Here is a 144,179-nt window from a genome sequence, read left to right as displayed (position 1 = left end):
CAGATTTGCAGCTTAAGTTCGCCGACGTGTTCTCTCCCCTGCCCGGTCGGACTACGCTCATCGACCACCATATAGAAACGCAGCCGGGTTTAACGGTGCGCACGCGTCCCTATAGGTTGCCGGTGCACAAACGAGACGTTGTGTGCCGGGAGTTGGAAGCCATGCTGGAGCTGGGTGTGGTCGAGGAGTCCCGCAGTGATTGGTGTAGCCCCATCGTGCTTGTCAACAAGCCCGATGGGACTATACGGTTCTGTGTGGATTATAGAAGGGTTAATGCGGTCTCCAAATTCGATGCATATCCGATGCCCCGGGTCGACGAGCTCTTGGACCGGTTTGGTACGGCCAGGTACTTCACGACATTGGATTGCACGAAGGGATACTGGCAGATTCCACTCTCGCCGGTGTCCCGGGAGAAAACTGCATTCTCCACTCCGCTCGGGTTATTCCAGTTCACCGTGCTCCCTTTCGGGTTGTTCGGAGCCCCAGCCACTTTTCAGCGCCTCATGGACCGTATTCTGCGGCCGCACGCCGCCGCATGTGCGGAGGGTGGCTGCTGTTCTGCGGTCCCTGAGGCAGGCGGGGCTGACGGCCAACCCGAAAAAGTGCGTGATCGGGCGGAGGGAGATCCGGTATCTGGGGTACCACTTGGGACGGGGGGAGGTGCGACCGCAGATTGAAAAGACTGCGGCCATCGCCGCCTCTCCCCGGCCCAAGACAAAGAAGGAGGTGAGGGCCTTCCTGGGGCTGGCGGGATATTACCGACAGTTCGTACCAGGGTTTTCCGAGCTGGCCAGTCCCTTGACGGACCTCACCCGGAAGGGTGCCCCGGATCCGGTCCAATGGTCGGGCCAGTGCCAGGGGTCGTTCGAGGCCCTTAAGGGGGCTCTTTGTGGAGAAACGGTCTTGTATGCGCCTGATTTTAACCTCCCTTTCTCCCTACAGACGGACGCGTCGGATAGAGGGCTGGGAGCAGTACTGACCCAGCGCGTGGAGGGGGCCGACCGGCCGGTGCTGTACCTGAGCCGCAAGCTGTCGGAGAGGGAGGGCCAGTACAGCACCGTGGAGAAGGAGTGCCTGGCCATCAAGTGGGCGGTCGGCACCCTCCGCTACTACCTGCTGGGTCGCGCCTTCACCCTCTATTCCGACCATGCCCCCCTCCAGTGGCTCCACCGCATGAAGGATGTAAACGCGAGGATCACCCGGTCGTGCACAGACCGGGGGCACAGATGGTCATGGCAGACTTCCTCTCCCGTGCAGGGGGGGGGGAGTAGGTCGTCGGGCGGTGGGGGGACATGCAGCGTTCGGCCTGTAGAGGGAGCTACAGGACCGTGGCCGGGGTTGTGTCGGCGAGACTTTTGTTGCACACCTGCTGCGAATTAAGTCTCGTCGGCGAATGTTTAAGATGTGTGTGCTTCTGCCATTTCAGTAGGCGAGGTGAGCTGGGAACGGCGACACGAGAGAGAGACTTTCGCCAGAGGCTGGAAAGCCCAAACAGTATTGACAATTTGCTAATGAATAAACGGGAAGCTGTTCCCTTAACTCAAATGCTGCGTCTGCCTCTGTGTACAACGGACTTTGTTACAACGTCGAACACCCTTCAGAAACCGGGAGAGTAAAGGGTGGCTACCCATCGGTCCCTCTGGCCCGTCATCGTGGCATGCAGAGATAGCGGCCAGATACACCTTCAGTGTAGAAGCCGCCCGGCCTGCGTCGAGCAAAGACTGTAAAAACTGCAGAACAGTCTGAACATTGCAGCTCTCTGGATTGGCGTTCTGACTCTCACACCAAGAGCAAAATACACGCCATCGTGTCTGATATGCCGCGTTGGTAGAGGGGGCCCTGGCACTCTGCAACGTGTGCATGACGTCATTCAGGAGGCCTAAGTCTGACCACTTGCGCCTCTCAGAGGCCAAACCCCCAAACTGGAGGCGATGTTGGTCCGGATGCCATAGGGCCCCCTGGGCTTGTTAAAGCAAGTCGAGTCTCTGTGGCAGCTTCCATGGTGTCCCCGAGAGGAGAGACAGCAACAGCCTGAACCCAGGGGCGTCTCGGCCAATACGGGGCTATCAGGAGCACCTGATGGCCCATCATCTCGACCCTGTCCAGCGTCGCTGGGATCAGGGGAAACGGAGGAAACGCATAGAGCGTCGTCATCGGCCAATCGTGAGCCAGGGCATCCAGACCTAGAGGCCCCGGGGGGTCCGACATTGAGAACCAGCTGGGGCAGTGAGTGTTGTTCTGAGAGGCAAATAGGTCCACCTGTGCTCTCCCGAACCTGTCCCAGAGCTGGTGTACCACCTGAGGGTGCAGACGCCAGTCTCCCTCTCGTGGCCCATCCCTCGAGAGCATGTCCGCTGCCGTGTTCAGGATCCCCGGGATATGCGCTGCTCGTAGAGACGCGAGATGGGTGTGAGCCCATAGCAAGAGTTCCCGAGTCATCTCGTGGAGGCGGCGGGACCTCAAGCCCCCCTGGTGATTGACATATGCTACGACTGTAGTGTTGTCTGATCGGACCAGGACATGCTGTCCTTTCAGATAGGGCAGAAACTGCTGGAGGGCTAGGCAGATCGCCCTGAGCTCCAATACATTGATGTGCAGACCAGTCCATGGGGGGCTCCAGCGGCCGCTGGCCGCCATGCCCCTGAACACTGCACCCCAGCCCGTCAGCGAGGCATCGGTGCACACTAGTTCTCTGTGTACCACTCTGCCCAACCTCGTACCATCCATCAGGAAGGAACGGGAGCGCCATCGGGACAATGCTAACAAACATTCCCATGTCACCACCAGGCGACGGTGTTTGTGTAGCTTTGGATGCAGTCTGTGGGAGTTGAACCACCGTTGCAGTGGTCTGAGACGGAGAAGGCCCAACGGGACCAACAGCGAAGCCGCCGTCAGTAGGCCGAGCAGTCGCTGGCACTCCAAAACGGATACAGTTCGTCCAAGCTAGAAACGGTCAAGGAAGGACAGGATTTTTGCGACCCTCTCTTGAGGGAGGCATGCTCTCATAAGAGACGAGTCCATTGAGATCCCGACAAAGGTCACCTCCTGAGAGGGGTTCAGGTGACTTTTCCGTCTGTTCAAGGTGAGACCCAGATCCTGGATGTGGCTCAACAGGATTCTGGTGTCCCTGGTAACTTGCTCTCTCGATGGGGCGCAAACCAACCAGTCGTCCAGGTAGTTCAGAACTTGAAGTCCCTGGGACGACAGAGGCGCCAGAACTGCGTCCATACACTTGGTGAAGGTACGCGGCGCCAGTGAGAGCCCAAAGGGGAGGACCTGGAACTCGTAGGCCACTCCCTCGAAGGCAAACCGGAGGTACTTCCTGTGAATTGGGTGAACGGGAACATGGAAGTATGCATCCTTCAAGTCGAGCGTGGTGAACCATAGACCCTTGGAGATGGCCTGTAACACGCGTGCTGGCGAGAGCATTTTGAACTTCAGCTCTTTCAAGCAACAATTGAGGGCGCGCAGGTCCAGGATAGGACGGCAGCCGCCATCCTTCTTTGGCACAATGAAATACGTGGAGTAGAATCCACTGAGCCGTTCTGATGGCTCTAGCCTCTTGACAGCACCCTTGCTGAGAAGTGAGGCTCTCCAACCGGAGGACCTCCTTCTTTGAACGGTTGGACACTGTAGTGATCCGAATGCCCCGGTAGGGCGGTGGCCGGCGACGGAATTGGAGTTTGTAACCCCTCAGGATTGTATTCAGCACCCAAGGGGACTCCACTCGCTCCACCCAGTTTGCCCTTTGGGCCTGGGAGAAGCGGCCGAGGCCGGTGGCCAACATGTCAGGAAGACTGCTGGGGGCCACCCTTCTTAGCCGCAGGTCGTCCGCGTCCGGGAGGGGGGCCACCGCGCCGCTGGCGGTGCTGCTGGTTTACATTCCCCTGGTTACCATTCCGCTGCCTCGGAGGCTGGCTTGGCGGCGGGGGAGGAGGCCAGAGGCGCTGCTGGGACCCGGGCGGGAGTCTGTACCTCGGCTGCCAGGTCGTCTGAGGAGCAGGTCTGGGGCGCGACGTGGCCATGAACTGCTGCAAAGTCTCTCTGTCTCTGCGTAGCTTCGCCGTTTGCTGCAGTATAGCATCAACCCCCGGCCCAAAGGTAGCACCTGGTGTGAGGGGGAGCCCCATGAAGGTCTTCTGGACCGGCAGCGGCAGCCAAAGGTGGCGGCGCGAGGACACAACTGAAGCTATGGCTTGGCCATTAGACCGAGCAACCTGGACACTTCCATTGCCTCGTCGACAAGGTCCTGGCTTCCTCCTGGGAGAGTAGGGATTAGGCGGGCCAGGTAGGAGCTGAGCAGCATGGCCGCGTTCGTAAGGCGGGCCATGGAGGAGAGGACGCTGAAAGTAGAACTCAGGAGCTGGTCACTGAGTCTCTCGGGTCCTGGCTTAAGCTGCGGCACCTTGCCGATGATTTCCTTATCAGGGAGGATCATAGCCGCCACCATGTCATCCATTGTGGGATATCTGTTGATCCCCAAGGGCTCTTGGTCCGCAATGAGGGTCCATGGTCTGGTATCCCTGGAGGGGCGGAAGCGCCCCTGCATCCTGGTCCAGTATTCACGGAATGCCACCGCGAACTGGGGACAGGTGGGGATGAGCAGCTTGTCAGAGGCTGGCTCCTCCCACTTGAGGCCAAGGGAGACAGCCACCTTTGCCAGGAGAGCACACGTCGCTTCTGTAACCACCGGTGGTCCTTCTGAAGCAGCGCTGCCAGCGTTTGAGGGCGCTACAGATCCAGCGGTTGATGGTGCTGCGGACCTAGCGCGTTTGTAGCGCTGTAGCAGCACCGAGGCACTGTCGCCAACATCCAGGTCGTCTGGAGCGTGAAGAGAGAGAGAGTCGTCGTCTTCCTCTTCCAAAGCGCTCACTGCCTCGCGCAAGTCAGCTTCCCTACGTTCGAGGCGGTCCAATTCCTCCTCCGTGCACCGCTTGGCAGGGGGGGCGCCCAAAGCGGCTGGAGGGGAACTCTGCCGACGACGCACCGTACCACAGGGGGGGAGGCGGTCATCCGCAGGTCTCTGGGAGGTTAAGGCCTTCATTCTCTCTAGGCGAGCCACACACAGCCGTTCTCCTAGCACTTCGCAGGACATGCAGCTGAGGGGGTCTTCCACTGCCCAGCGTGCGTGGTCCAGCCCAAGACAGCGCATACAGGTAATGTGTGCGTCCTCAGCGGACATGCGCGCATTGCACTCCACACAGTGAAAAACCATACTTGGGTTACTGTGGAGGGGAGAAGACACTGTGTATGATAACAGTGCACCAGGCAAGATAGCTCTCAACCTTAGTGTATCCTCAGCTTTATACGTGGTTAAATAGGGCTAGTGAATTGCTTAAGCAATGACTAGACCTATATTGCAGGGAAATTGACACCACGTTTATCAGCTCCCAGCTTTATACGTGGTGGTCAACAGGACTATGTGTGTAACTGGAGGTCCCGTATGTGGTCACCGCTCGTTGAGCTAGAGGGATCTCATAGCTCGTTCACCATGGAACGCACGAGGGTAAAAACAAGATGGCACTGCCCTGTGAGAAGAAGCGCGCAAAGTACTTCGCGTCACCCTGCTTCAACTCGGGGGGAAAATCTGCAAGGCGGCGTGAAGCCAACCATACACAGTTTTCCCAATCTTGCTAGAGGTAGGCGCGGTCCCCGAGCCCGAAGGCTAACCGGGAGGGTTCCGGCAGACAGACAGACAGACAAGTCAAGACAACTAAAATTAAGGACAAACCCTCAGCGCCGCAATACAGGTTGACCAAACCGCGTATCGCCCAGGTACACGGTGTCGAACAAATATTAACTTAATAACAACGACGACAAACTTTGAACGAGATGGCACAGGCCAAATCGAGCGAAGTGACAGCAGAGCACTCAATGGAGAGGCTAGCTAGCTAGCTCCTCCAAGCTATTGAATAGCTGCGAGTATACTTCTGCACACAGAGCTCTTACCAAGCGAATCGCTGCTCCAGAATCCACCTCTACGGAACGCGCCGAGAAAAGGAAGAGGAAGAAGTAGTGCTGTGGACTGCTATTTATGGGGTGATGCAGCCGCAGCACTACCCGGTACACGGGACTTCTCTGAAATTCTACTCGGAACGTATCCTGCCGCGTGGAAGGATACCATATTGGAGTGATCCAATATAGTGCTACATAACAGCTCTGATAGTCTAGCACATTGAGATGGTCAACAGGAGCCCAGGAGGAAGGGGGTGACAAAGGCACATTGTTACGGTTCCCCCTCCCAACCGACCCTCTGGCACCACCTCGAGGCCGCGGCGGTCATCACTGGAGCGTCTCCCCAGTCAACAGCGCACCTGGACCCGATCCCCAATCAACACACCTGCGACACATCCCCAATCAGCACCCTACATAAACCCTGCCTGATCTTGACTCCAAGATCACACATTGAGGAAAATAAGAGAAAATAGTCATTCTAAAACTCTCAAAAAGTAATTTGAAAGACTGGGATCGGAAAATGCATTTTCAATTTACTTGAAAAACACATTCTCAGAGGTTCTGGGGTTTTACATTAATTCAATTTTGTCTGGTCTTAGAGAGGTGGGATAGATACACGTGTGTGTGTGTGATGATGGTGATGAAAATCAAGTGTGATATTTGTCTTTCATAGGGGCCCTGCCATGACAGTAACATATAGGCACACATTTGGGGAAAAGGCTGAAAACAATACCCTGTTTCACCATGTTTTGTCTGCCATAGAGATAGTTTGTCTGACAGGGACAGCGAATAGGAGGATGGGTAAGCAAAAACAATCCCTGAAATGAATCATGTTGATAGTGTTTGGCTGAGAGGGTAGAGGCAACTCAAAGCACAGTGAGACACTGCAAAGTTTCAGTGGAGAAAGAAAAACAATTCACTGACTATACTCTAATTCACACGACAGAGCCGAACCGAGCTGAGCTGTACCTGGGCAGGCCTGGTTACACATCCACCATAATTGCTGAAACAGTGCTGGAAAGGACAATGTGAAAAGAAAATATCTGAGCCAGCACGGTATGGTTCAGGTCGGCCCTGTAGTATGTAAAGCGCCTATGGGTTCTCTGACATTTCTGGCCTTTTTCTCCGGAATGGTAGGAGGAGGAGGAGGGAGAGGAGAAGAAGATCTGTCTGTCAGTCAATTTATGGATAATCCTATTCACCGAGAGATACACATACATAGGGGACAACTAGCAAGGATTACAGTACAATAGCAAAACAAAGCTCTACTAGCACAGAGAAGATATACCAAGCTCTTCCGCCCGTAGATTGAAGACCCATCTCTTCAGGCTACCTTAACTGTCCCTCCTAAAGACCTCTTCATCCCCACTACCCCTGTAAAAAAATAAATAATAATAATAATAATTCTTTCTTCTAGCATTGTGACTGCTAATAGCCCCTGGTCCTACCATATATTACTTTTTCTTGTGATGACTGATGGTTAGATGATTCACTTACTTAAACAAATGTATTTGTTGTAAGTCGCTTTGGATAAAAGTGTCTGCTAAATGCCATAAATGTAAATGTAAGCTCTGACAACTGGTGTCAATGGAGCCTTATGCCTTGAGGAATTCCAGGGGCAAGAGTGGACAGTAGTCATTACAGCAGCACTCAACCTAGGTCCGGTTGTAGTCAGACACTGGACATCTTTCAGAATCCCACACTTGGCATCTAGGCCAATCAATTCATTTGCCTGTGCCAAAAAGCAGCTTACACTTCCATTGACCACCATAGGAAGCAGCCGCTATGTCAGCTGCAATTCATTTAACACTAACACTGCAGGCCAATGCCGCTTACAGCTTGCTCATGGCATTACACCAAGGTTCTTTTTGATAAGCAAACGAAGTTCATATGGAGAGGCTGAGCTTAAAGGGATGGTTGACTATTTTGGCATTCCCTTTAAGATGAATCCATGTGGATTGATCCAGATGGGTTTTAGGCCTATCATTATTATTTAGCCATGTCCACCATTCTCCAAGCTCCTATAGCAGGGGTGTAAACATTTTGGGATTTTAGCTTCCCACACAGTGAAGATAGAGCTACATTTACACTGTGGACGTCTCAACATTGGGCTGAATGAGAGGCAGGCAGAATAACATTGAAAACCAGCAGAACATACAAGCCTTGATGCATAACATCATTTTAGGATATCAAAAAACCTTGTGAATTTATTTTTATTCCGTGGCTGAAGCATCTCAAATTTAAAAGGTATGCCAATACATATTATTTGACAATGCATAAAAGATCCTCTCACCTGTCTGCATCTGATAAGGAGTCCTGCAATAAAGAAAAAAAAATGTTCGTTTGGGAAACGTGGATATGTAGGCAGCAAAAATAATTTTGTTTACTGGCTATTATTTCCTTTCAAAAATTAAGCATTGCCAGGTAAATATGGGAGTGACAATACTCTCATAGCAGGTCTCTCATACTGCACACAAATAACACACAGGTGCTATGTTAATTACTCATTTTGTACCACGGCATAAATTGACTTGTTTGAATGTTTGTTGGATTTTAGTGTTGGCCTCATCTCTGGGGGAGTCGAAGGTTTACAGCCTGGATGAGCAGCCAGGGGAAAATTGTATATGATGCGTCTCTGCACAGGTCAATATTCTGCCATATATAAAGCAATCATTTTCCAGAGAAAGGGTGTCTACACATTGTGACGGCCGCCGGGGTGTGCGGGCGCGTCACGGACCCAAACACAGTGTAAGCAGAGAGGTCCACACCAGAATTATAATCAAAGATATTTATTCGGTTAGCGGGGAGAGGGAAATGATAGAGAGAGGGTGGGGTTGAGAAGGCGTCGTGTCGTGAAGATAGCAGGGGGGTTCGGTACACGGTGGGTGGTCCTCTTACGTTCCAGGTCGGGGCGGCAGCGGGGTAGTCAGACAGGCGAAGGTTGGCAACGTAGCGGGCTCTCCTATGGTCAGGGGTCATACACTGGACAATGGTGACTTGGCTTATTCTCTCTCTCATCAACTGCTCCTTGGTTCGCCGTAGCAACTCCTCCCCACTGGGTGCTCCGTGGGCTACTTTTGTACCGTCTCTGCTGCTCCTGCTGATGCCCTTCACCTGTGCCTTGATGGGCAGGAACTCCATGTATGGGCATACGGTGATTATCTCCACGGGTTGCAGCTGTGGCCCCTTGGGGCGCAGGAACTCCATACATGGTCCTGCCAAAGACAACACGGGGCAAGAGAGGGACAGCAGAGACAAAGCGAGGCGAGATATATACTCCATTTACCACCGTCCCACACTCGCGCATGGGCTTAGGCACGGGCCGGGCGCCACAACATATAGTGTACAGTACTTAAGAGGTAGTTAACAGCTCTGTATTTAAAAGTATCATATCTGTAGGCTAATTGCACTGTGAAACAAGAAAGCAGGCCAATCGATATGACTAGGTTGTACGTTTTTGCTTGTTCAAGCCATCTGGGGAAAGGTTTTACCTTCAGTTCAGAATGAACAATGATCTATGTAATTTCTATTTTTAATATACACTCACACCCGTACACCTTCTCATGGTGGAGGTGGTGTAATAGTGTGGGGAATGTTTTCTTGGCACACTTTGGGCCCATTAATACCAATCAATCATCGCTTGAATGCCACAGCCTATTTGAGTATTGTTGCTGACCATGTGCATCCCTTCATGGCCACAATTTACCCATCTTCTAATGGCTACTTCCAGCATGATAATGCACCATGTCACAAAGCAAAAGTCGTCTCAAACTAGTTTCATGAACATGACAATAGTTCAGTGTTCTTCAATGGCCTTCCCAGTCACCAGATCTGAATCCAATAGAACACCTTTGGCATGTGTTAGAACAGGAGATTTGCAGCTTGAAAGTGCACCTGAAAAATCTGCAGGAATTGCGTGGACAATTCATGGACCAGAATCTCAAAGTAATGTTTCCAACATCTTATGGAATCAATGCCACAAAGAATTGAGGCTGTTTTGAAAGGAAAGGGAGGCCCTATCCAGTATTAGTATAGTGTTCCTAATAAAGTGTTCGGTGAGTGTAGTGAGAGTTGTAGCTAAGCAACCCACATGTTAAATCAGCTCTCAACACAAGTGACAGACATTTGAAAAAAACATCCAATTGTCTCTCTCGAAGACATAGAACAATGGTTTGGGTAGACATACCTTGATCTGTGATAAAATAGAAAAAGAGCTGGGTTGTTGTGATACTGTTGTAAATTTTTCCACCTCAGAGTGAGAAGTCTGGGGCCCATATTTGGCTGGAGTGGGTTTATCCATAGTGTCCTTGTGCTGTGCCCTGATCCCCTGCTGTGAGGGCTGGTGCTGTTGTTGGTGGTGATGGACCCCCCGCCGGCTCCTGTCCTCCCATTCTGACAGACTACTGTGGCAGGAGTATCCTTCATCCCCCAGACGGGAGTAGACTGGCTCCTCGGCCTTGGGCCTAGCCCCCTGCCTGTGGGGGTTCAACCTGCGCCTCTCTGACTCCTGCTCTGAGCTGTCCCTCCTCAGTAGGATGTGTGAGGTCTTGAGACGGCGCTCTCTCTCCTTCCTGAGGGGCCTGTCCACTGTAATGGCCCAGTCGTCCCAGGGCCGGCTTCGCTCAGACTTCCTCTCCCCCATCTCCTTTGGTCCGGATGCCTGGGGGGGTTTCTGTAGCCGTGGCTGGGTCTGGTTTCCTTTTACTGGCCTTGCAGCCTCTGGCTGTTTGCCCCCTAGCATCTGCAGACTGGCCGGGGTCAAGACTCTGTAGATGATCTCGTCCAGAAAGTGGGAGAACTTGAGTTTTTCCTCCAGCTTCTCGATCTTCCACTTTGGGGTTGCAGAGCTGGGCGAGGTGGAGGATGCCTGGCTGCCAGAGGAGGTCTTTCCCTGATCTGGCTTCTTGTTCTCCCTGTCCAGAGATGGGCTCTGGAGCTTCTGGCCTCGCCCTCGCGTCTGGCCCAACATCTCAGCAGACTTGGACTTCCTGAGTTTCTCTTTGGTATGTATGCCCAGCTCGTCGGGCTGCTTGAGAATGCTCTTGGGAGGGAGGGCAGGCATCTGGAAGGTTGATCCTCTGGGCACCAGGATCTCTGCCTTCTCCTTGAAGAGCAGCGAGCGCTCCAGGCTGCGGCTGGACTGGGAGGGAGAGCTGAGGCGACCACCCTGCTGGGAGCCCTCAGAGCTGGGGAGGTCCTCATACCCAGACAGAGCCAGCAGAACCTCACTGTGGCTCAGGAAGCGGTTAATCCCCTGCTGCTTTTTGGCTTCCTGGTTGGCTGTAATACCAACAGCCATGGCTCCATGGCCTAAGATGGACGGTGAGGTCCAGGCTGGTGATGTCCAGCTCACTGTCAGAGCCCAGAGACCAGGACGACGAGAAGACATTGTGGCTGCCTGGACATTTAGGGTAGTGGTCTGTGAACCGTGTTCGCTGAAAAATTGAGGTGTGGATTGGAAGGCGAATTACCTGGCTGAGGTCAGGTGGAGCTGAAGTGTGGGTAGATGCAGGCGACATGCTCCCACTAAGGTCCTCTCGGAACACAGGCAGGCTGTGGCGCGTCTCGCGATGCTGTGGCGGAGCCTTGCGGTAAGGCTTCCTTGGCGCAGTGCTCGTCATCCTTGGTGCTCAGCGTCCTCTGTCTGTGCACTGTCTGTTCCGTTATTCCTGGAAGCAGTACTAGCACCAACCCTGAGCCCTACCCTGTGCAAAAAGCCAGCTGTGAAGGTCTGTTTCCAGTTTGTTCTACTCTCTCTCTCTCGCTCTCAAAAAAAGTGGTTAGAATCAATTTGATGAGAGCAGCGGCAGTGGTCAGCCTGCTGCAGACTGCCAGAGCTAAAAAGTGGAGGGAGGGGTTTGGGATGCCAGTTCAAATAAAATCAAACCTAAATGTAATTTTCTGTGTCGTGATGTGGAGGGCTCTCAGAGAATACACCCCATGCATGTCAGGACAGCATGTGTGTGTGTGTGAGTAAATGAGTGAGAGAGACAGACAGGAAAATCTAAGCATGCCCTGAAGCTAGCGATTGATTACAAGCAGAAGTGTGTTTCCAATAGAGGAACTCTTAAACCACAGTCCACTGACTGGCAGCATTGATTCTAGTGGGCTATGTTTAGAATGTGAAAACCAGGCAAATTATTAGGGAACGAAACCACACCCACTCCGAAAATCTCAAGCTAAATAATGGAACACATTTTATTTATCAACACAAAAGTATGAGCTTGGAAAAAAAACAACCACCCCCATTAGTATACTCAGTATACTATACAGTATGTAAATGACTGAAAAGCTTAAAGCTGAACAGGAGGGGGCCGGTCACAACATGCACTCTGATTGATGACTTGGCTGATGCTGAGTCATTCCCTAGGCCTGGGGATCCCATTGCCACAATCAGTGGAGAAACTTCAGACAGCCATCCTGCCTGCCAACATAGATAAGGGAACTAGAGGAAATGATCCTCTGTACCACATCCTGCCTCAAGTAAAAGATGTAGCTTCATCTGTTGTTTATTCTCCAGTCTAAAGCACTGCAAAACCAACAAGCCATGGAGATACTCTATTTTCTTGTTTATCTTGGACATGATTTAATAGATTAGATATAACAAGGTTGGTTGGAGCTTTGTCCTTTATATCCCTAAAGGAAAGCATTCTCAGATAAATGGGAAGGATAAGGGGGGGGTGGCCCATGGTCCAAACTAGTGTGTGTGACGTGAAAGGGCTGAGTGCCCTATCCATTCCCTCCATCTCTGCAAATATTCTCCCCTATCACATATGATGTGAAACTTAAAACAATAAGGATATAAAATGCTTGTCGATTCAATTTGGCCAACTTAAACTTGGTTTAAATCTGTCCTCTCCTATGATACTTTGTACAGCATTTGGGAAATATGGTCGTCCAGAAAACAAATGCAAATAAATGCAACCTGTAACAAGGTCCGTGTCACACAGAGGCGGACACAGTGTTGGGATGCGGGAATTGTCGTTTTTATTTTGCTATTGTCCTCTTTGGCTTTCCAGCCTCTCCAAAACACTTCGGCAACTTTTCAGCCACCGTTTCTCTCAGATCTTCTCTGATCTTTTTCTCGTACTGCTCCGCCGTTTCCAGCCCACCTACTGAAAGCAGAGGCACACACATCTTAACCATTTCGTTAAACGAGGCTTCATTCGCACCAGGTGCGCAACAAAGCCTCGTCCCCGTGACCCTGGCCACGGTCCTGTAGCTCCCTCTACAGGCCGAACGCTGCATGTCCCCCCACACAACCTTTATCCTATAATTTGCCAACTAATTATGTGAAATCCATTTTATAACTGATGCTTTGCCTCTTCCCTTTCAGTGTTTATCTGCTTCAATCAAAATGGGAACTAAACATGACATGTCACAGTGACACGTGACACATGGATGCTCAAAGCAATGCTCTGCCTCTGCATTACCAATAGGAGAGCTCAGCTCAACTTACTTTCACCCAGTGCCTCCTCAGTGCATGCGAGGCTCTGTGGAATCGACAACCATTAAGAAAGCCAATTAAGGCTGGATTCCTGTCCAAAGCACTGCAGGTCTTCACAGAGACACCATTAACAACTGTGCTACTGCTGTTCTCCAGTTTGCTGCACTTGGTGATGGTGGGATGTGAGTGTGACAGGGTGTCAGCCTGTGTTCCATCAGTCGTGTAAGGATCTGTTCCTACCAGCTCTCTCTCTATTCTCAGAAGCATTCCCACATGGTCTCTGTAAATGGGTGGTCTCTGTAAACATGGCAGCAGTTTGCTGCAATCTTTTGTGGAATTTTAACATGAACAGGAAACTAGCCACAGAACTAGTGTTTAATGACCTTCTCTTGTGGATTATCCCTGCTTTACTTTACTTCATATGTCAGATATCTTCTTTCAACATCTTACAACAAAGCCTTGCTTGCAAAACCGCATTAAAAATATGCAGGAAAGAATGAGTGTATGCTGTTACAGCAGCGACATGGAATGAAGGGGTACTGGTTGTTAAAAGAAAATAGGATCTCACTTATACAAAACAGTGTTTTAGATAGAGCTAAACTAAATATTTTTAACAAAAAAATATAACTAAGTTAATTTCTACAGGAGCAGGACAATCCCATAGGACCTGCATCTTAGACTGTCTTTCATCAGAGTCACTGATGATCCTCTGATCCTCTACTGATGCAATTTCTAAAATGCCTTCTTCATCTAGGCTACTTGTCATTACAGAGACAATTATTGTGCTTCACAAGGGATCTAAGCAAAGCTGTTTGGTTCCCCCACTTACAGCTATTTCTGGAAGCTATTTTCTTGACACCAATGGCAAACCCAAAGTCTAAGGTATTCCAGCGATGTCCTCATCCACAGGTTCTTAAGACATAGGCATTCTGAAACATACGAAAGAGCAGGCTAGATTGAGATCAAAGGGGGGATAGGATGCAGTAACTTCACATGTGTATTACCAAGGATGTTGGTGTGTGCTCTGTGGCGAATTTGTGACCAGGGGATTCAGTCACCTGAGACAATCCTAGAAACTGTCTGTGTGTATCTGTGAAATTAACTACAGTTGTTTGAAATGGTGCATGACCCCATAAAACTGTGAAATGTTTTTGCTGACTCCGGAATTCGGTTTTATTTTTCCCAGTTTCTGATTTATTCAATTTTTCAGTTTAACTCAAAATGACACTTGGAATCATATAATGATGACAACACAATTGATATCATGCATATACAGTTAGATCCGGAAATATTTGGACAGTTACACATTTTCATAATTTTGGCTCTGTACGCCACCACAATGGATTTTAAATGAAACAATCGAGATGCAATCAAGACTTTCAGCTTTAATTCAAGGGGCTGAACAATAATATTGTATTAAACGTTTAGGAATTGCAACCATTTTTATACACAGTCCCCCATTTTCAGGGTCTCAAATGTAATTGGACAAATTAACATTCATAAATAAAATGTTCATTTTTAATACTTTGTCGAGAATCCTTTGCAGGCAATGACTACCTGAAATCACCAAATGCTGAGTTTCCTCCTTTGTGATGCTTTGCCAGGCCTTTATTGCAGCTGTCTTCAGTTGTTGTTTGTTCAACTACAAGAGCTGAGAGAAAAATCAGTTCTTTGTTCAGACCACACAGCTGGACACAAAGTATGGACTTGTTCTGCTGCCTGATATACCAAGTAAAGGATTCCTTAAACACAGAAGTCATTGTCCTTCATTTTCTTACAACATCATCTGTGCTTCCACTGCTGTCGTGCTTTATTTTTTGCCTCTGTTTGATCATCACCGCTGCTGAGATAAATGCTCATTTAGAAGTGTAGGCCCTGGATTTGGTTCATTGGTTTATTGATTGATAGTGCAGCCATTTTGGCTCAATTAGAGCAGCAGCATTGATCCTATAATTGTGTGGTTTTAATAGGGAGATGGAGGCAAACAACTATTACTTACTGAATAGTAGGTAATGTCACGTGACTTGGTTCTATAAAAAAAAAGCAGGATAAGCAGAGCCTTATGAAAAACTCAAATTAATTGAAATGTTTCCACAGTGTCTTTTTTTTTTCCGCAAAGAGCACCTGCACTCCTGAATTGAAAAATCTCAAAATTCCAATTCCTTGCATATACAGTGCCCTGCGTAAGTAATGGGACAGTGAAGCATGCTTTTTTCGTTTGGCTCTACACTGGGAAAGTTTTGATTTTAAATCAAACAATTACTATTAGGTTAAAGTAGAGATTCTCAGCTTTTATTTTATGGTGTGTGTATATTGGTTTCACCATTCAGAAATTACAAAAAAATAGTCCCCCTATTTCCCAAAAGTGATGGGACAATTGGCTTGACAGCTGTTTCTGGTTCGTTAGATGTGTTCCTTCACATCATTTGTGTAGTCATAAGAGAGCTCTCAATGTCTAGGCTTTGCATTTGCCTTTGGAGTCTGCTATTAGTGTCTGTGAAGATAAGGACCAAAGAGACATCAATGAAAGTCAGGGAAGCCATTATGAGGCTGAAATATCAGAAAATACACAGAAGTATAGCCAAAAGCTTAAACCAACAAAATCAACATTGTTAAAAGGAAAGAAAGCACTGGTAAGCTTAGAAATCGCAAACGGTCTGGTAGGCCAAGGAAGACTTCTACAGTGGATGACCAAAGAATGTTCACCATGAATAAAAGCAAACCTCAAAACTGATCGGGAACACTCTCCAGTAGGTGTGAATGTGTCAGAGACTACCATCTGCAGAAGACTTCACCAGGAGAACTACAGAGGCTACAGTGCAAGGTGCAAACCACTAGTTAGCCACAAAAACAGGATGGCCAGGTTACGGTTTGCTAAAAAGTACCGAAAAGAGCTTGCAGAGTTCTGGAAAACGGTCTTGTGGACAGATGAGACAAAGATGAACATGTACCAGAGTAATGGCAAGAGTCAAGTGTGGAGAAAAAAAGGAACTGCCCAATATCCACAGCATACCACCTGATCTGTGAAATATGGTGGAGGGGGTGTTATGGCTTGGACATGTATGGCTTTCATTGGAACTGGCTAACTTGTCTTTATTGATGATGTAACTGCTGACAGCAGCAGCAGGATGAGTTTTGAAGTGTACAGAAACATCTTGTCAGCCCAAGTACAAGCAAATGCCTCCAAACTCATTGGACTGCACTTTTATTTAATTTTTATTTACCCTTTATTCATACAGGTTTGTCTCATTGAGATAAAATCACTTTTTCAAGAGCGACAGCAACAGGGGGAACAACGTTTCAGACAAAACAACTTACATACACAGACACAACGTTAAACAAACTATAGACACATACAATACAACAGTTACATATAGAAACACAAACATCATAACTAAAAACAGCTGTCCAAATGACAGTTACACTCATCTGTAATATTTGCATCGACCATGTGTTTAAACTCCACCAAAGTGACTTGATCTTTAAGTTTTAAACTGTTCTGGAGAGAATTCCAGGACCACGGAGCTGGGTAGCTAAACCTATTTCTACCATGAACTATTCTTATTTTTGGTACTGTTAAAAGCAAGTGCAAGTGAGACCGTAACTGATATTTATTTTTTGACCTAATCAAAAAGGAATCAGAAATAAAGTGGCATTCTACCCAGTATGACCTTATAAATCAGAGTATACCAATGTTTGAGCCTAGGCTGTTATGGTCCCTCCTCCTAACCGACCCTCTGGCACCACCTTGAGGCCCCGGCGATCATCGCTGGAGCGTCCAGCTCCCAGTCGACAGCGCACCTGTTCCCTATCTCCAATCAGCACACCTGCGACCTATAAGAACCCTGCCCAGTCTTTGCTCCAGTGCCAGATCGTACTGTGACTTACGGTAAACCTTTCCACAGGACTCGCAGACGCTTCTAGCCCTCCTGAGTTTCCTAACTGTTCCTTGTCTTTTCCCTTGTAACTCACCTTGTTCTTCTGTGTCCCTCCAGAACCCTCGTCTCCCTTGAACTCCCTTGTTTATCCCACGGACCTACCCCTTTCTGCTACTGGACTCCCTGTTACTGAATCCTGGACCGGACCCCGACGACCCCCTTGGATTATCCTTCTCTCCCCTACCCCTCTCCCTATTTATTATTATTAAAATACGCCTTCGGGCTATACACATCCACCCTCTCTGTGTGCCGTCATTAGGTTCTTCAGACGTTCCTGTGTAACATAGGCAGAGTCAATGACGGACAGCCAACAGCACTGTAGAGATCACAACAATGTGTCAGATGTTTGTTCTTGGTAATGAACCTGAGGGCCCCACGATATACTGAATCAAGAGCCCTCGGGGTAGTGGTTGATACAATATCACTCAAATCCAAGACCGACAGGAATGTGCATCGTACCAGCTCCTTTCTGGTCTCCAAAGAAAAACAAGCCTTATGCCGGTAATAAAAACCTATTCTCAGCTTGAGCTTCCTTATCAAGTTCTCAACATGAACAGCGAAGCTCAGCTTGTCATCAACCCAAACTCCCAGATATTGTACACTTTGAAATAAACAACAGTGGGCCGAAAATAGAACCTTGCTGTCACGAATCAGAGACCGAACCCAAATGCAGACTGGGACAAGCAGACAAGTGGATTTAATAAGACAGGTATAACAGAAAGGAACAGGCAGGCAGACAGGTAGTCAGACAGGCAGAGGTCGAGCAGGCAGGCAGGTAATCAGACAGGCAGGGTACTGGAGCTGGAAGCGTGGCACAAAGACAAAGCCATGAATGGTAAACGATCCAGCGTTGACTAGCAGCAGGTGCAGGGTATAAATAGTGGAGAGTCGATTACTCAATTGCCGACAGGTGTGCTAGTCACCGCCGGCAGAGATCATGGAGGTGGAGTCGTGACACTTGCAGCACACCTGAGCACAACTTTATGGACTCAGATTTACAACCGTCCACCATTACACACTGTGTATGATTTGATAGGTAATTTCTAAACCAAGCTTCATCATACAGCAGGACAATGACCCGAAACATACTGCTATAGCAACTAGGGAGGTTTTCAGGCCCAAAAGGTGGAAAGTTGTTGACTAGCCAAGTCAATCTCCAGATTTAAATCTTATTGACCATCCTCGAAACAATCAACAACTGAAGATGGCTGCAGTACAGGTCTGGCAGATCATCACCAGAGAAGATAACTAGCATCTGGTGGGGTCAATGAGTCGCAGACTTCAGGCAGTTATTGCATGCAAAGGATTGCAAACCAAATATTAAACATGAGTGCTTAATTTGGACATTAGATAAATCTGTCGCATCACTTTTGGGCTACCCTGAAATAGGGGGACTATGCATAAAAAGTGTTTAATTTCTGAATGGTGAAACCAATATGTTCACAAATACCAGCAAATGAAAGCGGAGAATCTCTATTACCTATTTGTAATAGTTTGATTTCAAATCCAAACTTTGAGGTTTTTTTGGAATTTTTCAATTTCGGAGCGCAGGTGCTCTTTGCAAAAAAAGACACTGTGGAAACATTTGTTAATTTGAGTTTTTCATAAGACTCTGCTTCTCCTGCCTTTTTTTAAAGTCATGGTAATGATAAATTGATTTAAAATCCAAACTGTAGAGCCAAAAGAAGAAAAAATGCTTCACTGTCTCATTACTGACGCAGGGCACTGTATCTCGACCGAATTGGCAATCAGTACCACTTACCACACCCCGTTTATAATATGTTAATGAAATGTATAATGAGTCAACTGAAACAGTAACATTTTAAACATGTTTCATGTAACGGTTTCATGTAACACTTAATTTTCTACAAAAAGTAGCTTTCTGCAATAACTCATTTAGTATATTTTGTAAGCATAAAATTGCCCTCACACATGTGCTCCTAAATTATTTATTCAGCTTGCACCCTCACAATTCCAGGTGCATACTGTATGCAAGCAAAACACTGGCACTGTGGAGCCCTGAGAGTGAGGTGAAGGTGGTGTGGCGCTCCATTATTAACGAGCACCTGGACCAGGCTATGGTGTGGTCTACAGGGCCATGTTCAGGTTTATTTGGGCTAAGCTTGAATAATTTTAACAGAGGTAGAGACGGCAACGGTTCATATAACCAAGCCTGTGGAAAAAAGGTCATTATTATTCCAGAGACAGAGTATGGGCGAGAATAATAACCCTAGTCATTGTGTTACAGTCAAGTATATTGACTTGGTGAACCTGTGTAGCTCTCCTTTCAATCATGAACAAAAAGCTAGCTTTCAGCTAAACAAACTGGAGAAGGTAATATATTACAATACTTTGGTATCAATTAATAAAATAAACATGTTCAAGCAGGTTTTTCAACAAGCTTTCAGAGCGAGAGAGAAACTCCTTGGAATGGCCCCGAATAATTGCTGTGTTGAACTTATGAGGGGAGGTAGTGTCGTGTGGCGAGGATGATGACAAGCTACTTCAATTAATTGATTTTTTGGTTATATTACAGGACCAAAATAAAGGACAGTGACAACTTCTGTGTTTAAGGAATCTTTTACTTGGTGTAATCAGGTAGCAGAGCAAGTCCATACTCCGGGTCCAGCTGTGTAGACTCAACCAAGAACTGAGGTTTCCCCCAACCCTTGTAGTGTTTTACCCCTTTGATCTACCCACCAGTCTGAAGCAGGACACAAAGCATTACCATCTTCATTGATTTGAGAGTTCTTATCACACCTAACTTGATCACTCAACATCACAGGGTGGCCTGATTAGCATGTCTCCAAATAGATGGCCTCCTATCAGTCTGAATCTTATATCTCCCTCTTTGATGCTTTTTTCACTTAACTGAAATAGCATCACAACAATTGAAAGTTCTTCAGTTTTAGTGAATCTTAAGGTTGTCTCCCTTTTGCAAGGGAAATGTTTCCCTACCCTGGAGTCAATTCCTTTTGCTCTAAGAGCCTGCACATTTAAAATATGGTTATACTATATATTTTTTACAGGAAATATCAACACTTGTTTTTGAACCAAATTAATAGAAATATATCTGCCTCAGACAAAAGCAAATAAATCAGAATTGGGCAAAAATACAAAAAACTAAACAATTACAAAATATGAACAAAGATAGCGAACAGTGACAACAATTTGATACAAGGAAATGTGAAATTAATTGTGTTTAAATGGTTCTGTCCAAATCCAAAACCTTGTATTTGTTACACAGGAACGTCTGAGGAACCAAATATATATGCCATTTAGCTGACACTTCTATCCAAAGCGACTTACATTGCAGTGAGTGCATACATTTCAATATATATGGTCCCAGCGGGAAAATGACGGCACACGGAGAAGGTGGTGGGGTTTAGCCCGAAGGCGTATTTAATAATAAAAGGGAAAAGGGTAGGGGAGAGAAGGATAATCCAAGTGGGTCGTCGGGGTCGCTAACAGGAGGTCCAGTGTTCGGGAGAGGGGGAAAGGCGCCGTGGGGTAACCCGTGGGGAGTAGTCGGGGTTCGGTCCAGGGGTCGGTAGCAGGGAGGTCCAGTAGCGAAGAGGGGGTAGGGGCTAGGTCCGTGGATGGGTAGAGGAGGGGAATCCGAGGAAGATGAGGGTTCTGGATGGGGCACAGGAGAACACAGTGAGATACACACAGACACAAGGGACACGGGAGGATAGCAAAACCGTCTGGAAACGTATGTGGATACTCTAAAAGTTACCGTGGAGTTCAGGCAGGGTTCTTATAGGGAGGTGATTGCTGATGGTTCGCAGGTGTGCTGAGTGGAGACAGGGAACAGGTGCGCTGTCGACTGGGAGGGTGACGCTCCAGCGATGATCGCCTGGGCCTCAAGGTGGTGCCAGAGGGCCGGTCAGGGAGAGGGACTGTAACAGTATTGTCTCTTTCTGGTAATCCATGTTTGTTCTAGTCATCTAGGAGTCCTTCAAGTGTAATGCTCCAGCTGCTCCCTCCTGAGTTCATAGTCTCCAAATGGTAGTCGGAGTTCTTCAAACTCCAGTTTCCGAACGTAATCTGAGAAAATATGTATACCAGTCCTTCAAGTTCAAGACTGTGGATTCTCGTTCAGAGGTTCCATTTTTCCATTTTAGTGTTTATGCGATATATCTCCTTAGATCCGGCTTCAAAACACCACTGAGAAAACATTAAATCTTATTTATCCACACATTGTTTATAACGAGGCTAGATGTTCCTCGGTTGTCTGACTTGTCTTTAGAGTGATTCCATCTGATTCTGCTCTTTCTTTAAACATTTCCTGGAAGTGTACTAATCATTTTATCCCAGTCTATCACCTTGATGAGTCCCTGCCTTGTGTCAAGACCTACATTTTCCATAACCCACTCTATTCCTTCAGACTTTTCCCCCTTGACTGTGAACAGGATTGAATATCTGATCACAATCATAATTGACGTTGTCCACGCCCCGAATGTGCCGGATCTGTATAGCGTAAGGCTGCAAAAACAAGGCCCAACGCATAAGGCACTGACTCTGGTTCTTTAAAGAATGGAGGAAAGTAAGTGGATTATGGTCAGAATAAATTACAACAGGAACAGCGCCCCCACCTAAGTACACATCAAAGTGGTGTAGCCCCCAGATTAAAGCTAATGTTTCCTTTTCAGTGGTAGAATAGTTTAACTGGTGACGGTTAAACTTTCTAGAAAAGAAACAAACAGGCCTGTCTACGCCCTGCTCATCTCCTTGCAAAAGCACGGCACCAGCACCCACATTACTAGCATCAACCTGCATTTGGAATGACTGGTCCAAACAGGGTGCCATCAGAACTGGAGTAGATGTTAACATCAGTTTCACATTCTCAAATGCAGCTTGACAGACTGCTGTCCACTCAAATTTCACCCTGGCCTTCAACAGCTCTGTCAAAGGGGCAACAACGGTGGAGAAGTTTGAGCAGAAACTCTTATAATACCCCACCATCCCCAAAAACCGTCGAAGCTCAGGTTTAGTCGTAGGAACCGGGAAACTGTTAATGGCCACCACCTTCGCCTGTACTGGTCTTACCTGTCCTTGCCCCACCACCTTTCCTAAATAAATAACCGTAGCCTGCGCAAACTCGCACTTAGCTAGGTTGATTGTGAGGCGAGCATCAGCTAGCCGAGTGAACAGTGCTCTGATGCATTCTAGGTGTTCATCCCAACCATCACTATACACCACCACGTCATCCAGGTACACCGCACAGCCCTGTAACCCAGAGACAATACGGTTCATTAACCTTTGAAACGTGGCGGGTGCATTCCGCAACCCAAAACTCATGACAGAATAGGAGTAAAGGCCGGAAGGTGTTATAAAGACAGAAACCTCCTGAGCACGACGGGACAAAGGGACCTGGTAATAACCTTTCAGCAGATCGAACTTGCTGACCTGGCGGATCCTACCCTGTCCACACAATCCTCTACCCTAGGGAGAGGGAAAGAGTCTGGCTTGGTGATATTAAGTTTTAGATAATCTGTACAAAATCTATACGTCCCATGAGGCTTACCTACCAAAATGTAGGGTGACGCCAAACTTGAGTAAGAGGGTTTTGCCAGACCATTATCCAAGAGGTAATTCACCTCTGCCTCTAGATGACGCTGTTTTTCCGGGGACACCCGGTAAAACCGCTGCCTTATTGGCTCTGAGTCACCAACATTTATGTTGTGTTCAATAAGGTGTGTACAGGATGGTGTGGTGCAAACAGAGATGGAAAGTCACATATTAAAACCTTTACCGCAGATGCCCTCTCCTCTGGCAAATGTCCAAGTAATGTGTCCAGCTCTGCCAATTTCTCTGAATTTCTCAGCCGCATCACACAATCATCTGGGCCAACCACATCTTCCCCACCACAAGCAACCACCATGTAGGGAGAAAGACTAGATGTCCCAGTGACTGCAGCGAGCGCTACAGGCTTACCCTGGTCACCAGCATCTATCACCCCAGACACTGAGGACCGGGCGTAATATGATTTCAAAAGGTTAATATGGCAGAGCTGTGTAGACCGCCTACGGTCAGGAGTTGAAATTAAATAATTCAAATCCGACACCTGCCGAACAACAGTGTAAGGACCGGTGAACTTTGCCAAAAAGGGGGAACCTGCTATAGGCAACAACGCCAAAACCTGATCACTAGGACTGAACACCCTTGGCTCAGCCTGGCGGTCATACCAACTCTTCATCCTCTGTTGAGCCCTAGTCAGATTCTCTGCAGCCATCTTACCAGCTAAGAACAGCTTCCTGCGGAAACCATTAACATAATCCAACAGATTAGTGTACTTTCCTGGGTTACCTCTCTTGCCACTAGCAGTAACCAAGGAAGCCCCTCTTCCCAGTCTTTATTCAGCTCCACACAGTAAGCTCTTAACAGAGACTTCAGAATCTGGTGAAACCGCTCCAGAGCTCCTTGGCTCTGTGTGTGGTAGGCACTACTCTGCTGATGTTTCACACGCAGCTGCTCCAGCACTTCAGCAAACATGTGTGATGTAAAGTTTGAGCCCCTGTCACTCTGAATGGACTCTGGGATGCCAAAGATGGAAATAAACTGAGAGAGAGCCTTCACCACAGATTTTGTAGAGATGGTGTGCAACGGGTAGGCAGCCGGGTAGCGGGTTGACTGACACATCACAGTCAGAACATAAGCACACCCCGACTTTGATGGGGGCAGTGGTCCCACACAATCAATAATTAATTTCTCAAATGTATTACCCGCTGCTGGAATTGGGTAGAGCGGCACTGGCTTTACATGCATTACCTGATGGGGTTTTCCGGTTAATTGACATGTATGACAGGTCTTAATGAAGCATGCCACATCCTTCTTTAAGCAAGGCCAATAGAAGTACCTCATAAGTCTGTCATAGGTTTTCCTCACCCCCAAATGACCAGCTACGTCTCCATGAGCTGTCTGTAGCACCAAGTCTCTAAACTTAAGTGGCACTACTACCTGGAACACGGGCTCCTCAATCACACCATCACTCTGGGGCAACCACTTGCGGATCAACAACCCCTCTTGAACAAAGTAGCTCCTCAGCCGGCAAAACCCCAGCAAACAGTTCAACTAAACCAAAATCCTCCTTCTGAGCTGTAACAAAGTTGCTGTGGGAAAGAGCAGAGGGTAGGTCAGGCAAACTAACAGGCTTCAACTCAGGCTTCCCGTCACTCTCAGAGTCCACGTCACCTGAGGCACGGCTCATGGCCCGAGTTACCGCACATGCTGTGAACACCTCGGGAAAGCTATGCACACTACTATCAGACTCAGGTGGAATAGGCGACGTATCATTAACTACTAGAGGTACATCCCGCCACACACGCTCCCCTGCCATCTACTGGCAATAAAAGGCAGACAGCAATGGTCACCTCACCCTGCACCAGGTGTGACTGCAACTCAATCCTATGCAGAGGAACAGTGATTACCTGCAACCCAATTCCCCTAACTAAAACACAACTCCCAGTGCTGGACTCACCAGAGAAAGGCAAAGCAGACTCTAAAATAAAGGACTCAGATGCCCCTGTGTCTCTCAGTACCTTAACCTTTACAGAGCTGCCCACTAATGAAACAAATCCCTCTGTAATGAAAGGAGAATAATGGTCTTGTTCAGGCTCTCTACCTGAAATTAAAGTGCCGCTTTAAAACTATTCCTGTGCGTCAACATGAATTCGTCAGCTAAGACTGCGGCTTCGGCTGCTGTTTTTGCCTGACGCTCATTAATATAGGTTGCGATTCGATCTGGGAGGATGTTTCCGAATTGCTCCAACACAATTAAGTTGCGTAACCCCTCAAAGGTATCCACACCAACGACTGAAAAAACTGTTAAGCTCTCTGGCTACCTCTGTGAAAGTCTGCTTTTCTCTCTTTCTCCAACCACGAAACCTCTGTCTATAAGCTTCTGGAATCCATTCGTAAACCTTTAAAACCGCGTCCTTAACACATTTATAGTTTTTCCTCTCAGGCCCGGACAGCGCAATGAATGGTTCTTGTGCTTTACCCACAAGAACACTCTGGAGTAACATTGTGCGTTCAGAGTCACCCCAGTCACGATGCTCTGCCATGCTCTCGAATAACGAAAAGAATATGTCAGGATCCTTCTCGTTAAACCTAGGAAGGAGTCTGATCATGCTAGATAAATCAGCGGATTGCAATGCCGGTCTCTGACGCCCCTCAAACTGATCACCGCTATCAGCAGGACTTTTAATTTTACCCTCGCCAATTAACCTCAAGCTCTCTGAAGCCACTTCACATTCACGCTCTTGGCTTCTTAATTTCTCATACTCCAATTGGCGTTCGGCTTCACGTTCTCTGTGTTGCATTTCTAACAACTCTTTTTGCTGCTCAAATGTCAGACCATTATCATTGCGCAATTCACCGCCTTTTCCTCATGGTGTTGACGAGGCATACGGACCTACGGAGTCAATGGAAACAAATGATGGAAGGACTTTCCTTTCTGCAAGTCTAGCCTTAATTGCCTGCGTTACGTGGGTCAATTTTTAGCTTTTAGTTAGCGTCACCTCAATATTGTAGTGCTCAATTACTTGGCGTAACTGTTCTGTCCTCTGACGGAGCTGCGAAAAATTCCTCTAAATCTGCCATAATTAAACTCAACAATAAACACGAAAGTCCACCAATTACAAACAAACAAATTCCATTTTCCCTACCTGGACAAATCTCACTTAGTTAGCATTAAGTGCCACCCCAACGCGTTGTACCAAAAAGGAGCTGCCCTGCAGCTTTCCCTCTCTAACCTTGATCCCTAGTCTTCGTGCAGACCCCAAAGACAAAGTATCTTTAAGCACCCTAATATCAGTGAAGCCACACTTTTCCCGACCGAAGTCGTTAAAGCAGACAATCACGACAGTGCTCTCCGTCCAGGATACCGCACAAAAACAACAAACAGAAAACGAGAAAATCGCGTTAAGCGCCTACAACCAAACGCAGGGGTTCTCTACGCTCCGGTGGCTAAATCCACCTTCAATAGGATCTCTCAGTCTCGCAAAACAATGCTGGTCAACACTTACCTAAAAAAGGACCATCGCCGATTACTTTCTCCTGGTCGTGAACCACTCTGGACACAGGGAAATAATCTCTTCTTGCACCAATTGTAATGTTTCTTCTTGTAGCACAAATAAGACTTCGTAAAGTTGTATCTTTATGCTAGCAGTGCTAGCTCTTTATTTACCTCTGCTCACCAAGCAGGTACAACTATAACTGAACTCTATCAGCAGGTGCGCTCACTCTTAATAACTATAGCAACACCTATAGGTCGATGATATGTATAGCCGATTGTATCTGCGTGCATGTGTTTGTGTAGTCTTTGTCTGTGTGTGTGTGTCTGTCTGCGTGTGTGTGTCTGTCTGTAGTCTGTTGTGTGTGTGTGTTTGTTTAGTCTGTGTGTATGTAGTCTGTTTCTGTGTGTCTGTGTAGTGTGTGTGTGTGTGTGTGTAGTGTGTGTTTGTGTCGTCTGTGTGTGTGTCATTTGTGTGTGTGGGTGGGTAGTCTGTTGTGTGTGTGTGTTGTAATGGCAAAAAATGTATTTGTACTATTTGGCTTAAGTCTTATATGAAATGTGTTGTGACCTAATGTACTTTCTTATTTTCCATTCTGTGACTGAGGAAGAATCAAAACCGACTGCTCCTTCTATCATACAATAGACAGTATTTGACCTTGGAACACTCCTAACTGCAGTCTGAGGTTTGAGATAGTGGCTCACAACACCTACGCTTCTTTCCCAGCTTCTTTATCAGCAAACAGGTGCAAGATATGTTTACCCCTAGACCTATGACGTATGAGCATTGGAGTTAAGGGCCGTCCTCTCCTCAGCCACAGGTTCAGTATCTGAATCCACACTGTTGGTGAAGGAATGCTGATCCAGCTTTGAACAACGTTGTTTAAACTTTGTATATGCATTAAAACTCTCAACTGAGACCAAACATCGTTTATTGTTGTTTTCACTGAAAGATTTCCATCACAATCTTGGGGGCTCGTCCGGGATCGCTCGACTGAGGGGACTCTGACCAGGCGCCGGCAGTGACCAACTGTCCTGAAGAAACAGTCCTCGGCCTTAAACCTCATTAGAACCGAGTGACACGGACCAAGGGCCCTGGGACAGACTTCACTCAGCGCTGCGATCCCTTGAACCTGGTGAGGAACTTTCAGTTTATTCTTTGACAACAATTTAAATTGACCAAAACACATGACATCACGAGACTAAAATGTTTTGATGTGTCTCTCATGAAGTTTTACTGATAAAAATGTATTATTGGTTTTAAGAGTAAAAGAGCGAAGGTAATGTGTGAGACAACATAGGAACGGGTTTTTTGGGAGACCGGACGAGGCTCCTGAGTATTTTTAACCAAGGTTTAGTAAAACCTGGAGTTGTACTGACGAGTTCAACTTACAGACTGTTTAAGTGCTTGCATAAAATATACCAGAAAGTATATGAGCTAGGAGATCGGACGAGACTCCAGATAAAGCAAGTGCAGACAGGGCTGAAAAGCGTGCAAGGTATAAATCACGTTCCTATTGTTAGATCGCCAACACCAATTTAAACTACTAAAAGATTTTATTTATAGAAAAAACTAAAACATAATACTGTCCTTTATAATACTTTGGGTAATAAAAAGAAAAACAAACTAAAATATAATACTGTCCACCAATACCAACCTAAACTATTAAAAGATCATTTATAAAAAATAATAATAATAAAAAAAAATTTAACACTGTCCTTTATAACACTTTGGGTAATAATAATTCTTATACATTGTGTTTAATTGTCCAACACTCTTGTATGAACACCTCAAGTCAAAAGGGAAATTTAAATAAAACAAAATGGGCTCAAAACTTGGTAAACAAGATCCGAATCAGGCCTATACGGCCCGAATGTCAATTTCATGAGAAAGAACTATGGTGACGAATCAATTACTCAATATCATATCTGGGTACAACATCTTGGTTTTCCAGCAGATGGTAGTTTTAGCCTAAAACAACTAGATCAACTAAAACTAAAAATGGAGGAAAGGAAGAGCAAGGGAAAGAATAGAGGTGACTGGAAAGCATATGGAATGTGGCAGAAAGAGGCTATGATAAGGGATAGGAAAAGTCAGGCAAAGGAAAACCTCATGTGTGCCTCAGTGTGTTCAGTTGCAGGACACCGACCTCGACTGCGCCCTGCCCAGAAGACGACAGCAACAACCACGCCCGCAGAACGTCCAACCACAGGTCAACCAGAATCTGCCGCCCGTGAAGGGACCAGTGGTGAGGTCAAAGTAACTACCCAAGGCTCCAGCCGTACCTGCATGACTCCATCTCTTACCCTACAACACCTAACCAGTGACGGCAGAGGAGGACAGAGCAGGGGAGGAAGAGGCAGAGGGGCAGGCAGGTGCCAGTTCAGAGGACGCCCAGGCCACCCAGACTTCAGACAACATGTGGATCGCGATACTTGTTTCAAATGCGGAGAAAAGGGACATTGGACAAACTAATGCCCCAAGAGGAACCAAACAGCAGCTGTATCCAATTCAGACTGAATCCAGGCGGCGGGCGTGCGGGAGGGGGAGGAGTCCAAGCCACTGACATCACTGACACACGACAAAGATGAGACCAACCACCCTACACGTCAGGAAGGTGATTGCACAACACAAACACACATGACACACAACAACATTAGCAAGGAAATGATAGCTGAGATTGTTGCTAACATAGAGGCTAAGGTAAAAAAGTCATTAAACCACGGCACGTATATCAAGTATGACTCAAAGGCCTACTTAAAAATGCCAACACTTACATTAATGGTAAATGATACATACATCACATTTTTAGTCGATTCAGGAGCAACAAACTCAGTGATCAAATTAAGTGCATTCCCCACTCCACCCAAACTCAGGGGTAGATATGCATACTCTGTTGGTGCATCAGGCAAGTCTGTGAAAGAACATTACACAACTCCACTGACTGTCAGGACACAGTTCAGGGTCACTTTAAACACTAATTTCTACTATCACACTGTTGTCCCATTAATCTTATGGGAAGAGAGCTGATGTGTAGATTAGGGATCACCCTCGTTTCCACACCTGAAGGGGTAGTTGTGACCAGAACAAACGGTAACCACACACCAGACTGCCACACTTTTGTACAACCCAGCCACGACTCACTGCTGTCACGCCTGAGGTTGCTGTCTGGTGACTCTGGCGCCCCCCTCTGGCTATACGGGTCAGTGCCTCCCAATCTACCTTAAATCATATCACCTGTGTGTTCTGTCCCCTGTTTGTATAAATAGCCTGTGTGTTCCCCATGTCTTTGTCCGAGATTCTCCCTGTCTGTAGTGAGTTGCCTGCCTGCCTGCGATTCCCGTTCGATTTATTATACCACTTGTTAAGTGTGTACGTTATTTATACGGAGCTTGTTTTCTCCAACCTTGTTTTACCGTTTGGTCCCTGTGTTTGTTTGTTCCCCACTCCCTACCTTTGCTATATTAAAACCCCCGTTTTAACAAGACTGAACGCTGCTGTCTGAGTATCTTTCCGCACTTGGGTCCACCACACTACCACCCACCCTAACAACTGCTGTATGTGTATGAATGGAAGCTTGGTAGGACAGGAAATGACACGCTAGTGCAGCAAGCAAAAACATTTACGCAAGAGAAGGACACACAGTACATGCAACCAGAAGACTTACACTGCACAGCATATGTAAGCAGAGGACAAGACACAGCATATGAGAAACAATGGTATCGGACAGGTTATGAGCATGAAAAGCTAATGTTAAGTTGTATGTATTGGAATAACCATAGATGTGCAATTTCTGTCAAGCTCCCAGAGAGGAAACAGGGTAATGTGAATTCAACATCACCATCTCTCTCATGCACACTGTCCGGAGTATCGTGCACCGTTCCATGTACCTGGCTCTCACCCACATGTGTCACTTGCCAAACACAAAAAGGATGACTGGGAGGATCTGGGTCCATGGGTAAGACGATGTGTTCATGTAAGTGGGAAAATACAGCAAATGCAAAAGTCAAATGGAACCATGACTTGAAGGTTTTCAAACAAAGTGTTTGTTCTATAGTGCATGCAAGTAGAACTGGTACCAGAGAGCTCAGATATGTTTCAACAGGTAAAAAGTGACGTCACAACCAAACCAGATCTAAACCCATCAGACTTGCCGGCCCTCAAGGAAGTTCCAAATTCCCTATGGGTACAGGGCAAACATGATGTGGGCCTAATAAAAAATGCAGAACCAGTAGTGATTATTCCCAAATCAGACTACAGGCCATGTCAGAAACAATATCCGCTTCGGAAAGACGCAATTGATGGAATTACACCTGTCTTCAACTCTCAAAGCTGTCCAGCAGAGGGCACCAAATGTGCCAAACCCTTATACCGTCCTCTCGCAGGTACCTCCTAAGAGAAAATGGTTCTCCGTGGTAGATTTGGCAAATGCATTTTTCAGCATACCCGTCCATCCGGACAGCCAGTTTTGGTTTGCTTTTACATTTAATGAACAAACTTACACATTCACACGTTTGTGTCAAGGCTATTGTGAGTCTCCAACAATCTACAATGAATGTTTAAAAGACAGCTTGTCAACACTCACTCTATCGCCAGGAAGTGCACTCCTACAATACGTTGGTGACCTGATGATTTGTAGTCCAACACAGGAACAGTGCAAGGCTGACACTGTTAAACTATTAAAACACTTAACAGCGGAAGGTCATAAGGCTAGCATATCAAAATTACACTTTGTCAAAGAAAAGGTTGTTTTCCTAGGGCATGTGATCACAGCAGAGGGCAAATCCCTCTCCCCTAAAAGAGTTCAAGCAATCCAAGACATTCCGAAACCACAAACTAAGAAACAGGTTGTGTCGTTCTTAGGTATGTGCTCTTATTGCAGAGCATTCATTCCCCACTATTCTGTTATGGAGGCACCACTCAATGCTATGATCCACGGTAAAGGCCTAACAGCTAGCAGCAGAACTGTTTGGACTTCTGAAGCTGAGCAATCATTTAACGACTTGAAACTGACCTTACAGACGACTCCCACACTGGGACTACCTAATTCTGACAGACCATTCACACAGACTGTGGATGAAAGGAGAGGTTGTATGACATCTGTGCTCCTACAGGAACATGGTGGGAAACTTAGGCCAGTGGCTTATTTCTCAGCCAAACTTGACCCCGTGGCAGCTGGACCCCCTGCATGCTTAAGGGCAGTGGCAGCTGCAGAAAAAGCTGTGATGGCTTCAAGGGACATTGTAGGATATTCTGATCTAACCCTTTTTGTCCCACATGCTGTGTCTATGATCTTGCTTGAACAGAAAACATCCCATCTCTCGGCAGCACGTTGGCTGAGATACACAACGACCTTACTAGACATGCCTAACATTTCAGTAAAAAGGTGTACTGTTCTTAACCCTGCTACCCTTCTCCCAACAGAAGATGACGGCGAACCACATAACTGTGTTGCTTCCATTTCACAGATCTGTTCCCCAAGGACGGACCTTAGGGAAACACCCATCCCTAACGCCGATCTAGACCTGTTTGTGGACGGATCTGCATCACGTGACCCAGACACAGGCATCAATAGAGTTGGGTATGCTGTGGTAACATTACGACACTGTGGGGGGACATGCAGCGTTCGGCCTGTAGAGGGAGCTACAGGACCGTGGCCGGGGTTGTGTCGGCGAGACTTTTGTTGCACACCTGCTGCAAATTAAGTCTCGCCGGCGAATGTTTAAGATGTGTGTGCTTCTGCCATTTCAGGAGGCGAGGTGAGCTGGGAACGGCGGAACGAGAGAGAGAGAACGAGACGACTGCAAAGTCGCCGAGTAATCATCAAGGAGGCTGGAAAGCCAAAAGGACAATTCACGAACTATATGAATAAACGGGAGAGATTCCCTTACCGTAACGCTGCGTCTGCCTCTGTGTATAACGGACATTGTTACAGACACATTAAAATCTGACTCCTTACCATCAAACCTCTCAGCGCAAGCTGCAGAACTAATTGCGCTCACAGAAGCATGTAAATTGGCTGAAAACAAAACTGTCAACATCTATACAGACAGTAGATACGCATTTGGCGTAGTACATGATGTTGGCGCCTAGACAGTTCTTAACCTCCACAGGGAAACCCATAGCTCATCACAAACTTGTGTCTGCTCTCCTCGATGCTGTTCTGCTTCCCTTATCAATTGCTGTGGTCAAATGTGAAGCTCACACACGGAACACTGATGAAGTGTCATTGGGTAACGCTCATGCTGACAAACAAGCAAAGGCTGCCGCCCAAAAACCATATGATGACTCTTCTTTCTCTCTCCTAAATGACAGCACACCTGCCACACCCTTCCTTGACTTACAGGAAATCCAGAGGAAGGCTCTACCAGACGAAAAGTCCACCTGGAGGAAGAATGGCTGTGTGGTAACAGAGGGTATCTGGTATGGTCCTGACAACAAACCATGTCTGCCTAAGTATATGTTTCCCCATTTTGCTAAATTGACACATGGTCAAGACCACGTGTCAAAAGGGGGGATGTTAGCATCCATTAACCAACACTGGTACACAAAAGGGTTCGCAATATTCTCACAAAAATTCTGTGAAGCATGTATAATTTGTGCAGCTCACAATCCTGGCAGAGGGGTTTCCACCCCGCAAGCAGCACACCCACCTCCAGACAGACCATTTGACCATCTCCAAATGGACTTCATTGAACTCACCCCAAGCGAAGGTAAAAAGTATTGTTTGGTAATGTGTGACATGTTCTCAAAATGGACAGAGGCCTTCCCAACAAGTGAAGCTGATGCAGCAGCAGTTGCCAAGGCTCTGATAAGAGAGTTCATACCAAGATGGGGTATTCCAACAAACATTTCTAGTGATAACGGCTCACATTTCGTGAATGCAACATTAAGGGAGGTGGGAACATACTTTGGCATTGATATGAGACAATACTGTGCGTATCTTGAAAAAACGAATTGGCTAAATGTTGTGCTGAGACAGGATTAACCTGGATGAAGGCACTCCCAATTGTGCTCCTCCAAATGAGAGCACGAGTCAGACCAAAATATGGGCTAAGCCCATTTGAAATTCTATTTGGGAGACCAATAGAAACAGGCATTGGACCATGCCAGAGACAGCTCCCATCCACAGACCAATGTGAAGATGAAATGTTAAGATACTGTGCTAACCTCTCTTCTACCCTTAGAGACATTCACAAGCAGGTAGGAGACGGCCTACCCAGATCAGCTGAGGGTCCACTCCATGACCTCAAGCCAGGTGATCACGTGATGGTGAAAGACTTCAGACGAAAGAATTGGGCTACACGTGGTTGGCAAGGACCATTCCAAGTGCTCCTGACCACCCACACCGCAGTAAAAGTTGCAGAGAGAGCTACGTGGATCCATTGCAACCACTGCAGACGAATCAAGATGACACCAGAGGACACCAGACCAGAATAACGACGCTCTCAAGCCAACAGGACAGAGAGACAATCGGTCGTGCCCTGGTCCCAACAAGTGGAGTGCCAATCCACCAACCGTAGGGAACTCCCTGCAGCAACAAAGGCAACAGTCCAGATCATCAAAAACCCTGAATACCAACATGAAGCGACAACAACAAAGAAAAATTACATCTTACTAATCATCTGATTCTCCTTAACAGCACGACAGGTAACGTCAGCAATAACCCTCTCGTGAGTATGCCCCACGGCGACGGGTTTGGTTGCCTCACCCAGCATGTTTGGGTATTTAGTAAAAACGTATATCAGGCTGTCACGCCTGAGGTTGCTGTCTGGTGACTCCTCCTCTGGCGATACGGGGCCAGTGGCCTCCCAATCTACCCTGAACTGTTTCACCTGTGTGTTCTGTCCCCTGTTCGTTATATCTAGCCTGTGTGTTCCCCATGTCTTTGTCAGAGATTCTCCCTGCCTGTACCTTGTCTGCCCGTCTGTTCCGCGATTTCCAGTTGTTATCCCGTTGTTCTAGTTATTCCACTTATTAAGTGTGTACTTTGGTTTATGGAGCTGGTTTTCTCCTTGTTTTACCCTTTTGTCCCAGTGTTTGTTTGTAGGCCGTTCCCCAGTTCATGAGTAAAACCCCTTTTGAAATATACTTTACACTGTCGTCTGAGTATCTCTCCGCACTTGGGTCCACCGCACTATCACCCGTTAACAGAATCTCTGACGAACATGGACCCAGCAGAGATACTCAGGCTGCAGGAGGAATCCGCAGCACAGCGTAAAGTTTTAACCCAGCACGAGCAGGGAATGCAGCAGGTGGCCGAGAGCCTCCATCGACTCACCATCATGGTCCGCTCCATGTCGGAGGCTCGGGAGGCCGCCGCTGTACCTGCACCGACACCACCTGCTCCAGCTCCCCAGACCCCAGCACGGGAGCCGCGCCTACTACCGTCTGAACGATACGGCGGACGTCCGGAGGGCTGCAGAGAGTTTCTCACCCAATGTTCCCTGGTGTTCAGTCTGCAGCCCTCATCCTTTCCCAGGGAGCGCACATCATCACCCTGTTGACGGGCCGGGCTCTCTCTTGGGCTACGGCCGAGTGGGAGCGTCAGATGCCGGCATGCTTTGCTTTGACATCACTTTGTTCACCCGGGAGATACGCAAGATTTTTGACACCTCCCGGGCGTCGTCTCACGGCCTGTCGGCAGGGTGAGCGCTCCGTGGCGTTCAGGACCCTGGCGAGGGAGGCAGGTTGGGAGGAGAGCGCGCTGGTCGTCCTCTTCGCCCAGGGTCTCTCGGAGGTGATAAAGGACGATCTCGCCTTCCGAGAGCTCCCTGAGCAATTGGACGACCTCATCGACCTCTCTATACGCGTCGGGAGAGATCAAGGGAGCGACGGTTGACACACGGCTCGCCTCCGCATGTGCCTCCCTACCCAGAACCCTTTCTCCGTCTCCCTGGGGAGGACCCCCCCCACAGAGGGTCCTCGCCCTGGTCGACTCCGGAGCAGCAGGGAACTTGATGGACACGAGCCTGGCGGCTGGATGGGGAGTCCCGCTCATCCAGCTAGCGGAGCCCATTCCGGTCCGGGCTCTGGACGGTCGGCCCCTGGGAGCTGGCCTTATTACCCAGCGCACTATCCCCGTGCGCCTCCAGGTCGAGGGGGCTCCTTGGGAGGAGGCTCATTTCTTCATCATTGAGACTCCTGACTGCCCCCTCGTCCTGGGTCACCCCTGGCTGGCTTCCAGCAACCCCCGGATTAACTGGGTTACCGGGCAGGTTGTTCCCCTTACTCCCATTCCCCACCCACTGCCACCTACTTCCCCTGTTCCCGATCTGACTGGTGTTCCCCCGGAGTATTGGGACCTGGCAGAGGTCTTTAATAAGTCACGGGCCAAGAGCCTGCCACCCCACAGGTCCTACGACTGCGCTATCGACCTCCTGCCAGGTTCCACGCCTCCTAGGGGTCGCTTGTTCTCCCTGTCCCGACCAGAGACATTGGCCATGAAGGAGTACATTGAGGAGGCGCTCGATGCGGGACATATCCGACCTTCCACGTCCCCGGCGGGTGCAGGGTTTTTCTTCTTGGCCAAGAAGGACGGAGGACAGCGGCCCTGCATCGATTACCGGGGCCTGAACGCCGTCACCGTGAAGAATCGCTACCCACTCCCCCTGATGACATCGGCCTTTGAATCCCTGCAGCAGGCCCAGGTCTTCACCAAGCTGGACCTACGTAACGCGTACAACCTGGTGAGGATCCGGGAGGGGGATGAGTGGAAGACGGCGTTCAACACACCGAGGGGCCACTACGAGTACCGGGTCATGCCCTTCGGAACGCTCCGGCGGTCTTCCAGGCGTTGGTCAACGACGTCCTTCGGGATCTCCTGGTCCTGTCCATCTTTGTCTAGCTGGACAATATTCTTATTGTCCAGGTAGCCCAACATAGGCTGCACGTTCGCCAGGTCCTGCAACGCCTTCTCCGCCATCAACTTCATGTCAAGGTGGAGAAGTGCGTTTTTCACCAGGAGACAGTCTCCTTCCTGGGATTCATCGTTTCCAGGGGGGAGCTGCGCATGGACCCTGCCAAAGTCAAGGCAGTGTTGGACTGGCCCCAACCCTCCTCCTTGAAACAGCTGCAACGTTTCCTGGGGTTTGCCAATTTTTATAGGCGGTTCATCCGGGGGTTTAGTGCCCTGGCCGCTCCCTTGACCGTCCTCACCCAGTCCAGCCACCCTCAATTCGCTTGGTCCCCTGAGGCAGAGAACGCCTTCGCCACACTCAAGCGGCGCTTCACCTCCGCCCCGGTCCTTGGGCATCCGGATCCTGCCCGGACCTTCGTGGTGGAGGTGGATGCCTCTGACACTGCAGTGGGGGCGGTGCTCTCCCAGCGGTGCCTTACGGACGGGAAGGTCCATCCCTGTGCCTTTTTCTCCCGTCGGCTGTCCCCAGCAGAGCGGAACTACGACGTGGGCAACCGTGAGCTGCTGGCGGTTAAGCTGGCGTTGGAGGAGTGGAGGCACTGGCTGGAGGGCGCCGTCCAGCCGTTTGAAGTGTGGACGGACCACAAGAATCTGGAATATATCCAGGGGGCCAAGTGGTTGAACTCCCGTCAGGCGAGGTGGGCGCTGTTCTTCACCAGGTTCACCTTCACCATCTCGTATCGTCCAGGGGCGAAGAACATCAAACCTGACGCCCTCTCCAGTCAGTTCGACCCGGTGGACCTGGTGGAGACCCCCGACCCCATCATTCCGGAGGCGCTCATCCTCGCCCCTGTATCCTGGGACATAGAGCGGGTCGTCAGGGCGGCCCTGGGGCAGGTCCGCCGGGGAGACTCTACGTCCCCAAGGCTGCGCGCTCACGGCTGCTCCTCTGGGCACACGCATCATCCCTCACGGGTCACCCAGGGGCCGCCAGGACCTTGGAATTCATCCGGAGGAGGTTCTGGTGGCCCACGGCAGAGGGGGATACGCGCGCCTTCGTGGCAGCATGTGCGGTGTGCGCACGCAGCAAGAGCCCCCGTCTGGCCCCGGCAGGTCTCCTCCGGCCCCTTCCCATTCCCAAGAGATGGTCCCACATCTCTCTGGATTTTATATCAGGCCTTCCCCCACTCTAGATTTAGAAAACCTCACGGCATTGGTGGAAAAGGGTTTTGAGACCTTGACTCCCGAAATCAGAGCTCTTAGAAACTTGGCGTTACAAAATAGAATGGCACTGGACTGTCACGCCTGAGGTTGCTGTCTGGTGACTCTGGTGGCCTCCCAATTTATCAGCATTCATTTCACCTGTGTATTCTGTCTCCTGTTTGTTATATACAGTGGGGGAAATAATTATTTGATCCCCTGCTGATTTTGTTAGTTTGCCCGATTACAAAGAAATGAGTGGTCTATAATTTTTATGGTACTTTTATTTTAACAAATAGAGACAGAATATCAATAAAGAAGTCCAGAAAAAATACATTATATAAAGTTATAAATTAATTTGCATTTGATCAAAGGAAATAAGTATTTGATCCCCAAGCAAAACATGACTTAGTACTTAGTGGAGAAACCCTTGTTGGCAAGCACAGAAGTCAGACGTTTCTTGTAGTTGGTCACCAGGTTTGCACACATCTCAGGAGGGATTTTGGTCCACTCCTCTTTACAGATCCTCTCCAAATCCTGAAGGTTTCAAGGCTTTTGCTTGGCAACTCGAAGCTTCAGCTCCCTCCACAAATTTTCGATAGGATTAAGGTCTGGAGACTAGCTAGGCCACTCCATGACCTTAGTGTGCTTCTTCTTGAGCCACTCCTTTGTTGCCTTGGCCGAAAGTTTTGGGTCATTGTCATGCTGGAAGACCCATCCACGACCCATCCTCAGTGCTCTGGCTGAGGGAAGGAGGTTCTCGTCCAAGATCTTATGGTACATGGCCCCGTCCATTGGCCCCTCAATGCAGTGAAGTCGTCCTGTACCCTTAGCAGAGAAACAACCCCAAAGCATAATGTTTCCACCTCTGTGTTTGACGGTGGGGATGGTGTTCTTGGGATTGTAGCATTCAGCATTTCTCTCCCTCCAAACACGAAGAGTCGAATTTATGCCAAAGAGTTCAATTTTGGTCTCATCTGACCACATCACCTTCTCCCAAGCCTTCTCTGAATCATTTAGGTGTTCATTGGCAAACTTCAGATGGGCCTGTACATGTGCCTTCTTGAGCAGGGGGACCTTGCGGGCACTGCAGGATTTCAATCTGTTACGGTGTAGTGTGTTACCAATGGTTTTCTTGGTGACTGTGGTCCCAGCTGCCTTGAGATCATTACCAAGCTCCTCCCGTGTAGTTCTGGGCTGATCCCTCACCCTTCTCATGATCATCCTTACCCCACGAGGCAAGATCTTGCATGGAGCTCCAGGCCGAGGGCGATTGATGGTTATTTTGTATTTCTTCCATTTTCTAATAATTGCACCAACAGTTGTCTCCTTCTCACCAAGCTTCTTGCTGATGGTCTTGTAGCCCATTCCAGCCTTGTGCAGGTCTACAACTCTTACCCTGATGTCCTTTGAATGTTCTTTGGTCTTGCCCATGGTGGTGGAGAGGTTGGAATGGAAGAGATTGATTCTATTGACAGGTGTCTTTTATACCCATAACAAGCAGAGATTAGGAGTACTTTTCCTAAAGTGACAGGACTAATCTGTGTGCCTCATGGGCATATAACCGGTCTGTATGAGCCAGAATTCTTGCTGGTTTGTAGGGGATCAAATACTTATTTCCTTCGATCAAATGCAAATTAATTTATAACTTTATATAATGTGTTTTTTCTGGACTTCTTTGTTGATATTCTGTCTCTATTTGTTAAACTAAAAGTACCATAACAATTATAGACCGCTCATTTCTTTGTAATCGGGCAAACTAACAAAATCAGCAGGGGATCAAATAATTATTTCCCCCACTGTATAGCCTGTGTGTTCCCCATGTCTTTGTCTGAGATTCTCCCTGTCTGCCTGTCTGTTGCGCAATCCTAGTCGTTTACCCCATTGCCCTAGTTCCAGTTTCGTATTTCTTTAGTTCTAGTTACTCCGCTTGTTAAGCGTGTACTATGGTAAATTTAAAGACAATATAAGGGTTTGTAATCCCACACCTAGGGAAGAGTACACAAGAAAACAGATGGTCCTAGAACATTTGGAGAATGCAGTAAAGAGGGGTGAGGTCAGATTGAGGCGTTTGCTATAGGTGAAGAAAACAAAGGATCAAAGCTGGAGAAACCAGGATAGAGTAATTAAAAGTTAGGGTAATTAAGTAATACACAAAGTTGTAAACAGCCAGAACAAAAGGCTTTTGAAATCAGCCTGGGCGTCAGCAAGATCTGATCAGACAAACGGGCGCCAGCCAGGTGTGCAGCGCACACCTTGATGACGAAATGTAGATCTTGAATGTTATTAGTGCAAGTAGACAGGAAACAGAAATACGTTGAATAGAAGGCGTTAACCTGTGCGAAGTGCATAAAGGCAGGTGACTGAGGAAATAACGGGGTCAGCTTTGCAAACCTGAACGGCTACATATTCTGTGTGAATAGTCTTTGAATGAATCAACAGCTCTGGTTAACGGTATTTTATTTCAAAGTATAATAACTTAAATTCTACGACATAATTGGCGTCACGAACAGGATTGATGTCAAAGACTCGCATTAAGACCGGCCGTTGAGAAAGGGACCTGGACGGATTGCATAAATTAAATGGCCATATCTACGAGGTGAGCAGCGTTACTGCCTTATAATAGGAAATTTGTGTAGTCCATTCTGGGTCTCCCGACTCAACGGTAGGTAAATGCATGAGTCTTATCAATAAAGAAACCAAATTTAGGATTTGACCTAGAGCTGTTGGGGATTTCAGAAAATGTGCATGCACTAACTGTAAATAAGTTAAAGATTAGAAAGCCCAATGTTGGGTCACATGTGCAAGTCCCGTGGATACCGCAGAATTGAAAAGAGATTCTGGGCTGAACGGACGCAAGAGCTTAAGATACCGCCAAATTAGTCAATATTTCAGGTCTGTACGGATCAGCAATAATCAGACTGCTGCATGCTTACCGCTGAAATTGAAATTGATTGATTTGGTGCTGAATAGTAAGCTAAAGAGTCAGATCGATATTTCAGGTCTGTACGGATGAGCGATAATCTGTGGGCACTGCTATAGTATTAAATAAATGCTATAGTACTGGACAAGACAGATTGCTGCATGGTTACCGCTGAAATATTGCTGATGTGTAGTGAAGCGTCATATTAGTATTGTGACGTAGGCGGACGTAGATAGCAGAAGGGCTTGAGAGCGCTGTGTTATGAAAGAAAACTGCCGCCTGTACTTTTAGTGTACAAATTGCTGTGTCGTGTTGTGAAACGCTTGTAAAAGTCGCGAGAGCGCTATTCTGTATAACACTGTTGGTCGAGAATGGAGGACGACAATTAGTACATAAAATAAGTGAGAAGACAAACGTCTAATCTAATAGATATATTGTAGACATTAGGTACAGAAGAATAAAGAGTATACATTTTTAGAGAATGGGTCAATGTGTGAACTTTTTAGGCCTCCCAGAGTACAGATTAATGAGAATATAGTATGATATATAGTATATCTATGTGTATACGGATTTGGAAGAAAGCCATCGTTTCCTCTTAAAGGAAACGTAAGATACTTTTTTTAAAAACCAAATAATCAAAAATAGGAATAAAGACAACCCTTTGGGGAGTCGGAGTAAGAATTGTGAGAGAGAGTTGAAATAAGTGAAGAGAGACTCGAAAGAAAAAAAAACGGGAAAAAGCGTCATTCGGGTTGGGCGGTATTGTTGTAAAAGGGGGAGGGAACCAACCGAGTGGGCTGAGCTGCGTTTTTATACAATAGACTCTACAGCAGTCAGGTTTAGGAGGGAAAAAATGAATGAATAAATAATAATTAAAAAATAAAAAAACCCATTTTATTGTATATATGCTGTGTGAAAGTAATTCTTAACTGAAGAGTTTTATGTCTAAGCTCAGACTGATTTATTTCACATTCTAGGGTTCCATACACACACACATCTTATACACTCATATACACATCACACACTCACACATAGACACACTCACACATAATCATACAAATATAGACACACACTCATTCTTACATTCTCACACATACAAATACACTCTCAAGCACACATACATACATGCAAATACACACCGTTGTTGGTTATACCTATGTTTGATTCCCAGGGTGTAAGACACCAATTGTGATTAGGATATCTCAAGCTGATTCCAAAGCTGCTTCCTAACATATTTCTTTAATCTTACAGTGATATTCTAGATAACCAATAAGACAATATTGTTCTCTTTTGACAAATTGCAGAAAAGAGTGAAAATTAAGACATTTTACAATCACCCTAAAAAACTATTACTGCAAAAGGAAAGACAAAAGGGAAAATGGAGAAAGGGATTACCATGGTAACTCCAGTAGAAATATTAGAGAATAAAAACCCTCTTTTGAATAACCAAATAAAAAAGATGTCAGAAAAATGGGAAAAACGAACTAGTAAGAATTATACTAAGTGGCCTAAGGAAGGGACATTTGATGTTGCAGTGTGTAAGGAAATGGGAACACTGATAAAAAACCACAAACCTCGAGAAAATTCAAAAAAGAGACAGGAGAGAAATAGACATGTTGAAATTGTTCAAAACAGAAGGAGAAGCAATGTTAAAAGAGGTTAGGGAGCTAAGAAAGTTGGAGAAGGGCACAGAGGGAGGAAATGAGGAAGAAAAGGTGATGCCCCCACCCTATAACAATGAGGAATTCCCTATGTTATCAGCATAGATGTACCTGGATGGGAATATAAAGTTGGAAGTAGGAAATGAGGAAGAAGAGAGGGGAAGTGAACTGAGAAGGGGATCAAGAAGCCCCATAGAGCTTGATTGTTATGCAGAATTAAAAGAAGCCCTAAACCAGGTAGACAAAGGCGTATGGAGGTCAGAGTCAAGACAAGGAAAGAGAACTAAACAATTGGAAGCTGGAGTAAAAGGGGAGATAGGAAAAGGGAAGGAACCAAGCACACACAGGAAAGAGAAACAGCACACCCAGAGATGAGGGGACAACCGCCTGGGGACCCAGAGATGAGCCAAGAGATGACCCGAGGTCTGGTGATGAGATTCAGGAGGAGAGGAAATCTTGGATGAGCCAGAGGGAGATAGACCAAGCAAAAAATTAGACAAAATGATTAGTGACTGGGAAGCAAGTGCTAGAAGAAGAATACAGAACAACAGAACGAGAGTTGAGGGATAGGGGAAAGATAGGCCGCCCAGATAGATTTCAGTTCCCCATCCTGATAAAAGGAAATCAAGGACACTATGTACCCTGGGGTATGCAGGACATGCAGGGAATAGTTAACAGATTACCTGACATACATGATGGAGCAGGTAAATGGATTAGAAGCTTTGAGGAAGAGACTGCAGGGAAGCTGCTGGCGGTGGGAGACCTCAAAGCCCTGTTGGCCAAGGTACTGGGGGTGGCAAAGATGGAAGACATTCTCATAAGCTGTGGACTGGGAGGAGCAAAGGGCAATACCAGAGCCGATGGGATGTTATTTGATCAGACCAGAAATGAGATGTGGACAACTCTGAGAGAAGAATATCCACAAAGGCTGGATATTAAGACCCTGAAGGGAGACCCACTGGGAGAGACTGAGAATCCTGCCACATACCTGCATTAGCAACTGAAGAAGTGGAAACTAGAGACTGAAGTAGACCCAGAGGGAGACCCACTGATGACAACTCTGTTCAGAACCGCAGTGATAGAGGCCATGTCCCCTCCGGTGAAAAGCAGGTTAGAGGATGTGGTGGGACTCACGTCAAAAACACACAAGGAGTTCTGTGATCATCTAGTCCATGCAGTGGAAAAGTACCGGAAAGATGAATTAAGGCTAAAGGAGCAAGAAAAGGAGAACCAGAGAAAGTTAACACAGCTCCAGCTGGGAGAACTCACAGAACGAAACAAAAAGAAGATACAAGGCGTAATGGACGCGGAAACCAGTTCCATACAGAGCCACACCAGAACCACCTCCAGTGCTGAGACCTCAGGGACAAGAGCAACCCACCGTACCTGTAGTCCAGGTGTATACCCAGCAGCCCCAGCAGTTTCAGCCATGTATGTGGCAAACAGAAGGAATGGGTATGCTTCAGCAGTGCTAGTACAGGAAACATGTAGTGGTAGGAAAAAGCAAGCGTTAGCCTACTATAGCACCAAAACTAGACAGTGTTGCCCAGGGGTACCCGCCCTGTTTTCAGGGAGTGGCAGCTATGCACTATGCCTATGAGAAGGCCTCGTCAATCACAATGGGCTACCCAATAACAATATACACACATCACAAGACAGTGGAACTGTTAGAACAGGGAAGGTTTGTTCTAACGCAAGCTAGGAACCTGTCATATTTGTCGTTATTAACATACCCAGACATCACTATCAAGAGATGTAGCCAGTAAATCCAGCTGAGTTAATACCACTGGCAGATGAAGGGGAAGAATATGATTGTATAGCACACTCGCTAACATTCACCAGGTTAAGACCAGATTTAGAATCAACACCCTTACAATATGCAGAAGAGACATATTTTGTCGATGGTTCATGTTATAGAGATCGTTTAGGAAATCATGCAGGGTACGGCATAGTCAAACAAATAGGGCAGACATTCCGAGAAGAGAAGATAGACAGCTGTCCACAACCGTGTTCTGCCCAGTTGGCAGAACTAAGAGCACTGACAGAAGCCTGTAAAATGGGAGAAGGCAAATCAGTGAACATTTTTACTGACTCAGTGTATGCGCATGGAGTCTGTCATCTGTTTGGAGCAGTATGGAAACAGAGAGGCTTTTTGAAAAGTGATGGGTCACCCATACAGCATTGTGAGCAAATTAAGGAATTGATGTCGACCATGATGAAACCAAAGCGGTTAGCGATCATTAAATGTCAGGCGCACCAGAAAGGCAATGATTACATTATTCAGGGCAGTGTCACCACACTCAAGCGGATCACCACTTTCCCTAATCAGAAGCCATGGATGAACAGTGAGGTCCGACTCCTGCTGAAGGCACACGACATTGCCTTCAGATCAGGGGATGCTCGGGCCTATAGCTCATCCAGGGCTAATCTGCAGAGGGGCATCAAAAAGGCCAAGCACAACCACAAGCTGAGGATAGAGGATCACTTCAGAAACAACTCTGACCCCCGACGCATGTGGCAGGGCATCCAGGCCATCACAGACTACAAACCAACTAACACCTCACCCCTCTCCGTTGACGCCTCCCTCCCTGATGAGCTGAACCACTTCTACGGCCGCTTTGACAGGGACAACAAGGAGGTGGCCATCAAGGCTGTGCTCCCTGCGGATCACCAGCCCCTCACTCTATCTCCCACCGACGTGTGTGCGGCACTGAGCAGGACTAACGCACGCAAGGCTGCTGGTCCTGATGGGATTCCCGGACGCGTCCTCAGGGCCTGCGCTGTGCAGCTGACTAAGGTTTGGACTGACATATTCAACCTGTCCCTAGCCCAAGCAGCTGTCCCCGCGTGCTTCAAAACCACCTCCATCGTGCCGGTGCCAAAACACTCCACTGCAACGAGCTTAAATGACTTCCGACCAGTGGCACTCACGCCCATCATCATGAAGTGCTTCGAGAGGCTGGTCTTAGCTCAACTCAAGACCTGCCTACCACCCACACTGGACCCCTTTCAATTCGCCTACCGGCAGAACAGGAGTACAGAGGATGCCATTTCAACGGCACTTCACTCCGCCCTGTCCCATCTCGACAAGACTAACTCTTATGTGAGAATGCTGTTTATTGACTTCAGCTCAGCATTCAACACCATCATCCCCTCCAAACTGATCTCCAAACTCAGGCAACTGGGCATCAACCCCTCCCTCTGCAACTGGATTCTAGACTTCCTGACCAACAGGCCGCAGTCTGTTAGGCTTCACAACCACACCTCCTCAACCCTCACCCTGAACACCGGCGTTCCACAAGGCTGTGTGCTGAGCCCCCTCCTTTACTCCCTCTTCACCTACGACTGCACACCTGTACATGGCTCAAACACCATTGTTAAGTTTGCAGACGACACAACGGTGATCGGTCTCATCAGCAACAACGATGAGTCGGCCTACAGGGAGGAGGTCCAGCACCTAACAGTGTGGTGCAACGACAATAACCTGGCTCTCAACACCAAGAAGACCAAAGAACTCATTGTGGACTTCAGGAAGTCTAAAGCTGGCGCACACACCCCCATCCTCATCAACGAGACTGAGGTGGAGCGAGTCACCAGCTTCAAGTTTCTGGGTGTCCACATCTCTGAGGACCTCTCCTGGACCCTCAACACCTCCACCCTGATAAAGAAGGCTCACCAGCGTCTCTTCTTCCTGAGGAGACTAAAGAAGGTCCATCTGTCTCCTCAGATCCTGGTGAATTTCTACCGCTGCACCATCGAGAGTATCCTTACCAACTGTGTCACAGTATGGTATGGCAACTGCTCGGCATCGGACCGGAAAGCACTGCAGAGGTTGGTGAAAACTGCCCAACGCATCACCGGTTCCTCACTCCCCTCCATCGAGGCTGTCCAGGGCAAACGATGCTTGCGTAAGGCACGCAGCATCGTCAAGGACATTTCTCACCCCAACCATAGACTTTTCACCCCACTCCCCTCCGGGAGGCGCTACAGGTCTCTCCGCACCCGAACCAGTAGGTTCAGAGGCAGCTTCTTCCCTGCGGCTGTCACCCTACTGAACTTGAACACTGCACCGACCTGACAACCTACTACCCCCCCCCCCCCCCCCCCACCCGGACAATTGCACTATTGCACTATTACTCCCCTCCCCTGCTCTTACTCAATACCACTGCTCTTCTGTACATACCTGTCCATACTGTTCATACTGTTCATAATGCACATATCCTTATATTTTCTTTAATACTACTGCACATACTGTACATACCTGTTTATACGGCATTCCATATTTATATTTATTCTGCTATCTACCTCATGCTACTGTTAATACATATATACTGCTAGACTGCATTACCCATACAGCTCATATGCTGCTACACTGTTCATACTGTAACTATTTATTCTGCTATAATGCAACTGTTACTCATATACTGCTATACTGCACTGCTATATTATACTGCACTACTACTGATCATATATTGCACTACCTGTAAATACTGTTCATTGCACTTTCTGCTATTTTGCACTTCTGGTTAGACGCTAACTGCATTTCGTTGTCTCTGTACTTGTACTCTGCACAATGACAATAAAGTTGAATCTAATCTAATCTAATCTAATCTAATGCTGCTGATGAAGCGGCAAAGCGAGCGTCAAAGTGTGAGGTGGCCGTGTTGGCCCCAATGGTATTAATAGAACCAATAACGCAGCTAGAGGATATCATACGCATGCAACAGATTGTAGGGCCGTATGAGCAATCCATGTGGCTCCAAAGGGGGGCAAAGGTAGACTCTACAGGATTGTGGAGATCGCATGAGGGTACTATAGTGGCACCTACGGTGCTACTGGGGATTTTGATCACTGACGCGCATGGTTTTGACCATTGCGCAAGGGGGGCAGTTGTGAGAAAGATAAAACTCCAAGGGTATTGGTCACCCTATTTACAGGCAATGGTAGAAAATGCATTGGCAGAATGCACAGTATGCGCACAAAAAAATTAAGAAAGGGAATCAAAACACCCTTAGGACACATACCGGTTCCAGACGGACCATTTAAACATTTGGTAATGGACTATGTAGACATGATAAAAAAGGTCAATGGGAAAAGATACATGCTTGTTGTCATAGATAGATTTAGCAGATGGATAGAAGCAACGCCATCAGCAGACTTAGGGGCAGGAACAGTAGTTACAATTCTAACAAGAGAAGTAATACCCAGATTTGGAATACCTAATGAGATTAGCTCAGATAATGGTGCAGCATTTATTCTGAAAACTGTGAAACAAGTCATACAGCAGTTAAGAATAAAGCAAATATTGGGTTGTGTCTACCATCCACAATCACAAGGAATGGTAGAAAGAATAAATGGTACCCTCAAAACAAAGCTGAATAAGATATGTGCCGTATAATATATACCTTACAAAGGACCACCACTGGAACAACTCCAGATGGAATTAAAGCAATATATGAAACTATTAACTGAGTGTGGGGGGACATGCAGCGTTCGGCCTGTAGAGGGAGCTACAGGACCGTGGCCAGGGTTATGTCGGCGAGGCTTCGTTGCACACCTGTTGCAAATAAAGCCTCGTTGACTAGTGCTTAAGATGTGTGTGCCTCTGCTTTTTCAGTAGGTCGGCTGGGAACGGCGGAAAAGGAGTGTGAGGAGATTCGACGGCTGAAAAGTCGTGGCTCTACGATTAAGCGCTGAAAAGCCAGAGACTTTGTTATTATAAACGGGACTAACAATCCCTCACTAAAATACTGCGTCTGCTTCTATATATAACGGACATTGTTACATTGGCGCCCAACCTGGGACAGGAGCATGGAGACGCTGACAACGGCCATAGCGAGGATGACGCTGATTAGGCTCTCCTGCAGCAGAACCAGCAGGTCGCGGTGGGAGAGATGACAGCGGCGAGGGCTGAGGACCGTGCCCTCCTCCGGGACCTCGCCGGGGCCATCAAGGCGGGGCCGGCACAAGGCCCCCCCAAGATCCACCTCCAGAAAATGGGGGACCTGGACGACCCGGAGGCGTTCCTCGCGGTGTTTGAGGGGACGGCGAGGATCTCGGGGTGGCCGGACAAGAGAGGCAGTCAAAATGATAAGAGACTATGTTCAATATCCATGAGAACCTGCTGGAGTCACTCCTCGAACTACAGAATGTAACAATGTCCGTTATATATAGAAGCAGACGCAGTATTTTAGTGAGGGATTGTTAGTCCCGTTTATTATAACAAAGTCTCTGGCTTGTCAGCGCTTAATCGTAGAGCCACGACTTTTCAGCCGTCGTATCTCCTCACACTCCTTTTCCGCCGTTCCCAGCTGACCTACTGAAAAAGCAGAGGCACACACATCTTAAGCACTAGTCAACGAGGCTTTATTTGCAACAGGTGTGCAACGAAGCCTCGCCGACATAACCCTGGCCACGGTCCTGTAGCTCCCTCTACAGGCCGAACGCTGCATGTCCCCCCACACTGAGATACACAAAGTTATATGTTCACAGGAAAAAGACAAGCAGCCGGAGTCTGAGCCACCCCTGCCCAATCCGATAACTCCAGGAGACCAGGTGTACATCAAAGTCTTCAGAAGGAAGTGGAACGAGCCAAGGAGAGAGGGACCGTACGGGGTAGTGCGAGCCACCCCCACTGCAATACACGTCCGAGGGAGTCTAACCTGGTACCACTTGAACCATTGCACCAGGGGCCCGAGGCAAGAACTCAGGCGAACCAGAGAAGAAGACGAAGGAACGGGTGAGATCGTACAGGAACGCAGAGGAAATGAAGGAGCAGGTACAGAGGCTGAACAGGGGCCTGAAATCCAGCCCCCAGCCGAACGGGAAAGACGGTAGAACCCGGGGGATCCCGGGGAAGGGACTAGTGCTCTGTAAGATAATAATGCTAATTTATTTGCTGTCCCATATAGAACAAGCTCTAACACAATAATTGAGCCAGGAAAATCTATTATGGGACCAGGCTAGGCAGAATGATTGGTATAGATGGGCAGAGTTTACAGCCAAATCAATAACAGAAGGGGATTGCCTCATGTGCAGTCCATCACCGCTCAAAAAGCTACAAGTTGTACCTAATCCACATACATACCAGGCATGTCATCAGTTTAATCAGAAGGTCTGTCACTTGGAGTGGACAGAACAACCCTATTGTGGAGCCGAATGTTTGGGTATCTTAAGCAACCATAAATTTAATACATTTTATGATCAGACTTTTAGAGACCAATGTGAATGCCATTTATTACAATCAGCAGAGGTTCATCAATTACACAGATGATGCCCTAACAGCCCAAGGAGAGCAGGTCAGAGAGACAAGCAAAATGACATGGCAGAACAGACAGGCATTACATTTTATCATGGCAGCTCAAGGTGGAGTATGTAAACTGTTTGGGGACGAATGCTGTACCTACATTCCGAATAATACTGATCCCGCAGGAAGTTTTGTCAGAGCAATGACTAAACTTAAAAATTTGAGACAGGAAGTGAAAATTAATGCAGGCACAGACTTTGGGACATTAGACTGGTTAGACAACATCCTAGGATCATGGGGAGGAATGTTGGCAAAAATGGGAATAATGGTTGTGATAGTGATTGTAGTGTTAGGACTGATATTTTGTTGTATAATGCCTGTTTTGAGATCTTTTTTTATACAGAGCACAATTAAGCAGATGAGTGTGACCAGATGGATAGCTCCGATGGCACTCAACAGAATGGGAGGCCAACTAGACCTATATCCTGTTCTCGACTGGGGAGGCAGCAGTGAGTCTTCTGCCCCCTCATCCGATGACGACGAGATCGTCTAGACTCCCAGCCAGGACTATCAAGCTCTAACAGCTACACCTACTTGAGAGGAACATTGCTCCATTCATTAAGAAGGATGAAACCCTGGCCATACAAGGACTATATTCCCCTTGGAAACATTGACAACTCGAATGGACGATGATGTGTTTTATGGTGTCATGTATAACAATTATTGTGTGTAGAATTGATAGAATGACCATGTTGAATGTATGCATAGAGGTGCAATGGGATGGCCATGGTTCAAGGACAGGGAATGTTCCCCATTACAGGTTGGTGTGTTGTGTGATGTTTTACTTTTTGTTAACGAATTGTGTAGTCATATAAATGTGTAGGAAGTTGTTGCTCATGGGGACGGGTGCTCATTTGCAGACCTGTAAAGTGGTTGCTCAATGATTGGATAGTGTGAGAACCGTAGGGGAATTTTCCTGGTACGAGGCTAGGTTTTTCGCCCCCACCTGTAAAGGAGACGTGTCCCCAGCAGCTAATAGAATGTCATACTGTTGATGTAATTCATGTGTTATTTTTTACTTATACGATTCACATATGTATATTGTCTTGAATCACTTGCATGTTTTATTAGTATATCGTTTTCAATCACCAATATAGGATGTGGGACTATTAAGTCCCAAAGGGGGGAATATATGGTCAATTTAAAGACAATATAAGGGTTTGTAATCCCACACCTAGGGAAGAGGACACAAGAAAACAGATGGTCCTAGAACATTTGGAAAATGCAGTAAAGAGGGGTGAGGTCAGATTGAGGGGTTTGCTATAGGTGAAGAAAACAAAGGATCAAAGCTGGAGAAACCAGGATAGAGTAATTAAAAGTTAGGGTAAATAAGTAATAAACAAAGTTGTAAACAGCCAGAACGAAAGGCTTTTGCAATCAGCCTGGGCGTCAGCAAGATCTGATCAGACAAACTGACGCCAGCCAGGTGTGCGCCGCACACCTTGATGACGAAATGTAGATCTTGAATGTTATTGGTTGAATAGAAGGCGTTAACCTGTGCGAAGTCTTTCAAGACAGGTGACTGAGGAGATAACGGGGTCAGCTTTGCAAACCTGAACGGCTACATATTCTGCGTGAATAAAGTCTTTGAATGAATCAACAGCTCTGGTTAACAGTATTTTATTTCAAAGTATAACAACTTAAATTCTACGACAGTACCTTAGTTAACGGAGCTTGGTTTTCTCCACCTTTATTTTACCCTTTTTCCCCCCAGTGTTTAAAAACTCTCCTTGATTTACTTTACGCTGTTGTCTGAGTATCTCTCCGCACTTGGGTCCACTGCATGATCATTGCTAACACTGGACATGATGTTGGCAGCACAGGGAGGGGTCTGTCATATAGTGGGCACCAGTTGTTGTACTTACGTCCCTGATGCCACTGACAACATGACCCATGTCGTTGACCACCTAAATGACCTTCTTCACGAGGAGCGCAGTAGAGATACCGATGAGGCTTATGGGCCTGGCTAACAGGGGGAGGGTGGGAAGCCGCTCTCTGGAAAATATTGTGACGGCCGCCGGGGTGTGCGGGCGCGTCACGGACCCAAACACAGTGTAAGCAGAGAGATCCACACCAGAATTACAGTCAAAAATATTTATTCGATTAGCGGGGAGAGGGAAATGATAGAGAGAGGGTGGGGGTGAGAAGGCGTCGTGTCGTGCAAGGGCCCCGCAGGAGATCCGTCGTCGGGAAGATAGCAGGGGGTTTCGGTACACGGTGGGTGGTCCTCTTACGTTCCAGGTCGGGGCGGCAGCAGGGTAGTCAGACAGGCGAAGGTTGGCAACGTAGCGGGCTCTATACACTCCACTTACCACCGTCCCACACTCGCGCATGGGCTTAGGCACGGGGCGGGCGCCACAATATGTACTCCCATATTATCTGTGTTATGCATAGTGTTCCTGGTGTTCTGTTGTGTTGTTCCCTGTTTAAAGGTGATGATGAGCTCGATGATAAAATCCATGATGGAACAATACGTCCAGATACCCCAACAATATGAACAAATGACCGCATCACCTGACCTTTATCCAGACCTGTATCCCACTCCTGAGTGGATTCCTCCCTACCATGACGATGATGATTACTATGATGACACTGATACAGTATAAATGAACAGTATCAAATGAATAAATTATGTAATATACTTTGAGATCCTTAAAGTATCTAAGGGAGGATTGTAATGGCAAAAAATGTATTTGTACTATTTGGCTTAAGTCTTATATGAAATGTGTTGTGACCTAATGTACTTTCTTATTTTCCATTCTGTGACTGAGGAAGAATCAAAACCGACTGCTCCTTCTATCATACAATAGACAGTGTGTGACCTTGGAACACTCCTAACTGCAGGCTGAGGTTTGAGATAGTGGCTCACAACGACTACGCTTCTTTCCCAGCTTCTTTATCAGCAAACAGGTGCAAGATATTGTGACACCCTCCGGGGCGTGAGGGAGTGTCACTGAACCAAACACAGTAAAAGACGTGAGTTCCGCACCAGGATCCAAATTAATTAACTTTATTTGGGAGCCGGGGAGGGGAGAATGGAGGTGATAGGGGAAGGGAGAATCGGGGGTCAATGCATCCGCTGGGCTGTCAATTCGTCGTCGGTGGTCAAGCACAGGATTCGGTACACGGGCTCGGGTAGTCATACGGTCCAGGATGAGGCGGTCGGGAGGGTAGTCGGGCAGGCGAAGTTCGGTACACAGGCGGGCTCTCAGACGGTCAGGGGGTCGGACTTTCGTCGGGGTTCTCCTATACAAATGGGTCATACACAGCGCTTTTAAATCTCTCTTTCTTACTCTTCTTCTCATCACCTACTTCCACCTTCTCTCCTCGCAGTACTCCCAGTGTTTGTCGGAGTCCCCCTTTTCTCCTGCTTCCACTCGCGCTGATCCGTATCAGCTGCGCTCCGCTGATTGCGTGTTCCGACTGCCCTCACGCTGGCCGGCGGAACTCCATATATGGGCATGCCCCATATCTTGCGTGGGGAGAGAGAGAGAGGGAGAGAGGCGACAGCAGAAACATAGCGGGGCGGGATATACACCCCATTTATTACCGCCCCACGTTCCCGTGCGCCCTCATTCGCACGGCGGGCGTCACAATATGTTTACCCCTAGACCTATGACGTATGAGCATTGGAGTGAAGGATGGTCATCTCCTCAGCCACAGCATCAGTATCTGTATTCAAAGCTGATCCAGCTTTGAACAACGTTGTTTAAACTTTGTATATGCATTAAAACTCTCAACTGAGACCAAACATCGTTTATTGTTGTTCACACACTGTGTGTGTGTGTATGTAGTCTGTTGTGTGTGTGTGTGTGTGTAGTCTGTGTCGTCTGTGCGTGTGTTTGTTTGTGTGTGTGGGGGGTAGTCTGTTGTGTGTGTGTGTGTGTTTGTGTAGTCTGTGTGTAGTCTGAATGTGTGTGTGTGTGTGTGTGTGTGTGTCTGTGCATGTGTCTAGTCTGTGTCTGTTTGCGTGTGTGTGTGTAGTCTGTTTCTGTGTGTATGTGTTTGTGTGTGTGTGTGTCATTTGTGTGTGTGTGCGTGTTTGTGTGTGTCTGTAGTCTTTGTCTGTGTCTAGTCTGTGTGTGTCTGTCTGCGTGTGTGTGTGTGTGTCTGTAGTCTGTTGTGTGTGTTTTGTCTGTGTGTGTGTGTACGTAGTCTGTTTCTGTATGTGTGTGTCGTCTGTGTGTGTATGTGTGTTTGTCTGTGTGTGTGTGTGTGGGGGGGGGTAGTCTGTTGTGTGTGTGTGTGTGTAGTCTGTGTGTTTGTGTCGTCTGTGTGTGTGTGTATGTGTGTTTGTTTGTGTGTGTGGGGGGTAGTCTGTTGTGTGTGTCGTGTGTGTGTAGTCTGTGTCTGTGTGTGTGTGTTTGTGTCGTCTGTGTGTGTGTGTATGTGTGTGTAGTCTGTGTGTTTGTCTGTGTGTGTGTGTGTGTGTGTGTAGACTGTTTGTGTGTGTGTGTGTGTGTGTGTAGTCTGTGTGTTTGTCTGTGTGTGTGTCGTTTGTGTGTGTGTGGGGGGGGTCGTCTGTTGTGTGTGTGTGTGTGTGCGTGTTGTCTGTGTTTGTGTGTGTGTGTGTGTGTGTGTGTGTAGTCTGTTTGTTTGTGTGTCGTTTGTGTGTAGTCTGTTTCTGTGTGTATGTGTGTGTGTTTGTGTGTGTGTCTAGTTTGTGTCTGTGTCTGTTTGCGTGTGTGTGTCTGTAGTGTGTGTGTGTGTGTGTAGTCTGTTTCTGTGTGTGTGTTTGTGTGTGTAGTCTGTGTGTGTGTGTGTGTGTGTCGTTTTCGTGTGTGTGTCTGTGCATGTGTGTAGTCTGTGTGTTTGTTTGTGTGTCTAGTCTGTGTCTGTTAGCGTGTGTGTGTGTGTGTAGTCTGTTTCTGTGTGTGTGTGTGTTGTCTGTGTCTGTGTGTGTGTGTGTGTATGTGTGTGTAGTCTGTGTGTTTGTTTGTGTGTGTGTCGTTTGTGTGTGTGTGTGTGTAGTCTGAGGGCCTTCAGGAGTGGAGAAAAGGAAAGGTTTAGACTGGCTAAGTACATGTTTGGCAAGGAGATTAAGGAGGCCAGACGACAGTACTCAAAGAAGCTAGAACAACAGTTTGCAGCCAACGACTCCTCGTCAGTCTGGAAAGGCCTTCGAGTAATCACAGACTGCAAAACCAAATCCCCCCACTCTATGGATGACCTCAGACTTGCAAATGACCTGAACGACTTCTACTGTAGATTCGACAGACAATGGAGCAGCCCTGACTCTGACCCACAAAACCAACCCTCCTCCACAGCTATCACACCTCTTCTTCCCAGCCTGGACAGAGACACTAACCTCTACAGCCCCCTCCCCCCGTCGCACCTCTCTCCATCCAGGAGAGAGACGTCAACAAACTGTTAAAGAAACAGAACCCCCGCAAGGCAGCTGGACCAGATACTGTCTCTCCCTCCACACTGAAGCACTGTGCAGACCAGCTGTCTACAGTGTTTACGGACATCTTTAACACCTCACTGGTTGAATGCATGGTACCTGCCTGCTTCAAAACATTCACCATCATCCCAGTTCCCAAAAAGCAGAGGATCACAGGCCTTAATGACTACAGACCAGTCGCCCTGACCTCTGTGGTCATGAAGACCTTTGAGCGCCTCGTGCTCACCCACCTCAAGGCCATCACCAACCCCCTCCTTGACCCACTGCAGTTTGCCTATAGAGCCAACAGGTCTGTCGACGACGCAGTCAACATGGGACTTCACTTCATCCTCCAGCACCTAGACTCCCCCGGCACCTATGCCAGGATCCTGTTTGTGGACTTCAGCTCTGCAATTAACACTATCGCCCCAGCTCTCCTCCAGGACAAGCTATCCCAGCTGAGCGTGCCGGAGCCCACCTGCAGGTGGATCACTGACTTTCTGACAGACAGGAAGCAGCAGGTACGGCTGGGCAAGCTTGTCTCGGAGCCCCGGACCATCAGCACCGGAGCCTGTGTGCTCTCTCCTCTACTCTTCTCCCTCTACACCAACAGCTGCACCTCTAGCCACCCTTCTGTCAAACTCCTGAAGTTTGCGGATGACACTACCCTCACTGGATTAATCTCTGTTATGATGAATTTTAGCTGGGGTACAAACTACGTAAGATTCTGTTATAATGATAACCAGATGTGGAACATGGCATGGGCCCCTCTACCTCCAGACTTGCTGGCGCCATGCCACGTATGATTTGGGGGAGGCTTCCTGAGACTTGTTTGTCTCCCTGTATAAATAATGAGGGAAACCTCCAGTTAGGTGCTCTCTTGTGGAACTGTGCATTGACCATGTATCTTCCATTGTGAGCCCGGATCGATCTGAATTAAACTATCCTGATCCAACTTTTATTCAGAGTATCCACTTTATTTATATCACCGGTGACTGCATTCTTCAACATCTGAAAATCATCATTACAATTTGGGGTCACGAACAGGATTCTGGGGACGGCAAAAACAGGTAAGCAGATTTTCATTATTCTCTATGACTTTCTGCCTGCCTTGGACAGCTGAACCAGAACGAATCACAAATTTTATAACAAATGTAGGGGGATGATGATGTGATGTTGAAGTAAAGAAAGTCTGAAGTGAATCAAAAGATAAAAGATAGAGATTCTAATCAAATTAAATTAAAATACAATTTGGAGTGAACTGCTGTGCATTTAATGATATGTTGTGAAAGGAGGTTGTTTGAAAAGGGAGTCGCAATTGTGACGTTGCGGTCACGTAGTATTGACGCGACGGTTGTTTTTAGCAAAATGGAAGCCAAGTGGATGTGTTGAGAAGCGCTATTGTTGAAAAGATTTGAGAAGTTAAAATAAAGCTTTGACGGACAATAGAATGTGTGGATAAATAGGTACGCAGAACAGGATTGGATCCTGAGAATGAACAGAATTGGATTCTGATTACAAGTAGGTACATAAAGCAGGATTATATCCTAAAATAAAGAGCAGAATTGGATTCTGGCTATGAGTACACAAAAGAAAGATAGAATCTTTGTGTATGTCAAATTCAATTGCAGGTCGATTATGAAAATACTTAGGTCATGGGGAGAGGCCTTGGATAAACGGATTTAAAGCCATCCGTAATTTTGATATGTGTAAATGTATCTTCCCCGACAAGTTATTGACTAGATTCAATTATAAAAAACTTAGGTCGGAGGAAGAAGCGTGAGAAGACGGATTTAAAGCCATCCGTAATTTTTGTAGTGTACCTATGTGAGCAAATGAGATGAAGTGAAAGTGTAACAGAAAGTGATAACATAGAAGGATTCAGAAAGTTTTAGCGTGATAAAGAAAGAAAAAGTCAGAACATAGATATTGAATCACAGCGTCTGAAACCTAATACGAAACAAAAGTTAAAGTTAAAAGCTATTGTGGAATAAGGTCGAATTGAAGGTTGGATTGAGATATTAAAATACTAATACTGCATGTGTTTGAACCATGGGGAATCAATCCAGTAAAATACCAGAGTGCAAAACGGTCAAAATTAAACACAAAAATGAGCGTGATCTGCCACGCAAAGAGAGAAAAGCGATGATGAAGTTATTGATGACAAATCCACATTTGAAACAGATACCAATAAAACATGTTGATCAAATAACACCTCGGGAGTGGATGATAACAAAGCTAGGATTGTTCTACGTAGAACCATATTTGAGTGACCTATCAGAATGGACAGATGGTAGTTATCCTCTCGAGGGAAGTTTCGAAAAAAGTAAATTACAAATTGCGCAGGATTTCATTGTATTTCATTGTTCACTGTTGTAATAGAACAGTAAGTAATCCAAATTGGGATCTAGATTACATGAGAGAAGTTAACGAAGAGATTAATTAATTTAGAAATGGAACAAAGCGTTATTGAATCTAAAGATGAAAATATATCAGCAATGTCTGTTCAGACAACCGAACCAACAAAGTTGATGATTCAAACTGTAAGCAATAAATATCCAAAATTAACAGCATTAGATCCGCCTGCGTATAGCGCAAATGTTAATGAAGATGACGACATCTATGATTGGCTATTTCTCAAAGCAGAGACATCTAATGGAAATAGGAGTAAGACATCAACATCAAAGATTTATGCTACAAATATCTTTCCCAAAATTAAGACGGATACTTTTGAACTTAAAAGGTGGTGTAAGGACTGTAGTGAACTGTGGATACGCAATTGCAACAAATACTTTAAGAATATAGAAAGAAAATACAGTGGGGATAGAACATGCATAAACGATGAACAATTGAAATACGTTCGAGAGAGCGTAGAAAGTGAATATAGAAAGATGTTTGCTTTGTTAAAGAAAAAAGAGGACGTTGATGCTCATCATAATAGCATTATAAGTGAGATGACAACTACTTTTTCAACAGTGGTGGAAAAATATAAAAAGAAAAAAAACATTGTATTAAATCCAGAGTTAATAAGTAATCAAGACATAAATGGCGTGTTATCTAATATTTCTGACAAGGAAGTGTATGATATTTACAAGATAATACGGGCCATACTAGATGAACAAGCCGAGGAACAGATACAGAAATTGAGAAGTGAGAAGGAAGCGAATAGCGGTGATGAATTGTTGGCACCTCTACTTGTTTTAGAGGATTGTGTATTCGACAAACCTTTGACATTGAGTGAATTATCACAAATTATAAAAGATGCACCGAAACCATTGTCCAACCCACGAGGTTTCATTAATTGGTGGCGCACAGCATTATTCCATGGGAGTATGAGCGGAAAAGGTGTGAGATATATTCTGAGCACGCTTATGCCTAATATCAAAATGTTAACCTTAATAGAGTCATGTGATACACTAGATTATGATAACGACGGGCGAAAAGAGGGAAGAGACCTGGATGATAAATATCCATGGTTTAGCAAGGGTTACAAGGACAAGCATATTGACCAGCTTACAGAATTCTTAAAGGAACACCAGCCAAGAACTTGATATATCACAGATTTTAAATTGCAAACGCAAATCAAATGAAACAATGTCTGAATTTGCAACACGATTTCAAAAGACTTGGAAGGAAGACGCAAAGTTAGAAATAACTGACACGGAAGATACATTTTTCATAAGTATGTTTTTAAATCGGATGGATGCTGAATCTGCCCACACATTGAAATTGTCTACACCAGACGTGAACTCATTGAAACCAGTGAAATTACTGAAGAAAATAAGAGAACTAGAAGCAGTGGGGTTATTTGTGACTCAGAAACCGAAAACAGATATGGTTCAATTGTCACAGTATACACCGTTTGTGAATCAAGCGCAAATACCTCCATATAGGAATACACAATTTGCACCTAATGTGGAAAATCAGCCGAGACGAGGAAACTTTAATGGAAATGGTCAAGGAAGGGGAATAACACGAAATAATATGTGCCTCTATTGTAATAGAGAAGGACATTGGGTCCGTGATTGCTCTGTAAGACAGCAAGAGAAGGGGATTTTCTCACCAGAGGGGAAACTGGAATGCGACACGGATGGGGAGAAATAACATGCCTCCAGCAGTGACGTCAGCACAGCCAACTTATGCACCTCGACCAAACATGAGAGATACTCCCACAAATCTGTTGTGGAGACCATGACGGTTTGAGTCAGACATGACAGAAACTAAATGTATCATTAATGCTCCACAATATCATATTACAGAGAAACCATCTGAGATTCCACAATTAAGTTTAAATGTAGATGGGAAAAGGATTACATTTTTAGTAGACACTGGAGCCACTCTGTCATGTCTGAGACAGAAAGATTTACATTATCCTTTGAGTAACTGAAATGAACAGTCTATAGGAATTGGAGGAACTGTGCATACTGATCCTATGTCTATTCCATTACAAATTGCTTTAGATGGTATTAAAATGCAACATTCATTCCTAGTCAGCTCCACGACACCATTGTCATTGTTAGGAAGGGATTTGTTGAGTAAATTGAATGCAAGTATTTTCTGTTCTCCGGAGGGTGTAGAAATTCAAATACCATCGAGTAGAGCATGTCAATTATTTTCAAATAGTAATCTGAATTCCTACAAGATTATAACTACACTAACAGAGACGGATTTTGTCCAGAAAATGTTTACAATAGAGGGTATCAAGAGATTGGCTTCCTGTAATGCAGCAGCAGCAACAAGGATGTTGAATTTGAAATCTGTAAATATGCCTTTTTCGGATAAAGTTATTGATCAAGAGAAGATGAAGAAACTCCTCAGAATATGTTTATATCACCATATGGATTGTTATTAATTTGGAAGAGCATTTCAAATGATATTGAAACTTTTGTTTGTGCAGTTAGAAATGACTTTAGCGATATTGATAATCTGATTAATGATTTTAATCAATATGTGATTTTACCACCAGAACAGGAAGAGAAGAACAAGAATTCTATCGTATGGTCGTATGGAACTGAGCCAACACACTTTTTCATAAAGGATTTACAGAATAATCAGAAACCAAAGATAGAGACAGGGAAGGAGAGCAAGGTCGAACTACGCCCCCCCCTGTGTGTTGAGCGAAGTGCCGTCAACATTATGGCCATTACATGCAAATCATGTAGGGCTTATGAATGTGAAACCATATGAAGCGAAGATTGATCCAAATAAATACCCAGTTTATACTAAACAATATCCTTTATCAAAAGAGAAGGAAGAAGGAATTAAACCTGTTATTGAAAGTTTATTACAACAAGGCGTCATTGCAAGGAAGTCATCACCGAATAACTCACCAATTAATCCTATTTTGAAAGCAGGAACTAACAAATATAGACTTACACAAGATTTGAGAAAAGTTAATGAAGCTGTGATTCCTCTTTCACCAATTGTACCAGACACCAATTCGATTTTAACAGCTTTGCCAGCTAATTCTAAATTCTACACAGTTGTTGATTTAAGCTCCGCCTACTTCTCAATCCCTGTCCACGAAAATACACAAGATTTATTTGCATTCACATTCCTTGAACAACAGTACATATGGAAAAGAATGCCCATGGGCTTTGTGGACAGTAGTACAGTTTATGGTAAACATGTTAATGAACATTTATCCAAATTAAGAGTTCCATGCTCCTTGTGTCTGATCCAATACGTAGATGACATCTTAATTGCTTCGCGAACAACTGACTCAATTGCACTGCTGAAACACCTAGCAGATGGGGGACACCGCGCATTACTTTCTAAACTGCAATTTTGCAGAGAGAGCGTCAGCTATCTTGGATATATACTGAAAAATGGATGTCGTTTTTTTATCACCGGACAGAGTTCAAGCAATCAAAGACATTGAAAGGCCAAGAACTAAGACTGCCATGTTGTCATTTCTAGGTTTGGTGAACTATTGCCAAAGTTGGCTAGCAGAATATGCTGTGTATGATGCTATCTTAAGAAAGGCGACTCTGAAGGACGCGCCAGACACTGTGCTTTGGAATGAAGAAATGAAACAGGCATTTCAACACACAAGTACTTGTTGTGTCATAGTCCAGTATTGGGGCTGCCGGACTACAAATTGACATTTCATTTTTATGTTGCAGACAATGGAGATGTAGCTTCTGCAGTATTGGCACAGACACACAGAGGAGCCATGTGTCCCATTGCATATTACAGCAAAGTTTTACCATTGATAATTCAAGGCATGGTGCCGTGTTTGCGCGCTGTTGCAGCTGCGGCCATAATGGTTGAAAAATCACAAACCATTGTTTTGGCACATCCAATGATATTACATACATCACATACGGTAAATATAATTTTACAAAAAATTACTACACATGACAATTCAAAGAAGGAGCAATTATGAACATATTTTGACTGGCACCCAAAATGTAACTATTTCTGCTATAACACATACTAACCCTGCGATACATTTAAAAACATTATTACATGGAGTTGAAAATGAGCATGAGAGTGATGACGTTACGCATGATTGTATGGAAGTTATAAATTCCACATCTAGCGTACGAGCTGATTTAGAGCAGATAGCTTTAGAACACAGCGATCTGATTTTATATTCTGATGGTTCTTCGATGCGACCAGATGATAGAACTACACTGGCAGCATATGCCGTTGTGGACAACGAAGGGAAATGTATTGAAGCATACAGATTACCAGTTTTATCAGCACAAGCGGCTGAATTGATTGCATTGACAAGAGCGTGTATATATGCTAAAGATAAATCAGTAACTATACAGTGCCTATAGAAATTCATCATACCCCTGTGAAATCTTTACCTTTTGTCACATTACACCCTGGAAATTAAAATAAATCAAATCTAACTTTTTTGAGCTGTATGTACACATTATAACCCTCATCATCAAAGTGAAAATAAACAATTAAAAAATTCTGGACAATTATTAAAAATTAATTAGTGAAATACCTGGTTTGGTTAAGTGATCAGCCCCTTAGAGTATACCATTATAAACTTGCTCGGGTGCAACCAATCAACTTCCAGATCAAACACCAGGCTAATTGCCCCCCACCTGACATCAATTGTAGTGGTTTTGATTACTTCAGAATAAAACCAGCTGTTTCTTGAGGATTCCACCACTAGAAGTGCATGGTTCTGCAAAGAATTCACCATGGTTGGAAAAGTACTTTCAAAAGGCCTCCGGGATAAAGTTGTAGGAAGGCACAAGTTAGGTGAAGGCCACAAAAAGATGTTGAAGGCTTTAGCTATCCCTCTGAGTACCGTTCAGAGCATCATTAAGAAGTGGAAGGCGTATGGCACCACCAACACCTTGCCTAGATCAGGCCGTCCGTCCAAACTGGATGACCGAGCCAGGAGGACATTGATCAGAGAAGCTACCAAGAGGCCAAAGGCAACTTTGAAGGACTTACAAGTCTTTATGGCTGGGACTGGTCTGTCTGTGCATGTGACAACAATCTCACAAGCTTTACACAAAGCTGGCCTGTATGGCAGGGTAGCAAGAAAGAAGCCTTTTCTGAAAAAGTCCCACACTCAGTCTCATTTGTGCTATGCAAAAACACACCTGGAAGATTCTGTTGCCATGTGGAAAAAGGTTTTATGGTCAGACGAGACTAAGATTGAACTTTTTGGACTGAACTCCAAGCACTATGTTTGGCGAAAACCAAACACAGCACACCACCTAAAACACATCATACCTACTGTGAAGCATGGTGGTGGCAACATTATGTTGTGGGGATGTTTCTCTTCAGCGAGGACTGGGCAATTGGTCAGGATTGAAGGGAAAATGGATGCTGCCAAGTACACCCAAATTCTTGAGGACAACCTGCGTCCCTCTGCTAGACAGCTGAAGATGGGCAGGTCATTCACCTTCCAACGCGACAACAATCCTAAACATACCGCCAAAAGAACAACGCAGTGGCTTAAGGATAGAAAGGTGAATGTCCTTGAGTGGCCAAGTCAGAGCCCTGACTTAAATCTGATAGAAAATCTGTGGATGGACTTGAAGAGAGCAGTCCATTGCTGCTCACCACGGAATTTGACTGAACTCGAACAATTCTGCAAGGAAGAATGGGCAAATATTCTCCAATCTAGGTGTGCAAAGCTAGTGGAGACATATCCAAACAGATTGATGGCTGTAATTGCAGCAAAAGGTGGCTCTACAAAATATTAAATCAGGGGACTGATGACTTTTCCAACCCTGTTATTCTTGTTTTTAATTTTTTATACATTTTCAGAGCTGTCGCCTTTTTTTTTCATTAGTTTGATGTTGTATGGCTAAAAAAAATGTTTAATGGGTTTTGATTTCAGGTTGTACGACAAATATAGTAACTATTTCAAAGGGGTATGATGACTTTCTATAGGCACTGTATATACTGATTCAAAGTATGCCTTTTCAGTAGCACATGATTTTAGCAAGATTTGGGAGAATCGAGGCTTTATAACCACAGCCGGAAAACCGATTCAACATGCTAAATTAGTAAAAGACTTATTGGAAGCTATGATGGGGCCTGCTCACATAGCCATTGTTAAATGTAAAGGACATTCGAGAGAAGATTCAGACATAGCTAAGGGAAATAACTTAGCAGATAAGTATGCTCAAGACGCAGCATTAAATGGAATTTTTCCACCATGGATGGAGGAAAATACTTTGATGGCAGTGTTACAGACGGATCCACCATTTACTAACAATGATTTGTTAACTTTTCAAAACCAAGCGGAACACAATGAAATCAGATTGTGGGAAAAGAAAGGATGTATAAAGGATGACAAGGGTTTATGGAGATTCAGGGGCGATCGCATAGCATTGCCAAAACTTGCGTACAATCCTTTCGATCCTATCTCTTATGTACATGGGCCGATGAACATAGGTTACATAGGTTTCAAAATTGTTTTTCACAATAGGATTAGAGAAACAAGTCAGACGGTTTATTAGCAGATGTTTAACTTGTGCGCAATGCAATCCTAACATTAATCCACCAAAACGTGAACATTTGCCAAAACCTGAAGGACCATTTCAGCAATTGCAAATTGATTTTATGTAGAGGTTTTTCATATCTTTTGGTGATAGTCGATAGATTTTCAAAATGGACAGAAGCATTTGCGACGAGAAAAGAAAACACACAGACGGTCGTGAAGTGTTTAACGGAACATGTGATTCCTCGTTTTGGTATTCCAATTGGCATTGATTCAGATAATGGAACACCATTTACCTCCAGGGTAACTAAATTGTTAGCAACCGCATTAGCAATTAAATGGACATTTCATATCCCTTACAATCCACAGAGTTCAGGTCAAGTGGAAAGAACGAACAGGACTATTAAAGAAAAACTAATGAAAGTGCACCAAGCTAGACAGATGAATTGGCTGGATGCGTTACCATTAGTACTTTTGTCAATGAGGGCCATGCACAATGCTACTACTGGATTGAGTCCTCACGAAATTCTAATGGCCCGCCCTTTTCCATTAGGAGCAGTGATGAACGAGAAGCCAGCTGTTGATTTAACCCAATTACAGGAAATGCAACAAAATTATGTTAAACATGTGTATGATTTTGTTTCTAAATATTCCCAACAGGTCATAGAGGCCCTTCCCTCTCCAGGGGATAAGCCTATCCACAACTTTAAGCCAGGCGATTATGTCCTGGTGTGTAGTTTAAAACCAATACTACAGGGCGAGCCTCGATATGGTGGACCAACAAGTTCTCCTGATGACTCGAACTGCAGTTAAAGTGAAGAATCAACCGCAGTGGATTCATGCGGCGCATCTTAAGGCGGCGCCTCTGAACCCACCGCCTGACTTGGAGTAGTGGAAAAGTGGTAATCTTTATAATCAATGTATTAATGTCATAACTATGATTATGTACTCTGTTTTATTTTATAAGGAAAGGTTGGAGAAGCCGACTAAGGGACGCAATCTCAGAGAGAATGATGGAGAGGCAAACAAACAAAAAACTAATCAAAATACTACATACACATAAAAAAAAAGATGTGATGTCATAGTTTGACTAACCATGATTGTAAGTTTTTATTTTTATTTTTATTATGAATGTTTCAGTGAAAAGCCTTGATATTGTGTTTGGCAAACTTGAAACGTGTTATTCAATTGTGTAATCTACCTCTAGTTATTTCTATGCGGGATTTTGCCCTCTATATATATATATACACAAGGTTTTGCCCAAATAGACATATATCTGTGTGTTATGCATTAGTTAGACATGCCATGATCTTTTACTTGCTCCTAGTCAATTGTGGGGTGAGACGTTTGGTCATGTGTGTGTGGTCCAGATGACTGCGAATCTGTACTCTGTTGATAGAAAAGAAGAACCCAGTGAGGTTCACGTAGTAAACAGTCCGGAGTATGACTTCGCAGCCATGTGGAGTAATGTAAACCATATAGGTCGGGGAACTTATATGACCCAAAGAAAAACAAAGAAAAAGATGGATTGTTATGATGAATTTTAGCTGGGGTACAAACTACGTAAGATTCTGTTGTAATGACAACCAGATGTGGAACATAGCCATGGGCCCCTCTACCTCCAGACTTGCTGGCGCCATGCCACGTATGATATGGGGGGGAAGCTTCCTGAGACTTGTTTGTCTCCCTGTATAAATAATGAGAGAAACCCCAAGTTAGGTGCTCTTTTGTGGAACTGTGCATTGACTGTGCATGTATCTTCCATTGTGAGCCCAAATCGATTTGAATTAAACTATCCTGATCCAACTTTTATTCGGAGTATCCACTTTATTTACATCACCGGTGACTGCATTCTTCAACATCTAAAAATCATCATTACAGTGTGTGTGTGTATGTCGCCTGTTTCTCTGTGTGTGTAGTGTGTGTGTGACGGTCGCAGCTACGATCCGCCCGGGGTCTGTGTTTGTTGCTGTGTGTGTTCTGTGTTTGTCTCCTTAATGTTGTGCAGCAGGCTCCATATGGTCCATGGTCATCATCAGATGATCCTGAGGCATTTCTTTTGGCCAGGGTTAAAAGCTGATGTAGCGAGATACTGTCGCTGTTGCCATATATGCCAGCTGGCAGGGAAGCCGAATCAACCTATTCCCCCTGTCCCGTTGCATCCCATACCTGCCATAGGAGAGCCGTTTGAAAGGGTAATAGTTGACTGTGTTGGTCCTTTGCTCAGAACCAAAAGTGGGAATCAATACTTGATCACCGTTGTGTGCAGCCACTCGTTTCCCCGAAGCTGTCCCAGTGCGTAACATAACCGCTAGTTCAGTGGTGAAAGCATTAACCAAATTCTTTTACCCCGTGTGATCCAATCTGACCAAGGCACAAATTTCCAGTCTAAACTGTTCAAGCAGGTACTGAAGATTTTAGGTGTACATCACATCGTTTCCAGTGCTTACCATCCTGAAAGTCAGGGTGCATTAGAACGGTGGCATCAGACGTTAAAAGCTATGCTCCGAAAGTACTGTTTGGAAGCTGGAAAGAGTTGGGATGAGGGTGTGCCATTCATGTTATTCGCAGCCCGTGAAGCTGTCCAAGAGTCCCTAGGATTCAGTCATGCGGAGCTTGTCTTTGGCCACACACCTCGCGGTCCGCTTAAGTCACTGCAAGAGCGATTTTTGTCGGCCGACTCCGCTGCTGAACGGAATGTGTTAGATCATGTTAGTCAGTTTCGTGAGCGTTTGCATCATGCCAATGCCATTGCCAAAGAGGCTCTAGCCAGGTCACAAACGGTGATGAAGCGTCATTACGATCGCTCTGCTGTTCCCAGACAGTTTCAGATCGGTGATAAAGTTCGGACTTTACTACCTATCCCTGGTTCTGCCCTGTCAGCGAAATTCTCTGGTCCTTACGACATCCGTGAGTGTCTTAGTGACACAGATTATGTTATCAGCACACCTAAGAGACGGCGAGGTACTCGCGTCTGTCATGTAAACATGTTGAAACGTTATTACTCCAGAGAGGAGTTAGAAGCAGGTAAGGAGACAGGTAAAGTTTGTTACAAGTGGGGGGCAGTGTGGTGGACCCAAAAGCGGAGAGATACTCAACACAGGCGCGAAGTGTACTTGAAGGTGTATATTTAATAAGAATGGGTAGGGACACGGGAACAAACAAAACACTAGGACTAAGGATAAAATAAAGGCAGAGAACATAAGCTCCGTAACAGAAATACTCGCTACACAGGCGGCAGATAAACTGGACGAGGAATACAGGAACAGGTGAAACTAGTAAAGCAGGTCAACAGACAGGTACTCACAAAACAACGGGGAGAATCTCAGACAGGGACATGAGGGAACACACAGGTTGAATAGTAACAAGGGACAGAACACACAGGTGAAGGGGATCAGGGAGAATCCCGGCTGATTGGGAGGGATTGACCCGTGTGGCCAGAGGGGGGCGCCAGAGTCACCAGACAGAGCCCTCAGGCGTGACAAAAGTTGTCCCGAAACCGATAGTCCTGGTGAATTGTGCGTTGCTCGTAGCAAAGACTTCGCATGTGTCTGATGAGGACCTTATGACGCGTCACTCATCAAATCAGAGTAGTCGGTTGGTGAATTCTGAGATGTTAAAGGTGTTGCCACAACAATTAATTCACTTGTCAACTGAGCAGCAAGATTCAAGATTCAAAGATTCAAAGTGTTTATTATCATATGCACAGTAGAAAACATGTTTCACTGTACAACGAAATTCTTGCTTTGCTGTCCGCAGAATGCCAACCAATGTAAAATATACAATACTAAAGAATATACAATATATACTAAACAAATGTACAAGACAGCAAAATTTAAGGCATAAAATAAAATAGCAGCAATAATAATAATAAAACAGTGCAAATGTAGCAGTGCAATTATGCAAACTGGAAAATTCAGTTATTGAGGTAGTAAGGTTATATTAATCTCCTATGGGTTGTTTAGGAGTCTGATGGCAGTGGGAAAGAAGGAGTTCTTCAGTCGGGTGGTCCTGCATTTAACACTTCTGTACCTCCGGCCTGAGGGTAGAAGTGTGAACAGTCTGTGCTGGGGGTGGGTGGGGTCCTTGAGGATGGAGGCGGCTCTCCTGTGGACTCTGCGGTGGTAGATGCTCTGCAGAGAGGGCAGTGGAGTCCTGGTGATTTTCTCAGCAGTCTTCACCACTCTCTGCAGGCGTCTGCGGTCCATAGCAGTAGTGCTGCCGTACCACACAGTGATACAGCTAGTTAGGATGCTCTCAACAATGCAGCTGTAGAAGTTGCTGAGGATCTTGGGCGACATGCCAAACTTCCTCAGCCTCCTCAGAAAGTACAGCCGCTGTTGGGCCTTCTTAACCAGCTGAGTGGTGTTAAGTGTCCAGGTGAGGTCCTCGCTGATGTAGACGCCCAGGTATTTGAAACTGCTCACCCTCTCTACTTCAAGTTCCCGGATGTACAGTGGCCGATGAGGTCCCCTCTTCTTCCTCATGTCCACTATCATCTCCTTCGTCTTGTCCGTATTGAGGGTGAGGTTGTTGTCCTCGCACCATGTTACCAGACTGGCCACCTCCCTCCTGTAAGCCGCTTCGTCCCCGCCAGTGATGCATCCTATCACTGCGGTGTCGTCTGCAAACTTTAGGATGGTGTTGTCCTTGTGGGAGGCGACACAGTCGTGGGTGAACAGGGTGTAGAGGATGGGGCTGAGGACGCATCCCTGTGGAGTGCCAACATTTGTAATAATGCTGGCTGAAGTCCTATTGCCAATCCTGACAGACTGGGGCCTGCCAGTCAAAAAGTCTAGGAGCCAGTCACAGAGGGTGGGGTGCAGGCCAAGTGTGGACATTTTGTGGATGAGTCTGTGGGGGATAACTGTATTAAAAGCGGAGCTGTAATCTACAAAGAGCGTCCTGATGTAGGAGTCTTTGTTTTCCAGGTGGGAGAGGGAATAGTGGAGGACAGCAGCGATAGCGTCTGAGGTGGACCTGTTGGGCCGGTAGGCATACTGCAGGGGGTCTAGGGTGTCCGGGCATGCTGCTCTTAATGTGTGCCAGTACCACTCTCTCAAAACACTTCATAATGATTGGAGTGAGTGCTACTGGCCTGTAATCATTCAGGCAGGCAGGTTGGCTCTTCTTGGGAAGGGGGACGATGGTTGTGGTCTTGAAGCAGGAGGGAACAGTGCTGTGACTGAGGGAAAGGTTGAAGATGGAGGTGAGAACATCAGCCAGCTCGTTGGCACATGCTCTGAGAGCCCGCCCAGGGATGTTGTCTGGTCCTGCTGCCTTTCGGGGGTTGATCTTCCTCAGGGCTTTGTTTACCTGGCCTGATGAGATGGTTAGTGGAGGGGAGGGGGGTCGGGTGGTCCCGGTGTGTGTGTGCCTCCTCTCTGTGCTGTGGCTGGAGGTCTCAAAGCGGGTGTAGAAGGTATTTAGGTCGTCCGGCAGGCTGTCTGTGGAGCTGATGGTGTTGGTGGTGGTCCTGTAGTCTGTGATGTGCTGCAGGCCTTGCCACATCCGCCCGGAGTCAGCAGTGGAGTAGAAGCCGTCCAGCTTCTCTCTGTACTGCCTCTTGGCCGCTGTAATGGCTTTTTTCAGTCCATAATGACTTTTTTCAGCAAGTAGCGGTGATGGAGTTGATAAGGCGTTTCCTTTGTATAGTTGAGGATGTTACCACTCAGACCACAGTTGTTCAACATGATATTGATGTTAAGGATGTGAAACCCATTAAACAGCATCCTTATCATGTTAACCCGGTTAAACGGGCATTGATGAAAAAGGAAGCAGAGTACCTGTTGCAACATGGCTTAGCCATACATAGCTCTAGCTCCTGGAGTTCTCTGTGTCTGTTAGAGACTAAACCTGATGGTTCTCCTCGTTTTATAACGGACTTTCGCAAAGTAAATGCCGTTATGGTTCCTGATTCACGGATGGAAGATTGCGTTGACAACTTGGGCACGGCCAAATGCTCTGGCCAAATGCAAAAGCACTGCTCAAAGGTTATTGGCAAGTACCCTTAACCGAACGCATTCCTCAAATTTCTGCATTTGTACCCCCTGATTATTTTTTCCAATACACTGTCATGGCTTTTGGGATGTGCAACGCTCCTGCTACCTTTCAGAGGTTGGTAAATACAGTTTTGGCAGGGGTGCCTAACTGTAATGCTTACCTTGATGATTTGTGTGGGGGGACATGCAGCGTTCGGCCTGTAGAGGGAGCTACAGGACCGTGGCCGGGGTTGTGTCGGCGAGACTTCGTTGCACACCTGTTGCAAATGAAGTCTCGTTGGCGAGTGCTTAACATGTGTGTGCTTCTGCCTTTTCAGTAGGTGAGGTGAGCTGGGAACGGCGACACGGGAGAGAGAGACGTTTTGACGAGGCTGGAAAGCCCAAAACAGTTGTTATCGTACTTTATGAATAAACGGGAGCAATTCCCTTATCGTAATACTGCGTCTGCCTCTGTGTACGAACAGACATTGTTACAATTTGATTGTGTACACCTCTACTTGGGAGGAGCACATAAAGGTTTTGGAACAAGTGTTCACTCGGCTTGCTGACGCCTCCCTCACTGTGAATCTAGCAAAGTGTGAGTTTGGAAAAGCCAGTGTCACTTATTTAGGCAGGCAGGTAGGTCAAGGTCAGGTGCTTCCTGTGGAGGAAAAAGTCTGCTATATCAGAGTATCCAGTTCCCACCACTAGGAGAGCTCTTCGCAGATTTTTAGGCATGGCAGGATATTATAGGAGTTTCTGTCGAAACTTTTCCACCATAGTTCAACCCTCTTGTGTTTCTGACTCGTATGTATAACCACAATCAGAGACTCATGAGATGGGCTTTGATAGTGCAGGACTACCATTTAGAGATCCGGCACAAAAAGGGCATAGATAATGTAGTGGCTGATGCCCTGTCTAGAGGACTAGATTCAGAGATTTACATGGTGAGTAATTTTAGTGTTAGAATCAATGTAAATTTAAGGGGGAGGGTGTGACGGTCGCAGCTACGCTCCGCCCGGGGTCTGTGTTTGTTGTCGGTGTGTTCTGTGTTTGTCTCCTTAATGTTGTGCAGCAGGCTCCATATGGTCCATGGTCCGAAGGCTCCGCCCACTTCCTGGTTGATCAATCACCATTCCACCAATCAGCCCAAGCCACATGGACAATAAAAAGCCTCTGTGTTCTGGAGCTGTGCTAGCTCACCACCTTACTTGTATTTGTTTGATTCGGATCTTGTTTCGTGTATTTAGTGATTATCCATATAGGGATATTTGTTGCTGTGTGTGAGAAATTCCGAGGAGGTTTAGGTTAAGGAACAGGTAACAGTATTTCACTTTATATTATTAGTCACTGATTCACATGAAGTCACGTAGTTTGTTAATGTTAGAAACACTAGGGCTAGGGGCGACTGTGGGTTTATGTACTTTTGTTTGAGATTGTTGTTTAGTTAGTGAGGTTTTTGGTTTATTGGTATTTACTTTTATTTTAGCTCAGATAGGAGCAGGGACTCACTATTTTTGAGTCCAGTTTTCTTTTGTGGTTATTGTTTATTTGTTTCTTTGATTTCCACTGCGCCCATAGTCATGTGTATGTGTGTGTAGTCTGTGTGTTTGTCTGTGTGTGTGTGTGGGGGGGGGTAGTCTGTTGTGTGTGTGTGTGTCTGTCTGCCTGCGTGTGTGTTGTTTGTGTGTGTGTGTGTATGTAGATTAGATTAGATAAGATTAGATTCAACTTTGTCATTGTGCAGAGTACAAGTACAGAGACAACGAAATGCAGTTAGTGTCTAACCAGAAGTGCAGAAAAGTGCAGTGTGAACAGTATATACAGATAGTGCAGTATAGTATAAGTAGTGCAGTATATGAATTAGCAGTAGCATTATAGCAGAATAAATAGGATGCAGTATGAACAGTGTTGCAGCATATGAGCTGTATAGGCAATGCAGTCTAGCAGTATATATGTATTAACAGTAACATTAGGGTAATAGCAGAATAAATATGGAATACAGTATAAACAGGTATGTACAGATATGTGCAGTGTATTAACAGTAGTATTAAAGAAAATATAGGGATATATGCATTATGAACAGTATAGACAGATATGTACAGAAGAGCAGTGGTATGGAGTAAGAGCAGTTTGTACAAGTGTGGATACAGTATGTACAGTTTATAGGAATACTGTAAGAGTAGTGCAATTGTCCGGGGGGGTGCAGGGGTTGGTAGGTTGTCACCTAGGTGCAGAGTTCGAGTTCAGTAGGGTGACAGCTGCAGGGAAGAAGCTACCTCTGAACCTGCTGGTTCGGGTGCGGAGAGACCTGTAGCGCCTCCCGGAGGGGAGTGGGGTGAACAGTCTATGGTTGGGGTGAGAAATGTCCTTGACGATGCTGCGTGCCTTACGCAAGCATCGTTTGCCCTGGACAGCCTCAATGGAGGGGAGTGAGGAACCGGTGATGCGTTGGGCAGTTTTCACCACCCTCTGCAGTGCTTTCCGGTCAGATGCCGAGCAGTTGCCATACCATACTGTGACACAGTTGGTGAGGATGCTCTCGATGGTGCAGTGGTAGAAGTTCACCAGGATCTGAGGAGACAGATGGACCTTCTTTAGTCTCCTCAGGAAGAAGAGACGCTGGTGAGCCTTCTTGATCAGGGTAGAGGTGTTGAGGGTCCAGGAGAGATCCTCAGAGATGTGGACACCCAGAAACTTGAAGCTGGTGACTCGCTCCACCTCAGTCCCGTTGATGAGGATGGGGGTGTGTGTGCCAGCTTTTGACTTCCTGAAGTCCACAATGAGCTCTTTGGTCTTCCTGGTGTTGAGAGCCAGGTTGTTGTCGTTGCACCACACTGTTAGGTGCTGGACCTCCTCCCTGTAGGCCGACTCATCGTTGTTGCTGATGAGACCAATCACCGTTGTGTCGTCTGCAAACTTAACAATGGTGTTTGAGCCATGTACAGGTGTGCAGTTGTAGGTGAAGGGGGGGTAAAGGAGGGGGCTCAGCACACAGCCTTGTGGAACGCCGGTGTTCAGGGTGAGGGTTGAGGAGGTGTGGTTGTGTAGCCTAACAGACTGCGGCCTGTTGGTTAGAAAGTCCAGAATCCAGTTGCAGAGGGAGGGGTTGATGCCCAGTTGACTGAGTTTGGAGGGGATGATGGTGTTGAATGCTGAACTGAAGTCAATGAACAGCATCCTCACATAAGAGTTGGTATTGTCGAGGTGGGACAGGGCAGAGTGAAGTGCCGTTGAGATGGCATCCTCTGTACACTTGTTCTGCCGGTAGGCGAATTGGAAGGGGTCCAGTGTGGGTGGTAAACAGGTCTTGAGTTGAGCTAAGACCAGCCTCTCGAAGCACTTCATGATGATGGGGGTGAGTGCAACTGGGTGGCAGTTATTTAAGCTTGTTGCAGTGGAGTGTTTTGGCACCGGCACAATGAAGGTGGTTTTGAAGCACGTGGGGACAGCTGCTTGGGCTAGGGTCAGGTTGAATATGTCAGTCCAAACCTCAGTCAGCTGCACAGCACAGGCCCCGAGGACGCGTCCGGGGATCCCATCAGGACCAGCAGCCTTGCGTGCATTAGTCCTGCTCAGTGCCGCACACACGTCGGTGGGAGAGAGTGTGAGGGGCTGGTGATCTGCAGGGAGCACAGCCTTGATGGCCACCTCCTTGTTGTCCCTGTCAAAGCGGTCATAGAAATGGTTCAGCTCATCAGGCAGGGAGGCGTCGATGGAGAGGGGTGAGGTGTTCGTGGGTTTGTAGTCAGTGATGGCCTGGATGCCTTGCCACATGCGTCGGGGGTCAGAGTTGTTCTTGAAGTGATCCTCGATCCTCAGCTTGTGGTTGTGCTTGGCCTTTTTGATGCTCCTCTGCAGGTTACCCCTGGATGAGCTATAGGCCCGAGCATCCCCTGATCTGAAGGAAATGTCGCGTCCCTTCAGCAGGAGTCGGACCTCACTGTTCATCCATGGCTTCTGATTAGGGAAGGTGGTGATCCGTTTGAGTGTGGTGACACTATTGATGTTGGAATTGATGTAGTCCAAAACAGAGGAGGCATATGAATCAATGTCCGTGTGGGAGTCATGGGTGGCCTGTGTGGCAAACACACCCCAGTCAGTGTTTCCAAAACGCTGCTGGAGCGCTGAGTCAGCTCCCTCTGGCCAGACCTTGACTGTCCTCACTGTAGGTTTCACCCGTTTGATGAGTGCTGAGTACTTGGGCAGTAGGAACAATGAGAGGTGATCAGATTGACCTAGGTGGGGGAGGGGAACGGCTTTGTATGTGTGTGTGGGGGGGGGGGTCTGTTTCTCTGTGTGTGTTTGTCTGTGTGTGTCCTCTGTGTGTGTGTGTATGTGTTGGTGTGTGTGTTGGGGGGGTAGTCTGGTGAGTGTGAGGGTATGTGTGGGGTGTGTGTAGTTTGTTTCTCTGTATGTGTGTGGGGGGACATGCAGCGTTCGGCCTGTAGAGGGAGCTACAGGACCGTGGCCAGGGTTACGGAGGCGAGGTTTTGTTGCGCACCTGTTGCGAATGAAGCCTCGCTAACGGAAGGGTTTAAGATGTGTGTGCCTCTGCTTTCAGAAGAGGAACGGCAACTGAAAAGTTTCCGAGTGTTTGGAGGGCTGGAGAGACAGAGAACTAAGAACGTTATGAATAAACGGGACCTTTCCCTCATCACACCTCTGCCTCTGTGTACAATGGAACTCGTTACTGTGTGTGTGTGGGGGGGGTTGTGTGTGTGTGAGTTTGTGTCGTCTGTGTGTGTTTGTGTGTGTGTGTAGTCTGTCTGTGTGTGTTTGTGTGTGTGTTACAACCCGGCTCGCTAGGGGAAAGGGAAGCAACATAAAACCAGATGGATTTGGTAAATTATAGTTATTTTATTAACAAGGAACTTAAATCGTTTTATAAAGGTAACAAGGGTGACACAGAATCAGAGGCTACTACAAAGGAAAAAAGGACAGGCAGGGGCTGTTCAACTCAAATAAACAAATATAACCAAAAGAGAGCTCATAAACGGCGAGCCAAACCTAAACTTTCATTATCAAATCAAAACCAAAGCGAAAACAAAACCTCACTGGCCAAAAGCAGCGGACAAAACTTAAATACAATCAAGAACAGCCACCTCTACTCCTGGAGCGTCTAAACAAAAGAATCCACTACGTGTGGTACAAAATCAGTACAACAAAACTAAGCTTGGCCCAATTTTCGGTAACCATAACAAATAATAATCGATTGCGCTATGCACAGTATCACAATACAAAGTGTTTCTTTCTAACAGGTCTCTACAAAAATCTTTCGTTCTAACAAGTCTCTCACGGGAACTGTTCAAACACACACACAGCTAGTGATGGCAGTGCGACACTGAAGCTTCGATACGTGCTTCAAACACTGAACAACAATTCCATCGAACCACTGCTTCAAAGCTTGCTTTGGTGCGAAAAAAATCATGTGACATATGACGTCCGAAGCAGCAACTGCTTCATTGCCTGAATGAATCACCTGACTGTTTCGCGGTCCAATCAGGTGATTCACTGGCACTGCCTCGTCTCGATTCTGACAGGTGATAGGTTGCGACAGTTTTGAATTTGAGTGCCTCAACACTTTATAACCGCTATAAATAATGCACAATTTGTGGATTGTCGTAGTAGGTGCGTTGTTGCTGTTGAGTTGTTGGTATTGCGTTTGTATTCTCTGAGTGTTCTTCTTGTAATCTTTGAGTGTTCCCCATCCCACATAATCACCCCCTGCCATAGTTACACAAACACACCCAACCTATGCCATATTTTCCCCAGCACTCTCTCCTCAATAACACAATACACACATTCATCAATCTTTATTTGTAAATAGAACATGATATTCAGTCTTAGTGTGTGTGTGCATCAAATAATTTCATCAAAGCAAAGACACTGTAGCGAACGGCGGGGTAGAGCAGCTTGTCTTAAGCGGGTATCGAACTCGCAATCTTTCGCTTACAAACCGGCCGCGCTAGCCACAACACCTTGGCGGAGTTGCTAACGGGCTTTATACAGGGTCATTACAATACTTTAAATCCAAGGGTGATCAAAGCAAAGATGCTTCAGAACAAAAGATATTTTCTACAAAAGTAAAGTAGTTTCTCCAACACTGCTCATTGAGGTGTGTGTGTGTGTGTGTGTGTGTGTGTGTGTGTGTGTGTGTGTGTGTGTGTGTGTGTGTGTGTGTGTGTGTGTGTGTGTGTGTGTGTGTGTGTGTGTGTGTGTGTGTGTGTGTGTGTGTGTGTGTGTGTGTGCGTGTAATTAAAAGCCTCCTGTCCACCAACTAGCCTGCCTAATTTGACTGCAGCCTTGCACTTCGCCAGTAGAGGTCACTGTAACTGAAGCTTCGAGTAATGAACCCATTTTCGAAACAATTGGCTCAAGTGGTTCAGTGCTTCACAAAAGCTTCATTTGCCCATCACTACACACAGCCCCCTGACTGACAAGCTGGCCCCACTTTTTATACGGCCCGCGCTGGGTCCCGATAGGCGCGCTGGTTGGGACGTATCCGATCCGGATCCGCGCTGGCGATACCGACGGAGTGGGCAGAGCCTCGGAATATTGTAGCGCCCAGCCTGCTTGACAGCACAACAAGAGACATACACGGGCGGGTGTCGGCTGCGGCCGTAACAGTGTGTGTGTCTCGTCTGTGTGTGTAGTCTGTGTATGTGTTTGTGTCTGGTGTGTGTGTGTGTGTGTTTTTGTGTACGGTCTGCGTGTGTGTCATCTGTGTGTGTGTCTGTGTGTGTTTGTGCGTGTGTCTTTGTGCGTGTGTGTCGTCTGTGTGTGTGTGTGTATGGTCTGTGTGTGTAGTTTGTGTGTGTGTGTATGTAGTCTGTTTCTCTGTGTGTGTGTGTGTGGTCTGTGTGTTGGTGTCGTCTGTGTGTGTGTGTGTGTATGTGTGTGTAGTCTGTGTGTGTGTCCTTTGTGTGTGTGTGTGCGTAGTCTGTGTGTTAGTGTGTGTATGTTTTTGTGTGTGTGTATGTTTGTGTAGTCTGTGTGTTAGTGTGTGTGTGTGTCTGTAGTCTGTGTGTGTAGTCTGTTGTGTGTGTAGTGTGTATGTAGTCTGTTTCTGTGTGTGTGTGTGTGTGTAGTCTGTGCGTTGGTGTCGTCTGTGCGTGCGTGTGTGTTTGTGTGTGTGGGGGGGTAGTCTGTTGTGTGTTTGTGTGTGTCTGTGTGTATCTTTTTGTGTTTGTGTGTTTGTGTAGTCCGCCTGTGGGTGTGTGTGTCTAGTCTGTGTGTTTGTTTGTGTGTGTGTGTGTGTGTGTGTGTGTGTGTGTAGTCTGTTTCTCTGTGTGTTGGTGTCGTGTATGTGTGTGTAGTCTGTGTGTGTGTCCTGTGTGTGTGTGTGTGGGGGGGGGGGGGGGGGGTAGTCTGTTGTGTGTGTGTGTGTGTGTGTGTGTGTGTGTGTGTGTGTGTCGTCTGTGTGTTTGTGTGTGTGGGGGGGTAGTGTGTGTACGTGTGTGTGTGTAGTCTGTGTATTGTGTGTGTGTAGTCTGTGTATTGTGTGTGTCGTGTGTGTACGTGTGTGTATGTGTAGTCTGTGTATTGTGTGTGTGTGTGTCTGTATGTGTGTGTGTAGTCTGTGTATTGTGTGTGTGTGTAGTCTGTGTGTTAGTGTGTTTGTGTAGTCCGTCTGTGTGTGTGGGTGTGTAGTCTGTGTATTGTGTGTCGTGTGTCTGTGTAGTTTGTGTCTGTGTGTGTTTGTGTAGTCTGTGTGTTAGTGTGTGTGTGTTTGTGTAGTCCGTCTGTGTGTGTGGGTGTATAGTCTGTGTATTGTGTGTGTGTGTGTGTGTCGTCTGTGTGTTTGTGTGTGTGGGGGGGTAGTGTGTGTACGTGTGTGTGTGTAGTCTGTGTATTGTGTGTGTGTAGTCTGTGTATTGTGTGTGTCGTGTGTGTACGTGTGTGTATGTGTAGTCTGTGTATTGTGTGTGTGTGTGTCTGTATGTGTGTGTGTAGTCTGTGTATTGTGTGTGTGTGTAGTCTGTGTGTTAGTGTGTTTGTGTAGTCCGTCTGTGTGTGTGGGTGTGTAGTCTGTGTATTGTGTGTCGTGTGTCTGTGTAGTTTGTGTCTGTGTGTGTTTGTGTAGTCTGTGTGTTAGTGTGTGTGTGTTTGTGTAGTCCGTCTGTGTGTGTGGGTGTATAGTCTGTGTATTGTGTGTGTCGTGTGTCGTGTGTGTGTGTTTGTGTTTGTGTAGTCCGTGTGTGTGTGTGTAGTCCGTGTGTGTGTGTGTAGTCCGTGTGTGTGTGTGTGTGTAGTCCGTGTGTTGTCCGTGTGTTGTCCGTTGTCTGTGTGTGTGTCTAGACTGTGTGTGGTCTAGACTGTGTGTGGTCTGTGTGTTGGTGTCGTCTGTGTGTGTGTGTGTGTGTGTATGTGTGTGTAGTCTGTGTGTGTGTCCTTTGTGTGTGTGTGTGGGGGGGGGGGGGGGGTAGTCTGTTGTGTGTGTTTGTGTGTGTGTGTGGGGGGTAGTGCATGTGTTGGGGGGGGTAGTCTGTTGTGTCTGTGTGTGTGTATGTAGTCTGTCTCTGTGTGTGTGTGTGTACGTGTGTGTACGTGTGTGTGTGTGTGTATATATATATATATATATATATATATATATAGTCTGTGAGTTGGTGTCGTCTGTGTGTGTGTGTATTGTCTCCCGGCAAGTCAAAAGAATTTGAAGCCCCATACAGGACTCCGGTACCAACCCTCTAGTAACAGGTTTGGACCTTAGGTCCGGTGTTGGTCGGTGGCGGTTAGATTCACTCCGCTGTTAACAGTCTAAGAATCCCATAGTTCCCCCATTGGCTTCCTTCACCCACTTCAGTTGTACTGAAAACTCACCCCTAAAAAAACTTACGCAGAAGTGGGCAATCTCTATGGTTAACGACTGCTCTAACCTTATATGAGTGCAAGTTGGTGTGGTTGCGGATAAAAGATTTATCGGTATGTATAATATACCCAAAGGAGGTAATAATAATGGGCTAGATATAACCATTCAGATCCTATGGTAAAATATGAGCGTGCAAGAAAGAGGAAGAGGGAATTGCAGTAACACCAGATTGCAGCAACACCAAAATTAGGGAAGTGCTTTTAGGGAAGTTTCTCTGTCCCTCAACAAGTATGGCTTTCAGGCCTTATCACATTAACACATTTTCCAACCGTATAACAATATAGTAATCAAGCATTTTAAAGGATCCAAAACCAGTAAATCACTCTATTCTTTATACTGTTAGTCTTAACCATTCTTAACATGTTCATACTTGATTTTGGACTCTGTGGTACTTTTCTGTTTGGGGATTTTCCACCATCTGACCTGCCTCTCCCGGCAGGCCTTACACTATATCCCCTTTCTTGCAGTGATTACACTTTGTACCTTTGACAACAACTTTCAGTAATATAATACCTTACTTCAGTGATCATCTCTGAGTAAGATTACACAATCAAACATGGGTATTCTCATATTATTAGCACTTTCTTTGATAGCGGGCCGTCATCACAATGAGGCCTAAGCAGATATGGTGACACGGGGTCATACACTCACATTCTAGTTACTCTTATGCAGTTAGGCAGTTACATATGTTTGAATCAACTTATCATCTATAAGTAATTATGCAGTTACACCTATTTGAATTAATTTATCATTTACTGATCCTGGAAGGTGGAGCTGATGAACGGCTCCGTCCCCTCTTCCAGCACCAGGGTTGGCATCTCCAGCTGTGGCATGTTGGAGCCATTTTGATATTTATGTTTGCATATGAATTTGAGTGATTTAAGATTGATGAAATGCTATTGAAATAATTATTATATTTAAGTTGATGAAATATGGTTTAATAGTATGGTGAATTATGGTTTACAATTACCTAATTCTTTGTGTGAACTGTGATTGACTGCCGTGTTCTGTCTGACCAATTAAGTGTGACGTCTGACGTTCTGATTGACAGATGTCTAATATAGGGATGGGTCACCTATGACCAGGTAGAGCGGAAGTGGCAAACAATTTTTCAACCGCGTGAATGCGATAGAGACATCTTTGTTTGTAATTTGAGTTTGAAGGAACAAATAAATTAATCTATACTTTAAGACGCGCGTTGTCCGGATTTATCCGCTCTCAGAAGCGGCCGCTGAAAAGCTGCCACTACATTAAGTTGAAAAATTGCGCTCCGAAAGGTCGGACAAAGAAACTTGTTGACATTGGACTACGTTCAGCATCTGCTTGCTTTCTCCGTGAGTAACCTGGCGATTTCCATTGTCTTCAGACCCAGGTACGATCAGACATTAGGAGAGACTTTGAAATGTTTGATGGGACAATACAAATTGCGCGATCACTGAAAAATCTTACTGAAGCGGATCATTGAGATCCCGACGTGTTAATTCAACGTGGACACTCTTTTAAGAAGATTGCTTGTGACAAACTAAAGACTTCAGTAACTGAGCATAACCTGCAATAAAATCTGCAAAATTAATTACGACCCTGCAAATGAATAAATTATGAGATTAAATGAAGACGCTGTTTATTTGTACGTTGATGCGACATATGTATAGGAAGGAATAATTATTTATAAGACCAAACAAAATAACCGAGATCATGTCTGAGGAACAAACGAAGCAACCCGAAAACCCTCAAGAGGAGGCCAAAAGCCCAGACACGGATGAGCCCGATCAAAGCAAAGTTGGTATTAAAGAGCTCAGCGCAACGCGTCGCGGCAAATTTGGGCATTGCACTCGAAAAATGAACGAAATTAATGATGACATGATAAGATTTGGTAGAGGCGATGCTGATGCTGTGAAAGCACAATTGGAAGAGTTTCAGAAAATATTGAAGACATTTAAGAAATCTCATGAATCTGTTCAAATGCTGCTATCTGATGACGTGAAAGAAAATGAAAATGTTGACTGGTATGAACCGAAGATTGCAAAATTTAATGACTTTATTTGTCAAACTGAGATATGGTTAAAACGTCAGCAAGACCCACAATCACTTGTTGATGTGCATGATAGTGTGTCAATTGTATCTAAGAGTAGTTCAAAGGCATCATCAGCCCATTCAGCGCGAATTAAAATTGCTGTGGATAAAGCTGGTTTACTGGCCAGAGCTAAATCCTTGAGAGAGAAACACGAAATGGAAATGGAAAAGGTTAAATTACGAGCTAAAATGGAAGCATTACAACTAAGAGAGGATCTTGCTGTCACAAATGCCAAACTACAGGCCCTAGAAGAAATTGATCCAACTGAATTAACAGCAAGAACAGCTTTCAGACTTAAGGATGGCATGAATACTTACCTGGAGAGATATATGGAGAAGTCACACAGAACGGAGGAACCACTTTCCAAATCAGAGGAAAGCAGCAGAGTTACAATGATATCTCTGCCGGATTTTGTGGATTTGGGAGCAATACCTAAAACACCACTACAGGAGGCTATGCGTGTAGGCCTACATCAGAAATCAACGGCGGCACCGCAAACAACCACTGCTGCAACGACTAGGCCCAACTCATCAAGCCGAGGCACTAGAACTACTTTGAATCAACCAAGAAGAGCACAATCTACTCCGGAAAGAGAACCATTAGAACCCCTAGATAACTCAGACTTGACAAATCTGCTTGTATCTGTTGTAGCTCAAACATCACTTCCAAAGAAGGAAGTTCCTGTGTTCAATGGTGACCCTCTGGACTTTCAGTTGTTCATGCAAGCAATCAAACACAACATAGAGGATAAGACTGACAGTAATGAAGACCGACTGTACTTTCTGGAACAATATACAGTTGGACAGCCAAAAGAACTTGTCAGAAGCTGTTTTCACATGGACGCTGCGAGTGGGTATGCTGAAGCAAAGTGCCTGCTCAAGCGACACTTTGGCAATGACTTTAAAATCACAACTGCCTATATGGAGAAGGCCTTAAATTGGAGTATGATCAGACCAGATGACGGAAAGGCACTTCACAGTTATGCGTTATATTTAAGAAGTTGCTGTAATGCTGCCCAAAACTTTCAATACATGTCGGAACTTGACTTGCCATCCAATATGAAACAAATTGTCTCCAAACTTCCATATAAACTCAGAGGGAGATGGAGAACAGTGGTATGTGACATTATGGAACAGACACAACAGAGGCCTAAATTCAATGATCTCGTCAGATTTGTTGAAAAACAGTCCAAAATAATGCAGGATCCGGTCTTTGGCGACATTCAAGACGTTCGTAAAGAAGCGAAGGTGAGAGCACCTACAGTGAACTTGCCCTATGGGAAATCTGCCAGCAAGCAGAGCTTCGTCACTGCAGTAACTCCAGTCACCACTAATGCTGTTGCTAATGCCAATGTCAAAGAAGATAGAAATCAATCTAGAAAGGTCACTCCTTCAAATGAAAATGATGCTTTTTCTAAACCCTGTGTCTACTGTAAAAGAGGGCATGCAATGGAAAGATGTGAAACAATGTCAAAACTCCCACACAAAGAGAAAGTGGAATTTCTTAAGAAACATGGATTTTGTTTTGCCTGTCTGATAAAGGGACATCTCAGCAAGACATGTAAGAAACGCCTGACATGCCGCTCATGTGATAAGAAACACCCTACGCTCTTACACATTGAAAACTGGCCACCAGATGGCGCCAAAGAAACTAAAGCACCTGCAGTAGCCACAAACAATACCAGCTGTGGTACAGCCGTTCAGGCCAACTCTGTCACAGTCAGCCTGCCACCAACCGACCAAACGGGCCGGCAATACCGACCACAAACTGGCAATTGTACCTGTGAGAGTGAAGGCAACCAAGGGTAGTCATTCAATAGAAACATATGCATTCCTGGATCCTGGGAGTTCTGCTACCTTCTGTACAGAAAAACTAATGGAAGAACTGTCTGTCAGAGGGAGGAAAACAGAAATTCTGCTTCAAACCATGAGTTATGAAAAATCTGTGAAAACCTTCAAAATATATGGACTGGAAGTATGCAGCCTTGATGGCAAAGAATTCATAGAACTTCCAGAGGTCTTTACACAACGAGCTATTCCCGTAAGCGATCAAAACAACCCGAGAGAAGAAGATCTTAAACAATGGCCTTACCTTAATGAGGTCAAGTTGAACTCCATTAAAGCCGATGTGAGTCTGTTGATCGGGGTGAACATCCCCAAAGCTATGGAACCACTCAAGGTCATCAACAGCCAAGACAATGGCCCTTATGCCGTTCTGACACATCTGGGATGGATAGTGAACGGCCCACTGGGAATCAGCTCACATGTTGACAAACATGGACGACCACAGATAACAACGAATAGAATATCAGTGGCTCGCTTGGGCGATCTTCTGATCCAGCAATACAACCAAGACTTTCCAGAATTGACCTATGAAGAGAAAACCGAACATTCTTTTGAGGATAAAAGGTTTTTGCAAATCATGAAAGAATCCTTAAGAAAAAAAGACGGTCATTATGAAATCCGACTTCCTTTCCGTAAGGATGATCTTCGTATGCCAAATAATAGGCAAATGGCTGAACAAAGAGCATATAGCCTTAAGAAAAAACTTGAGAAGGATGAGTCTTTTAAGAATGATTATGTGTGTTTTATGAACGATGTCTTAGTGAAAGGACATGCAGAGATGGTACCTGAAGAACAGGTCCACCGGACTGATGGAAGACTCTGGTACATTCCCCACCACGGAGTGTACCACAAACGTAAAAAGACAATCCGGGTGGTCTTCGACTGTACTTCGGCCTACCGAGGTACCTCTTTGAACACTGAGTTATTACAAGGCCCAGACCTTATGAACACCTTGCTAGGGGTACTTCTGAAGTTCAGACAGGAACCAGTAGCTGTGATGGGGGACATCGAAGGAATGTTCCACCAAGTGAAGATTCCTGAAACGGACGTGGACTTTCTGAGGTTCTTGTGGTGGCCAGGTGGTGACACTACTCAAGCACTGAGAGAATTTCGAATGACTGTGCATCTATTCGGTGCAGTTTCATCTCCCAGCTGTGCAAATTTTGCCCTCAAGCAGACGGCCGAGGATAATGAGGGAAAAGCTGATAGCTCAGCACTGAACACTATTCGTCACAATTTCTACGTGGATGATTGTGTTAAATCAGTTCCAGATGAAAACCAAGCCATTAGTCTAGTTCAGAACTTGAAGAAAATATGTGCAACTGGAGGATTTAAACTTATCAAATGGACCAGCAACAGTCGTTCTGTCCTTGCGTCTTTACCTGCAGAGGAAAGGGCAAAATAAGTAAAGAACATTGATCTTGACAAAGACAAGCTTCCTGTAGAGAGAGCACTTGGCATGCGTTGGGATGTTGAGTCCGATACATTCTTCTTTGACACCACTCTGAAACTACAACCAGTTAGTCGAAGGGGAATCTTGTCTGTGCTCAATTCTGTCTATGATCCTATGGGATTCTTATCACCAGTTATGCTCACAGGACAACTGATACAGCAGGAGCTGTGTAAGATCAACTGCGGATGGGACGATGAAATCCCAACTGCCCTTGTGTCAAAATGGAGCGAGTGGCAGAAAGATCTTCACAGGATCTCTGACTTCAAGATTCAAAGATGCTACAAACCCGTGGATTTTGATGTCACTGACACCCAATTACACCACTTCTGCGATGCCAGTGAGAGTGGCTATGGGACAGTCAGTTATATAAGATTAACCAGCAGAAGCAGACCTCCTCACATTGTGTTTGTGATGGGGAAAGCGAGGGTTGCACCCCTGAAAGTGGTCACGATTCCCAGAATGGAGCTCACCTCAGCAGTTTTGGCCGCCCGTATTGACAATATGCTCAAGAAAGAACTGGAGCTTCAGATCTCAGACTCCTTCTTCTGGACTGATAGTACTTCTGTCCTGAAGTACATTCTGAATGACACTCAGAGATTCAAGACTTTTGTGGCTAACCGAGTATCTGTGATTCGTGACCTGACACAGAAATCTCAGTGGTGTCACATTAGGACTGATCTCAACCCAGCAGACAATGCGTCTTGGGGAATGCGAGCTGAGGCTTTTCTGAAAGAAGGATGTTGGCTTAACGGTCCAGACTTTCTGGCCAAATGCGAAGCTGACTGGCCGAAACTTTCCACAGAACCACTCGTGCTTTCTGACAGTGACTCAGAGGTAAAGAAAACTGTTGTGGCCTTCGCTATAGCAGCACATGAAGACCCTCTGACTCGCTTTATTGAATACTTCTCATCATGGGACAAACTCATCAGATCTACAGCATGGCTTTTGAAGTTCAAAGGGACTCTGAGACACTTTATCCAATTGAAAAAGGCAGGCAACTCGCGCAGTGCATCAGTTAAAAAAGAATATGCGAAGGACAAGCAGCTATCCGACCAGCAGCTATCCGTGCAGGATTTTACAGATGCTGAAGAATCACTTGTTGCTTATGTGCAACAGAAAGCCTTCAGGGATGAAGTGAATGCCTTACGAGCAGGCCAAGCTGTAAGAAGGAGTAGCAGACTCTACAAGTTGGATCCCATTCTTAATGATGGAATACTGAGAGTGGGAGGTAGATTGAGTAAGTTGGCTATGCCGGAGGACTTTAAACACCCGGCCATTCTGTCTAATGTAGACCACTTCTCAACACTTCTTCTGAACCACACCCACCATCTGGTAGGTCATTGTGGAAAAAATCAAATGCTTTCTAAGCTCAGGACAAAATATTGGATTCTCAAAGCGAATCAGTCTGCAAGGAAAATAACCTGCGACTGCACACTCTGCAGACGATGGCATGGCACTGCTATGAAACAGAAAATGGCTGATTTACCGCTCACACGATAACACCAGATCTTCCCCCATTCACTCACACTGGCTTGGACTATTTTGGGCCCATAGAAGTCAAGAGTGGCCGTAGCAGGGTGAAGAGATACGGAGCCTTGTTTACATGTCTTGCCAGTAGAGCTGTACACTTGGAGATGGCTTACTCCATGGATACAGATTCATGTATCTCAGCCTTACGAAGATTCATCTGCAGACGTGGTCAAATCAAAGAAATTGTTTCAGACAACGGAACAAATTTTGTGGGCGCAGAGCGAGAATTAAAAGAAGCACTTGCTCACCTAAACATGAATAAAATACAGGATTCAATGAATGCAAAAGGCATCAAATGGAGTTTCAACCCGCCTTATGGTTCTCACCACGGAGGCGCGTGGAAACATCTCATTCGAATCATAAAGAAAATTCTTTACTCCATCACAAAGGAACAGACCTTAGATGACGAATGTCTTCAAACTGCCTTGTGCGAAGTGGAGGCAGTTGTCAATGCCCGTCCCATTACAGTAACATCTGGAGACCCTAAAGATCCTGAACCCCTAACTCCAAATCACTTTCTGCTCTTGAAAGGAAAACCCATTCTTCCACCTGGGCTCTTTTCCAAGCAGGATGGCTACTCCAGAAGAAGGTGGAAACAGGTTCAGTACCTATCAGACCTCTTCTGGAAGAGATGGACACGGGAGTATCTTCCCTTAATGCAGGAGAGACAAAGATGGAACGAGGTCAAAAGAAATCTGAAACCTGGAGACATAATATTGATCATAGATGAGACCTCTCCACGAAACTCCTGGCCTATGGGACGTATTATGGAAACCTTTCCAGATGCAAAAGGCTTTGTACGTCGTGTCAAAGTGAAAACTCAGACAGGCATCTTAGAAAGACCTATTACGAAGCTGTGTCTTCTCAAAGACATGTCCTGACTGACCATCTTACAGACCCGACTGACTGACTCACATACTGACAAACACCACACTACACTGCTCACAACATTACATTTATTTTCGATAAGATCTTGAAACCTACTGAAATCCTTTTCTATGCACAAGAGTATATTTCACATTTTGAATGAGTAAAGAATACATATGAATCTGTTGGATACTTACCTGTTGATTTTTATGATGTGAAATGAAATGTGTAAATAATATGATTTTGAAAAGGACTATTGAAAGGACTATTGAATTAATGCCGAGAACATTTTTTGATAAAAGCTTTGAAATCCCCTTGACTTTTTATAAGGGCTTATATTTTTGAAAGGAAAAAGAAAACCTTCTTTGATGGACTTTTCATGAACTATTGAAACTAATATGTGAAAAAAAAGAAAAAACAGATAAAATGTGAATAATGTGACAATGGACTTTTGAACTGTGTGGCTCCTGTGAATATTTTATGTTATGAATTGCCTTATTATGGCCAATTAGGGGCCGGAGTGTTGGAGCCATTTTGATATTTATGTTTGCATATGAATTTGAGTGATTTAAGATTGATGAAATGCTATTGAAATATGGTTTAATAGTATGGTGAATTATGGTTTACAATTACCTAATTCTTTGTGTGAACTGTGATTGACTGCCGTGTTCTGTCTGACCAATTAAGTGTGACGTCTGACGTTCTGATTGACAGATGTCTAATATAGGGATGGGTCACCTATGACCAGGTAGAGCGGAAGTGGCAAACAATTTTTCAACCGCGTGAATGCGATAGAGACATCTTTGTTTGTAATTTGAGTTTGAAGGAACAAATAAATTAATCTATACTTTAAGACGCGCGTTGTCCGGATTTATCCACTCTCAGAAGCGGCCGCTGAAAAGCTGCCACTACATGGCAGGAACAACTCCGTAGAGTAGATCCGTGAAGTCGACCTCGCAAGACATTTCGGGTGGAGGACTCTGCTGTATGGTCTCCTGTGAGGTCTCCGTCTCTAGAGTGAGGGTTGGCATTTGGTCATTCTCTGGCATCATAATTACTATTTTAGGATCATCCTCCGTCGTATCCTCCGACATCTGGTTGAGCAGGATCGGATCGACCTAGGTGGGGGAGGGGAACGGCTTTGTACGCATCAGCCATGCTGGTGTATACTTGGTCCAATGTCCTGTCTCCTCTGGTGGGGCATGAGACATTTCGGTGGAATTTGGGCAGTACAGTCTTTGTGCATTTATGTTAACAAGACGTGGTGCACGGACACTTGTCGGCTGTACGATATGTACACTAAACTGTTTTTAGCGAGAAAAATACTTAAGATAAACAAGCAAATAACTACTAGTTCGCAAACTCTGGAGAGACACTGAGCGTCGCGATGCATGCGCGCCGCCATCTTGGTCTTACTGAGTGTTTTAGCATAGCCTTTGGCCGATAGTAGGTACGCCTGTTTAGCATAGCCTTTGGCTGATAGTAGGCAGTCTCGGAGTCTGACTCGGTTTCAGAGTCAGTTGCATAGACTTTGCAGGGCCTTTCCACCCTTTTTGTTGGTGCCCTCCTTTTCTTAACCGTTTGTACTGGATTAATAGACCCGGTCCGTGTCTCCATTTCCATCAGTGGTGGTGTGAGAATGACATCCTTGGGGGTGTCTTCTCTAGCGATGGAGTCCCCTGCCGCCTCAACCCTCTGCTTCCCCTCCGCATCAGGACCCCTCTCAGCTTTCGGGCCCAACCTGTTGTAACCTGGGTAACTCTGGAAGTGGTGCTCAGGCCGGGGAAAGGCCATACTAGACTCGCCCTCGGCGACAGTATGTGTGTGTGGGGGGGGGGGGGTAGTCTGTTGTGTGTGTGTAGTGTGTCGTCTGTATGTGTGTGTTTGAGTGTGAGTGTATGTGTGTGGGGGTTGTCTGTGCATGTGTGTGTGTGAGTTTGTGTCATCTGTGTGTGTGTGTGTGTGTAGTCTGTGCGTGTGTGTGTGTGAGTTTGTGTCGTCTGTGTGTGTGTGTGTTTTTGTGTACGGTCTGTGTGTGTGGGGGGGTGGTAGTCTGTGTGTGTGTGTGTGGGGGTCGTCTGTGTATGTGGGTGTCTGGGTGTGTTGTCTATTTGTGTGTGTGAGAGTTTGTGTCTGGTCTGTGTGTGTGTGTGTCTGTGTATGTGGGTGTCTGGGTGTGTTATCTATTTGTGTGTGTTTGTGCGTGTGTCATCTGTGTGTCTGTGTGTGTGTGTGTGTCTGTATGGTGTAGTGTGATGGAAAATACATTTGGAGCGCCCCCTAGCGTGTCTGGCTATTAGTGTGGAGTGCGCTCCCCGAATTCCTATGTAGCGAGAGATCTCTCTCTCTAGTGTTAATTAATGCTCTAATGTAATTACCTAATTATTACCTACTTGTTAGCATTTACACCTCTTCACATTACACCAATAATACCTACCATTAGGCTTTTAACTTAATGCAAAATGTCAATAGTGACTGTGGGGGGACATGCAGCGTTCGGCCTGTAGAGGGAGCTACAGGACCGTGGCCAGGGTTCGGAGGCGAGGCTGATTGCGCACCTGTTGCGAATGAAGCCTCGCTAACGAAAGGGTTTAAGAGGTGTGTGCCTCTGCTTTCAGGAGAGAGAACGGCGACTGGAAAGTCGCCGAGTGTTTTAAGGGCTGGAAAGCCAAAAGACGGAAATATAACGCTTTTCATAATAAACGGGACATTCCCTCATCACCACACTGCGTCCGCCTCTCTGTGAGCAAGGGACTTGTTACAGTGGCGCCCAACGTGAGGCACAGTGAAGGCGGAGGAAAAAGGAAATGGAGGCATTAAGCGCGGCCATCGGAGGGATGGCCCTCATACTGGAGCGGCAGGCTCAACTCCAGCACGAGCAGCAGTCCGCAATGGGAGAGATAGCGACGGCGAGGGCTGAGGACCGTGCCCTCCTCCGGGACATCGTCGGGGCCATCAAAGCGGGACCGGCGCCCGGGTCACCACAAGGTCCCCCCAAGGTACACCTACAGAAGATGGGGGACCTGGACTACCCGGAGGCGTTCCTGGCGGTGTTCGAGGGGACGGCGAGGATCTCGGGGTGGCAGGACGGCGAGTGGGCGTACCATCTGCTGCCCCTCCTGTTGGGCGAGGCGCAGCTCGCTGCCCACAGCCTGCCAACGGCCGCCAAGCGGGACTATCCCTCCCTCGCCCGGGCGATTCGGGACCGCCTGGGCCTCACCCCGGAGGAACACCGTCGCCGATTCCGGGCCCTGACGATGGAGGAGGGGAGCCGGCCCTTTGCCTACGCCCAGCGGCTGCGGGACAGCGCGCGGCGGTGGCTGGACCCAGGGAACAGCTCAACGGAGGAGGTCGGGGACCGAGTGGTCTTGGAGCACTTCCTCACGGGGCTCCCGGCCCGGACCGGCGCCTGGGTCCAGTACCACCGGCCCCAGGATCTCGCGGCCACCGTTACCTTGGCGGAGGACCATCTCTCCCTCCCGCCGCAGGAACCCCGGCGACCAACCCCAACCCCGCGCCAGGGGGCGGGGGGGCGGCGCCCGGAAGGAGCCGTGCTGCCGGAGGAGGAGAGGCCCGCGCCCGCCCCGAGGACGAGATGGCAGGGGCAGGCATGTCGAGAACCAGCTCTGGCCCCACGGGAAGCACCCCGAGCGGCGGGGGGGTGTGTTGGCAATGCGGACGGCCGGGCCATGTGCAGGCGAATTGCCCAGTGATGGAGGTGGGGCAGGTCGTCCGCATCGGCAACATACCGGGCCCTCCCCCCGGACCAGGACAGGTGTATTGTGTTCCGGTAAGGATACAACACGATACGCACCAGGCGTTCTTGGATTCGGGCTGCATGCAGTCCATGATCCAGGAGCGCCTGGTTCGACCGGGGGCATTGTTAAAGGCATCAAGGGTGTTGGTGAAGTGTGTGCATGGGGACATTCACGAATATCCTGTGGTCGCGATCGAGATTCATTTTGAGGGAAAAAAGCATAGTGTACAGGCGGCAGTTAGCCCGCGCCTCACGCATCCCCTTATTCTGGGTGTAGATTGGGAGGGGTTTCCTCAAGCGGTAAAGCGGGCTACCGGGGTGCGTGCACGACAGAGAGGGAGGTGTGAGGCGTGTAATGTGCTCTGTGCTGAGGCGGCGCCTCGCGACACTGCCGAGGAGCCGGAGCCGGCGCCGGCGGGGGGGTCTCAACCCGAGATTTCCCCGCCGAACTATCCGCTGCTAGGTGACTTCCCCCTCGAGCAGTCTCGTGACGAGACCCTACGATCAGCCTATTACCAAGTGATAGCGATTGATGGTACTTTGGTAAGGCCAGACACAGTACGCGCCCACCCCTATTTTGCGATTATCAGCGACAGGTTGTACCGAGTAAGTCGTGACTCACATAGCCAGGAGGAAGTAACCCAGTTGTTGGTTCCCCGTAGCCGCCGGGAAATGGTCTTCCAGGCGGCTCATTTCAACCCCATGGTGGGCCATTTAGGGTATGATAAGACACTAAACCGTATAATGGCTCGATTTTTTTTGGCCAGGAATTCGGGCAGAGGTGCGTAGGTGGTGCGCTTCTTGTCGCGAATGTCAGTTGGTAAATCCCCCAGCCATTCCACGAGCCCCCTTGCAGCCCTTACCATTGGTCGAGAACCCATTCGACCGCATTGCCATGGATATTATCGGGCCATTTGATCGGTGTACACAGGGATATCGATTTGTGTTGGTCTTGATAGATTACGCAACCCGATTCCCCCGAGGCAATACCGCTGCACAATATTTCTGCCAGGAGTGTAGCGCAGGCATTGTTTCAAGTAATCTCCCGCGTGGGAATCCCGAAAGAGATTATCACCGATCAGGGCACTAATTTTATGTCACGCACTCTCAGGGAACTGTACGGGTTGTTGAAAATCAAGGCGGTTCGAACCAGTGTTTACCACCCGGCCACTGATGGCCTTTGTGAGAGGTTCAATCAGACCTTGAAATCAATGATCCGGAAGTTTGTACACGAGGATAGTCGGAATTGGCATAAATGGCTAGATCCCCTGCTGTTTGCGGTACGGGAAGTCCCCCAAGCTTCCACCGGGTTTTCCCGGTCTGGAAGTCCCAAAATCAAAATTTAGGAGTCCGGTCGGTATTGATAACCATCTCTCTGCTAGCCAGGCCACGGACGTTGCAGATTTGCAAGCTAAATTTGCCGACGTGTTCTCGTCTACCCGGTCGGACTACGCTTATCGACCACCATATACAAACGCTGCCGGGTTTAACAGTACGCACGCGTCCCTATAGGTTACCGGTACACAAACGAGACATTGTGTGCAGGTAATTGGAAGCCATGCTGGAGCTGGGTGTGGTCGAGGAGTCCCGCAGTGACTGGTGTAGCCCCATCGTGCTTGTCAACAAGCCGGATGGGGCTATACGGTTCTGTGTGGGTTATAGACGGGTTAATGCGGTCTCCAAGTTCGATGCCTACCCGATGCCCCGGGTTGACGAGCTCTTGGACCGGCTTGGCACGGCCAAATATTTCACGACATTGGATTGAACGAAGGGATACTGGCAGATTCCACTCTCGCCGGTATCCCGGGAGAAGACTGCATTCTCCACTCCGCTCGGGCTATACCAGTTCACGGTGCTCCCTTTCAGGTTGTTCGGAGCCCCAGCCACTTTTCAGCGCCTCATGGACCGCATTCTCCCTATGCTGCGGCCTACCTGGATGACATTGTCATTCACAGTGACACCTAGGTGCAGCATGTGCAGAGTGTGGCGGCTGTTCTGCGGTCCCTGAGGCAGGCGGGGCTGACGGCCAACCCAAAGAAGTGCGTGATCGGGCGGAGGGAGATCCGGTATCTGGGGTACCACTTGGGTCGAGGGGAGGTGCGGCCGCAGATTGAAAAGACTGCGGCCATCGCTGCCTCTCCGCGGCCCAAGACGAAGAAAAAGTTGAGGGCCTTCCTGGGGCTGGCTGGCTATTACCGGCAGTTCGTGCCGGGATTTTCAGAGCTGGCCTTGATGGACCTCCCCCGGAAGGGTGCCCCGGATTCGGTCCAATGGTCGGGCCAGTGCCAGGGGTCGTTCGAGGCCCTTAAGGGCGCTCTTTGTGGAGAAACGGTCCTGTATGCGCCTGATTTTAACCTCCCTTTCTCCCTACAGACGGACGCGTCGGATAGAGGCCTGGGATCAGTGCTGACCCAGCAGGTGGAGGGGGCTGACCAGCCGGTGCTGTACCTGAGCCGCAAACGGTGGAGAAGGAGTGCCTGGCCATCAAGTGGGCGGTCGGCGCCCTCCGCTACTACCTGCTGGGTCGCGCTTTCACCCTCCACTCCGACCATGCTCCCCTCCAGTGGCTCCACCGCATGAAGGATGTGAACGCGAGGATCACTTGGTGGTATCTCGCGTTGCAGCCCTTCAACTTTTCGGTCGTGGCAGACTTCCTCTCCCGTGCAGGGGGGGGGAGTAGGTTGTCGGCCGTCGTGTCCCCGGCCTATGTTGGGCGGTGGGGGTATGTGGGGGGACATGCAGCGTTCGGCCTGTAGAGGGAGCTACAGGACCGTGGCCAGGGTTCGGAGGCGAGGCTGATTGCGCACCTGTTGCGAATGAAGCCTCGCTAACGAAAGGGTTTAAGAGGTGTGTGCCTGTGCTTTCAGGAGTGTTTTAAGGGCTGGAAAGCCAAAAGACGGAAATATAACCCTTTTCATAATAAACGGGACATTCCCTTTTCACCACACTGCGTCCGCCTCTCTGTGAGCAAGGGAGTTGTTACAGTGACTATATAGCTAACTGAAATAAATCACTAGATAACTATCATCCGTGCTTAGTTAAATAAGCCTTAGCTTTTAAAGTTACATTAATATTTTAACTATTTTAAATAGCTAACAATATTAATCATCTAATAAGCTTCAATAGAAATGTCACCGATAATCATTAATCAGCATAAACACTTTCACATCAGGCTAATGTAAACCTTTTTTTCCATGACCTTACTTTCAGTATCAAACTTATCAATATCATTAACCCAATGAAATGCAAGTCTTCAACAGAAATACGTTTCAACTATTTACTGAAAAATATAGTATTTACATATAAACAAGTAAAAAAAGTAAAATGATTTGGTTTGGCTTTTCAAGTGCAATTCAAATGAACACAGTTCAGTTCAATGACCACACATTCAGTTTCACCTGAAGCTAAAGCTAAGCCGGCAAATGACTAAATAAATGCTCAATGAAATGAATGGGTACCCAAACCGCAAGTCACAGTCAAAGGAGGACACGTGGCAGGCCCGTAACGTTGCTTGGGATCGTGGAGACCTTAAACAAAATGGTCGCTTCGCACCGTTGTGCAGCAAACAAAAGAAACTCACTGCCGTAGTGCTGGTCGTTGTCGTTGTTGTCATCCACACCGCGGCAACGCGGTTCTGGCGATGCTGGTGGTTGAAGACGTCGTCCGACAGCAAAGCAGATATGGTTCTGGAGATAAGTGCTTCCTCAGACGAAGGGCAACCGAGCAGGCTACTTGCTGGCAAAGTCCTCTTAGCTAAATCACGCTGACTAGCCGTCTGCTCTTTCTCCTTGGTGAAGACTCTAACCGGGTTCTTCAAAACCGTCAACTATTACACTGTAAACTTCAAGTAAAATGTCTATAAACTCACTCTTCGTGCAGTCTTAAAGCACATTTACTATACCACGCATTCACTTGGTGTTTTACCAACTTCTAACGTGGCAGTCCACAGCGCAGTTCTCACTCATGTCTCTCTCTTTCTCCATCCGGTCTCGTTCTTCCCGCGTCCTCCCAACGTTCGTCTTCCTGCCACTTCCTGAACTTTCCCCCCCGACTCCTGATTGGTCCTCACTCCAGGTAAGTGCATTTTAACTAATACATATTTTTAATGCATGTAAACATTATTTAAACATTTTTGACATTCTGGAAAACATGTTTGAAAAAAAAAAAAAAAAAAAAAAAAAAAAATACAATGAGTTTAGGAAATACCCAAAATTCCCATAGGGCTACACATTCATAGAACTATTTTCAGGTTAAACACTTTCATATGACTGATACAACTTGTGTAACTACTGTGATTACATTTTCTCTTGTCACACCTCTAAAGTTCTATAGCCATTGTTCTAAGAAGCACTGTATAATTTACCATGTGAACAGCGGTGGTTTCGGAGGGAGTGGTGAGAGAGAGCAATAATGGGGGGACAGGCGCATCCTGCCGATAGGTGTGAAATGTTGAACGCCGATTAATCAGTAAGAAAGCGCTGATTGATCAGTAAGAGAGTCTCCCCATTGTTCATTCTCTCCCGCCCTTTCTCACGTAAGCACAAGCCCATCAGCCGATAGCCTTGGCGGTGCCTACTATTATGTTCCAACTGTATAAAAGACAAACCTGATCATTGTCTCTTCAGACTTGCGCTGAACGGAACCCCGGATCTACGCTGGGCTGCTGTTACGCTCTTGTCTCTTGTTTGCAAGCAATAAATACCGGACTCAGATATTGTGGCTACTCGGGATTTGTTTCTTGATTCTTACCTCCGAAGAGCTGAAGTACAGAGTGGTTAATCCTAGACTTCCACCACAGTAGTGTGTGTGTGTGTATGTATGTGTGTGTGTGTGGGGGGTAGTCTGTTGTGTGTGCGTGTGTAGTCTGTGTATTGTGTGTGTGTGTGTCTGTGTGTGTGTCTCTGTAGTCTGTGTGTGTGTGTCTGTAGTCTGTGTGTGTGTGTTTTCTGTGTTTGTGTGTGTGTGTGTTCCTGTAGTCTGTTGTTTGTGTGTGTGTGTCTGTGTAGTCTGTGTGTGTGTGTGGTGTGTTTGTTTGTGTAGTCTGTGTGTGTGTGTGTGTGTGTCTGTAGTCTGTGTGTGTGTGTTTTCTGTGTGTCTGTAGTCTGTGTGTGTGTATGTACAGTGGGGGAAATAATTATTTGATCCCCTGCTGATTTTGTTAGTTTGCCCGATTACAAAGAAATGAGCGGTCTATAATTGTTATGGTACTTTTATTTTAACAAATAGACACAGAATATCAACAAAAAAAGTCCAGAAAAACATATTATATAAAGTTATAAATTAATTTGCATTTGATCGAAGGAAATAAGTATTTGATCCCTAAGCAAAACATGACTTAGTACTAGGTGGAGAAACCCTTGTTGGCAAGCACAGAAGTCAGACGTTTCTTGTAGTTGGTCACCAGGTTTGCACACATCTCAGGAGGGATTTTGGTCCACTCCTCTTTACAGATCCTCTCCAAATCCTGAAGGTTTCAAGGCTTTTGCTTGGCAACTCGAAGCTTCAGCTCCCTCCACAAATTTTCCACAAATAGGATTAAGGTCTGGAGACTAGCTAGGCCACTCCATGACCTTAGTGTGCTTCTTCTTGAGCCACTCCTTTGTTGCCTTGGCCGTATGTTTTGGGTCATTGTCATGCTGGAAGACCCATCCACGACCCATCCTCAGTGCTCTGGCTGAGGGAAGGAGGTTCTCGTCCAAGATCTTAGGGTACATGGCCCCGTCCATTGGCCCCTCAATGCAATGAAGTCGTCCTGTACCCTTAGCAGAGAAACAACCCCAAAGCATAATGTTTCCACCTCCGTGTTTGACAGTGGGGATGGTGTTCTTGGGATTGTCGCATTCAGCATTTCTCTCCCTCCAAACACGAAGAGTCGAATTTATGCCAAAGAGTTCTATTTTGGTCTCATCTGACCACATCACCTTCTCCCAAGCCTTCTCTGAATCATTTAAGTGTTCATTGGCAAACTTCAGATGGGCCTGTACAGTCATGAGAAAAAGTTAGGACACCCCCCAAAATATTAAGTTATTCTCTTAAAAATATGGACATATCAATATGTTATCTTCTTTCTAACAATGTCTATAGATAAAGGGGATGTAATTGAACAAAAAACTATGAAAATGTAACTTTGTAATCATTTATTTAACGAAAAATTAACAATAATGCCAATTCCTACTGAGGAAAAAGTTAGGACACCCTATGCCCTAATAGCTAGTATTGCCCCCCTTGGCTGAAATAACCTCAATTAGACGTTTCTTATAACTGTCTACAGGTCTCTGACATCAATTGGGAGAAAGTTTTTCCCACTCCTCCTTGCAGAATTCTTTCAGCTGTGTGATGTTCGAGGGGTGTCTTGCATGCACAGCCAGTTTCAAATCAATCCACAGCATCTCAATAAGATTAAGATCCGGGCTTTGACTTGACCATTCCAGAACTCTCAATTTATTTTTCTTGAGCCATTCCTTGGTAGATTTACTGGAATGTTTTGGGTCATTGTCATGTTGCATGGTCCACATCTGCTTCAGCTTCAACTGTCGAACAGATGGTCTCACATTTTCCTCAAGCACCCTCTGATACAATACAAAATTCATAGTGGATTCTATGATGGTGAGCTGACCAGGCCCTGCTGCAGAAAAGCAGCCCCAAACCATGACATTTCCACCCCCATGCTTCACAGTTGGTATGAGGTTCTTGTTCTCAAATGCTGTCTTGGTTTTGCGCCAAACATGTTTACTCTTACTGTGCCCAAATAGTTCAACTTTGGATTCATCTGTCCAAAGCACATTGTTCCAGAAGTTCTGGTCTTTCTCTAGGTGTTCTCTGGCAAACTTTAGTCTTGCCCTGATGTTTTTTTTTGACAGCAGGGGTTTCCTCCTTGCACACCTCCCATGTAATGCAAACTTGTTCAGTCTCTTTCTTATGGTGGATGCATGTACTTTGACATCAATTGTGGCAAGAGATACCTGTAGGTCTCGTGATGACATTCTGGGATTGTTGGAGACTTCTTTAAGCATCTTTCGGTCAGCTCTTATGCTGAACTTGCTTGGGCGGCCTGACCTGGCCATGTTGGTGGTGGTTTTAAATGTTCTCCACTTGTAAATTATTTTCCGGACAGTGGAATGGCCAATTTCGAATAGTTTGGAGATCTTTTTATATCCCTTCCCAGACTCATATGCATCTACAATTTTTCTTCTGAAGGCCTCAGAGAGCTCTTTTGATCTCGCCATGGTGATGCAACTCACTTCAACAATCAAGAGCAAACCAAACTAAATATCTGAGGCTTAAATAGGACAGGCTCCTCCAAAATCCTCTGTAACGATGTTCTAATCATTTGCACCTGATGTGGTGCTCTTTATTATAATTTTAGGCATTTTAAGTGGAACTAAATGTGGGGGTGTCCTAACTTTTTCCTCACAAGAAGATTGCATTTCTATTAATTACATTTTACCAATCATTTTTTAAATAATTTGTTTCAGTTGTATTTGTTTAGTTATATTACCTCAATTTTTCAATATTGTTCAAATGAATATCAAATGTCCATATGTTTGAATATGTTGAAGAAGACAAAGGTTTTCATAGGGTGTCCTAATTTTTTCTCATGACTGTACATGTGCCTTCTTGAGCAGGGGGACCTTGCGGGCACTGCAGGATTTCAATCCGTTACGGTGTAGTGTGTTACCAATGGTTTTCTTGGTGACTGTGGTCCCAGCTGCCTTGAGATCATTACCAAGCTCCTCCTGTGTAGTTCTGGGCTGATCCCTCACCCTTCTCATGATCATCCTTACCCCACAAGGCGAGATCTTGCATGGAGCTCCAGGCCGAGGGCGATTGATGGTTATTTCTTCCATTTTCTAATAATTGCACCAACAGTTGTCTCCTTCTCACCAAGCTTCTTGCTGATGGTCTTGTAGCCCATTCCAGCCTTGTGCAGGTCTACAACTCTTACCCTGATGTCCTTTGAATGTTCTTTGGTCTTGCCCATGGTGGTGGAGAGGTTGGAATGGAAGAGATTGATTCTATTGACAGGTGTCTTTTATACCCATAACAAGCAGAGATTAGGAGTACTTTTCCTAAAGTGACAGGACTAATCTGTGTGCCTCATGGGCATATAACCGGTCTGTATGAGCCAGAATTCTTGCTGGTTTGTAGGGGATCAAATACTTATTTCCTTCGATCAAATGCAAATTAATTTATAACTTTATATAATGTTTTTTTTCTGGACTTCTTTGTTGATATTCTGTCTCTATTTGTTAAACTAAAAGTACCATAACAATTATAGACCGCTCATTTCTTTGGAATCGGGCAAACTAACAAAATCAGCAGGGGATCAAATAATTATTTCCCCCACTGTACATTCACGGTAAATGATACGTACATCACATTTTTAGTCGATTCAGGAGCAACAAACTCAGTGATCAAATTAAGTGCATTCCCCACTCCACCCAAACTCAGTGGTAGATATGCATACTCTGTTGGTGCATCAGGCGAGTCTGTAAAAGAACATTACACAACCCCACTGACATGTCAGGACACAGTTCAGGGTCACTTTAAACACTCATTTCTACTATCACACTGTTGTCCCATTAATCTTATGGGAAGAGAGCTGATGTGTAGATTAGGGATCATCCTCGTTTCCACACCTGAAGGGGTAGTTGTGACCAGAACAAACGGTAACCACACACTAGACTGCCACAGTTTTGTACAACACAGCCACGACTCACTGCTGTATGTGTATGAATGGAAGCTGGGTAGGACAGGAAATGACACGCTAGTGCAGCAAGCAAAAACATTTACACAAGAGAAGGACACACAGTACATGCAACCAGAAGACTTACACTGCACAGCATATGTAAGCAGAGGACAAGACACAGCATATGAGAAACAATGGTATCGGACAGGTTATGAGCATGAAAAGCTAACGTTAAGTTGTATGTATTGGAATAACCATAGATGTGCAATTTCTGTCAAGCTCCTAGAAAAGAAACAGGGTAATGTGAATTCAACATCACCATCTCTCTCTCATGCACACTGTCCAGAGTATCCTGCACCGTTCCATGTACCTGGCTCTCACCCACATGTGTCACTTGCCAAACACAAAAAGGATGACTGGCAGGATCTGGGTCCATGGGTAAGACGATGTGTTCAGGACTCAGGTAAGTGGGAAAATACAGCAAATGCAAAAATCTAATGGAACCATGACTTGAAGGTTTTCAAACAAAGTGTTTGTTCTATAGTGCATGCAAGTAGAACTGTAGAACTGGTACCAGAGAGCTCAGATATGTTTCAACAGGTAAAAAGTGACGTCACAACCAAACCAGATCTAAACCCATCAGACTTGCCGGCCCTCAAGGAAGTTCCAAATTCCCTATGGGCACAGGGCAAACATGATGTGGGCCTAATAAAAAATGCAGAACCAGTAGTGATTATTCCCAAATCAGACTACAGACCATGTCAGAAACAGTATCCACTTAGGAAAGACGCAATTGATGTGAGTCTCCGACAATCTACAATAAATGTTTAAAAGACAGCTTGTCAACACTCACTCTAGGAAGTGCACTCCTGCAATATGTTGATGACCTGATGATTTGTAGTCCAACACAGGAACAATGCGAGGCTGACACTGTTAAACTTTTAAAACACTTAAAAGCGGAAGGTCATAAGGCTAGCATATCAAAATTACAGTTTGTCAAAGAAAAGGTTGTTTTCCTAGGGCATGTGATCACAGCAGAGGGCAAATCCCTCTCCCCTAAAAGAGTTCAAGCAATCCAAGACATTCCGAAACCACAAACTAAGAAACAAGTTATGTCGTTCTTAGGTATGTGCTCTTATTGCAGAGCATTCATTCCCCACTATTCTGTTATGGAGGCACCACTCAATGCTATGATCCACGGTAAAGGCCTAACAGCTAGCAGCAGAACTGTTTGGACTTCTGAAGCTGAGCAATCATTTAACGACTTGAAACTGACGTTACAGACGACTCCCACACTGGGACTACCTAATTCTGACAGACCATTCACACAGACTTTGGACGAAAGGAGAGGTTGTATGACATCTGTGCTCCTACAGGAACATGGTGGGAGACTTAGGCCAGTGGCTTATTTCTCAGCCAAACTTGACCCTGTGGCAGCTGGACTCCCTGCATGCTTAAGGGCAGTGGCAGCTGCAGAAAAAGCTGTGATGGCTTCAAGGGACATTGTAGGATATTCTGATCTAACCCTTTTTGTCCCACATGCTGTGTCTATGATCTTGCTTGAACAGAAAACATCCCATCTCTCGGCAGCACGTTGGCTGAGATACACAACGACCTTACTAGACATGCCTAACGTTTCAGTAAAAAGGTGTACTGTTCTTAACCCTGCTACCCTTCTCCCAACAGAAGACGACGGCAAACCACATAACTGTGTTGTTTCCATTTCACAGATCTGTTCCCCAAGGACGGACCTTAGGGAAACGCCCATCCCTAACGCCGATCTAGACCTGTTTGTGGACGGATCTGTATCACGTGACTTAGACACAGGCATCAATAGAGTTGGGTATGCTGTGGTAACATCACATGACACATTAAAATCTGACTCCTTACCATCAAACCTCTCAGAGCAAGCTGCAGAACTAATTGCGCTCACAGAAGCATGTAAATTGGCTGAAAACAAAACTGTCAACATCTATACAGACAGTAGATACGCATTTGGCGTAGTACACGATTTTGGCGCCCTGTGGAAACAGACAGTTCTTAACCTCCACAGGGAAACCCATAGCTCATCACAAACTTGTGTCTGCTCTCCTCGATGCTGTTCTGCTTCCCTTATCAATTGCTGTGGTCAAATGTGAAGCTCACACACGGAACACTGATGAAGTGTCATTGGGTAACGCTCATGCTGACAAACAAGCAAAGGCTGCAGCCCAAAAACCATATGATGACTCTTCTTTCTCTCTCCTAAATGACAGCACACCTGCCCCTTCCTTGACTTACAGGAAATCCAGAGGAAGGCTCTACCAGACGAAAAGTCCACCTGGAGGAAGAATGGCTGTGTGGTAACAGAGGGTGTCTGGTATTGTCCTGACAACAAACCATGTCTGCCTAAGTATATGTGTAACAGGGTCCTAGACACAGGGGCGGACTCAGTAGGTATTTTAAGGGTAATTCCCGTTTATTAACCTTTTTTCCATTCGTTGGTTCTGGTCGACTTTTCAGTCCTCCAATCCCTCGTCGACCTCTCAGTCGATGCTCTCCAGCCCTTCTACTGAAAGCAGAGGCACACATATCTTAACCCTCGTATTGTCTTCACTTTTTGGACCCTTTGGAAGTCTTCGGGTCAAATTGACCCGGGACATTATTGGGGCTTTAAAAGCAATACAAAAATACAAATTTCCATTCAAAACTCTTTAACATATATTGTCTTTATCTCAATTCCAAACAATATAGATAACATGTATGATTAATATTTGCAATTAATCTCTGCTAGATCATATTTCACAGTGGAAGTGTAATTCGTTTTTGTGATAAAGTTATAATTTATGTAAAAAATCTGCTATAATAAGGACTTGGGTGGAATGCTTATCTCTGAAAAGTTGAAATGAAACAATGTTTTCATTGATGTTTATTATTTTTGAGGAGATATTCTCATTTGATTTTCATCTTTATCTTATTATAATCAAAGCTGTGAAAAGCAAATACAGGTGATGAACGACAATAGAAACACAAGAACCAAACTTAGATCGATTTAGTCACTGGATATGAAATACATCTCTCAAAAATGTCTCAAAAATAATTTGAGATGATTTACAATAAATAGAAACACAAAACATGAACGAAATGTACACTGCTTTATTCACTGTCAATGAAATACAGTACACTGAAAAATACATCTTTCAAACAATTCTGAAATAATATTGGATACATACAATTTGAGAGTATGTGTACTACAGATGTACTTTTAGCAGTTTCTGCATGTGGTTTGTGTCTTTGAGTCCTTTGAGGGTTCACACACCTCGCTGTGCTTCCTCTTGTTGCCACCAGCTGCAATCTAGAATAATGAAAATACTTTATTAGTTCAGGATTTTTTTCCCACCACATCTTCTAATAGTCAATTTCAATTTGACCCACATACATACAGAGATACTCAGAAACATACACACACACACACACACACAGATACATGCACACATAAACAACAACAACAACAGGACACTTACTTCAGGCACTGGAGGTTGTGGTTGTGTGGGTCGTGCAGGTGGGACAGCAGGAGCCTCCTCCACCCTCCTCACTATGGCTAGAGAAGCTGGGTTCCTGGGCACATGTTGTCTCCTCTGTATGTGCGGTGTCACCAGTGCTCATAAGCATCACATTTTTGCCCTTTTTGGGTATGTAGGATACCAGGGCCATGTTGGCCGTAAACACAAAGTGGGAGGAATGGACTGGCCTGTTCGTTACAGTTAGAAGCTGAGGTGGGAGCTCTGTCTTATTTTTTCTGACTGTTCCACCCATTGTCAGCTTTCTTTTGAGAAGTTCCTGTCCCGGGCTGTACGATGTGAAAAAATTATCCCAAGTGATGTTGTGGCCACTGAGGCCCTGTGACATATCCAGTACCACCCGTGTCCCCTGGTGTCTCTCAGGGTCTCCTCCCTCTGGCTTCCCAGAATGTTTTGTAACAACATTGTGCAGATTCTGTGTGTGTGTGTGTGTGTGTTTGTATGTGTGTGAGTGAGTCTGTGTGTCTCTGTGTATATGCGGGTCAAATTGACCCGAAGACCTTGTGAAGGACATAAATGTGTAGGGGGGGTGTAGCATGTGCACTCAATGATTTTTTTTTCTTTGACATGTTCTTCACAGTAAATAAGCCAAGGCCATGGAGTTTCAGGTTGAAAAAATGTTTCCTTGTATATTTTTTCTTCAAGTAAAGATTTAAAACGGGTCAATTTGACCCGAAGACCACACAAGGGTTAAACCATTCGTTAACGAGGCTTCATTCGCAACAGGTGTGCGATAAAGCCTCGCTTCCGCAGCACCCTCTACAGGCCGAATGCTGCATGTCCCCCCACAATATGTTTCCCCATTTTGCAAAATTGACACATGGTCAAGACCACGTGTCAAAAGGGGGGATGTTAGCATCCATTAACCAACACTGGTACACAAAAGGGTTCGCAATATTCTCACAAAGATTCTGTGAAGCATGTATAATTTGTGCAGCTCACAATCCTGGCAGAGGGGTTTCCACCCCGCAAGCAGCACACCCACCTCCAGACAGACCATTTGACCATCTCCAAATGGACTTCATTGAACTCACCCCAAGCGAAGGTAAAAAGTATTGTTTGGTAATGTGTGACATGTTCTCAAAATGGACAGAGGCCTTCCCAACAAGTAAAGCTGATGCAGCAGCAGTTGCCAAGGCTCTGATAAGAGAGGTCACACCAAGATGGGGTATTCCAACAAACATTTCTAGTGATAACGGCTCACATTTTGTGAATGCAACATTAAGGGAGGTGGGAACATACTTTGGCATTGATATGAGACAACACTGTGCGTATCACCCTGCCAGTGGCAGAGCAGTTGAAAGACAGAACGGAACCTTGAAAAACAAATTGGCAAAATGTTGTGCTGAGACAAGATTAACCTGGATGAAGGCACTCCCAATTGTGCTCCTCCAAATGAGAGCACGGGTCAGACCAAAATATGGGCTAAGCCCATTTGAAATTCTATTTGGGAGACCAATAGAAACAGGCATTGGACCATGCCAGAGACAGCTCCCATCCACAGACCAATGTGAAGATGAAATGTTAAGATACTGTGCTAACCTCTCTTCTACCCTTAGAGACATTCACAAACAGGTAGGAGACGGCCTACCCAGATCAGCTGAGGGTCCACTCCATGACCTCAAGCCAGGTGATCACGTGATGGTGAAAGACTTCAGACGAAAGAATTGGGCTACACGTCCTTGGCAAGGACCATTCCAAGTGCTCCTGACCACCCACACCGCAGTAAAAGTTGCAGAGAGAGCTATGTGGATCCATTGCAACCACTGCAGACGAATCAAGACGACACCAGAGGACGCCAGACCAGAATAAACGACGCTCTCAAGCCAACAGGACAGGGAGACAATCGGTCGTGCCCTGGTCTCAACAAGTGGAATGCCAATCCACCAACTGTCGAGAAAACTACACTCTCAAACCAACAGGACAGGGAGACAATCGGTTGTGCCCTGGTCCCAACAAGTGGAGTGCAAATCCACCAACCGTAGGGAATTCCCTGCTGCAACAATACGTCCAGATACCCCAGCAATATGAACAAATGACCGCATCACCTGACCTTTATCCAGATCTGTATTCCACTCCTGAGTGGATTCCTCCCTATCATGATGATGATGATGACACTGATACAGTATAAATGAACAGTATAAAATGTGATCCCTTTTGCCAACCGCAGTATAAAATGCTTTTTACAACATAGAGTTTCTTCAACTCACAAAAACAGCCAACGCTGAGATAAGTTTTTCTGTTTGTTCGACTATGAAGTCATTGCCGAAAACTGTTTTCCAGAAAGGTAATTGTAACGATGTCCATTGTACACAGAGGCAGACGCAGTATGTTGTTGAGGGAATGTTCCCGTTTATTCATAAAAGTTCGTTGTGACTTTCCAGTCTTTCAAAAACACTCGGCGACTTTCCAGTCGCCCTCCTTCCGCCAAGCAGAGGCACACACATCTTAAACCATTTAGTCAACGAGGCTTCATTCGCACCAGGTGTGCAACGGAGCCTCGCCGACGTAACCCTGGCCACGGTCCTGTAGCTCCCTCTACAGGCCGAACGCTGCATGTCCCCCCACAGTAATTATGGATGCAAATGAATAAATTTTGTAATATACTTTGAGATCCTTAAAGGATCTAAGGGGGGATTGTAATGGCAAAAAATATATTTGTACTATTTTGCTTAAGTCGTATATGAAATGTATTGACCTCTCTGTGACCCAATGTACTTTGTTATTTTTAATTATGTGACTGAGGAAGAACCAAAACCGACTGCTCCTTCTCTTGTATCAAAGATGTTATGTGACCTTGGAACACTCCTAACTGCAGGCTGAGGTTTGAGATAGTAGCTCACAACGCCTACGCTTCTTTCCCAGCTTCTTTATCAGCAAACAGGTGCAAGATATGTTTACCCCTAGACCTATGACGTACAAGCATTGGAGTTAAGGACCGCCCTCTCCTCAGCCACAGCATCAGTATCTGAATCCACACTGTTGGTGAAGGAATGCTGATCCGGCCGTAAGCAGAATTGTTTAAACTTTGTATATGCATTAAAACTCTCAACTGAGACTAAACAAACTCGTTTATTGTTGTTCACTGAAAGATTTCCATCACAGAGTGTGCAGGGGTAGTCTGTGTGTGTGTGTGTGTGTGTGAGTTTGTGTCGTCTGTCTGTGTGTTTGTGTGTGTGTGTTTTTGTGTATGGTCTGTGTGTGGGGGGTGGTAGTCTGTGTGTGTGTGTGCGTGTATAGTCTGTGTGTGGGTCATCTGTGTATGTGGGTGTCTGTGTGTGTTTGTGCGTGTGTCTTTGTGTGTGTGTGTGTGTGTGTGTCGTCTGTGTGTGTGTGTGTGTGTAGTCTGTGTGTGTGTGTGTGTGTGTGTATGGTCTGTGTGTGGGGGGGGGGGGTAGTCTGTGTGTGTGTAGTGTGTCATCTGTATGTGTGTGTTTGAGTGTGAGTGTTTGTGTGGGGGGTAGTGTGTGTGTGTATGGTCGGTGTGTTTGTGGGGGGGTAGTGTGTGTGTGTGTGTGTAGTCTGTGTGTGTGTCTGTGTGTGTGTGTGTGTGTGTGTGTGTCTCGTCTGTGTATGTGTGTGTGGGGGGTAGTCTGTGTGTGTGTGTGTAGTCTGTTTGTGTGTGTGTGTGTGTAGTCTGTGTAGTGTGTGTGTGTCTGTGTAGTATTTTGTGTGTGTGTGTGTGTGTGTGTGTACGGTCTGTGTGTGTGGGGGTGTGTGTGTGTGTGTCTGTGTGTCTGTGTGTTGTCTGTGTGTGTGTGTTTGTGCGTGTGTGTGTATAGTCTGTGTGTGTGTGTGTGTGTGGGTCATCTGTATGTGTTTGTCTGTGTGTTGTCTGTGTGTGTCTGTGTAGTGTGTGTGTAGTATTTGTGTGTGTGTGTGTGTGTGTGTATTTTTAAAAAAACATCACTATCAAAATTGCTTTACACAGCACTTGTCCCAGTGGCCGCTCCTGATCAGTCAGAGGCTCCCAGCAAGACCACACCCAGAACAGAGGAATAAAGGTGGATTAGGATCCCAAGACCCAGCTGGAAAATGGAATGAGAACACGTTACCAAGTCCTGGCAAGGACTACACTGATGGGCTGAAGTTCAGAACTTTCAAGGAGAGGTGAATGAGTTTCATGGAGCTGTCCATGAAATTTGGCTCTGAAATTTGAATTACAATGAGCTGTATGTTTACACTTGCCATAGAGCTCTGAAGCTCTGTGCGTTGAGAATGTAGTTTGTTTGAGTTTGCTGAATTTAAGTGCTGTGTCACATTGGCTTACAGTTTTGTGTATGTTTTCTTTTCCGATTAACTGCTGTTTGATTGAACAGGTAATAATAAATATTTGCTCTTGATACAGATTTGCCTGTTTCTGTAACGAGCTATGATTTGACGATGAGTGGCCGCACCGGCCAGAAGAAATCAATACGCTAATACCAATCAAACCATTGGTTATTACTTTGAAACACTATTGCTCCATAATCCCTGAAGATTATTCAAGGCCATTCATTATATGCTGTTGTACAATGTCATGTGTAGCTCCTTTAATTACTTTTGTAAACTTTCTCAAATATTCTCTAGAATCAGCAGGTAGTTACTTTAAATCCAACAATCACCAATTTTAGTCATGAATATCTCACCTGACACATTTCTTGAGTATTTTCACATGCTGTGTTTTTGTATTTGTATTGACGTTTTGTATTGAAGTATTGAAATTGATTTAAAAATACATTTAAAAAAAATGAGACCCACCACTCTGGACATGCCTAAATTGCAAATCTCAAAGCCGACTAAGGATTTACAGAGAATTGGGTCGCATCCTGTCGTGGGGACGGGCAGGGGGGTCTACCTGACCCCACACTGCCCCACCCATCAGGCCATAGGTGCTTTGGGCATCTACTTGCGTCAGAGGCACCTGTCATTGGCCATCACCTGACACCAGGCTAAGCTGCACATCAAAGCTGCTTAGCTCTCTTATCTCCTCAGCCTCTGTTCATGTGCTTTAGACCCAGAGAATATTCCAGAGGACAGATGTCCCCATTACCCCCCCACCACATGCACCACCACTGCCTTAATCTGCCTACTGGGCCAGCACCCACCCCTCAGGTAGCCATAGGCTCACTCAGGGAGAAGCCATTGTTGGACATACAGTAGATATCAGCGGAAATCTTAAAAAAGCCAAAAGTAGGCCTATAGCATATACACTCACCGGCCACTTTATTAGGTATACCTTGTTAGTATCGGGTTGGACCCCCTTTTGGGGGGTCCAACTCCTCAGAGATTTTTTTTCTCCTCAGAGATTTTGGTCCATATTGACATGATAGCATCACGCAGTTGCTGCAGATTTGTCGGCTGCACATCCATGATGCGAATCTCCCGTTCCACCACATCCCAAAGGTGCTCTATTTTCAAAGGTGCTCGATATGAACTCATTGTCATGTTCAAGAAACCAGTTTGAGATGATGTGAGCTTTGTGACATGGCGCGTTATCCTGCTGGAAGTAGCCATCAGAAGATGGGTACACTGTGGTCATAAAGGGATGGACATGATCAGCAACAATACTCAGGTAGGCTGTGGCGTTTAAACGATGCTGAATTGGTACTAAGGGGCCCAAAGTGTGCCAAGAAAATATCCCCCACACCATTACACCACCACCACCAACCTTTGAGTTACTGTTGCCTTTCTATCATCTCAAACCAGTCTGGCCATTCTCCTCTGACCTCTGGCATCAACAGGGCATTTTCGCCCAGAGAACTGCCGCTCACTGGATATTTTCTCTTTTTCGGACCATTCTCTGTAAACCCTAGAGATGGTTGTGCGTGAAAATCCCAGTAGATCAGCAGTTTCTGAAATAGTGAGACCAGCCCGTCTGGCACCAACAACCATGCCACGTTCAAAGTCACTTAAATCACCTTTCTTCCCCATTGTGATGCTCGGTTTGAACTTCAGCAGGTCGTCTTGACCATGTCTACATGCCTAAATGCATTGAGTTGCTGCCATGTGATTGGCTGATTAGATATTTGCGTTAACAAGCAGTTGAACAGGTGTACCTAATAAAGTGGCCGGTAAAGACATACATGTATGGGGGGGGCTGGGTCAATAGTATATACTGTGTATATATATATATATATATATATGTATATATGTATATATATATATATATATATATATATATATATATATATATATATATATATATATATACACACACACATATACACATATATATACACAGTATATACTATTGACCCAGCCCCCCCCATACATGTATGTCTTTATCAGCAACATATTGATTTATGATATTGTGATCCCACAGTGGCACAAACCTGTAGTAAGTCTGTCCTGGCATTTTTTAATCTAGCACTGTTTCCGAGATGTGCTCTTTCAAGTGTAGCAGCTATGATGACACTGTAACTGGTCAGTTGTTTGTCCTGGGCAGGACTGGATCCCTACTGTGTGAAATCCACACGTTCTTCCTGATCAGGTAAAGCTGGCCTCCAACTGGGTTCTTTCCATCTCCCTCATCTGCTGTGAACCTCCGGCTGGCCTTAAATCAACCCCTCCCCCCACCCCCCCCCCACTCTCACACTTTCTCTGTGTGCTAGTGCAAACTTAATTTGCATGTTAATCAATAATGAACTAAAATTAATTAAGTATATAAAGAAAGTTTCATGGGGCAGTACATCTAAAATCCCTTGAGTTATAGCATGTGACAGGAAGATTGTGTACCAGACAAAACAGACAATCAGACAATTGATATGTTGTATATATCTTTATTTTACACAATGGAGCAGCTACATGCTCCAACCAACCCACAAGACTGACAGTACTGCTGATGAAAATCAAGATTTACAGAAAAAGATTAACTCTCAATATTACAAAGAAAGGTCACACTGAAAAATAAATACAACTGGTAACTTTTTGATATTCACTGAAAACTGACACAAGGTATTTAAACGGATTGTTAATCTGATTCTCTCAAAGAGCGCATTTCTCTCTTTCTCTCTCTCTCTCTCTCACCTCGCGTTGCAGCTGTCCAATATAAGCTGCCATGAGAAAGTTTCACCTCTGTCCCCTTCTGTTTGTGACTGATTGACCAGGTGTTGTGATTTATATTGAGTATTGAATAGAATGTTATACTGTACGTTGAATTGAGCAGTGTAGAAAAAAATATTACTATGAGTTCACACAAATACACATAGCAATGTGTAGCTATTGGGTTATGTGACCACTCAACAAAAGTTGTGGAGTGCAACCATAACATAGGGGTAAAACAAATAGATATGATAGAAATACTGTTTTAGGCTTGATGGTTTCAGGGTCTGCCCCATCATTTGCAAGGGAGAGGATTGTCAGGGCCAGTGGAGGGGATAATTGTTTTGTTTTTAAAATCCCATGCACAAATTAATATATCCATATTTATTGAAAATGTTAAAAATAGACTGATTAACATATGAACAGAATTATATGGACACAGACATCCACATTCTTTAGTTTGGTTCTCACTTCATGTGATGAGTCGGCTTACTTACAGATTGAGCATGTGAGTTGACGTTTGTTTATGTAGTATTGATGTAGTCAAGTCAAAGTTTATTGATGATATGCACAGGATACAGTTGTACATTTAATAATATTTATGTGTGTTCATGTACCTTTGCTTTTCTAAGTGTGTGTGTGTGTGTGTGTGTGTGTGTGCGCGTGCGTGCGTGCGTAGGATACAGTTGTAAATTGTATAGTGTGTGTATGTGCATGTGTTTATGTGTCTCTGCTTGTCTAAGTGTGTGTATGTGTGTTGATTCAGTGAGAGGATCTTTCGTGTCTCACTCCTCTTTCTGTTTGAGCTCCCATCAATGGGAGAGGTCTCAGTCCCTAGGAATGGGCCCCTCTCAACTCGCCACACCCTCTCCCTCCCCACCCTCCTGCACCTGGTTCTGTTTGCACAGAGACTTGATCTTCTCCATGAAACCTCCAATGGTTTCCTTCACGCCCTTCTCTAGGAGCCAGCCCTCACTCTCACTCTCTGGGTTCTCTGGGTCGGTCAGGGTATCCAGAGCGGTGGTCAGATACTGCAATCCCACCATCACTGCCACCTGAGGACCAGAGAAAAGGGCAACATCACTAACTAGGACTTAGTATTCACCCACTGTATACAATACATAAAAAAGACCCCTGAGCAACTGGAGAGCTCTGCAACACCTTTACAGTGACATCAAAATGGATGTGAATACTTGTTAGCGAACATTAGGTCTTTGGTTTTACATTAGGTTTTGACCCACATACATTTTTTTTTATTTTTTGTTTAAATCCTTCATTTCTCACCTAGCACAGTGATATCCTGCTTCCAGGAAGACAACCTGTTGTTCCTTGGCCAGATTAACCCCTCTAAGAAACCCTGATCCTCCCTCGCCCTGTATACCACACCAACCATTAGGCAATCCCACACCGATTCAGCCCCAAGGCTCTTTTAGTTGTTATTATGTGCTATAATCTGCACAGATTAAACATGGAAGAAAACAAGTATTATTTTTTTTACTTTTACTTGGGGGAATTAAAATGTGCTTGATGTTCGTTCTTTCAGGTGAGGGAGCTTGTTTACAATTTTCATTGTACAATAAATAGGTATTCATTAATGGAGTAATCATCATTCATTTAAAAGTGAAAAATTCAAATCTCAAAATCTGGCCTAAAGGGAGTGAGCCGGCAGCTATTTTTCGTAGCGAATCACACACTACAAGAGGTGGGGCTCCATACAACTATTGTATGTCATGCGATTTCAATTAAATTAATCAATTTACAGTCATTGTACATCCTTCACTGAAAATACTGAATGCAAACTTCATATCTGCAATTAAACAGATTTAAACAAATCGTATCACAGTAGCTTGACTTGGCATGTAAGGCAAACTGCCCAGTTGTAGCTAATTGAGGAGAGGTTCGAGATGGCATATAAACCAATGTTGCTGTAGGCCACTTTTGAGTCATTTTTATACCAGACACTTCCTGGTGAGTGAGAATAGTCTTCTCCAAGCATCTTCTTTGCACGTCTGGGCCTGGCTACCTACAGTACCAACCTGTAGTGCATACGTACACAAATAACCATGCTACTTGCCTACACATGCTTCTTTAAGAGCATAATTGCATCAAACCATCAGCTAATCAATTTGTTAGTCTTACATGCCAGGTCATGTCGGTTGACAGTTATAGTTGGTCTGTAGTTGGCTATGATTGTCATCCACTGCAGTACCCAGTATGAAATAATAAGCAGGAGAGTGTCCATGCATTTCAACTGAAGACCATTTGAAACGCAAGGATGCTCTCCTGCTTATTATTTTGTATTTTTTAGTGCCTCTCTCCCTCCCACACCCATGGCTCAATGATTTACCCAGGGAATGAGGACGCCAATTCCCCTCCTTCCAGTATGTGTGTCTCTTACCTCCAGTAGGATGACCAGCAGCACCAGAGCCCCGATGCTGTTCATCATGCCCCCGTAGTAGGCGACCAGGGACTCGCGGCAGCCCCGGGTCCAGATGTTGAGCTCCTCAATGCGGTGGTCATAGTCGTAGTGGGCAGTGTTGTTGGTCAGGTGGTGTTGGATGCAGGGCCGTGGAGAGCCGGGGTTGCAGCAGCTGAATGGAACACTGTCCATCAGGAATTTCCCCTCCACGTTGCTCAGGACACGGCTGTGAACACACCAACACAGACACATCATCAGTACTGATGTATCACACATGTCACATAACAGGGGTGTGTCAATGACATAACACATATCTAACATGGAAAGAGACTGAAATGATAATAACGGGATCATAATTATGTGAAATAACACACAAGTCAATCTGTGATAGTGAGTAGTGTGAACCCCCTGAGATGTAAATGTGACATGGTTGTTAATAATGTCAACTTCTTAAAGGCTTTAACAGCTCACATGGCGATGTATGTGATGCTTACAGGGCACATGTCCTGAGTTAAGTGTCAGTAAGACTATACCTATAAGGCTATATTGTTAATGGGTGTTTAGCAGGCTAGTTGATGTAGTGAAACTTGGCTGTCAACCTCGTTGACAGCACCATGGTGGGAGGGGCATCTAGCTAGGGTTGACAGGAGTTTAAACTAGGTTGATGAGGTATATCCTCTTGGTGGGATCATTGGTAAGTGAGAGAGACAGCAGTAGGCCCTATCTGTACATTAATGTATACGCATGCATTATGCACGCCATCATTGAAACACACAAATAAGCATATGTAGGCCTACTTGCTAGATGCACTCACTCAAATGTCTGTATACAAGGACACTTCTTTTTTTTAAAAGCACACTCTTATTTTGTATGTAGTCCACACAAATTGCCGCGTACTTGCATTTCTTTCTTGTAAAAGCACTATTCTTGTAAAAGCACAAATGTGTGTTTTGAGTTACTTTTTCATTGCTTTTACTCTATCTTTTGAATATGGTATCAGCTGACACTATGGCAGATAGTATGAAGGGGGGTGGGGGGTAGTTTGACTACATTAAGTGTCAGAGTCTATTACTGGCAGTTAACTCCTATTTAATTATGATGTTGGAGGACAGTAAGCTGAGAAGGACGTGGAAATGAGATCCTGGAAGATTATCGACTTATCAGAACCCTGGCACATGAACCTGACTCCACTTACACTGCTTTCCCCAACAGCCCACTTACACTTCTTTAATGCTCTTCTTATTTATCCTGTACTGACCCCTTTTTAAGGCCCACCTATTGAAGCCCCTCTGCCCCACCCCCTCCATCAAACCGTATTATTCAACTATTTGGATCCCGCACAGGTGTTATTTTATAAATTCAGCTAAGCACTTGTTGACTCAATCAATTGTCAAATTTTCCAGCTTACATAAAGAACTATGAGTAAAATTAAAAATATGTGAGTTTCATTCTTTCATTCACAATTCATTGGAGACTCATGTTGCAACAATGTTGGATTAGTGTGCATAAGAATGTTCTTGACGAAAGGAGGCTTATGATTCCAAGGAGCTTCAGGGGAAGGGAATAGATACATGCTTAGGGTGAATACCAGTCAGGGGAAGCTGGTGGAGGGAGAAAACGGAAGACAGGCTCATTGTAATGCATGGAATGAAATGAGGAATGGTATCAAACACGTGTCTTCCGATTTCGACCTCCACCAGCCTCCCCTGCCAGTGCCACTGTCTGTCATCCAGCTTCCACACCTTACCGACATTCTAGCATTGCACAGGCATACAGGTTGTCTCTCTCTCAAAATATTGTACCTTTACTAATTTTCTGTACCTTTACACATTTTCTGTATCATTAACCGCTCATGTTTCCTGGTGAAACCCAACATTATCTCAGTACTCACTCTTTGACCTCATCGTTGCTGAAGTCCAGGTAGCGGTTACTGATCCATTGAACCTCGAACCAGTCCCTAAAGTTGTTGTTCCCACAGCAGCGGAACTCAATCTGGGTCATGTCCAATGTCCTCTTCATGTAGCAACGTCCAGGTGTGTCTGTGTCCTTGTAAAACTTTATCCCATTCTTCAACCCCTCAGCCAGGGCAAAGTACAGTGAAAACTGCATTAAGAAGCACAGCAGTGCAGTGATGAAGAGTAGGACGTTGAAGAAGACGCAAAACATCAGATAGGGCTGCACCATGGGCTTCCACTTGGGGAACTTGGTTGAATCCAGAGAATCGTGGCACACCTTGCCACCAAAGGCATTGAGCCCACAGGCAATCAGGCCCACTAGGATCAGCAGGTTGGGCACAAAATGGCTCTCATTGTTGTCCATCATCTCGCTCCTCTTCCGTAGCTCGATCTTGAAGAAGAGCCCCAGGCTAAAGATCAGGATGCCAGCCATCACAGAGAGCCAGTACAAGAGCCACAAGCCCTGGGCTAGCTTTACCCGCTTGGGCAAGTCAAACTTTACCAGCATCAGCGCCATTCTTACCTCTTATTGTATTTTATTCCCAAACAAAAGTTGGACAAAAAAAGTTAATATTTGAATATTTAAGAAAAAGAAAACTTTGCTTGATTATTGAATGTTTGTTTCCACAGTAAGTAATTCAGTTGACCTTATGTGGCGACGTTCCAGTGGAGAGTTCTAGTTGGAAAATTGTAATCCATTCCAGAAGGGAGCTGCAGAATGTGCTTTGGCAAGGGTTTCCCTCTTCATACCCATTCTGACCACCCACAGGTCAGGAAAGTCCATAGTGCTGGGTGGACAGTGGATTCTGCCACCAAAAAAATGTCAAATGTTCACATAAAACCCCCAAAAATGACAGGATGGCGAGCTGAACAACTATTCCGGGTGGTTCTTTTTCCTGCAAAAGGAGGTGGCCAGGCGAAGAGCAGAGTGATCGAGCCACCAAGTTCCAGTACGTCATCCTAAACCCCACTAATCAGCCCTGATCCCATTTACAGTAGATGAGCCCTGGGCTCTAATGTTCTGTCTTACTGTGTAATTGGTTTGTTGCTTAAGCGCCAGCTTCCTCCATGGTATGCTGGTCTGGGATAGGGATCCTTGGAAGATGGTCTTATGGCCACAGGCTCTCTTGCCAAGTGTGAATCATTGGGTGAACAGAGTATAAAGTGTCTTTAAGAGTAAGAATGTATAGAGAAACCTTAAAGACAGTTATCTAATCACTACTTCCACTTCTCAGTGTTATTTCACACAGCAGAAACTATCCTTTGCACTAATTAGTCTACCCAACCAAGTCTCTCCAGACTTGCTCACAAACAAGAGAAAACAAAGTGTCCTCACTATCCTTGTCTTATGGGTTATGATTAGGGTTAAGGTCAGTTCAGGGTGTATTCTTCCTTTCTATCCTTATTGATCCGGACACCAGAGGTCTAGTATGCTCCCATTCATAGCCTTCAGAATGAGATCCAGATGAGTTGTCCTACTTCTACAGGACATGATGACATATACACTCCTCAAATATACATATAAAACTCAATTATACACCCTCTTCTTTTAGTCAACATCTATATGACACATTCACGGTGGAATTTCAAAGATACTGTCCAGTCAGCCATAGCTACCATTGAGGACAACAAGGTCATGACCTCTGTAGTTAAGCCATAATTTAACCGATTGCAAGTGAGTTTGTGATAAATACATTTTAAATAATTGTACAAGTTTGCTGTTTTTCAATGAGCGCATTGCTCTCGCTCTCTCTCTCTCTCTCTCTCTCTCTCTCTCACCTGCCCTTTTAGCTGTCCAAGAATTTGGAAGCCACGTTGAACAACACAAGCTATTTTCCTACTTTCTTAGCTTAAAACTATACGAGTATAGTTTAATTTGGCAAATCAATAGGCTAAGTTAAAACATTACACATTTGTTATGGAAAACAATAACTTCAGCAGGAGCTCAGTGCGCCCAGAAGTTAAGCGCTATCAATGAGCCGTCTGCTTTGCAACATAGACTCGCTCGAGACTGGCTTAACTTAATTTTTAGACAGGAGAGTTGCTGTGTTGATCTGACTTTGCGTGGTCCACGCAAGAAAGGCTATTATTAAAATGTCTGATAAAGGTAGGCCTATAATTTAACTTTCCAACTGATAGAATGCGCGCATCTCCTAAGAGAGCACGCGAATGAAGGTAGGGCGGGAATATATATCTGAATTCATCATTTAGCTCGTAAGTTCCTAGATATAATTTAAGTCACAGATAATATGCAAATTATTATAGTTTTCACTGCTACAGGTTATCTCTGCATGTGAGCCTATTTGGTAGACCTAAATAGGAATATTCGTCACTATCCCACACATACATTATTGCAGCAGCCTACTGTGTAGACCTATCACCTGTAGCCTATAGCCTACAGATACTACTAAAAGCATTTCATGTTTTTCTCTCTGTAAGGTTACACAGTAAACACATTTCTGCTCATCCTGTTGTTCTTTCTCCCCACTCCACAGTGACCAAGGATTTTGGTTATAGCTGATCTTACTATTGGTTATAGTAATCTGCGACCTCCAGGTCAGCGGTTCCCAAATAGTGTGTTACCAATGGGGGTAAAGGTCAAACAAAAAGAGATGCCCTTGGACATCCTCCAGAAGTCACTGCTCGATGCAGATATCACAGAAGGAGAATTAGGATGCATGGAGCTTCCCACACTTCAACAAGCTTATGGGCACCATTATTTTTGACTGTGCTCTGAAACAGGGCTTTCATAAGTGTTCATAACCGTTCAACCAGTCTCTTAAAAAGTATACTACCCAGCTTTTTGGCTCTGTTCTAGTGTAGCCCAGACAGGGGGTTGGTGTAAATGCAAGGGTCACTTTTACCATAGACACACCTGTGTCCATGTCCTCTAAGAACGCTGGGTTCCCTGTCCACAGCATCCGAGTCCAGCGCAGGAGCAGCTTGTCCCAGGGACCACTCAGGCCTGTTCTTCCCAAACTGAATGCTGTGTACACAGTCAGCAGTATGGGCCCATAGCCTGTCCCCACCACAGGCATCAAACACAGCCCACAGCAGGCTACAGTCAACCATACTAGCTACACTGACCAGCGCAGGCCCACCAGCAGCCATCAGATAGTCTATTACTGTCACGCCTGAGGTTGCTGTCTGGTGACTCTGGCGCCCTCCTCTGGCGATATGGGGCCAGTGGCCTCCCAATCTACCCTGAATTGTTTCACCTGTGTGTTCTGTCCCCTGTTCGCTATATCTAGCCTGTGTGTTCCCCATGTCTTTGTCAGAGATTCTCCCTGTCTGTCTGTAAGTACCCTGTCTGCCCCGCATATTCCAGTTGTTACCCCGTTGTTCGAGTTTAGTGTTTCTTTAGTTCAAGTTATTCCACTTATTAAGTGTGCACTTTTGTTTATGGAGCTGGCTTTCTCCACCCTTGTTTTACCCTTTTGTCCCAGTGTTTGTTTGTATGCCGTTCCCCATTTTTATGATTAAAACCCCCTTTGAAATATACTTTACGCTGTCGTCTGAGTATCTCTCCGCATTTGGGTCCACCGCACTTGGGTCACCTGCTAACAATTACTCAGGAGTTCAACCCACTACTGCCCAAGGGCAGGACCTGTATGGACAAGTGCAGCCCACTCAACTCCCTGGATCCACAGACAGCACAACCACTATCGTCAATGTGTCCGCCTGTACCAACCTCTCTGGGCCGCTACTGACCAGTCACAGAGCTGCTGTTCAGCCTGTTGAGTTTACTGGGGGGCAGATAGTCATGAACCAGGAGTCGATACAGGTATCCCAAGCATTGATGGAAAGCTGACTGAAATATCAACAACAAGGCCTTTTTAGTCCTGCCTCAAAAAACTCACGTCCCTTTAACTGCTAAAAGGGTGCTTTTGGAAGGGGCTCAGAGGATGCAAGGCGAACTGAAGCATCCAGTCAAGGTAATAACATGATCTCTCTCTTTGGCAAGACACATTTAGGGACAACGTTTTGATTTAAGTTTTACTTCTCCCTGTAGCATGGTGTTCAAAAGAGACCTACCACACAGCAGCTCACTAAGGAAGAGTTGTCAGTATCTGCTTGGGAAGCTCAACTTAGCTTAGTGGGGGAGGGGACCCATCAGTGGATATTGCTGAACAGTTTCCCCCTCTGCAATGGATAAGGAGTTTGACGCAGTGGCCACCCATGTTCTGATGCAAAAGCAGGCCATGATGAGCAACTCTCACACACACACAGTGAATTTAAAAAAATATATTCAGAGTTGTCTAAGATTTGTGTGTTTTCCCTTCACTGATTTCTGCATTGTCTGCAGTTAAAACCTGGTGTATGTGCTACAATGTTCTTTCCATTTACTATGAAATGGTACAAAGGACAATTCGTTTCTCAAGATTTAAACCTACATACAACCATAAACTAAATGGAGATGGCTCACTTCTAGATTAGCCAATAGCTGATAGCTTAACTATGTTATGCTTCTGGCTAATATACTTATTTGGCATTTATTTTGGTGACCAATCAAAATTAATGGTGGATGAAGTTCTCTGGACAAGAAGTTGCACAATGCCTCTACTGCACCTCAGGAGTCACATTTAGGAAATTATTAAGAGAAAAATATTTGCGGCTGGGGGGTTAATGAGACCATAAGTGTAGGCTACTTGTTTAACATGGCAACGTTTTCAGTGTACAGTATGGTGAGATGATTGACAGGTCTCAAGGGGTGAGGCGAAGGTCGTTAGTGGGTTGCTAAGGCTTACAACCTGTCGAGGAAGGGGTGAAAGTGGTGTGTATGTGTGTGTGTCAATCAAGAGGAATCAGCAAGAGGTACCCCTATTATTAGCATGCTGTGGACACACGTGACAAGATTAGAATGAGCCTTTCTAATTGTAGTGAATTACTGTCCGATCCGTTTACAGAGGCATGGAGTCACTCACAGTATGGCACGCAATGATTCTTCCCCAGCAACACACACACACACACTTGCAATAAAATAGTATCATTACATACTACAAACCTAATTGGCGGGGTTAACACAGGGAGTCACAGCATTGACAGGCCCAATCGTGGGCCCACACTTTCCTCTGATTCGACTGGTCTCTGGGCTCATATGATACAAATCTGATTATGTTTCTTTCTCCTTCTTTTTTAAGGAGAGCGGACACCCTCTCCACCTTCCATATGTATTCAGAAAGATTGAAAAGAGACAGGGGATGTAAAGTGGCAGAGTCAGAATTCAATCCTGTGCCATGAAGGGCTAACGTTAGCGTTGCTGCCCATGACCCTGACACTGATGATAGTATTTCATATAGTTATTTTATTCAGCAAGTGAATCTGATTGTCATTTTGGTTCAGACAATTAGGTAAGAAAAAAACAACAACTATTTCTTCACTTAAATTTCATACATTTGTTTTGAATCATTGACCAATTATATTATTCCACTATTCACCAGAGAGACTCAACATTTCTATCATACAGTCTACAGAAGATGGCACACAAATCACTCAGTTGTGTCTGAAAAGGTGTCCCCTCACACACTGTAGAGTTGGTTCTTCTTGGTGCCACTGTGTGAAGACACTACTGACACCTTGTGGTACAATGCCAAAAGTTAATCCATAGCTGTTGCCATTTTCTGGCTCAGTGAGAATGGACACTCCAGATTGAAGATCTGCTGAGCATCAAGGGTAGTGTCAGTTATGCTTGCATGTCACCTCACACTTCAATGGCTTTGCTAATGGTTTAACTTAACTCCTTTTTAGTGAAGGATCCATCTGTTATGTTCTAGGGGCTATAGCCTATACATAATCTGGCATACGGAACACTTCTCTATCCCAGTTGTGAGACAAGGATGGATTGAGTTCATCCCCAAGCAGAAAAACACATTGGTTCCACATGACCACTTTCTGAGAGAGAGAGAGAGCAAGAGAAAGAGACACACACACTGTGTATTCAGCCTTACCTTGCAGCACACAGGCCTCAACCAGACAAATGAACAGTGGATTACCGTTGCCTGTGCTTCATTAGGAAGTGAGGAGGGATTCAAGCACACTTCAAAGACTAACCGCCACCCTCCTCGCCATTCTCTGCCTGGGTTTAATCGTTCTCTAAATGGAGCCACATGTAAGATGCTCGCAGCGCCTGGTGAGGAAGAGGAGGTGGAGAGGAGAGGACACAAGAATGTGTTTGTTCGTAATCCTAATTTTATCTGTAATCATCCTGTTTTGAAGATCTGAACACACTCTATCTATAGTTGTCTTATTGTGTCTCTATCTGTGTTTCATTCTCTTCTCCTCCTCCCTCTCTGTATCCTCAATGTTGTCAAGCATGAAAAAACCCCAAAACAATGCCCCTTGCTATCGGGTATACACTCACCGGCCACTTTATTAGGTACACCTGTTCAACTGCTCGGTAACGCAAATATCTAATCAGCCAATCACATGGCAGCAACTCAATGCATTTAGGCATGTAGACATGGTCAAGACGACCTGCTGAAGTTCAAACCGAGCATCAGAATGGGGAAGAAAGGTGATTTAAGTGACTTTGAACGTTGCATGGTTGTTGGTGCCAGACGGGCTGGTCTGAGTATTTCAGAAACTGCTGATCTACTGGGATTTTCATGCACAACCATCTCTAGGGTTTACAGAGAATGGTCCGAAAAAGAGAAAATATCCAGTGAGCGGCAGTTCGGCAGAAAATGCCTTGTTGATGCCAGAGGTCAGAGGAGGATGGCCAGACTGGTTCGAGATGATAGAAAGGCAACAGTAACTCAAATAACCACTTGTTACAACCAAGGTATGCAGAAGACCATCTCTGAATGCACAACACGTTGAACCTTGAAGCAGATGGGCTACAAAAGGGGGTCCAACCCAGTACTAGCAAGGTGTACCTAATAAAGTAGCCAGTGAGTGTATAGGGGCAAGTGGAAGATGCGGTTGCTGTTAGTGAAGTACACACACAGGAGAAGAATCTCTACACTGTGAATCTATCTCACCATTCATGTAAGAGACAGAGAGACACAGAAAGTGATCTCTCCGATATCTGTCGGCGAAGAGGGAGCTGGTTTGCCGGTGATGGAGAGAGTGATGAACAGACAGAAGAGACCCCCGGGGGAGGATTCTACCACATCCCAAAGGTGTTCTATTGGATTCAGATCCGGTGACTGGGAAGGCAACTGAAGACATTCACCATTACACCACCTTCACCATGAGATGGTGTACAGGTGTTCCTAATAAAGTGCCCAGTGAGTGTAAGTATACTAAGAAGCTTATTCAGGACTGAGAGAACTAGGATGCTGTCTACAGGGGCCACAGGAGAAGAGGGAGAAATCAGGGCCAGGACGAGACATTGGTCGAATCTGAAACGTTTTTCCTCTCGCCTTGCCTCCCTCTCAAAACGCTTTGGCAGGAGAAGGTCAGAGGGGAGGAACCTCTGACCTTCTCCTCCTGTGAGCTTTGAGGAGGCGGCGAAGATCCAGCCTCTTCTAGCCTCTGGTGGGTGCTGATGATCAGCTTGTTGGCTTGATGGACTGCATAGTCACCCCCTCAAACACACACACACACACACACACTGATGTCAAACCCTCAGACTGACAGAATGATGGGAGGAAATGGCCCATCACTCAATTAATAGATTTGCGACAATTTGGGAAAATTTTGGAAAAACAGCCACCATAGCCATGATATGAGATCAGAGAGAGAGAGAGAGAGAGGGAGTGTTTATGTGCAGGCCAGGTTACTTCTACTTCTACTTTCAGGCAGCTGATAGGCCCATGTCAAAGTTAGTGACAGGTGTTGACCTAAGAAAGAGATTGAGAGATCAGGAGGTAGGATGTTCACAAAAATGCTTTGGAGATGATTGGAATAATGTTAATTTCACTTTAATGATGATATTACAGTCAAAGTGATTTTCTTGGAATGAGAAATTTGAGTAATGTCCGAGACATGTTCTGCTGGCCCCTCACACTTTTTATGATGCTAACTGAATTGGAAAAATGGTGGACTCTGTGGAATAAGAGTGAGCCAAGAAAAGCAGTATAAAAAAAATCCAATAAAAAGAGAAAAGACACATCAACGAAAAAGAACACATTTCTCCTGTTAGTGACAACGGACAAAACCCTTCCGGCCAAAATGCCTCTCTGAGAGTGACGTGACACACAGTTGTTATGTGAGGCTATATACTTTTGGGAATCTGCTACAGAAAATAATTTTCCCCAGACACACGCACAAGTACACAGAGAGTGTTGGAAAAAGAGAGAGAGAGGAAAGAGGGATGTGTGGTTGATGAACAAAACTGCAGTTTGCTTAGATATTACTAATTTAAAGATGTTAAGTCACTCTAGATCAGTCATACATACACAGGACAGAGTTTGCATTATGTTTGGTGGTGTGTATGTCAACTGTCTTACAGGAAATTATACTGTAACAAAGTCCGTTGTACACAGAGGCAGACGCAGTATTTCAGTGAGGGATTTGGTCCCGTTTATTCGTGCAAACATTCACTCTCTTAAAGTGGTCTCAAAAGTTCCGCGACTTTCCAGTCGTCGTGTCTCGGGCAACCGCTCTCGTTCCCAGTCCACCTCGCCTACTGAAATGGCAGAAGCACACATCTTAAACATTCGCCGACGAGACTTCATTTGCAGCAGGTGTGCAACAAAGTCTCGCCGACACAACCCCGGCCACGGTCCTGTAGCTCCCTCTACAGGCCGAACGCTGCATGTCCCCCCACATACCCCCACCGCCCGACACAGGCCGGGGACCCGACGACCTACTCCCCCCCCCCCTGCACGGGAGAGGAAGTCTGCCACGACCATCTGCGCCCCCGGTCTGTGCGCGACGGAAAAGTTGAAGGGCTGCAACGCGAGGTACCACCGGGTGATCCTCGCGTTTACATCCTTCATGCGGTGGAGCCACTGGAGGGGGGCATGGTCGGAGTAGAGGGTGAAGGCGCGACCCAGCAGGTAGTAGCGGAAGGTGCCGACCGCCCACTTGATGGCCAGGCACTCCTTCTCCACGGTGCTGTACCGGCCCTCCCTCTCCGACAGCTTGCGGCTCAGGTACAGCACCGGTCGGTCGGCCCCCTCCACGCGCTGGGTCAGCACTGCTCCCAGCCCTCTATCCGACGCGTCCGTCTGTAGGGAGAAAGGGAGGTTAAAATCAGGCGCATACAGGACCGTTTCTCCACAAAGAGCCCCCTTAAGGGCCTCGAACGACCCCTGGCACTGGCCCGACCATTGGACCGGATCCGGGGCACCCTTCCGGGTGAGGTCCGTCAAGGGACTGGCCAGCTCTGAAAACCCTGGTACGAACTGTCGGTAATATCCAGCCAGCCCCAGGAAGGCCCTCACCTCCTTCTTTGTCTTGGGCCGGGGAGAGGCGGCGATGGCCGCAGTCTTTTCAATCTGCGGTCGCACCTCCCCCCGTCCCAAGTGGTACCCCAGATACCGGATCTCCCTCCGCCCGATCACGCACTTTTTCGGGTTGGCCGTCAGCCCCGCCTGCCTCAGGGACCGCAGAACAGCAGCCACACTCCGCACATGCTGCGGCCAGGTGTCACTGTGAATGACAATGTCATCTAGGTAGGCCGCAGCATAGGCAGCGTGCGGCCGCAGAATACGGTCCATGAGGCGCTGAAAAGTGGCTGGGGCTCCGAACAACCCGAAAGGGAGCACGGTGAACTGGAATAACCCGAGCGGAGTGGAGAATGCCGTTTTCTCCCGGGACACCGGCGAGAGTGGAATCTGCCAGTATCCCTTCGTGCAATCCAATGTCGTGAAGTACCTGGCCGTACCAAGCCGGTCCAAGAGCTCGTCGACCCGGGGCATCGGATATGCATCGAACTTGGAGACCGCATTAACCCGTCTATAATCCACACAGAACCGTATAGCCCCATCTGGCTTGTTGACAAGCACGATGGGGCTACACCAATCACTGCGGGACTCCTCGACCACACCCAGCTCCAGCATGGCTTCCAACTCCCTGCACACAACGTCTCGTTTGTGCACCGGCAACCTATAGGGACGCGTGCGCACCGTTAAACCCGGCTGCGTTTCTATATGGTGGTCGATGAGCGTAGTCCGACCGGGCAGGGGAGAGAACACGTCGGCGAACTTAAGCTGCAAATCTGCAACGTCCGCGGCCTGGCTAGCAGAGAGATGGTTATCAATATCGACCGGAGTGCTAACTTTCGATTTTGGGACTTCCGGACCGAACTCCTCTCTCTCTGGAATTACCGTAGCCAGAGCAACAGTGACCACGTCGTTCCATTTTTTTAGGAGATTGACGTGATACACCTGCAAGCTATCCCCCTGGTCCGAGCGTACAACCTCATAATCCACGTCCCCCATGCGACGTGTGACCACAAACGGCCCTTGCCACTTCGCGAGTAATTTCGTGCTGGAGGTGGGTAACAGTACGAGCACCTTGTCTCCCGGTGTAAACTCTCGTAGGGTAGTCCCCCTGTCATACAGGCGTTTCTGAAGCTCCTGGGCTTGCAGCAAATGCTCACGTGAGATAGCCCCTAGGGCGTGGAGCTTTGTGCGCAAGTCGAGGACGTACTGGATCTCACTCTTACTGTCGCTAGACCCTTCCTCCCAATTTTCTTTAAACAGGTCTAGGACACCCCGGGGCTTACGCCCGTAGAGTAATTCAAACGGGGAAAACCTCGGGTTGAGGCGCCCCCGCCGGCTCCGGCTCCCCGGCAGTGCCGCGAGGCGCCGCCTCGGCACAGAGCACATTACACGCCTCACACCTCCCTAGCTGTCATGCAGGCATCCCGGTAGCCCTCTTTACCGCTTGAGGAAACCCCTCCCAATTCACACCTAGAATCAGGGGATGCGTGAGGCGTGGGCTAACCGCCGCCTGTACACTATGTTTTTTCCCCTCAAAATGAGTTTCGATAGCGACCACCGGATATTCGTGAATGTCCCCATGCACACACCTCACCCGCACCCTCGATGCCTTCAACAATGCCCCCGGCCGAACCAGGCGCTCCTGGATCATGGACTGCATGCAGCCCGAATCCAAGAATGCCTGGTGCGTATCATGTTGTATCCTTACCGGAACACGATACGCCGCTCCTGGTCCGGGGGGAGGGCCCGGTATGTCGCCGATGCGGACGACCTGTCCCACGGCCATCGCCTGGCACTCGGCCTGCACGTGGCCCGGCCGTCCGCACCGCCAACACACCCCCCCTGTCGCTCGAGGTGCTACCTGTGGGGCCGGGGTCGGCTCTGGATGGGTGCGCCCCTGCCATCTCGACCTTGGGGCGGGCGCCGGCCTCTCTCCTTCTGCTCCCTCGGCTCCTCCTGGGCGTCGCCCCCCCCCCCTGCCGCGGGGCCGGGGTTGGTCGTTGTGGCCCCCGCGGTGGGAGGGAGAGATGGTCCTCCGCCAGCCCCACGGCGGTCTTGAGGGCGGTGGTACTGGACCCAGGCGGCGGTACGGGCCGGGAGCCCCGCGAGGAACTGCTCCATTACTACCCGGTACCCGACCTCCACGGTCCAGCCACCGCTGGGCGTAGGCGAAGGGCCGGCACCCCTCCTCCATTGCCAGGGCCCGAAACCGGCGCCGGTGTTCCTCCGGTGTAAGGCCCAGGCGGTCCCGAATCGCCCGGGCCAGGGACGTGTAATCCCGTTGGGCGGCCGCCGGCAAACTGTGGGCCGCGAGCTGCGCCTCCCCTGACAGGAGGGGCAGCAGATGGTAGGCCCACTCTCGGTTCGGCCACCCCGAGATCCTTGCTGTCCCCTCGAACACCGCGAGGAACGCCTCTGGGTCGTCCAAGCGGCACCAGGTCCCCCCAAGGTCCAGCTACAGAAGATGGGGGACCTGGTGCTGCTCCGGTCCCCGGCGCCGGCCCGCCGACCCTGGTGAGGTCCTGGAGGAGGGCACGGTCCGCGGTCCTCGCCGCCGTCAGCTCTCCCAGCGTCGCCTGCTGGGTCTGCTGCAGGATCGTTTGTTGCTCGAGGACGAGCGCTATCCTCGCGACCGCTGCTGCTAGCGTCTCCATTCCTTCCCTCTGTGCCCCACGTTGGGCGCCAATGTAACAAAGTCCGTTGTACACAGAGGCAGACGCAGTATTTCAGTGAGGGATTTGGTCCCGTTTATTCGTGCAAACATTCACTCTCTTAAAGTGGTCTCAAAAGTTCCGCGACTTTCCAGTCGTCGTGTCTCGGGCAACCGCTCTCGTTCCCAGTCCACCTCGCCTACTGAAATGGCAGAAGCACACACATCTTAAAATTCGCCGACGAGACTTCATTTGCAGCAGGTGTGCAACAAAGTCTCGCCGACACAACCCCGGCCACAGTCCTGTAGCTCCCTCTACAGGCCGAACGCTGCATGTCCCCCCACATATACTATTGACCTTTGACTCTTAGGATACTGCAGGATGTCAAAAAAATACCATGGGGTCTCTTACCACACCCTGGACAAACATGCTCTACGCACTCCAGGAGCCCTTTCATTCCATCATAAACTTTCAATTATCGACACTCACACACGTGCACACCTACAGTACTCACGCACGCACACATGCACACATATCTTCAGTACTCACACTCGACGCTCACACGGTTGGATCCTGTCACATAAAATGTTATCATAAATGTCATAAATCACAGAGACACACATTCATGTGGTGTGTGCAGTAGAAATGGTAGAGTGGTTATGAGGCAGAGGAGAGAGGGGAAATATAAAATACAAATATAGCATACTGTAGTCCTCATCGTGTTAGCACGATTGGGAGCCAGAGGAGGCCTGAGTGTGTTGAAGTGTGTGTGTGTGTGTGTGTGTGTGCGTACAAGTGTGTACATGCATGCGTGTGTGTGTTTATACTGCGTGGGCTGAAGGCTTGGTCATTACTGCAGCTTTTCCTCTCTAATTACAGCCCTGTTCATCTGAGGGCCTCTGCTTCATTGCTGTAACGGGTAGTTTAGGGTGGACAGGAAGGAGGCAGGACTCAAAGTTGCAATAATCAAACACATATACTTAGATTCGCATGGTAGCACAAGTACATACAAGAATGTAAGTTCACGACAGAACAATGGGTGTAGCAAACGTCAGGTTTATATACTGGACAATTAACAAGACACAGGTGAGGACAATTAACTAAAAGAGATGGACAAGGAAAATAATAAAGGGAGTCTCTGGCGGCCAATGGTGGCCAGTAGAGGAAGCAGCGGGATGAGGAGGATTCCTCACACCTGCTATTCTCATCCAGCTGCAATTGCATCTTTATAGAACATTCCACACTTCCTAAAGACTCACACACACACACACAAACACACACACTTTTACTGAGCACAAACACACACAGAAAGCATGCTCACAGATCATGCACAAAGGTCGGTCTGATCTCACAGCACCAGCGAGAGGTACAGGCTCTGTGTGCCAGACTCCACTTGGCTGAGTGCACCAGAAACCCTGCACCCAGCACCCTCCTCCTCCCTCCCTCTTCCTCCCTCCTGCTCCCTCCTCCCTCCTCTAGCCCAGACATCCCCTACCCGCCCAAAAGATGGAGGGCTTTTAGGGAACACTCCCCTTGGGACCCTGAGACTATACATTCCCATGTAATAAGGGCTGTGGATGACTATACATCTGTCACTTTGAGTTTCCCCTGCGTCCCCTGCCAGAGAAGGGCCCATGTGGGGCCGATACAGGGCCAAGCGAGGGGCCATGGGCTGGGGGAACTGAGGGAGTGTGCTGCAGTGTTGTGAACATCTGGCGCCCCCTATAAGCCACCCAGGGGATGGAACACAGGAGGAAGACATAAAGCACAATGACAGCTCTGATGACTGCAGCAGGGACCCTATCCTTCCTTGACCTGAAATTGAAAAGACGTTGCTGCACTGGAGCTGTCTCCAGAATATTTGTTACATCAAGAGTTGGGTTTCTGGTAAAGGGATAGAATGGGGTAATGACAAAAGGAACTGCTTGCCCCCCCCAGCTAACCTCTGACCCCCAGCCTTGACCCATTTACATTACATTTATGGCATTTATCCAAAGCGACTTACAACAAATACATTTGTTTAAGTAAGTGAATCATCTATCCATCAGTCATCATAAGATAAAGTAATCCATGGTAGGACCAGGGGCCATAGGCAGTCACAATGCTAGAAGCTTTTTTTTAATTTTTTTATTATTATTATTAACAGGAGAGAAACTTGTACAGGGGGCTAGTGGGGGTGAAGAGGTCAAGACCTTCGCAACCTAATTGTTGCAAGACATAACGATGGCATTGGTTACAGGCGCATTTCTAAGCTTCTGAATGTTCCAGTGAGCACTGTTGGGGCCATAATACGGAAGTGGAAAGACAATCATTTCACCATAAATTTGCCTCGATCAGGTGCTCCTCGCAAGATTTCTGACAGAGGAGTGAAAAGAATAATCAGAAGAGTTGTCCAAGAGCCAAGGACCACTTGTGGAGAGCTTCAAAAAGACCTGGAATTAGCAGGTACTGTTGTCTCAAAGAAAACAGTAAGTAATGCACTCCACCGCCATGGCCTGTATGCACACTCATCATGCAAGACTCCATTGCTGAAAAAAAAGCATGTTGAAGCTTGTTTAAAGTTTGCTGCACAACATTTGGAAAAGCCAATGAAATACTGGGAGAATATAGTGTGGTCAGATGAGAGCAAAATTGAACTGTTTGGATGCCATAATACACACCATGTTTGGAGGAGAAATGGCACTGCACATCACCCTAAAAACACCATACCAACAGTGAAGTTTGGAGGTGGGAACATCATGGTGTGGGGCTGCTTTTCAGCAAATGGTACTGGCAAACTTCACATAATTGAAGGAAGGATGAATGGGCAAATTTACCGAGACATTCTTGACCAAAATCTGCTGCCATCTGCCAGGATGATGAAGATGAAACGAGGGTGGACATTTCAGCAAGACAATGATCCCAAACACCCAGCCAAGGAAACTCTCAATTGGTTTCAAAGAAAGAAAATAAAGCTGCTAGAATGGCCCAGCCAATCACCTGACTTAAATTCCATTGAAAATCTATGGAAAGAACTGAAGATCAAGATTCATAGAAGAGGCCCACGGAACCTTCAAGATTTGAAGACTGTTTGTGTGGAAGAATGGGCCAAAATCACACCAGAGCAATGCATGCGACTAGTTTCTCCATACAGGAGGCGTCTTGAAGCTGTCATTACCAACAAAGGCTTTTGTACAAAGTATTAAATAAATATCAGTAAGCGTGTTCAATACTTTTTCCCTGTGTCATTTCACATTATTACACATAACTTAATTTCTGAACTTATTTGTTTTGGTTTCTTTGTATGTATGGATTACTTGGGTTGTTACCAACATCTGGTGAAAATGTCATGTCAATAGTATACCTTTGGAAATATATTTACTGAGAAAAATGGTGACGTGTTCAATACTTATTTCACCCGCTGTATGTAAGTGAGTGTGTGTGTTCATACCGTGTATCTGATAGGAGTGTGTGTGTGGCAAAATGTGTGTATGTATGTCTCCCTCTCTCTGTCTTTAATCTCAAGCTCGGAGCTCCTCCGTGCCAAGTTCTGTTCAGCTCTGCATAGTCAAATAAATCATTTCCACCGACTGATAGCTCCACAGTGCTCTTCGTGGCTTATCCTCACAGCACAGGGACCTCTATTAAGACACACACACACACACACAGCTTGTGATGATACAATCAACACATGTTATATGCCTATAAAAAGTTATCAACATGATGAGTGCAGTCTGCTGTCTTTGGTTGAAAAGCGTGATGAGAGTGTAACTCAGTGAGATAATGTGTGTGTGCGTGTGTGTGTCTGGTTGTACATGTGAAGGGCAGTCGAGTAATAAAGAGAAGAAAGGGCTCTTTGTGACAGCTGACTCACAAGAGCACAGTCAGATGATGCAGACACACCCCCGTCCTGAAATCAGCTCTCCATTAAACACTAATAAGTAGCAGAGGAGAGTACTCTTACTTACACAAAACATAAGGGGCCTTAACTTTGAATGAACCTTTGTTGTTTTACAAATCATATTCAGGGTTCTTGAAATGAAATGTCGAGTTAACTCTGTAAAATCTGACTCGAAACGAGCAGAGTAATCTTACCTTAGCAATAAGCTATGAATGAATCCACATACAGTACGTGAACTGTAAAGGTTATGTGCTACAGCTAAACTGTCAACCCTCATGAGGCTCTCCATCAATACCAGGGCATTATGACCAGGTCTTCTTCATTAGAGCCCTGTCAGAGGTGCTAATCAGGCACGCACGCACGCACACACACACTCACCCTCCCCATCTCTGCACTGCACTGTCCTCCTCCGCTCCCACCGGTCTGTGTTTAATAAGGGCTGTGGCTCAGTGGGCACTGTTTCCTATGGGCAGGCTTTAAAGCCATTTTTCTCCTTATTACATGCATGATTTTAACTGATCCCAGAAAAGCAAACACAAAGATTCTCTCTGAATCGCTCAGAATCAGGCAATAAAAAAAAGGCGCAGGGTGGTGAGTCGACAGAGGGGGGGGGTGGTCCCAGAACCGATGGGATGTCCGTCGAGGGCTAGTATTTGCAGAGGGATGGGGCAGTTCATGCTGGGCATCTGACGAAGTCTTTGTTGATTAAGTTGTCAGAGTCCACAAAAGCTTGGAGTTGGTGCTGGCGGTTGATCCAATGCAAGGTCACGGGTAACAGTAGACGGTGACCAGGAGGTCGGGGAGTCAGTGCACAGCTCATTATGGCCTCCCCTTGTCCAGGTAAGTTTCAGCATTTCCCGTCAGCTCTGGGCAGGTAGAACGGAAATGGCTGAGTTCTCCGCAGTCGTGGCAGCAACCATCGTGCCTGCGCCTATCACATTCTCGGGGACTCAGGCAGGGTCGGCCCAGCTGCATGGGTTCCTCAGGACTAGGCTCGGGAGGCTTGGGATAATTGGGAAGCCGGGAGACTGGGGTGGCATCCATATGGCGTTGTCTCACCTGTTCACGAATACCGTTGCCAATCCTGATAGCCATCGTGATTAGCGACTCGAGGTCCCCTCCTAGATCCTGAGCGGCTAGCTCGTCATTAATGGTAATGGGTAATCCATGGTGAAAAGCGGTGATCAACGCCTCCGGATTCCAGCCACTCTTCACCACGGGGGTCTGGAAGTCGATGGCGAAGTCCGCCACTGACCTGAGACCCTGGCAAGCTAAAGAGAGTCGACTCGCCACCTCTCGTCCACCGACTGGGAGATGATGTAGGTGACCTTGGCCCAGTCGGTGTGGAACGAGGAGGGCTGCAGCTCGAATACCAGGAAACACTGGGTAAGGAACCCCTTGCATCTTCCCGGGTGGCCATCATACCGTTCAGGAGCTGGGATCCTGGGTTCGAGGAACTGATTCACTGGGGGGTCTCCACCGGGGATCAACCCACTGGGAGCTGAGGCTTGGACAGCGGCCATTCCGGGATTGGGGATGTGAGGTTGCTGGGCGGAGAGAGTAAGTGCCCAGAGTACTTCTGCCATTTGAGTGAGTTGCTCTGTCCCCCCAGTCCTGCCTTGTGGGAAACCATGTTACGGTTGGGTCTGCTGGGTACATGTTGAGGTGGTAGCTTACTGTGAGGGTGTGTGAGGTAGGACCCAGACGCAGAGACCAGACGAGGGAATGCAGTAGAAAGGCAAAGCCACTGTACTTCATTTAATCCACAGGGTAGATAGGAACAACTTTAAACAATAGGACTAAACTAAAACAACGAGGACACTAGAGAATCTTTTACCAAGACACGTTCATGAAGACCATGAGAGAACATACCACTGGCGAGAGTCAAACTGCCACACAGGAAATACAAAACGCACAACTTAAATAGGGAGGTCATTATTAATTCATAACATTCACCTATTGTGCCTGTTAGTTCATGAGGCGGTCTCTGCCGCCCCATAGTGTCCAGATGGAACCGTGACAACAACTGCCTCTGGTACAGTACTGGTGTCCTCAAATAGGGAAGAGCCTACATATAAGACCTCGGCCTTGATACACAAGTCACTGGTCAGCCTTGAAAAGGATAACTTACTCTAAACAACTTGGATGAATAAAGGCACACATAAATAATCTAGAGTACAATAAATTGTATTCAGTTTGCTAGAGGAGGGTTGAGTAGATTACGGAGTGGTCTTACTCAGGAGCCATTGAGGGGAGTATGTCTGTAAATGAGAAGCAGAGCTGGCGTCCTCTTGATGAAAACATTACATCAGAGTTATGTGTGTTGCACATAAGTGTCACACCCTGGTGAGAGATCAGTGTGTAGCGGGTATAATGTAACCCTTAACTGTTATTGTGCCGATTTTTGCTACTAAACTGTGCTGTAACTTATTTATTGTGAAATCACAACCTCATAATGTGTGTATTTGTATGCAGTGACTCTCTCATGTGTGTCTTATTTATTAGTAATTGCCAGTAGTGTATAGGACCCAGCAAATGCCAGATCAAAGGCTTTTTTCTGATTAACGACCTGTAAGGTCATAGGTCAAGTAAGGTCAATACGTCAAGTGTGAAAAATTGCATCTAGGACCTGGCTTAAGTCAAATGAATGTAATTAATTTGACGGATCCACTAACGAACGTGCCCTGTGTGTTTGCGCAACGTATTTAAATGTACGGCTGTGTCCAAAGTGTTTTGACACAAAATAGTGATGCAGGAGGTATGCATTTTCGGAGAAGATCTTTGAGCGCGACTATTAAGTCAGCGCAGACTCGTTGTTTCTACTGCTATGATAGAATATATTGTAGCGAACGGCGGGGCAGAGCAGCTTGCCTTAAGCGGGTATCGAACTCGCAACCTTTCCGCTTACAAACCGGCCGCGCGAGCCACAACATCAAGAGAGTGAACTCACTTGGCGGAGCTGCTAACGGGCCTTACACAGGGTCGTTACAATATGAACAATGAGCGTGCCTTGAGCGCGCCTTTTCAGCATGACGGACAGTGCCCCCAACACCCACACATTCTGTAGTATACACATTACCAATTTATTTGACTGTGTGTGTGTGTGTGTGTGTGTGTGTCTGTGTGAAAGGTATTTGAATTGCCAAGGCTGGCGCCCCGGTGAGTTCATAAAATGACTGGCGGTAAACGCGTTCACAGATGTCCAAGATGGTACCTGGGTGTTTTGTTAAGTATTTTTGAATTTACATGCGTGTCAAGAATGGTGTCTGACCAGATAATACAATTAGCAGACGGAAATCTGCCTGTTTGTCAAGTAATTTATGTGTATGGGAAGAGTGAGACTCCACCGGGGGGTGATTGCATTCGGGGAAAAACATGTTTGTAAAAATAATAAAGTGACTTGTTGTTTTACAACAAACGTCTCAGTCACTTGGAACTATATAGCTAAAGAGGCACTCTACATAGCTCTCTCTCTCCCATGCGCCGGATTCGAAGGCCTCATGTCCATCTAGAGCTTATGTGAGTTACCGATTTATTTTTCTCTTAATTTATCAAGTTGAACTTTTAACGTACAATCATAGTAATCTCATACTCCTCCAGTCCTCCTAGAGATACCAACGAGGACATTGACGAGGGGACACAAAGTACATTTGACTTTAGTGGCGAACTCAAGTAAACTCAATTAAATTAATCTTGTTGAGACTCAGTGTGTTGCTGTAAATTATCCTACCACAAGCCTAGGGTGCTAGTGGAAGGGGCTGCAACTTGCTAACTACTTAAACAGGCTGGTCATTAACTGGTCGTTAGGTGTGGGGAGGGGCTGCAACTCTGCTAGGTCATCAGCAATTACAGAATCTATACTTCTATCCTGACTGTCTAAGAGCGACAGCCTCTTGACACTGTGACGGCCGCCGGGGTGTGCGGGCGCGTCACGGACCCAAACACAGTGTAAGCAGAGAGGTCCACACCAGAATTATAATCAAAGATATTTATTCGGTTAGCGGGGAGAGGGAAATGATAGAGAGAGGGTGGGGGTGAGAAGGCGTCGTGTCGTGAAGATAGCAGGGGGGTTCGGTACACGGTGGGTGGTCCTCTTACGTTCCAGGTCGGGGCGGCAGCGGGGTAGTCAGACAGGCAAAGGTTGGCAACGTAGCGGGCTCTCCTATGGTCAGGGGTCATACACTGGACAATGGTGACTTGGCTTATTCTCTCTCTCATCAACTGCTCCTTGGTTCGCCGTAGCAACTCCCCCCTACTGGGTGCTCCGTGGGCTACTTTTGTACCGTCTCTGCTGCTCCTGCTGATGCCCTTCACCTGTGCCTTGATGGGCAGGAACTCCATGTATGGGCATACGGTGATTATCTCCACGGGTTGCAGCTGTGGCCCCTTGGGGCGCAGGAACTCCATACATGGTCCTGCCAAAGACAACACGGGGCAAGAGAGGGACAGCAGAAACAGCAGAGACAAAGCGAGGCGAGATATATACTCCATTTACCACCGTCCCACACTCGCGCATGGGCTTAGGCACGGGCCGGGCGCCACAACACGAAGACGCCTGACACAAAGACGAGTGAATCTATCTGTGGGAGTCCATCGAGGAAGGCCTGAGAGAAGGACCAGATGAGGAGTATTTGTTTTTGCTACCCTTGTGTGTATTTAGCGCTACCTGCATCTCATATTGTCTTGCAAACCCTTCTGCTTTCTCCTGTTATTTCATCCCTAGGAGGACACACCCCCCATCGCAACCCATCTAATCTAGTCTACCCACCATGCTCAACTGGACTTTGGAACTGCCAGTCAGCGGTTGGGAAGACATTTACATTACATTTATGGCATTTAGCAGACGCCTTTATCCAAAGCGACTTACAACAAATACATTTGTTTAAGTAAGTGAATCATCTATCCATCAGTCATCATAAGATAAAGTAATCAATGCTCAGACCAGGGGCCATTGGCAGTCACAATGCTAGAAGAATATATCAATATATACAGTGGGGGAAATAATTATTTGATCCCCTGCTGATTTTGTTAGTTTGCCCGATTACAAAGAAATGAGCGGTCTACAATTTGTATGGTACTTTTATTTTAACAAATAGAGACAGAATATCAACAAAGACGTCCAAAAAACCCACATTATATAAAGTTATAAATTCATTTGCATTTGATCGAAGGAAATAAGTATTTGATCCCCTACAAACCAGCAAGATTTCTGGCTCATACAGACCGGTTATATGCCCATGAGGCACACAGATTACTCCTGTCACTTTAAGAAAGTACTCCTAATCTCTGCTTGTTATGGGTATAAAAGACACCTGTCAATAGAATCAATCTCTTCCATTCCAACCTCTCCACCACCATGGGCAAGACCAAAGAACATTCAAAGGACATCAGGGTAAGAGTTGTAGACCTGCACAAGGCTGGAATGGGCTACAAGACCATCAGCAAGAAGCTTGGTGAGAAGGAGACAACTGTTGGTGCAATTATTAGAAAATGGAAGAAATACAAAATAACCATCAATCGCCCTCGGCCTGGAGCTCCATGCAAGATCTCGCCTCGTGGGGTAAGGATGATCATGAGAAGGGTGAGGGATCAGCCCAGAACTACACGGGAGGAGCTTGGTAATGATCTCAAGGCAGCTGGGACCACAGTCACCAAGAAAACCATTGGTAACACACTACACCGTAACGGATTGAAATCCTGCAGTGCCCGCAAGGTCCCCCTGCTCAAAAAGGCACATGTACAGGCCCATCTGAAGTTTGCCAATGAACACTTAAATGATTCAGAGAAGGCTTGGGAGAAGGTGATGTGGTCAGATGAGACCAAAATTGAACTCTATGGCATAAATTCGACTCGTCGTGTTTGGAGGGAGAGAAATGCTGAATGCTACAATCCCAAGAACACCATCCCCACTGTCAAACACGGAGGTGGAAACATTATGCTTTGGGGTTGTTTCTCTGCTAAGGGTACAGGACGACTTCATTGCATTGAGGGGCCAATGGACGGGGCCATGTACCCTAAGATCTTGGACGAGAACCTCCTTCCCTCAGCCAGAGCACTGAGGATGGGTCGTGGATGGGTCTTCCAGCATGACAATGACCCAAAACATACGGCCAAGGCAACAAAGGAGTGGCTCAAGAAGAAGCACACTAAGGTCATGGAGTGGCCTAGCTAGTCTCCAGACTTTAATCCTATAGAACATTTGTGGAGGGAGCTGAAGCTTCGAGTTGCCAAGCAAAAGCCTTGAAACTTTCAGGATTTGGAGAGGATCTGTAAAGAGGAGTGGACCAAAATCCCTCCTGAGATGTGTGCAAACCTGGTGACCAACTACAAGAAACGTCTGACTTCTGTGCTTGCCAACAAGGGTTTCTCCACCAAGTATTAAGTCATGTTTTGCTTGGGGATCAAATACTTATTTCGTTCGATCAAATGCAAATTAATTTATAACTTTATATAATATGTTTTTCTGGACTTTTTTTGTTGATATTCTGTGTTTATTTGTTAAAATAAAAGTACTATAAAAATGATAGACCGCTCATTTCTTTGTAATCGGGCAAACTAACAACATCAGCAGGGGATCAAATAATTATTTCCCCCACTGTATATGTTTTGTTTTTTTATTAACAGGAGAGAAACTTGTACAGGGGAGTAGTGGGGGTGAAGAGGTCTTTAGGAGGGACAGAGGCTATCTCAGCCTATGCCTGCTTCATGTCCCTCCACTTCCTGGTTCTCACCGAGACATGGATTACACCGGAAAACACAGCTACTCCGGCAGCCCTCTCTGATGCCTACTCCTTTTCTCACTCCCCGAGACTCTCTGGTCGAGGGGGTGGCACAGGGCTCCTTGTCTCACCTAAGTGCTCACATAATGTCCTACCCCTGTCACACCTGTCCATATCCACCTTCGAATTCCAAGCTGTTTCTGTCACCTTCCCTGTCAAACTTCACATTATTGTTATCTATCGTCCACCAGGTCAGCTTGGTGACTTCTTGGAAGAGATGGATGTCATTCTCAGTTTCTTCCCTGAGGATGGCACACCGCTCACACTACTGGGTGACTTCAACATCCAGTCAGAGAAGTTTCACTCGTCTGGCCTTCTTAACCTTCTCTCCTCGTTCGACCTTACCCTATCCCACTCTCCTCCGACTCATAAGGCGGGCAATCAGCTCGACCTTATCTTCACCAGATCCTCCCATACCTCCAACCTTACTGTTACCTCTCTTCCAGTTTCTGACCATTTTGTATCCTTCTCCCTTCCCCTCAAATCCACCCCCTCGTCTTATCCTCCTTACCCTCCCTTCTATCTACTGATGCAGCCTCCTCCACCCTCCTGTCCACTCTTTCCTCAACCTTTGACTCTCTCTGTCCACTGACCACAAGGCCAACACGATCCTCTCCACACGCTCCTTGGCTGTCTGAAACCCTGCAAGCTTGTCGATTAGGGCTCCGGGCAGCTGAGAGGAAACCGGCCTCCCTGATGACCTAAAACCCTATCTCTCTCTCCTCCTCAAGTACACCTCCTCTGCATCAGCTGCTAAAGCTTCTTACTGCCATTCCAAAATTCAATCCTCTGCCTCTGATCCAAGGAAACTGTTCTCCACATTTTCACAACCACCTGCCCTCTCAATCCTATTCCCTCACCCTTTCTCCAATCCATCTCCAAAGATCTCCAATCCATCTCTCTATCTACAGGATCTGTCCCAGCTGTCTTTAAGACAGCCAGAGTCAAGCCTTTTCTCAAGAAGCCAACTCTTGACCCGTCTGCTGTTTATAACTACAGATCGGTATCCCTTCTCTCCTTCTTATCTAAAACCCTTGAACGTGCTGTCTCTAACCAACTGTCTCACTATCTCCTTCAGAACAACCTCCTTGACTCTCATCAATCTGGCTTCAAGGCTGGGCACTCTACTGAGACCGCTCTCCTTACTGTCACAGAGACCCTCCACTGTGCTCGAGCTTCCTCCCTCTCCTCTGTTCTCATTCTTCTGGACCTGTCCACTGCATTCGACACAGTAAACCACCCAATCCTTCTCTCCACCTCTCAGAGCTGGGCATCTCAATCATTCAGCCACACCGACCTCTTGAGTCAAGAGGCTGCTATTATACAAGACGCAATGGACATATTAAACCGTGTCTCAGAACTGCAGGCATCCCGTCTACATCAATAAGAATGGGATGACATTAACACAGACTATGATGGTGGTAAATCATCCATGTTTAGCCAGCAATCTCAGCCTCTCTTGGGCACCGAGCACGCTAGACACTGTCAATCAGATTTTAGATTCGCCTCCCGCAGAGCTTTCTCAGCAGTTATCAGTTATTAACACACAGTGGTAGTCAGATGGAACAGGCGCAGTATGAAGATTTCTATTGAGAGAGTTTACACCGTTTGAATAGAAGTCTACATTGTTTTAAAAAAAAAAAATCAAACAATACAAGATGATTTACAACAGCTACAAGCAAATCTCATTCCCCAGACAGGTCATAGAGACCCCCCACAACCAAAGGTCAACATAACAGCCGCTATATCACTTGACAGCCTTACCTCGACCACCCCAGCCACACGGCAACATCCCCGCACTTGCATTCCCCCGGGTCCCTCCTCAGCACCTCCACATCCCCCCCACAGCCCTGCCCCCACCACATGCCAACATCCCGCACTCCCACTCCCCCGGATCCCTCCTCAGCACTCCAGCATCCCCCACTGCCGCTGAGTGTGAGAGAGACCCGCATATAATCACGCTGAATTTCGCAATCAAATAGATTTAACACACATGGTGGGGCCAGATATCGATTTGGTACAAGTCAACAGAATGATAGCCGAACGAGTGGATAGGCTTTTAGCTACAGTGAGACAGGTTGCTAGGCCGGGTGACTTCATTCTAATAATACTAAAGTCTACTCAAATGTTCACTCCCATCACCTTTCAGTTACACTCTGATCAATTGAACCCTGACGATTTCCTAGGTAAGGTTTCCCATTTTACAAAGTAAAGTGCATATTTTTGCCGAATCCCCTCTCAGCGTAACTATTCAGCTCGTTCACCAACCCGCAGGTGGTGCAAGCCTCTTAGAGTCTGAAATTATACGAAAAAAGGCACGTCATTTAATCGTAGTGTCTGAATCCTTTACACCCAAGCACATGTGTCCCTCCCTCGTACTGGCCGCGCTCCTCGACAGAGACCTTACACACACGCAGTGTTTAGCGTGAGCCCAAACGATGATGAAAACCGTGGGTTTAGATACGCCGAAGCGGGACGTAACATTCGACCAGATTAATTTATTCGAAGCCCACTTGAAGATAAACATTTTAGTCTTGTATAGAGCCCAAAACATTGTGGCTTTCCAACACATTTTACACTCTGTTATTAGACAACCACGATTACGGACTTATGAATGTGGCAGGTTTTTTAGGAGTAAAACACTTTTGTACCGCTTGTCACAAAGGTTATCAGATGGCGCTTAAACACCGCTGTCCGTTCATGTGCAATGCATGCCTCTCCCCTGAGTGTGCCTACGAGGGACTGTCCTCGATGCATTTTACATTTTTTTCATACATGGCATTTAGCAGACGCCTTTATCCGAAGTGACTTACAACAAATACATTTGTCTAAGTAAGCGAATCATCTATCCATCAGTCATCATAAGAAAAAGTAATCTATGCTTGGACCAGGGGCCATTGGCAGTCACAATGAGATTCAAGATTCAAGATTCTTTATTTGTCACGTGCATACAAGTATACAGTGAAATGCAAAAGTGACAGTGCCACAGAGTAGTGCAACAATAAGTTTTAAAATAGAATAAAAGTACTAAAAAATATGAACAGTATAAACAATATAACCGGTATAAACAGTATAAGCAGTATAAACAGCGGTGAAGCAATGTACGCAATGGAATGGCAAAATACAATGGAAATGACACTGTAACAAGGTCCTTAACACAGAGGCGGACTCGGTGGTGGTGATCTGGGACAAACCCCGTTTATTTAGCAGGTTTTGGCTCTCGGTCGACTTTCCAGTCATGGCTTTTCAGCTCTTCCTCCCAAAGCAGAGGCACACACATCTTAAACCATTTCGTTAACGAGGCTTCATTCGCAACAGGTGCGCAACGAAGCCTCGCTTCCGTAACCCTTGCCACGGTCCTGTAGCTCCCTCTACAGGCCGAACGCTGCATGTCCCCCCACAGACAGGTTGACAGTACAGATAATTACAGTGGAGGATGAGTCTGCAATGGATGATTATGTGTGTGCATATGTGTTATGATGTCAATGAGTGTGTGAGTGACTTGAGGGGGGCACCGGTGGGGTCATCGTTGATGATCCTGATGGCATGGGGGAAGAAACTCAGTCTTAGTCTCTCGTTCTTGCTGCATGACAGCGAAGGCGTTTGCCTGACCGCAGCAGCTGGAACAGTCCGTTTTTCGGGTCCTTCATTATCCTGTAGGCTCTGGTCCTACACCTTCTGGTGTACAGGACATGGAGAGGGTTGGAGCTTCCATGGTCTTTTCTGCCAATGCTAGAAGCATTATTTTTTTTAAATTAATTTATTTACAGTAGAGAAACTGTACAGGGGGGCAGTGGGGATGAAGAGGTCTTTTGGAGGGACAGTTAAGATGTAGCCTGAAGAGATGGGTCTTCAATCTACGTCTGAAGATAGGTAGTGACTCTGCAGTCCTGACAGCAGTGGGAAGCTCGTTCCATCAATGGGACAGTGAAAAGCCGTGACCGAGGTGGAAGAGCAGAGTGATCAGGGAGGGGTTTGGGGGCTGACCATTGCTTGCAAGTAGGGAGGGGCTGTTCCCTTTGCCGCCCAGTAGGCAAACACCAGGGTCTTGAATCTGATGCGAGCTGCTACCGGGAGCCAGTGAAGGGTGCGAAGGAGGGGGGTGACATGGGAGAATTTGGGGAGATTGAACACCAGACGGGCAGCAGCATTTTGGATGAGCTACAGAGGTCTGATGGCGGAGGCGAAGAGTCCGGCCAAGAGTGCGTAGCAGCAGTCAAGGTGAGAGATCACAAGTGTCTGAGAGAATATAGTATACACTTTGTGACAAAAGGTGATGACGTCACATAAATTTAATCATCAAAAATAATACTTGAAAATTATAAGTCCCGCCCCTTTGGGGGCGGATGTGGTGGGCTGTTGATGCTTGCCCAATGAGACGTGTGTGAGAGGCTAAGGTGTTCTGGTGTTTGTAAAATTAGTTGTAGCATCTTGACATTTTTATGAGGATGTGGTCACCCCCATAGGCTATAGAACCGTGAGAATGGATTGGATGGATTAGGGGGTTCCCAGGGGCCCTGAACTGTCTGAAGACCAACCGAGGTTCAGCTAAAGTTCGTCACTGATAAGGGCTGTGTGATGTGTGGTGATGACTTTATGCTGCATACATGCATCTATGTCAAAATTGCATATGAGGCTTAAAATAAAAGTTCAATACTGAGGGTTAAAATGTGCAATTAAAAAAAGGCAATTAAAAAATGGTTAGGCTGCTACTCTAGTGGTAGTAATGTGTTCAATAATGAAGGGTTAGGGTTAATAAAATGGGGGATTAATTTTTTTTTACATTTTTAAAAATGTTTAGTTTCAAACGTGGGTATGACTCATGTCGCGGACGTGTCACTGATAAGATCACGTGTTTCCCGGGCAAAAAGGTGTATATATATGACCCTGTGTGAGATCTGTAGTAGTTGTTGCTATATGACAGTGTCTAAAATGGCGTCTACAAGGATGGTGTGGGAATTGGACGACGGTCGTGTAGTGCGTGTAGAGTTTGCATCTGTAGATGCATTCCCCTATGTGGACATATGCACTTTCGAAAAAGAATCTGAGAATCTTCTGAGAATCTATTCATCAGAATTCGAAAGATTGAAGGGTCACATCCTGGAATTCATCCGCTACATGCATTCTGTGCACGACAACCAAAATGTGACCCTGAAGGGTATGAAACCCTCTATCCAGATGAACGTGGATCCTCGAGTACCGAGCCGTTCCCTGCAGGAAGCTTTTCTTGTTGACTGTTCAAGATCTCACATATGGCTGTTGGTGCGATTCCAGACAGAGGCAGAGTCTTCTGAAAGACCAAAGACGGTGATGGAGAAAGAGCGCTACTGGTCTATTAAACTGGCATTCAAAGTGGCAGACTTCTCAAAGTTGACAAATCTCTTGAAAGCTATCACCGAGTTTTTCAATCAGGAAAGTCAGAGACTGAGACTCATCCAGCTGGCAAAACGTCTGAACACGTGCTCTGGTAAACGGATCTCAGGCCCGTCCAGGCGTTTAACCCCTAGATCTCTGTCTGACTCTGAGCCATCCAAACGTAATCTTTTTCCAATCTTTTCAATGCTTGAAACAGACGGTGTTGAATCATAGTAAATCATGCTAGACACCTCTACTACCAAGGCCTACTAGACACGCCTACTAGACACAAGCCCTTCCCCGCCCCTCACCTTCAATCTATATAAGAAGTTTGGAAAAACGAGTTTGTGCGACATTACTTATTACTTCAACATGGCTGATTTTTTCACAGTCAACGATTTGCCTTCCTCAAGTGAAGACGAAGGCTACTCTACAGTTGGGGAATGTAAACCCCTAGAATCTCAAGATGAAGAGTCTAAGCTTCTCAGCTATCTTCCGAGCCTTTCTCAGGAATCTGGCGGCTACGATGATTTGTATAAACCGGTTCTTGAAGACTACCGGAATGCCCAGACGGACGACCTCACAAGGTGGAAAGCCCTAGAGCATCAGAGCGATTCCAAGGAGCCTATTAGCCCTGTCACCTACTCTCCCGTCTCGCCCGACAGCGACGTGTCAAATACTCTGTTCGAGCCTCTTGAATTCCCCGTCAGAAGATATAGGCCGTATACCGGCAAGCCAACATCAGACAAAGCACCCGGTCTGTACACCCCTGGGGGCCAGGCTTCAGATTTTGCTGCCCCCGTGGCTGAAGATCGTTCTGTCCTCAACGTCTATCCAACACCTCCGACTTCGCCTCGCCTGCAAGTAGCGGGATCCGCTGGGGTTCAGAACGAACCCGGTGCGGAAGCTAGCATCACTGCTCAGGGGACCCCTCAGAACCCTCCCTTGAATGATCCGATGGTTGTAGAGGTTAAAGAAATTCTAGAGAACCGGCTTCAATCTCAGCGTCGGGGTGGTGATGTTTTTCTGGACACAGTGAAGGCCGGCGTTGCCATTGTGTTAACATTGGTGATAGATGATCAGATAAAAAACGAATGTTATGGGTGTAAAACCGGTCATCCAAGCCAACGTCGACATGCTTGTCTGTACCCTCTAGAGAGTGATTACTTTTACAGCAACTTTGAGGCGCTGATGACCGCCCTGTGGACATGGAAATTTCTCCCCCGACTCTTATGGTTGCTCTGGAGACGGTTGGATTAGGGGGGACAGCAAACGGCCGTGTTCAAGGAGCAGCCGAGGCCTTTCTTTACGGTCTGAAGTATGAAGAAAACATCCAGGGGAAACTTAAAGAAATCGTTGATGCGTATGTGGGGGTTAACAAGGACCGGGATCATATGATAGATGAACTCGTATCCTACTGGAAGCGTGTTGAAATAGTTCACACCCTCTTTTGAACTAGTCTAAACTGATCAAAAATGGGGAATGCTTTCAGACTATTCTTTAACTTTTTAAATTCCGCTTCAGGTCATCCTGGGGTCAGCTCTCTTGTAAAACGGGCTATTGCTAATCGTGTTAATGATGAATCTTTATTTCAAACATGTAGCGATGTTGACATTGAACAAGTTGTCCGTTTTGAGAGGTCATTGGAAATTGTGAGAGATTGTGTGTCTTTTAACCGTTGGAAGGAATTGGTGTATATTGGTTCAAATGCATCGGATGCGGAGACATTTGAAAAAACATTAGGTGGAATTATTAGAGAAGTGTCTATGCATAGCTTCAAATTTAGTCATCTCATGGTGTTGTATACCTATATAATTGATGTAGCAACATATCGCTTTAAGAATGGTCTAGCATTTGATGTTGATAGGGCCCTAAATGTCTTACACACTTCTGTGGGGTTGTATTAAAAACATGTATTAATCATTCAAATGTAATGACTTGTAATCAATAAATAATTATGCAAAATTGCCATTGTACTCAGATCTTGCATGCTTACTAGTCGTCATGACCTCAAAAAAGGCCGAGCGTGTAATGAAGAGAATATATTATGACCCTGCACACCCGGGATCATTTGGAGGGGTAGAAAAACTTCAAAAAGCCGTCGAAGAGCAGACGGCTGAAAAAGTTAGCACTGATCAAGTACGAGAGTGGCTGTCTGGTCAGGAGGCGTATACCTTACACAAAACGGCTAGAAAAACCTATGCTAGAAATCGTGTTTTTGCGCCACGTCCTATGTATCAATTTCAAGCGGATCTTTGCGATATGGGTGCACTGTCTAAAGACAATGATAACTTTAAATTTCTGCTTACAGTAATAGATGTATTTTCAAAAAAAGCTTATGCACGCTGTTACGCCCAAACCCCCTGGTGGTAGGGGACCGCCGGCGCAACACAGGACAGTGAGAGCATGAACGAAGGAGACCAGCAACAACCAAAAATCTGTTCAATAATAATTTATTTGCAGCAGCACGGGACACAGAGAACGAGACACAACATAGACCCAACCCCCTGAGCTATGCAGCGACGACTAAAGGA

General features: G+C 46.3%; 1 protein-coding gene across 1 annotated transcript; it reads right to left on the bottom strand.

Moving 5' to 3' along the window:
- Positions 1-110,122: 110,122 nt before the first annotated feature.
- On the bottom strand, positions 110,123-114,162 carry LOC310824083 (peripherin-2-like; the record flags this gene model as incomplete). The annotated part of the gene is made up of 3 exons (XM_083696961.1): positions 110,123-110,326; positions 111,670-111,916; positions 113,582-114,162. The coding sequence occupies 3 exons, from the start codon at positions 114,160-114,162 to the stop codon at positions 110,123-110,125; spliced, it is 1,032 nt and encodes a 343-aa protein (XP_083553087.1).
- Positions 114,163-144,179: the final 30,017 nt, after the last annotated feature.

The sequence above is a fragment of the Argentina silus genome (assembly GCF_951799395.1).
Source record: "Argentina silus genome assembly, chromosome: Y".
Lineage (NCBI taxonomy): Eukaryota > Metazoa > Chordata > Actinopteri > Argentiniformes > Argentinidae > Argentina > Argentina silus.
The sequence above is the reverse complement of the archived record's forward strand: the minus strand, read 5'-3'. Positions and strand labels throughout refer to the sequence as shown.